Genomic DNA, 144,179 nt, shown 5'->3' on the forward strand with positions numbered 1-144,179 from the left:
TTGAGGGCCCCAGGGCCAGGGCTCTTGTGCTGCCCTGGGCAGATGGGATGGCAGCAGGGGCTGCAGAGCTCTCAGCACCTCAGCCCGAGGGGATCAGGGCAGCCAGGGAGCCTCCTTTGGCCTTGGCCAAGCACCTTCCCCCATGGCTGGGGCTGAGTCCTGTGGGAGCTGCAGCTGCTGCTGCGCCCTTGCCAGGGGCTGAGGCCGTGGGGCAGTGCCCAGAGCAGCCTGGCCTGAGCAGAGCTGTGGGGCCAGAGCCAGCTGGACTGGGCTGGGGAGAGGCCCTTGGTGCTGCCCAGAGCTCAGGGCAGCTGGCAGAGCTTGCAGGGAGCTGGGCTTGGCTCAGAGAGTCTGGCCCAGAAACCATCAGTGTCCATGTAAGCCTGGCTGAGTGTGCAGGGGCCAAGAAGAGCAGCCCAGGGTCTGCAAGTTTTCTGGATGGGAGCTGAGCTTGTGAGCCCCTGATCCCTGCCAAGTGCTGGGGCTGCACTTCCAGCTCCAGAGGAGATGGGACAGATGGGAGCACAGACAAATCATTCCTGCTGCATTCTTTCTTGTGTTTGCCTGTACAGGTGACCTGGATCCATATCTAGACAAGGTGTTTTGTGTAAGATAACACAGGTAGAGGGATAAGAATAATATTATGTAGCTGAAAATAATATTTCACGCATAATACACCATGAGAAAAAAAGGCATATATTATTAGAAGAGCATCTGAGTTTTTCAGAGGAGGAGAGATTCATTGATGTTGCAGTAGTTAAACCTGTTCAAATACTTTCCTCAGGGCTTCCTTCAGTTTAGAGGTGACCACCAGAGGCCAAGGCCAGCCAGAGCTCTCTGTCCTGGCAGCTTTTGCCTGGGAGAACCCTTGCATATAGGGAATTTTCAGGGGGAATATCAATTTTGGCCATGGGTACCTGGACCGATGGATAGTTCTTTTCCATAGGAAGGAAAGCACAGAGCCCTAGTTCTCCAGGGGCTGATGAGAGGCAGGCCTCAGCATTCCAAGATCAGCTGGACCTGTCAGGTGCCCCCTGAGGGGCCAAACCAGCCAGATCTGTTCCATGTTCCCTTGCTTTCATGGCACTCTGCAGTGTCACAATGTCCTCCTTGCTTCTGCAGTGTCACAATGGCCCCGTGCTTCCATGTGGCCCTGCAGGGTCACAGTGGCCCTTTGGTTCCATGGGGCCCCACAGTGTCACAATGGACTCCATGATTCCATGGGGCCTTGCAATGCCACAATGCTCTCCATGGATCCACGGTGCCCTGCAGGATCACAACGGCCCTTTGGCTCCACGAGGCCCTGGAATGCAGCAATGGCCTCTTGGTTCCACAAAGCCCGGCTGCTCCACACTGGCCCCTTGGGACCATGCGGCCCAGCAGAGCCACAGTGATGGCCTTGGTGCCACGAGTACCCACAGTGTCACAATGATCCCTTGGTTCAACATTATCCCACAATGTCACCAAGGTCTCCACAGGAAAGAAACCACAGAGCCCCAGTGTTTCAAGGGCAGATGAACCATAGTCACCAGAGGCCAAGCCGAGAAAAACCAGTCGATCCTGGCAGCTTTGTCTCGGAGCAACACTTGGATATTGGAAATTTTGCATGTGGAATCCCAATTTCAGCCAGTTTCAGCCTGGAGGAGAAGGTCAGTTCTTTTCCACAGAAAGGAAAGCACAGAGCCCTTGTGTTTGGAAGGCAGCTGAGAGCCAGCCCTCAGGAGGCCAAGGCCAGCCCGACCTGTCTACAATTGCAACTTTTATGTAGGGGCAATCTTTGGATATGGGACTGTCCTGGGGTGACGTTATGATGCTTGTATCCCCATTCATATGGTCTGTGCCTTTAAGACCGGCTCTGAAGAGTGGAAGTTTTGTTTGGGTTTCTCTTATCAGGGACACAGAGACGGACAGTACATAGGGCTGTTTTGGCTTCTTGTTTTCAGCTTGCTGCTTTGCTTGCTCTCTTTTCTGCTCTCGCTTCTGCTCTGCTTTGGCCTCTGCTTATTAGCTAGTTCTAGCTAAACAGTCCAAATTCCTTCCCAGACTGTTTCTCCTCTCCTGTTTCTGTGACCATCTCGAACCTGCTCCGGACTGGGACCTGGGAACATCGATGGTTGGCACCGTTCGGCTGCAGCAGCTGCCCCAGCGCCAGAGGGACTGAGAACAGAGCAACCACCCCCGGAAGAGACTTTCTGATTTTGCCATCTTTCTCAGAGCAGCGTCATCTGGTATTGTTCATTTTGTGTGCTGGGGGGTGCTGTGCCTGTTAAATAAACAGGTTCTTTCCACCTCTCTCCAAGGAATTCTTCCCGAACCAGTTGTGGGGGAGGGGCCCTCCTTTGCAGATTCTTTACCAATTTGCCCTAAACCAGGACAGGGACTTTTAGAGGTGGAGTCCTGTTGTGGTGTGCTGTGATGTCCCATTTTGGCCTTCCAGGTCACTTTCCCAAGTGTGCCTATAAGTCTAATCCCTTTCCCCTTACCCCCATGCTGAGTGAGTCCTGTCAATCAGGCTAAACGTTCCAGCAAGGCGTCGTGTGGTTGGTCAAGTTCAAAAGATGCCCCTATGCCCAGAGGTCATTGGCCTGTCTGGGTGTCATCTTCCCCTGAGACCCTGCCCCTCTCACCTGGTTGGTGGCTCACCTGTACCTCCCTTCCCCCTGTCCCTGAGCTTAAAAAGGTGATCAGACCATGCGGTCAGGTTCTGTTGGAGCAGGTCCTCACGTTCAGACCTCTGTAACCATGGAATAAACCTCTGGACATTAAACCCTCCAGCAGAATCCTCTCCTTTTCTCTTCACCATCGCCTGAAGCTATTCCTCCTGAGGAAACGGGGTTCCTAACAAGCCTGGACTTGTTCAGTGCCCAGCTGCAACCTCCAGAAAGCCAAGGTATCTCTGGGGTGACACACCGCAGTTGCTGCCTTTGGCCCAGCAGCGAGGGTCAGACTGGCCCAGGGACAATCTAACTAGTAATATTGGGAGCTTTTATTTTCCAATATCTGGCGTCCCTGGGTGGGCTAAGCGACTCTGCAGCCCAAGACAGACCCGCAGCACCTCGGAGAACCTTCTGGCAGCCGTGCATCCAGCTGAAAGGGGCTTTGGTTGCAAGGCCCTCGGCTAGAGACTTAGGGAATATTCCCAGAAGAAGTTTCGTGGACTGTTCGGCGCCTCTGGAAAGCCCAGCTCCTTTCTGGTGAGCAGATTTTCCAGAGGAAGAACAGGGGAGCCTCTCTCGCCCAAGAGAGGTCCTGTTCCGGTGAAGAGACCTGCCTGTACCCAGCCGGCCACAACTTCCATTTTGGGTGAGTATCTCTGCTCTTGGTAGGGCAGGAGCTCAAAAACAGACTCTGCCGTGAGTTCTGTTCCTTTTTGCATTTGCATTTTTGGCTGCGCAGCCCCACAGACGGGAATTCATTGATTTCTAGCTATTAGCTTTCTGCCGCGTGTTTTGCTGTCTTTCGGAATTCGCGCGGGAGCTCTCTCTCTCTTCCTCTTGCTCTGCAGGCTCGGCTCTCTGCACGTGGTCGGGAGATCTTTCTCTCTCTCTCTGTGCGGGGGAGGGGGGGCTCTCGGCTCTCTTGCCGTGGGGGACTCTCTTTCTCTCTCTCTGTGGAGGAAGGGGGGTTCTCTGCACACGCGGTGCGGGGGGCCCCGGTTTCGGCTTGCCACGTGGCGTAGCTGCTCTCTCTGCTCCGCGGGGGGGTGCATTCCACGGCAAGGGAGGCTTTGTTTCTGCCTCAGCTCAGCAGGGCGTGCCCTGCTGCTGCTGCCCGGGAATTTTAAAAGCAGTATATACAGCTGCATTGTGAAGCTTTTGTCGGCTCGTTATCCCTTTCCATCTGTGGTTTTTTTTTGAAATCGGTAGCTGATTTTGGCTTTGTTTTTGGTCAGGCAGGATTTAGTACTTTGCTTTTCACATCTAACATGGGTTTGAAACTCAGCATTGTACAAAAAGGAGTGTTTTATAATATTGTTAGCATTTTAGACAGTAGTAATGTGAAGTTCTCAAAGGGAAAATTGAAACAGTTTGTAAGATGGCTTTTCCTCCACTTCCCACAAATCTCCCCTGAAGAAATCCACAATATTCAATTCTGGGATAAAGTTGGGAATGAATTGATATCCTTAGGACAATCTGGCAATGCATCCTCAGCTAAATTTGTGTTTTGGAGTTTACAAATTCGAACAGCATTGCTCAAACAAAAGGAAATGGAGAAAAAGCCAAATGTAAAGCCATGTACCTCTACTCTCCCTGTTTCTCCCTCTCCTAGTTCTAAAACCCCTAAACCTCTTTCCCCAAAACTTGGTATTTTAAACAGATCAAACTCATTGGGAAGTCGACGCCCAAAGTCTGTTGAAATGCCTGAGTTGCCCTGTCCACAAGGCCCTGACCAGGCTGCGTGGAACCTTTCCCAATCCCCTGTGTCCCATCCTCAGAAACCAACAGCACGTGTTAGCTTTGCAGAGAGTAGTGTTACCCAAAATGGCCCCCAGCCCCTAGGGGGTCCACAAGATGGTGGATGCCACGTGGCATCTTCCCAAACCTGGTCTTCTTCTTCCCAAAATCCTCTTAAGCATCCCGAAACTCCAGCCCTATCCCCCTCTCCTTCTGTTCCTCGTGATACCTTCCCCCCTCCCCCTCCCTTTCCTGCAATTCCCTCAGCTCCGCCCCTCTACTCCTCCCAGGGGGCGTCTGCTGACGTGGTGTCACCAGGTGTCCCCGCCCCCTGCTTTCCCCTGACCCCGCCCCCTGTTCCCACGGTTTCCCCGCCCCTTGGCGGCCCCCTGTACCTGTTGCATCTCCGCCCCCTCCCCGGGTTCCCACGGTGGGAACACACCCACTGCCATCCCCCAAACCTGTATCTGTGATCCCAATGCTTCTGTTTCAAGGGATACAGAGCAGGGAACAGCAGATTCAATGCATAGTCCCATGTTGTCACTGGCTCCTTTTACCTTTCAGCCTGCAGCTCAGGGGGGAGCAGCTCCAACTGCTAATTGGAGTTCTTTTGGACGGCAATTGATTAAAGAGATCTGTAAGTCTCATAAAGAATATGGTCCACACAGTCCATATTTCCGTGGCCTTTTAAATTCTGAATTGAGTAGGACTGTAGTGATTCCACATGATTTAAAACAGCTTTTTTCCTGTCTCATGACCTCCACGGAATTCAAATTATGGGAAATAGCATGGAAACAAATGCTGAATGATGCTCTCCCAGGCTTGCATGCTGATCCAAACACAGCCAATGACAACAGTGGTAACACTATCACCATTGAGCACCTCTGTGGTGAGGGCCAATGGTCTTCTCCCTCAATCCAAGCTACTGCAATTCCTGCAGAAACACTCGAAAAAGTAAAGGAAGCAGCTGAAAAAGCGTTCTTTTCCCTACAACCTGAGGGGCCTTTTGAGCCCTATAGTAAAATTAAACAGCTACCATCAGAGCCTATTTTGAAATTTGTAGAAAGGTTAACTAGAGCTATTGAAATACAAGTTAAAAAAGAGAATGCTAGGGAAGCAATTTTAGAAGAAATGGCGTTTACAAATGCAAATGAACAGTGTCAAGCGGCAATCCTGAGCCTTCCTATAGAACCTCCCCATATACTAAAAGATATGCTTCTAGTGTGTAACAGGAAAGTGCCTCTGATGAGTGTGGCTGAAGACACCAGACCAAGGCTGCTGCCAAGACCACCTCAGCGTGTCGCCGTTGCCAGCCCTGCGCCTTTCCCCTCAGCACATCAGTACCCTGGACAGCAGCGGAGACCAGCAATGGTTGAGCCCACAAAACCATGCCTGCTTTGTAACAACCTAGGGCACTGGAGTAACCAGTGCCCCCTGAAAAGGGAATTTGATGAATTTAGAAATGGCAGGGGAGGAGAACTACAAGCCCTCCCTGGGGGTCAGCAACAACAAAAAAACTGAAAAGGCAGCGCCGGCCGGCCAGGCGCGCAGACACAAAAAGAGCAGGCCAAGGTAATAAGGGTAGCAAAACAAATCAAGCGCGCGATAATATTAATGTTTGTGTAAGTGAAGCAGGTGCTTCAAAGACTGTGTATGATTTAAGTGATCCTGTGTTAACCACGTCTTCTGTCAATGAGCCTTACAGGTTGCAGCTGACTGAGTCACTCCATCTGGAGGACACTGATTGGCATTTTGTGTCTGTAAATCCTGAACAGAAAGGTACTTGGAACCGGATTCGTTGTAAGTACATTGTCATTGGGGACACCAAACACACACCACAAGAGATCAGAATTGCTCCGGGAATGACAACATCAGATCCTGAGCAATTCGTTCTCGGCCTGCATTGTTTCCACCCACCCCTGTTTCTTCCCAAGGGACAAATTGTTGCACAAGCTATCCCTGTGCCATCTTTACCTGAAAATATCAAAAAACAAGGGCCCACAGTCGCCCGGGTCCAAGTTATTGGAAAAGACAAACCCAAATTATGGTGTAATGTCAGTGGGGGTGGGGAGTCTAAACGCATTGAGATGCTTGTAGACACGGGTGCAGACTGCACAGTAATTCCAGTACAAGACTGGCCAGCACATTGGCCTTTGCAAAATGTTGCAGGTCATCTTCAAGGTGTAGGAGGTTTGCAATTGGCAAGACAATCCAAAAGCATTATTCAATTTGAGGGACCAAACGGACAATTGGCAAATATCCGTCCGTTTGTGTTGGATTATTCTGAACCTTTGTTAGGGAGAGATTTAATGGCCCAGTGGGGTGTCACAATTGATATTCCAGACTCTCCACAGCATATTTGTACAGCAGCCATTGCACAACAGCGCCCCACCCAAAAACTGAAGTGGAAAACAGACAAACCAGTTCAGGTAAAACAGTGGCCGCTCAGTAAACAAAAAATAAAGGATCTTCAGGAACTAGTGGAAGAGCAACTAAAAAAGGGCCACATTGTGGAGACCATGTCCCCATGGAACTCTCCAGTGTTTGTCATCCAAAAAGCTGACAAAAAGAGATGGCGGCTCCTCTGCGACCTCCGACAAATTAATAATGTAATTGAAGATATGGGTTCTCCCCAACCTGGTATGCCATCCCCAACAATGCTTCCCCAAGATTGGAAATTAGCTGTTATTGATATTAAAGATTGTTTTTTCCAAATCCCCTTGCACCCTGGCGATGCACCGCATTTTGCATTCTCCGTCCCTTCCATTAATATGGAATCTCCTATGAAAAGGTACCATTGGACCATTCTTCCTCAGGGATTGAAGGTATCTCCAGCTATCTGCCAGTGGTATGTCTCTTCCCTGCTTTCCCCAGTACATGCAGCCGCAGAGAAGGCCATTATCTATCATTATATGGATGATATCCTTGTGTGTGCCCCCAATGATGATTTACTCACGCATGCGCTTGACCTAACGATCGATGCATTGATTGTTGCAGGGTTCGAGCTCCAGGAAAAGAAAATTCAAAAGATGCCACCTTGGAAGTATTTGGGCTTATAAATTGGAAATAGGACCATTGTTCCTCAAAAACTAGAAATCAATCCAAGGATCAAGACCCTTGCAGATGTCCACAAGTTGTGTGGGTCTTTGAATTGGGTAAGACCATGGCTCGGTCTGACTAATGAAGACCTTGCCCCTCTTTTCAAGTTATTGAAAGGGGGAGAGGACCCAGGTGCTCCTAGGTCCATTACCCTAGAGGCACGGAAAGCTCTAGAAAAGGTTCAGATTGCAATGTCCACAAGACAGGCCAACCGATGCCGGCCTGACCTGCCATTCAAATTTATCGTTCTAGGTAAGTTGCCACACCTCCATGGAATTATTTTCCAGTGGGAGGAAAAACAAACACCTAAGGCAAAGAACACACCAAAAAAGGACCGGGACCAGAGGGACCCTCTCTTGATCATAAAATGGGTTTTCCTCAGTCACAAAAGGTCCAAGAGACTGACAAAGCCTCAGGAGCTGGTAGCAGAACTGATCCGAAAAGAAAGGACCCGGATCAGGGAGTTAACAGGATGTGATTTTAAGTGCATTCACATTCCAGTTAAGTTAAAATCAGGTCAAAATACTATGAAAATGCTGGAGCAATTGTTTCAAGAAAATGAAGTGTTGCAGTTTGCTCTGGATTCCTACTCAGGACAAATTTCGGTAGCGCGGCCCGCTCACAAATTGTTCGAACAAGATGTTCAATTTACCTTAAAACTGAGAAGTGCTCTAAGTAGGAGACCTTTAAAAAGGGCTCTAACTGTCTTCACAGATGCATCCGGGAGGTCCCACAAGTCCGTTATGACTTGGAGGATCCTCAAACCCAGCAGTGGGAGACAGATATTGCTGAGGTGGAAGGTTCACCTCAGGTTGCTGAATTGGCTGCAGTTCTTAGGGCCTTTGAAAGGTTCTCAGAACCATTTAATCTGATTACAGACTCTGCATACGTGGCAGGAGTAGTATCCAGGGCAGATCAAGCAATAGTGCAAGATGTGTCTAACATCACACTTTTCAAATTGCTCTCAAATCTGGTAAAGTTAGTCACTCACCGAGAGCAACCATTTTATGTGATGCATGTCAGGTCACACACTGACTTGCCAGGGTTTATCGCTGAAGGCAACAGAAGGGCAGATGCTCTTGCTGCACCTGCAGTGATGGCTACTCTCCCAAATGTTTTTGAACAGGCAAAAATCAGCCACCAGCTTTTCCACCAAAATGCACCTGGCCTAGTTCGTCAGTTTAACATCACTCGAGAACAGGCCAAAGCGATTGTGGCCACATGCCCAAATTGCCAACAACATGCACTCCCTACAGTGAGTACGGGAGCAAACCCAAGGGGACTGAACAGTTGTGAACTGTGGCAAACAGATATAACACACATACAGTCTTTTGGACGGCAGAAATATTTTCATGTTAGTGTAGATACCTTTTCTGGAGCGGTCTATGCTTCTGCCCACACAGGAGAATCATCTATTGATGCTATTAAGCACCTCTTACAGGCTTTTGCTTTCATGGGCATCCCCAAGGAGCTGAAAACTGATAATGGGCCTGCTTACAAATCCAAGGAATTTGGGAGCTTCCTGCAGCAATGGGGAGTAGAGCACAAAACTGGCATCCCCTACTCCCCTACAGGTCAAAGCATTGTAGAAAGAACTCACCATGATATTAAAAGGGTCCTGGACCAGCAACAACAGGTTCTGAAGGTAGAACCTCCCCACATCCGGTTATCCAGAGCACTATTCACAATCAATTTTCTGAATTGTTCTTTTGACAGCCTGAACCCACCCATCCTACGCCACTTTGGGGGGAGCAATCATAGGTTAATGAAAGAAAAGCCTCCAGTTTTAGTAAAGGACCCTGAGACTTGGAAAATGGTGGGACCCTACAAATTGGTTACTTGGGGACGTGGATATGCCTGTGTGTCCACCCCCTCTGGTTTAAGGTGGGTTCCTTCCAAATGGGTAAAGCCCTATGTTCCCAAGGTCTCAGAGAAATCTACAGAAGCACCCCAGGTTGCTCATGCTGCCTGGAGAAGAAAACGCCGCACGCGTTCTCTGGAGGAAATTCCATTTAAGCCTCCTATCTGGAATAGTTTATAATATATATTTGTTTCAAGTTTTTGTGCCAGTTTAGATCCCACTGTTAGTTTGTAGCCTCGAGACACCATGAGGCCGAGCCTGCTTCTCGTCCTACTCGTGATCATCCCACCTGTGACCTCCTGCATAGTGCCTCAGCCCAAACCACATATGGACTTTCTTGACAAAGGCTCTCGGACATCAACAGAGAAACTGACAACTGGCTGAATGGACTGTTCAAAGGCTGGGGACTCTTGGGCTGGTTGGGATCTATTCTGAAAACTGTGTTTTTAGTGCTGTTTATTTTAGTTATAGTTATTGTAGTTGTTAGCATTGTTTTTGGACTAATCAAACACATGGTTCTCAAGTTAATTTCAAGCTCATCTCCCCCTCCTGAGGTCTACCATTTGGAAGCCCTCAGTGCTCCAATGGATGACCTAGAAGCCTCAGTGGAAAACACTGACCCTCCTGTAGAGGAAGAACTGATTTACCAACCATGGTTTGGCAATCATTCTTCACCACAAACACAGTCCTCTTCTTTTTAAACAAAACTAGGGGGAGATGTTGTGGTGTGCTGTATTGTCCCATTTTGGCTATCCAGGTCACTTTCCCAGGTGTGCCTATGTCTCTCTCCCTTCCCCCTTACCCCCATGCTGAGTGAGTCCTGTCACTCAGACTTAACATTCCAGCAAGGCGTCGTGTGGTTGGTCAAGTTCAAAAGATGCCCCTATGCCCAGAGGTCATTGGCCTGTCTGGGTGTCATCTTCCCCTGAGACCCTGCCCCTCTCATCTAGTGGCTCACCTGTACCTCCCCTCCCCCTGTCCCTGAGCTTAAAAGGTGAATCAGACCATGCGGTCTGGATTCTGTTGGAGCAGTTGCTCACGTTATGACCTCGGTAACCATGGAATAAACCTCTGGACATTAAACCCTCCAGCAGAATCCATCTCCTTTTTCTCTTCACCATCGCCTGAAGCTATCCTCCTGAGGCTTGCTGCAACCACCAGCAAGCCAAGGTATCTCTGGGGTCATACACCGCAGTTGCTGCCTTTGGCCCAGCAGCGCGGGTCAGACTGGCCCAGGCACAATCTAACTGGTAATATTGGGAGCCTTTTTTCCAATACAGCTGACACTGAATCCAAGTACTTCCTCATGCAGTTTGAATAGATATGAAAATCAAGACCCTTCATGGCTGACAGTGAATCAGACTCTGTCCCTACCCCCACCCCACCATTTCCCCATCCAAGCCCTGGCACTCAGAGCAGCCTTGTGCAAATCTGAGCTCCCTCCAGCCCAGGCTGCACCTCCAGCTTTCAGCTCCTTGGCTCCAACTCCCACCTGCTTTCCTTGGAGAAGGAGCAGCCTGAGACACAGAGGGCTGTTCATTTATTGTCAGCCAACAAAGCCAAGGGAAGGCACAGTTCCATCAAATGCAAAAGTCATTCCTCTGCTGGATATTAAATCCACTTTCCACAGCAGACAGCCTCAGAGCAATGGAAAACACCTTCTGTGCCCAGCACAGATCTCAAGGTCCCCCCATATCCTCCCTGCCCCAATTCTGCCCAGATTTTCTCTTTGCACACACTAGTCACAGGCTGAAGTCAGGAGCTCCCTCCATGCCCAGAGGGAGGAAAAAAATGAAAGGGGATGAAGATTTCTCCTGTGTAGCGCCCCTGCAGTGGGAACCACAACTTACCAGGTTTGTGTCCTTTGGGCTCAGGAACTGGTGACATTCAGAGGCACAGAAGGGTTTCTTGCCAAAAAAACACAATTTGAACAGGATACAGTTTAACATTGCAGCAAACAGAGTTCTCCAAGATGTCCCAGCAGCATCTGACATGTCCACCATCCCCCAGGGATTTCTGTACAGGAATAGTTTTAGACAAAGACATAAGAAAAGGCAGTTCTGTGATAGATATAAATACAATAAAGATGTTGACTATTGATATATTTATTTGCACTTCAGAATGATTGGGCAACTTCCTGCAGCTCAAAGCATGAAGCCAGTCAGTTGAGAGGCATGACCAGAGAGCATCTGGATGAGGAAATCTGGGAGCAATGGGAAGCATAAATATCCAGCTCATCTAGTGAAGAGATGTCCTTAGACATGGCCATTTCAATAGGAGAGCTTGAAACCCCAAATGGAAAAGAGAGATTTATATAATAGAATGAATACTGGTGACACCAGTAGAAGGCAAGATCAGTATTCTTCTCCTGCTATCTGTACACCTCCAGGAAAACCCTGTTCCTGGTGGGAAAACTTTGCCATTTCTTAACAGTACTCAAATGACCCAGATGATAAAGTTGTGCCTGTATATGATGAAACTAACAGGTATTAAAACCTGTGCCCCTTTCCAGGCAGACATCAGCTGTGTGCCCGTGAAAAGGCAGGGCCACTTGTACCCTGAGGTGCCCAGCTGGGATTGGATCACTCCAAGAGCACCTGAGGGAGAGCAGAGCACCTTGCAAGCTGCAGGTCCCTGACAACCCCACAGGGCTCCTCACCCATCAACATCTGCTCTGCTCCAGTCTCAAACAGGGCTCAGCACGGTGCCGGGATCATCAGAGAGCTGAGGTATGTGCTGGAATTCAATGCCCTTCCCATCCCACAGCAGCCCTGCATTTCCCTGCTGCAGCCTTGTACTCCAGCACAGCCATGGAGGCTTTTTGGGCTCAGGACTGTTCCTGCAGCCCCTAAGGGCAGCTGAGCTCTGCCTTTGGCACAGTCAGGCCTGGCCAGCGCAGGCCGTGCTCAGCAATTCCCTGTGTGTGCCTGGCCTTGCTGTCAGCCCCAGCAGCGGCTGTGTGGCCCCTTTGTGGCCCTGTGCTGGCCCAGCCATGGTGGCCCAGCCCCTGTGCAGGCCCAGCCCAGGCCAGGAGCATTGCGGCTGGGAATGGCCCCTGTGCCATGGTGCCCACAGTAGCCTTGGGGCTCTGTGCCCCATGGCCTCCCTTCTGGGCAGCCTCTGCCAGCTCCTGCAGAGCCCCTGGCACCTGTGGGGCTGCACAGACAGCCCTGCCCTGGGCTCTGCCGGCCTCTGGGCCAGCAGAGAGGCAGCCAGGGCTGGCCATGGCCGGGAACAGGCTTTGAGTCCTGCAGGAGGATGGAGCTGGGCCACAGCCAAACTCAGCCCAGGCCAAAGCTGGGCTCAGCAGCCAGGCCTGCCAATGTATTGGCACAGAGGCTGGTGCTGGCAAATGTCCTGGGCCCCCTCCCTGCTCTGTCCATGCCACCAAGGACACAGAGCAGCCTCCTCTCTGGGCCACTTGCCTGTTTGCAATGCCTTGCACAGGTGCTGGCCCTGCCCCACAAGGCCTGGCCTGAGTCCTGCTCCTGCACGCTCAGCCAGGCTGAGATGGACACTGATGGTTTCTGGGCCAGGCTCTCTGAGCCCAGCCCAGCTCCCTGCAAGCTCTGCCAGCTGCCCTGAGCTCTGGGCAGCACCAAGGGCCTCTCCCCAGCCCAGCCCAGCCGGCTCTGGCCCCACAGCTCTGCTCAGGCCAGGCTGCTCTGGGCACTGCCCCACGGCCTCAGCCCCTGGCAAGGGCACAGCAGCAGCTGCAGCTGCCACAGGACTCAGCCCCAGCCATGGGGGAAGGTGCTTGGCCAAGGCCAAAGGAGGCTCCCTGGCTGCCCTGCTCCCCTCTGGCTGAGGTGCTGAGAGCTCTGCAGCCCCTGCTGCCATCCCATCTGCCCAGGGCAGCACAAGAGCCCCAGCCTTGGGGCCCTCAAGAGCTGCTCCTGCTCCAGGCCCAGGGCCCATGCCAAAGCTGGGCCTGCCAAAAAGCTGTGCCCATTTCTGTTCATTGCTGTTCTGATGGCAGTGGATTCTCAGCCACTTGGAGGTTGATGATGAATTTTATTTCTCCAGAGGCCTCTTTGTTCTTGAGGTCTTCTGTTCAGAAATTCAGTGTAAAAGGCTAATAAATATTTGTTCCAAACACACCTGAACAAGAAAAGCCCTTGGAAATAATAAAAGTGGTTTTTGGTTAATTAGACAGATTTCAGAAGTCTATTTAATGTGAATATACTGTATTTAAAACAATGCAGAGAGAATTGTTTTTTCCTGTTTTCTTATTTTGCTCATAGATTGATATCAGCAATGTCCAATTGATATTGACCTCCAGCACCTCTTCATGCAGTTTGAAGAGATATGAGAATCCAGACCCTTCATGGCTGACAATCAATCACACTTTGTCTCTATCTCCTCCTCACCATTTCCCTCATCCAACCCCTGGCACTCAGAGCAGCTGAGGAATGGAGTCACATCCAGGGGTGTCCCCAGGTCTCTGAACTGGGGCTAGGTCAGTTCAATCTCTTTATTGCTGATATGGATGAGGCCATCGAGAGTACCCTCAGTCAGTTCCCAGGTGAGCCCAAGCTGGGTGGGAGTGTGGCTGTGCTGGAGGGCAGGAAGCCTCTGCAGATAGATCTGGACAGGATGGAGCCATGGGCCCGGGACAATTGGATGAGGTTCACCACAGCCAAGGGCCGGGTCCTACCCTGGGCTTACAACCGCCCCAAATCCCTGGCCCTACCCTGCCCCTGATCCCCACAGCCTGTCTGGTTTCCTTCATCCCTGCATTGCCAGGGACTTTGTGGGATAAGGGAGCTCTGCTCTGGCTATGGAGGGAGGTCCAAGTGCTACCACTGGAGTGGGAACCACAACTCTTCACGTTTGTGTCTTTTGGGGGGTTTAGAACTGGTGACACTTTGAGGCACAGAAAATTTCTCTTCATGGCAAACAGGCCCCAGTTGAACAGGACACCATTTCATAACAATCACAATCCTCCCTGAGATATGTGCAACGTCCCAGCAGCATCTGATGAGTCCACCATTCACAGGTGATTTCCATACTAAAATTAATTTCTGACAAAAGAACAATTAAGTTCTTGTATCAGGATGCTCGTCCTGGAGTGGGTGCAAAACAGCTCCAACAATTCCTGATTTGCCAAGCTGTCAGTGGTGGATGCAGATTGGAGGTCAGGCTACTCTTGCTGTTGAGGAAATGCTGAAAGCAGCCTGACTCATTTCATCTCCTCATGCCCTGGCTGATGTCTCCTCTTTTCTTCTACCCATTTTGGCTTTTGTCTCCCACCAGCCCCCCGGTGAAGAGCCTGGCTGTCGACGGAAGGGAACCAGGACATCAGTTTGATCATCACAGGCTCAATTTTATTGATCAGTACGGCGGGTTAAATACAGTTAATAATGAGCTTCATACGTATTGCAAAAGTTGAGCTCAGGATTGGTCAGTTACATATCAGCACCTACGCCTACTTCTACATTCCTATGGTTCTACTTTTGATACTTTCTACATCTTCTCAGGATGTATTCAGGACTAATCTCTACTCCCTATCCTCATGTTGCAGCAAGGTCACTGCTGACTTTTCCTTTCAGCTTGCTGACTGCTGACTTTTCTCCTTCAGCTTAACCAGCGGCATTATGTCAGTATGGCCTTTCTCAGCTAACCAATTATTAATAATACTGTCCACACCTGGCTCTGTGTTCTCCATCCCCTCCTCACTGGCACTGCCGGGCTGGGATGAGGAGCCCCTCAGCCTTCCCTGCTCCAGGCTGGACAAGCCCGGCTCCCTCAGCCTCTGCTCACAGCCCAATGGCTCCAGCCCCACCTTGGAGGCCCTTCCCAGACCCTGCTCCAGCTGTCAGACATCTTTCCTGCCCTGGCCAACCCAATCCAGGCCACAGTGACCTGGATAATCCCCGTCCTTGATGTCCTGGTCACACAGTCTTGGCCCCTTGTCCCCATGTCAGGCTCTGGGGTGGATCCTGGGGAACATCCTTTGGTGGAGGGTGTGGCTCCAGGTGGGCTGGGGGAATCCCGGGGGACAGGGACCCTGCTGGGCATGAACAGCATTGGAGTTGTTGGGAGAAACTATGAGAGGGAGCTGGGGCGGAGTGACCAACGTAGTGAGCTGACACAGACCTGCTGGGATGTCACACAGCCCCTCTGGGATGTCACAGCCTGCTCTGTGATGTCACAGCCCATTCTCTAATGTCACACAGTTGGTCTCTGATGTTACAGCCAAATCTGTGATGTCACAGTCGGCTCTGGAATGTCAGACCTCTGCCCTGTCACAGCTGGCTCTGTGATGTCACAGAGGCAGTATATGATGTCATAGCTGCTCAAGCACCTTACCTAACCCACTCTGTGACGTCATAGCCTCATCTGTGACCTCATGTTATGGGATGATAAATTGTCTACACCAGGTGAGTTGACACCTGAAGCTTGTTCTCCAAAGCCCCAGGCCTATGGAAACCACACAATGCCCATTGTGTGAGAAGGGGAACTGGATGTCCACCAGCCTCAGTTTCCTGCTAGCTCAGCAAGGCCCACCAGAATATTGGGGTCCACAACCACCAGAGACCACCCCAGGATAGAAGAACACATGGGGAAGGGGAGGGGAAATATGTGAATGATTTTGGGGAAATGATTATCATATATAGGTTTAGTTTAGGACAATCAATAAATAAATGTGCAAAATACAGAAAATAAACAGAAACTTTCCTGTACTCAGCATGCACAGCTTTGGAAGGAGCTATCCCCCATGCATCCAGCTGAATAAAGAATGCTGCTTCTTAATGCTGCATTGGTGTTAAGGAGTTTTCTGTTTTACCAAATTTTTGGTGACACTCACACTGCCAAGGAAAGCTCTGTCTGCTGCTGTTCACAAACAGAGAAGGGCTGGTGGCAGATGTGGGGCTTGGAGGCTGCCTGGGGCAGTGACCATGAAATAATCAAGTGTTCAATGTTCTGTGAAAGAAGGAGGGACAGCAACAAAACTTCTACACTGGAATTAGGAAGGGCAGACTTTGGCCTGTTTAGGATGCAGATTTGGGGAGTACCAAATCAGGTACTGGTTCTTTTAAAGAGAAAGAGCCCTTAAAATCAAAAAGGTTCAGGAAGGACTGACACAGTTCAAGAAAATAATTTTAAAGGGGAAGGAGCAGCCTGTAGCAGGGAGCCAAAAAATGATCCTAGTGAGGATAATGACTGGCCTTGCTGCCCATGGAGCTTTTGTGGGAACTGAGGGGTAAAAAGGACTGGCAATGCAGGAAGTGTTTAAGGATGTCCAAAGATTATCTGAAAGAAAATTAGAGAGGTGAAAGTTCAATGAGAACATAACCTGGCCCATCCTTTTAAAAAAAGTTTGTGAAAAAACACATAAAGCAAAAGGAGGGAGATGATGAACCTCTACTCTTTATTGATTGCAGTGGGGAATATAGTAACTAAAGATAAGGGAAAAGCAGAGCTACTTAACAGCGTGTTTGTCTCAGTTTACAATATTAGGACAGGTTGTCCTGAGGAGAAGTGTTCTCCTGAGCTGGTAGATGGGTACAGGGCAGAGAACAGACCCCTAGAATCCAGGAGGAAGCAGCTGGTGACATGCTGAGAAATTCAGATGCTCACAGGTGTCTCTGGGAGCAGATGGGATCCATCCTAGGGGGATGAGGGAGCTGGTGGATGAGCTCCCCAAACTGCTCTCCATCATTTACCATCAGTGCTGGCTCAGCAGGGAGGTCCCAGGGGACTGGAGGTGCCAATGTGAGCCCATCCCCAAGAAGGGCTGGAAGGAGGAGCTGGGGAACTCCAGGCCTGTCAGCCTGATCTGGGTGCCCAGCAAGGTTATGGAACAGATCACCTTGAGTGCCATGACAGGGCACCCACAGGATGGCCAAGGGATCAGAGCCAGCCAGCGTGAATTCCAATGTCTGCATGGAATGGTCTGGATGAGGGGATTGTGTCCAAGATCAGCAAATTTGCAGATAACACCAAACTGGGTGTGAGTGTGGATCTGCTGGAGGGTAGGAGGGCTCTGCAGAGGGCGCTGGACAGGCTGGATCCAGGGCCCAAATCCAACAAAGTGAGGTTGAACAAGACCAAGTGTTGGGTCCTGCACTTTGGCCACAACAACCCCTGCAGCTCTACAGGCTGGGGACAGAGTGGCTGGAGAGCAGCCAGGCAGAAAGGGACCTGCAGGGACTGATGGACAGCAGGCTGGACATGAGCCAGCAGTGTGCCCCGGTGGGAAAGAAGGCCAATGGCTCCTGGCCTGGATCAGGAATGGTGTGGCCAGCAGGAGCAGGGCAGTGATTCTTCCCCTGTGCTCAGAACTTGTGAGGCCACACCTTGAGTGCTGTGTCCAGTTCTGGGCCCCCAATTTAGGTAAGCCATGGAGGGGCTGGAGCGTGTCCGGAGAAGGGCAACAAGGCTGGGGAGGGGTCTGGAACACAAGTCCTGTGAGGAGCAGCTGAGGGAGCTGGGGTTGTTTATCCTGGAGAAGAGGAGGCTCAGGGGAAACGAGGTGCTGTCATGACACAGGTTGGATCTCATGATCTCCAATGAGATGATCCTGGAGATGATCTCCAGGATGACCTGGAGATCAGCCAGCCTGGCCTGGCTGATTCTGTGATTCTCTGAAAGCACCCTTGGAGCAGTTGCAGGAGGAGCCCTGGGCCTCCTCTTCAGGAGCTCCAGCAGCCCAGGTCCCTCAGCTTCTCCTGCCAGCCCCAAAGCCCATCCTGTCAGTCCTGCAGAGCCTCTGCAGCTCCTCCTCACTGCCCAGAACAGGGAGCCCCAGAGGCAGACACAGCAGCCCAGATGTGCCCCCCTGGCCTGGGGTGCCTCTGGCAAGTGTTGGGAAATTTAGGTGACTAGAGACTGCAAAAATACAAAGCCGTGGCTAATTCCAAGTTTTGCACCTGCTAGACAGTGTGTCCTTGGGCCTAGCTGTAGTAGGATAACAAATAGTGAAAGAGACATGAGAAAAGAGAGATGTAACCCCTAAGGAATGAGGAAGGGTTCATGGTATAGTTTAACCAATAGATTGCTTGGCTTACAGAATATTCATAAGATTATTATTTGCTGTATAAGTGTTTGATGCTTTCTTTAATAAACTGGACCTGTGATGAACCATCTGGTGTCCTGGTCCCCTTCCTACGACAAATGATGACCTCGAATGTTGACTCCTCGTCTCGCACTAAAAGAAAAAGAGGGAGAACATGCCACGGTCGAGGAAGTTGGAGTTGGGTCCTGTTTGCAGCTGGGACAGTGCCGGAATTTTGAAGCACCCTCGGGGTTCACATCGGTGACTTGAGCCATACGTGTCTGCTGGAGCCTGGAAAGCTGCAAAGAGCGCTCACGAATAGGTATGGATAGGCAGGCAGCACATAATTTATTCGCCACGTAACTAGAATGGCGAGGGGTAAAGGGGATAGATTTGTTATTAGCCTATGGATACGCTAAAGAAATTTTCCTTAACCCACATACGGTCCATGAACTCTCGGAACAGAGAAGATTTGGGGATATACTCTGAGAAGCGGTGTTAGAAGATGATAAGACGGCAAAGAAACTGAGCAAGCCATGGCGGGTAGTGCACCATACACTGCTTCGGCATGTCTCTGAGCGCAAGGCAGCAGCCGCGGCTCGGGGCGCCTGCGGGGCTGTGCTACTCCGAACTCGGCATGGGTGCAGCGGCGGTAGTGGCGGCAGCCGCAGGGGGAGCGGAGCCTCCACGGGGGGAGCGATCCACGCCGCGACGGGTGCAGCGCACGCAGTGAGTCAGCCTGCCGGCGAGTCTCGCGAAACAAGGAGCCCAGCGCAGGGGGGTCGCCCGCTGCGACACAAGCGCCGCAGGACCAGAGCGCTTTTCCAGTGGGAGCGGTTCTCCCTCCACCCCGCAGCCGGCAAAAGCTTCATTTTTAGACCTAACAGCCGTAATAAATGTGACTCTTGCCAACAAAGAAGAGACCCCTACTGCAATTAAGAAACCAGTGAAAATAAACAAGTGACACCAAGGACCATTACTATCAAGACGTTTCTCGCCTAAGTTAAAAAGACTTTTTGTTCTTCCTGCAGAGACTGTAAAAGAGCAATCAGCATAGTGTGAATGCATGGGTCAAATTTTGGCCGATTTGGCTTAGCATCCATTATGCTGGCTTAAAATCACTTCTATTATCACAGACTTTAAACACCAGAAGCCCAAATAATTTAGTCAGTAGAACATCAAACTCTGAAGTTGTATTTTGAAAAATTTAAAAATGTTAAAGATGTGTTAAAAAAATTGTATAAGCAAGATGTTATGACTGTGCTTTTTGGTATAAAAATGCTGCAGCAAATATGTGAAGAAAGTTGTTTTAGCTTAGTATTTTAGAATCAGGCCTGTAAGTAAGTTATAGTAAATGCTATATTCTATTTCTATAGTAAGTTTAATTTGTTATTAAGTAGTTTAGGTTAAATTATCTGTTAAGTGCCATTAAATGTTCAATATTGTTAAGGTCTGTTAACTTTAAATCTTTTAAGTTTAAGTATTTTAAGTGCTATTAACGTTAAGTGATGTTAGATAGATTTATGCTTTTATGCCAGACGTTTATTTTATGACTTGTGTGTAAAGTGTTGTTGTGAACATCACAGAAACTTTAGTTAAAAAGGACAATCAGAAGCATTTATGAGTAGAGCCGTTCCTGTTTGAAATATATCTGCTGTTTGAAAATAGAAAGCAAACTTACCAGCCAATCGAGGCACATGAAACCTGCACACATGTTACTCCTTTAGCTTATTTTTGTAGGTTGTATTAGCACATCTGAGTTTTGTTTGAGCCTTGTAGCACATAGAATTCTTTTTGTATCTGTTGTATAGCATATCCTATAAATAGTGACAGCCTTTTTGGTTTGTTTCCCTGGCTTAGATCCCTTATAAGAGAGAAAACTTGCTAGCTGAGAATATTGTTTAGTTTTTAGAATTACCTATTTTTGTGTTGCAAAGAGTGTGACACAGTTAGCCCATAGAATTTTGCTTCTCATAAAAAATAAAAACAGAGGAAGTGTTGGGAAATTTAGGTGACTAGAGACTGGAAAAATACAAAGCTGTGAGTAATTCCAAGATTTGCACCTGCTAGATAGTGTGTCCTTGGGCCTAGCTGTAGTAGGATAACAAATAGTGAAAGAGACATGAGAAAAGAGAGATGTAACCCCTAAGGAATGAGGAAGAGTTCATGGTATAGTTTGACCAATAGATTGCTTGGCTTACAGGATATTCATAAGCTTGTTATTTGCTGTATAAGTGTTTGATGCTTTCTTTAATAAACTGGACCTGTGATGAACCACCTGGTCTCCTGGTCACCTTCCTACGACAGGCAAGGGAGCAGGACCAGGCACTGCAGGAGCCTGCAGACAATTCCTGAAGTCACACCAGGACAAAAGACAAAGGTGAAGCAGAGGAAATGCTCAGGGCAGTTTGGGGGTGCCTGCCAGGCAGCCCTGGCTCTGAGCAACAGCGTCTGCAGTCGGACAGGAAACTCCCAGCTGATGGGAGCAAACTTTCTGGCTGACTGCAGAGGCCAGGACAAAGCTGAGTGGTTTCCCTGGTGTCCCCCAGCCCTTGCTGGCCCCAGGGGCTGATGGCATTTGTGCTCCCTCAGGTTCATGTCCCCACACCAACAGCATGGGGGTGCTCCCCCTGCTGTGTGCAATGCAAACAGGGGCTGCTGAGGCAGTGCTGTCGTGTCTGTGCCTGCAAGGATGGGGCACCTGTGTGAGCTGGAGAAGAGGCCAAGGCTGCAGAGGGGGAATGTTGTTGGCAGCTCCATCAGGACGCTCTGGGACGCTGCCCTGGGCTGTGCAGCGCACTGGGGATGGATCAGCCCCTGCTCTGCTGCTCCTTCCCACCTGCCCCAGGGCCCTTGCAGAGCCCCAGCCATGCTGTTTGCCCCCAGCCTGCCCACGGCCAGCCTGGGGCTGCTCATGGGGATTTCTGTGCTGAGCATTGGCCTGGGCGTGTTCTTGAGACAGCCTGGGCAAGGAGCCTGGAGCCCGCAGGGCCTGGGCTGAGGCGTCAGCGCTGCCCCAGCAGTGCCCATGGCCTGTCCCTGCTGCAGCCCCGGCACTGCCACCCCCAGGGCTGTGCCCAGCCCCGAGAGCACTCAGGCCCTGCAGCAACACCAGGGCCACCAGGGCAGTGGGGCAGGGCCACGGCAGCAGCACTGGCAACACCAAGTGCTGCTGCTGCTGCTGGGCACAGCTGCTGGGCCATCACGGTTCTGCCTCCAGCTCTGCACACAGACATTGCTGCTGCAGCTCCAGAGAGGCAACTAAACGGCATCTCTGCAGAAAACTCTGCTGGGAGATCCTTTAGTTAATTTAAAGCCACCTAGAGTGCAGCCCTTCATTGACAGTCTGTGTCCACAGGGAAGGTGGAGAGAAACAAAATGAGAATTGGTACAAACAATGAAATTTTTTGTGGGCAATATGAATACCTAAAACAAGGGAAAAAATATCACCACACCAAACCAAAAAGAAGTATCAAAGATTACTTTTATTACAAGTGTTATGCAGTAATTGGCCAGCAGTTTAATGTTTCTGAAACCATCCAGTCATCAGTCTCCACACTTCAGCCTTGAGCTCCTGGGTCCTCAGGCTATAGATGAGGGGGTTCAGGGCTGGATGCACCACCGAGTACAGAACTGACAGGGCCAGATCCAGGGATGGGGAGGACATGGAGAGGGGCTTCAGGTGAGAAAACAATGCAGTGCTGAGGAATAGGGAGACCACAGCCAGGTGAGGGAGGCAGGTGGAAAAGGCTTTCCACTGTCCCTGCTCAGAGGGGATCCTCAGCACAGCCTTGAAAATCTGAATGTAGGAGAAAACAATGAACACAAAACAGCCAAAAGCTAAACAGGCACTAACTGCAATGGGACCAAATTCCCTGAGTTGGTATTTGGAGCAGGAGAGCTTGAGGATCTGTGGGATTTCACAGAAGAACTGGCCCAGGGCATTGCCATGGCATAGGGGCAGGGAAAATGTATTGGCTGTGTGCATGAGAGCATTGAGAAAGGCACTGGCCCAGGCAGCTGCTGCCATGTGGGCACAAGCTCTGCTGCCCAGGAGGGTCCCGTAGTGCAGGGGTTTGCAGATGGACACGTAGCGGTCATAGCACATGACGGTCAGGAGATAAAACTCTGCTCCAATGAAGAACATAAAGAAAAAGAGCTGAGCAGCACATCCTGTTTAGGAGATGTCCCTGGTGTCCCAGAGGGAATTGTGCATGGCTTTGGGGACAGTGGTGCAGATCATACCCAGGTCGCTGAGGGCCAGGTTGAGCAGGAAGAAGAACATGGGCGTGTGCAGGTGGTGGCCGCAGGCTACGGCGCTGATGATGAGGCCGTTGCCCAGGAGGGCAGCCAGGGAGATGCCCAGCAAGAGGCAGAAGTGCAGGAGCTGCAGCTGCCGTGTGTCTGCCAATGCCAGCAGGAGGAAGTGCCTGATGGAGCTGCTGTTGGACATTTGCTGGGGCTGCATTTGGCGACCTGTTCATGGAGAAAGGACAGTAAAGACTTAGGGGAAGTACCTGTAAACAAAATCAAGGCCATTTCCCATACATCCTCCTCTGTAACACACAGACATTGTCCTTAATTTTTAAGAGTTCTGAGGTTTTCTTTATAAGCTCCCCCCGTGTCTCTGCTGGTAGTTTTGGATATAAAAACATAAGCATGTCTGAGGCCCTCAGAGAGAACAGAGTGACTTCCCTGGGTCAAGGTGATGAATGCAGACTGAGGAGAGATGGTCTGTAATTCTGACCTGTTCAGAGTTTCTTTGGGCTTTAAACTTTCTTAGGTGGAAGGTGACCACCTTCTTATGCTTCCCTTAAAATGCCACCACCTACTGCTGAGAGCAGATGCATCCACCACAGTCCAGCTCCACATTTGTAGCCAAGGACTCGCTTTGCTCATTTCACCAACCCAGCAGCATTTTCTGTGTCACAACACCTCTGCCTTTCCCCATCAATCTCATAACTCAGAGATGCTCTAGGACAGGTTGGCACCCTGGATTGAAGTTCCCAGCTTGGACTGAAATCTCAGGGACACTTCCAAGTGTCCTTATGATGGCATTGGATGGAGGAAGATGCAGCTCCTTCCCTGGCTGCACTGACGGCATTGCCCAGAGCCGGGCACTGGGGACAGCGTCACCCTGAGCCAGCTGTGCCCCCTGCCAGAGCCCCCAGGACCGGGCAGCTGCTCCCAGCCCTGTGCTCTGCAGAGGGAACTGGGCCCGGGGCTGCAGAGCTGCCCCACAGCTCTGCTGCAGCTCTGCCTGCACAGGAGGGGCTGCAGGCCTTGGAGCCCTGGTCCTGAGGGCAGAGGCTTGGCTGGGGGTACAGGAGGGAGGGGACTTGTTCAGAGGGAGGGGCTGCACTGGAGGGGATCCTGTGGACATCTCTAAACTCTCCCTGCCACAGCATTGCTGGGTTTGTGTTCTCTCCTTGCCTGATCTTCCCTCTGCTTCCTGGAGATTTCCCTCCTGCAGGTGTTTCCCTGTGCCTGATCACTCCTTGACAGCACTCACAGACCCCAAATCTCTGTGAACTTATTGATCACTAAAAGTAACAGTTCAGATGTCTCAGGAATTTGTCAAAATTCATAATCAACCTTTAATATTTATCTCTCTTCCCTACCATTCTCCACTAGTAGGAAACTGAGTACAAAGTATTAGGAAATGTGCTTTTTTTTGCCAAAATCTTTATCTTGGAAATATTGTATGACTGATCAGAACGCCTCAGCATTTTAGACCTTCACGAGAATTTCACCTCCCCTGCACCAGAAATACCCAGAGTTGTACTCACAGAGTCTGTAGGCAGTGGGATGTTTCAGCTTTAGGAGTTCACTGCAGGTGCTGCAGCTGCATTTTCCTGCAGCCAGAGGTTCCTGTGCCAAGGGCTGGCAGTGATTCTGCCCCAGGCACTTCTCAGCCCCTTCCCAGCCCTGACTGATTGAAGCTCTCTGTGCCTCTGTGCTGTGCCCGGGGTGGCTGCAGGCAGTGTCCCAGCCCTGCTGGGCTGACAGAAGAGCTGCTCATCAAGAGAAATGTGCTTTTGAAGCTCCTCTTGGTTACCAGGAACTGCCTCTGTGCCAGGAGCCCAGTCCAGCTCAGCAGCACAGACACAGCACCAGGACCTTAATGAGCCTCTGAGGCTTTGTGCTCAGGCCCTGAACATCAGTCCCTGAGAGGGAGCTGAAGAAACCTCACCAGAACTCCAAGACAGAATCCAACTCCAAAGTTTCTTGGACTTTTAATGGGTCCCACTGAGGGACAAAACTGAGAAAGCGTCCCCAGGCCTTGGCAGAGCAGAGAACTGGAGGCAGTGATGACAGGTGGGGACAAAGAGAAGCCAAGTCTTGGTGCCCTGGGGCACAGCAGGGTCTGTGCCAATAAGGGCTGTGAGGAGACACCTTGTCCTGAGGCACTGGGGCCTCCTGGCACAGCCTCAGCCGGGCTGGGCACTGTCAGCCCCTTGTTCTGCCCTCAGCATCCCCACCAGCACACATCCCAGTGGCCTCAAGGATCTGCTGGAAGGAGTCCCTGGGGAGTCTTGCTCAGCAATGGCCCTGGGGGCTCCCTAATGCTCCCTCTAGGGACTGCAGGTTTTTGAAATGACTTTGGGTTTGGCTTTTGCCTTGAGTCTCTGAGATGTCTCTGCCATCCTGGCCTCCAATTATCTGCTGTACTTAGTCCCTGGAGAGGCTTTGTCAGTAACAACACTCAGTGGGACGCATTAATACTTCAAGGTACTTCAGTTATTTTAAGCTACTTGGTATTTCCCTTTTGATACTGACTCTGTGAGAGGTTTGTGCAATCATGGCCCCAATTCTCTGCTTTAACGAGTCCCTTGAGAGCTTTGCACTGACACTCAGTAGGGCTCATTAGCACTTTGAGATACTCAAGGTTTTTAAGGTACTTTATGGATTTAAGGATACTTTTAGGTACTTTTATGGATTTTTCTTCCGACACTGAGTCTCTGAGAGGTTTTTGTGCCATCCTGGCCTCCAATTCTCTTGTCCAAGGAGTCCACGAGGATCCTGTGTTGGATATCTTCCCCCTTTTCTCTTGTACAACAAAGATGGAACTGAAAGAATTTTGTAAGACTTTCTAAAAGCATTCAAACAAACACGGGACAATTAACAACACAACAACAACTAAGAGAATGAATAGTCCTCTTTTAGGTAGACATCACCTAACCCTTTAGTCCTCAGGATTGGAAGAGTTTATTGAACCAATCTTTGTTTTCCGCTTGAAGCTTCTTGAACCCTTCCTTCAGTACCTGAATGCTCTTGTGGATTGACTCACTGTGGATGGAGAGGTTCATGCAACACATGTCCTCAGAGTCTACACAGCCATGTCCATGTGCGCAGAGTAAAAACTCTATCGCTGTTCTGCAAGGTGGCGTGTTTGATGAACTCTTTGTCTGAGAGCAGACCACTCAATGTGAGGGAGGTAGCATTGGTTTGCTTACTTAACAGGCACCCAAGATGGTCTAATTGTCCTAAAGCTTTAGCTGCAGCCACCCAGGGTAGTCCAAATTGGGGTTGCTACCATCCGATACCTGGATTAAAGCTTGCAAAGCCATCTCTTTGATATCATCCAATACTTCTCTCAGGACACCTGCTGCTTGATCATCTGGTAGGCTGTGTTGTCCTTCTCCAGCTGGATGATTGTTTGTCAATTCCGCCCTTGCCTCATTACTAGCATAGTCTGCTATTAATTGATTTACTAAACATTTCCATCCCTCTTCCCAAAGGGTGTATTCTGTAGGTGACAACAACATGGTCCTAATACATTTTAAATCATATGAGGTTGAGACATGTGTTGTAATTATGGGCCTCATTAGTCCATTAAAACAAGGTAAGTCCTTCCTATGGTCTTTAGCTGCCCTACACAGATCCTTGACTTCCCTGTAAACCAATGGCTGATAGCTGGGATTCTGCCCCCTTCTTTCATAACATACCAGGGCAACGAGGAGTTTCGAGACTATTTGCCAGTCTCCTTCCTTTACTGCTTCTTTCTGGATCCTTTCCTGGGGATCTTCTGGGTTTGAGGGGCAAGGTGCCTCTGGGGAATCCAAACTGTTTACTAAGGAGGAAGAATAACTTTGAGGAGAAACATTTGGATTAGAAATAGTGTGACAGTTGGGCTTAGTATTTGTGACCATGGAGTTATATTTTTGCCGGAGAGTGAGGCGAAGGGTGCTGCCATTTTGTCAGGTGTTGGGGAGGAAGGGTCTTGATTTAGGATGGCATACCCCTGGGCTGGCATTCTGGAGGCATGGCCCAGGCTGAAGGTGGAATGATTGAAAGTGGGGGCGTGACCTGCAGTTCTGGGGGTGGAGTCTGGAGGTTCATTCAGGGTGGAAGAGAAGGTTGTGGTATCAGGAAGTGGAGGAGCCAAGATGGAGGGAGGACAGTCAGGCTCAGGGGCATCTGGAAAATTTTTAATGATCCACCTCACAATTGATTTTAATTTGTTCTTTGAAGATATTTGGTCATGATCAGTGAGAATTAACTTAGAGCATCCATATATGCACCTTTCTACTTTGGAGATTCGGCTGCCCATTTTTCTCTTTCTCCACCTTAGGTGGAACAGCCACTGGAACACCCCAAACCAATAATGGGACGTGGGTGCATATTGTAAAAACACAGTGGCAAAATGGGCAATAATTGTCCTGCATTTCCCTAAACCCACCTGCAATCCTACACAGGTGAAACTGTCGTTCCTGGGGATCCTAGTGAAGATCCCTCAAAACAATGATGAATCGGCCAGCCTGACACAATCCAAAATCCCGGGGAGCACTGGTCTATCCATCAGCCAACCACTCTGACGAGACTAAATGTCATGGTCTCGGTTTGGGCGGCAAAGGTCGCAATGAGGGGGGCTGTGACAAACCTTTCTGGTTCCCCAGCTTCAGGGCAAAGGTGGTGAAAACGAAAAGAAGGAGATGCTGGGGAAGATGAAACAGGAAAGCCTTATAAATATGATTGCCTGGCAAAAGACTTTGAGAATATGGAAACTATAAGTGAGATTAAAATGAAATCAAACTTTGAGACACCAAGCCTTAGTTACTGAACAACTGGAAAACAATGGTATGACCAGCTGAAAGTAATCTTCCTTTGATGAAACAATACCCTCTGCTTGCAGACAGGTCCAAGTGTCAGAGCAGACTGTACTAGCTTGTCAGGAGTCCAAAGAGTAGTTTTTAGGGTTTAAAATGTAGCACAGTATGGTAATGTAATCATTCTTATAGGCTGTATATAAATGCTATAAGATTTGTATCTTGTACTAGATTGGTTAGTGAAAATTAGAATATACAGCACAGAAGAAGATTTATTGTATAGTAATGGGAAGTCCCCTCCTCTTTCAGCCTTCTCTCAGTGCCTGAGGGTCCTGGACTCAGCCCCAAATCCACTGTGGCAATCATCAAAATACAGACAGCCCTCAGGAGCTCTTTTCCTTCTTTCTTTTCCTTCTTTTCCTTCTTTCTTTTCCTTCTTTTCCTCCTTTTCCTTCTTTTTTTCCTTCTTTTCCTTCTTTCTTTTCCTTCTTTTTCCTTCTTTTTCCTTCTTTTTCTTTCTTTCCTTCCTTCCTTCCTTCCTTCCTTCCTTCCTTCCTTCCTTCCTTCCTTCCTTCCTTCCTTCCTTCCTTCCTTCCTTCCTTCCTTCCTTCCTTCCTTCCTTCCTTCGCTTTGGGAGCTGATTGGAGTCAGTTTGGAGTTCTGCTAAGGAGGAAGATTTCAAAACGCACCACATACATTTTTCTTTAATCAAGTGAGTATTTATTATTTTCCAGATCAGAGAAGAGCTGAGAGAAGCACTACCCAGGTGATCTTGATGCTGAATGTCTCCTTAGGAGGTCTGGGCACAGAGAAGAATGAGCCCTTGAGGGCTGACCCTGTTTGGACAAGCTGCTCCTCACCCCCAGCCTCACCATGTCTGACATGGCCCACCTGGCACTGACATCCCTGTGCCCTGCAGCAGAACCTTGTCCCCTGAGCTCTGCAGCTCCATGTCCCAGCCCATTGCACCATGCCCCACCTGCTCTCCTCAGAGCTCTGCCTGCACACAGGCCCAGGAGAAGTTTTCCTGTTGGGAAGGAAAGAATGGAAAAGCCTGAGCAGGTTTCCTAAACAACAAACCCAGTCAGGAACCACCTGCTCAGTCCAGGCTGCCTGGAATGGTGTCACCTTTCTCCAATGGACAGTGTGAGCAGAAATGATCTCTGGGAGCAGAATTCTCTGAGTCTCCCAGCTGAATTCTCTGTCCCTGTCCTTTCCCTGGATCTCTGTTGCAGATAGAAGCTGCTGGTGCCATCCTCACCGTTAACATCTCTCTTGAATGCAAACAAATATTTCCAGGTGTATTAAGCAGGATTTTTCCTTGTTTCTACAAAGCTTTTGTGTTCCTCAAGGAACAAAGAGGCCCTTTTTTGCAGTGAGGGGGTCACGTGGAAGCAAGGAATCAATTGTGACACTCGAGTCCCATGGAACCAAGGGGCCATGGTGACACAGCAGGGCCACGTGGATCCAGTGGTCCATTGTGACACTGTGGATCCAAGGAGACCATGGAGACACCCCCAGAACCTTATGGAACCAAGGAGTCCATGGGGACCCAGCGGGGCTGCATGGAGCCAATAGTCCATGGTGACACTGCCCATCCAAGGAGTCCATTGTGACACTGCAGAAGCTCATGGAGTGAGGGAGGCCATTGTGACACTGAAGAACTTCATGGCACCAAATATCCATGGTGACACAGCAGGGCATCATGGGAACCAAGGAACTGCGTTTGGCAGTAGGGAAACTCATGGAACATGGGGCCCTTGTGGCACTGCAGAATCAACAGAGCTGCTGAGCCTTGTCCCCTGGCCCTGCACAGCTCCTTGGGAGGCACGGCAGGAGCAACACCCTGGGAGCCTCAGGAATGCCCTTCTGGGATCCACGGCACACACTCCCAGGGGCTGGAATGGCAATTCTCAGCCAGGAAAAGATTTTCCTGCCCTTGTAGACAAAGCTCTCAAGAAAGGGCTGAAAGCCAAGTGGAGCAAGATCCTACAGTGATATTTCACTGCCAGCCTTCATAACTTCTCCCATGGTTGTTGTAGCTCGTGGATTGGAAATTTACTCAGGACAGGGTCTTTGGTGGGAGCTGCCCTTGGTCAAGGAAGACACTGAGAGAGAAACAGAGCATGGAAAGAAAGGCAAGAGAGAAAGGAGTGCACAAACAGAATCAGCTGAGAAGGTGGCATTCTGAAAAACAAACCGGAATTGATGGAAAAGGAATGGGACAGAAATCAATAATTCTGGAAGTTTTATTTACTATCAAAATAGATCACACACACCCAGACCTACAGAATCCTGATCCCACACCCTCAAATTTGTATGCCACTTCTCCCAATCTCCTTCCAACCCTATCTCATCCTGGAGGCTATGGAACTGAGTAATTTTGGCATGGGACAGAGTTTTTTTGAGGTGGGAACAAGGCAATTTGAAGTTGGATTGAGTCCTTTGGGGTAAGATTGTGGTGTTTTCAGTAGGACTCAGTCGTTTTGAGGTGACAGATCAATTCATCTTGACTTTTGGAGTGCAAAGATATGGAGAACACTTCCTGAAATCCCCCAAGAACCCACAAATCTTCCAGAATATGCCCCAAAACAATAAATTCCTGCTCAAGTAACTGTTAACTGATGGAGCTTAAGATGTCTTTGATCAATATCTTTCATTTTAGTCCTATTTCAGGTGTTTTTAAGTGATAAAGAAAAATCAGAAGAAAATTTGGCCAGGGGCCAAACCAAAAGGATAACCAGCCAGGTGTCCTCCCAGTGCAAATCACAGGGAATGTAGGTCACCAGGGCTCTGCCTGACGTGGATCCTCCCATGGGGGATGGAGCTGGAGCGGTGCACAAAGCTCTTCCTGCAACTGGGGCATTTGCAGGGCTTCCCTTACCGGTGCGTCCGTAGGTGTCTGGTCAAGTGAGAGCTCATGGAGAAGCTCTTCCCACACTGGGGACACTGGTAGGGCTTCTCCCCAGTGTGGATCTTTAGGTGGCAGATCAAGTGGGACTTCTGCCTGAAGCTCTACCAACATTACCCACACTCTTAGGGACGTTCCCTGCTGTGGGTCCTCTGGTGGTAGATAAGGTTGGAGCTCTGGCTAATGCTCATCCCACATTCCCGACACTCATAGGGCCTCTCCCCAGTGTGGATGCGCCAGTGTCTGACAAGGTGGGATTTCTGCTTGAAGCCCATCCTGCAGTCGGGGCAGTGGAAGGGCCTCTGCTCGGTGTGAATCCGCTGGTGCAGGAGGATATTGGAGCTGGTCGGAAACCTCTTCTGACACTTGGGACATTCATGGGTCCTGTTCCTGGTGTGGATGTGTTGATGGATGATGAGGATGGATCGGTAGCTGAAGGCCTTCCCACATTCCCCACACTCACAGGGCCATCCTCTGGTGTGGATCATCTGGTGGCTGATCAGGGTGCTGCTCTGCCTGAAGCTCTTCCCACACTCCAGGATCTTGTGGGGCTTCTCCCCATGATGAAGCTGCTCATGGACCACCAGCTTTGAGCTCTGGCTGAAGCTCTCTCCACCTTCCTGGCTCAGGGTGGGTCTTTCCTCCTAAGAGCATCCTGTGCTGGGTTTGGAGCCCACCCTCATGCAGGATCTCTTTGGCTTTTCTTCCCTGTTGGATTCCGGTTCCCTGGAGTCACTCAAAATAGCCTCTTCCTTGAGGTTCTGCCATGGGGATTTGCCCTGCCTAGTCTCCACCCCCAGTTCCTTGTCTGGGGGAGGAAGGACAAGGAGACAATGAGATTTGCCTCCGTGCCAGAGGGAAGGGGAAGGAGATTCCCCCAGTGCATCCCTGGGAGGACGGCATTGGCAGCAGGGTTGTCCTGCAGCTGGGGACCGTGCTGGGCTGGGAGATGGAGCAAGAGAGAGAGGGAAAGGGGCACTGAATTCCTCCTCACCTGCCCGGGTATCCCAGGGCTCCTTCCTGTTCCTCGCATCCTCCTCCTCCATCTGGCAAAGGTTTGGGGATGGGAAATCCTGTTTCGGGAGGAAAACAAGGGATGAGCACACTGTTTTTTGTACTAGTTTTAAGGCAAACCTGGGGAGGGTCTAAACCAGAATTACAATTTAATAAAAAAATTTAGATCAAGACAATGATACAGAAACACTGCCTTAGACTGACAGAGTCGGGATATAACCTGACACCCTGTTGGTCAGGGTGGTGGCAGCAGTCCCATTAAATGGTGGCTGCAGTCCTGTTGGAGTGATCAAGGTGATTCTGTCAAAGCAGTGATCCTGCAGAAGGGTCTGGTCTTTCTCTCAAGGTCCAGTGGTGGTTATGGAGCTCTTGTCCTCTGGGAATCCAGTAGGCAAGGTGCTCCTGGTGCTTCAAGCCTCAGCTTATATCCAGGTAGGAATGCTTGGATCCTCCCCCTGGGTGGAGCCTCCCACAATGGGATGATGGAATTTTATCAGTCCTGCAGTGACATTCAATGGCCCATTCACAGAAGATGTCTCCCCTGGAGGGCGTTATCAGGGCTGAGTCATGGAAGAGATAAAGAACACTACCCCATCTGTTTATAAAACTTGATGAAGATGGTAATTGAAAACATGCATTTGGTTACATCTTACATTTCAATCTGAAACAGTGGGGTAATCGCTGCTCAGGGGGTGAACACCACCCCCTTACCCAAACTGGCTCAGGTGTAAACCCCCACCCTGGGAAGGCCACACACACAGGGGACAATGTCACACTTGCACCCACGTCAGGGGGGTGCTCTGTCCCTCTCACTGCCTTGATCTTCCTCCTTTGCTCTTTCACAGGCTGGGGGCCTTTGTCAAATGTGAGAATCATTTTTCTCTTTGTCCGTCCTTGTCCTGTCACCTTGTGACAGCTTGTCCTGGGGTGACATTATGATGCTTGTATCCCCATTCATCTGTTCTGTGCCTTTAAGACCGGCTCTGAAGAGTGGAAGATTTTTTGGGGTTTCTCTTATCAGGGACACAGAGACAGGCAGTACATAGGGCTGTTTTTTGCTTCTTGCTTTCGGCTTGCTGCTTTTCTTGCTCTATTTCTGCTCACGCTTCTGCTCTGCTTTGGCCTCTGCTTATTAGCTAGCTCTAGCTAAACAGTCCAAATTCCTTCCTGGACTCTTTCTCTTCTCCTTTTCTTTGACCATCTAAAACCTGCTCCGGACTGGGGCCTAGGAACATCGATGGTTGGCACCGTTTGGCTGCAGCAGCTGCCCCAGCACCAGAGGGACTGAGAACAGAGCAACCACCTCCGAAAGAGACTTCCTGATTTTGTCATCTTTCTCAGAGTTGTGTCATCTGGTATTGTTCATTTTTTGTGCTGGGGGGTGCTGTGCCTGTTAATAAACAGGTTCTTTCTACCTCTCTCCGACGAATTCTTCCCAAACCAGTTGAGGGGAGGGGCCGCGTGGGTTTGCTTTCTGGAGGGGCCCTCCTTTGCAGATTCTTTAACAAATTTGCCCTAAACCAGGACAAATATTGGCACCCATCCTGGGGGCTCGGGAGGGTGGAAAAACCCTGTTCTGACTGCATTTTGGTTGCTATTACTCTGTGTTCATTTAAATCAGCTAATAGCCATGCTTTTTGGATTCATATTGTCTATTGGGGTGAAGGTTTGCATGCATTTCTGGTCCCTAGGGTTTTTTGAGATTTTAATACCTCTCTGGTCCCTAGGTTTATTTTCTTATCCAGAAATAGCTTTAGTATTGTCCCTAATACGTAGTTTTTACATCAGAGGGGCAGTGACCAGAATAGCTATCCTGCTGGGCTTGGTGGCAATGATGTGCAAGAAGTTTATAAACATGCTAGGGTCTGCTCCAGGTATGAATGGTTCATGGCTATGGTTATGCATCCAGTTCGTTGGAGGAGGAGCAGGAGGGAATGAGATTTTTCAGCCTCTGCTTTCCTTCTCCTATGAATCAGTTGCATCACTAGTGAAGGATGTTCAGTTTCCCCTCAATGTTAAAGAAACCATCTTCCTGGTATTCAATCTGGTAACCTTCCTCTATACAGCCTGCTGCTTCTCTAGAATGAGGGCTGAGATTTCTAGACAGGCTGATGAGACCCCTGACTCAGGAGTAAACCCCGGTGTGGAAAATCCTAAGTGGTGTGGGAAATGGGAGGATATGGGCCAAATCCTGAGGGAATTCTCTGACCCTATAGTCTGGGATTTTCCCCATGAACAAATTCAGGACCCACCTGCGCTGGCAAATATCTGAAAGAGAAGTACCAGGATGAGCCTAAGGAGTGGAAGGTCATTGCAGTGAGCTGGGCCCTGGCATATGCTTATCTCACACTGCTAGATACTGTCGGGCAGCAGACAGAGGCAGAGGGGCAGGGAGATAAATCAGCAACTATCCCGGTGACTCAGGCTGCAGCTAACAGCCCAGGCTCAAAGCCAGCATCTAAACCCATGGCTGTTGCTACCAGCACTAGAAGTGGGAAATGCACGGACAAGACCAATTGACCAGTGGATGATGATGATGATGACGATGAAGGAAAAGGAACCTCAGTGCCTCCTGACACAAAATCAGGAGTCAAAGCAGCAGGTGCAAGATCAGATGCCAATATTGAGTCCTTTTCCCTGAAGGACCTTGGTGGCCTACGGGAGGATTACACTCGAAGGTCTGATGAATCCATAATTAGTTGGTTGGTCCGTCTCTGGGATGCTGCAGGCGAGGCTACAATTCTGGATGGCACTGAAGGCAGGCATTTGGGATCCCTGTCACAGGATCCTGTCATAGACCAAGGAATGATGAGGGGGGCTAACTCTCACAGCCTCTGGGAACGGGTCCTAAGAAGTGTAGCAGAAAGATACCTGTGTGCAGACGATCTCTATATGTAGCAAACTCAGTGGAAGACCATAGAGCAAGGGATCCAACGCCTGAGAGAAATGGCAGTGGCAGAGATTATCTTCTCAGATGATGTAACAACTAGGAACCCAGACTTGGTACCATGCACGTCTGTGATGTGGCGAAAACTTGTACGACTTGGGCCACACGAATATGCTTCTGCCTTAGCCATCATGAAGAGGGATGAGGCTGTGCTTGACATGGCAAGGAAGCTCTGAGCATATGCAGATGCTGTACATGGCCCGACACATGCCAGAATTGCAGCGGTAGAAACACGACTGCAGAACTTAGAGGATAAGATAGAGGAGAACTATAAGAAGCTCAGAGAGGAGATTAAAGAAGACCTTCTCCAAATTTCAGCAGTACAGATCCGAGGTTCCGGTATCCAAGGCAGATGTTTTCCAGATGGTGAGAGAAGGTACACCCCACGAGCTTAGCTGCGGTTTTACCTGTGTGATTGTGGGGAAAACATGAGAAGGTGGGATAGGAAACCTACTGCTGTTCTGGCACGACGGGTGCGTGAACTGAAGGAAGCCACCAGAAGGAAAGCAGCTCCAGTTGCCCGTAGCCGAACAGCCAGGTATGATGATGATGACATGTCTGATCCCCTCAAAGGAACATCCAAAACATACGCCCAGGCAAAGAAGGATAACCAGGCTTAGAGGGGCCCTGCCTCTAGCCAGGTAAAGGCCAGGGAAAATCGTGTTTTCTGGTCTGTGTGGATTCGTTGGCCTGGCACATCTGAAACACAAGAGTACAAAGCTTTGGTCAATACTGGTGCGCAATGCATATTGATCCCATCAAGACATGTGGGGACAGAGTCTGTTTCTATTGCTGGTGTGACAGGGGGATCCCAGGATTTCACTTTGGTGGAAGATGATGTGAGCCTACCGGGAAATGAGTGGAAGAAGCATCCTATTGTGACTGGCCCAGAGGCCCCATGTATTTTGGGCATAGACTACCTTTGGAGTGGATACTTCAAAGACCCATAAGGACTCAGATGGGCATTTGGAATAGCTGCTGTAGAGACAGAGGGCATCCAGCAATCGAACACCTTGCCTGGGTTGTCTGAGAATCCATCTGCAGTAGGATGCCTGACGGGAGAAGAGCAACGAGTGCCAATTGCCACTTCCATAGTGCATCGACGGCAGTATAGGACCACTCGAGATGCTGTGACCCTCATCCATAAGATGATCCGAGAGCTGGAGAGCCAAGGGGTGGTCAGCAAGACCCACTCACCCTTCAACAGCCCCATCTGGCCTGTGCGAAAATCTGAAGGAGAATGGAGATTGACTGTAGACTACCGTGCATTGAATGAAGTGACTCCACCACTGAGTGCTGCCGTGCCAGACATATTAGAGCTCCAGTATGAGCTTGAGTCCAAGGCAGCAAAGTGGTACGCCACTATAGACATTGCCAATGCTTTTTTCACCATTCCTGTGGCAGCAGAATGCAGGCCTCAGTTTGCCTTCACATGGAGGGGAGTGCAGTACACCTGGAACCGACTGCCTCAGGGATGGAAGCACAGCCCCACCATCTGCCATGGACTGATCCAGGCTGCACTAGAAAGGGGAGAGGCTCCGGAACATCTGAAGTACATTGATGACATCATTGTGTGGGGGAACACAGCCGCGGCAGTGTTCGAGAAAGGGAAGGAAATCATCCAGATCCTCCTGGGAGCTGGTTTCACCATTAAAAAGAGCAAAGTAATGGGACAAGCTTGTGAGATTCAATTCCTGGGAGTGAAGTGGCAAGATGGACGGCATAAGATTCCTACAGATGTCATCAACAAGATCACAGCAATGTCTCCACCCACCAATAAGAAAGAGACACAAGCTTTCTTGGGTGCAATAGGTTTTTGGAGGATGCATATTCCTGAGTACAGTCAGATCATGAGCCCTCTTTACCTGGTCAGCTGCAAAAAGAACAATTTCCAGTGGGGCCCTGAGCAGCAACAAGCCTTTGCACAGATCAAGCAGGAGATCGCTCATGCAGTGGCCCTTGGCCCAGTCAGGACAGGACCAGAGGTAAAGAACATGCTCTACTCTGCAGCCGGGAAACATTGGCTTGTCCTGGAGGCTTTGGCAGAAGGTGCCTGAGGAGACTCGGGGACGACCACTGGGATTTTGGAGTCGAAGCTACAGAGGGTCTGAAGCCAACTACACTCCAACAGAGAAGGAAATCTTGGCTGCCTATGAAGGAGTCCAGGCTGCCTCGGAGATAATAGGCACTGAAGCACAACTCCTTCTGGCACCCCGACTACCAGTGCTGGGGTGGATGTGCAAAGGTAAGGCTCCTTCCACTCACCATGCCACCAGTGCTACATGGAGAAAGTGGATTGCTCTCATCACTCAGCCTGCCCATACAGGTAAACTGAATCACCCTGGGATTTTAGAGGTCATTACAAATTGGCCCGAAGGTGAGAATTTTGGTTTCACAGATGAAGAGGAACAAGAACCAGTGACACGTGCTGAAGAGGCTCCTCCCTATAACCAACTGCCCCCAGAGGAAACACGCTACGCTCTTTTCACTGATGGTTCCTGTCGCATCGTAGGGATGAACTGGAAGTGGAAAGCAGCCGTATGGAGCCCCACATGACAGGTTGCACAAGCTACTGAAGGAGAAGGTGGATCAAGCCAACTTGCTGAACTCAAAGCTGTTCAACTGGCCCTGGACATTGCTGAGAGAGAGAAGTGGCCAAAGCTGTACCTCTACACTGATTCATGGATGGTAGCCAATGCTCTGTGGGGATGGCTGGAGAGGTGGAAAGAGGCTAACTGGCAAGGTAGAGGGAAGCCACTTTGGGCTGCTGATGAGTGGAAAGACATCGCTACCAGGGTAGGGAGGCTACCTGTGAAAGTCCGCCATGTAGACGCCCATGTACCCAAGTGTCAGGCCAATGAGGAGCACCAAAACAATGAGCCAGCTGCAAAGATAGGGGTGACCAAAATAGACCTAGATTGGAAACAAAAGGGAGAGTTATTCCTAGCTTGATGGGCCCATGATACCTCAGGCCATCAGGGCAGGGATGCCACCTACAAATGGGCACGAGACCGAGGGGTGGATCTAACCATGGACAGTATTTCTCAGGTTATCCATGACTGTGAGACTTGTGCTGCCATCAAGCAGGCCAAGTGAGTGAAGCGCCTCTGGTACGGTGGGCGGTAGTCCAAGTACAAGTATGGGGAGGCCTGGCAGATTGACTACATCACACTGCCCCAGACACGCCAGGGCAAGCGCTATGTGCTAACCATGGTGGAAGCCACCACTGGATGGTTGGAAACCTACCCTGTGTCTCATGCTACAGCCCAAAACACCATCCTGGGCCTGGAAAAGCAAGTTCTGTGGAGACATGGCAGCCCTGAGAGGATCGAGTCAGACAACAGGACTCATTTTAAGAACCACCTTATCAACACCTGGGCTGGGGAACATGGCATTGAGTGGGTGTACCATATCCCCTACCATGCACCAGCTGTAGGAAAAGTGGAGAGGCACAATGGACTACTAAAAACCCAGTTGAAAGCTCTGGGTGGGGGATCTTTCAAGAATTGGGAGCAGCATTTATCAAAGGCCACCTGGTTAGTTAACACCCGAGGTTCCACCCACCGAGCAGGTCCTGCCCAGTCTGAGTCCCTGAATGTAATAGAAGGAGACAAAGTCCCAGTGGTACATATCAGAGGTTTGTTAGGGAAGACTGTGTGGATCAATTCTGCCTCACGTACAGACAAACCCATTTGTGGGGTTGTCTTTGCTCAGGGACCGGGTTGCACGTGGTGGATAATGCAAAGAGATGGAACAACACGATGTTGTTGTTCACGGAAATCTGATTGTGGGGTAAGAATGATATGCAATATCACTGTTCATTGGATGTTACTGCCATTGTCTGTACATTAAACCATACAGACATGAGATAGAGGGAAATGTGTAAGTGTTGAAGGTCTGGGCAAGTGGAAGATGGAGAAGTAAATGTGTAAGTGTCGATGGTCTGAGCAACTGATAGATGGAGCTTTAAGTGACTGAAGTGAAAAGGGGGAATCCTGCAGCTCTGTAATATAGGGCCTGGATTCAGTGGTCCAGTGTGGGGATGTGATGAAGGCATGATGGGTATTGCTTATAATTTTGGGGGAAGAGATGGAAATTTTGTATGAATAATGCATGATGTGTTGTAGAAAGTTGATGATATGGGGATAAGGGGTGGAATGTCCTGGGGTGACGTTATGATGCTTGTATCCCCATTCATCTGTTCTGTGCCTTTAAGATCGGCTCTGAAGAGTGGAAATTTTGTTTGGGTTTCTCTTATCAGGGACACAGAGACGAGCAGTACATGGGGCTGTTTTTCACTTCTTGCTTTCAGCTTGCTACTTTGCTTGCTCTCTTTTCTACTCTCACTTCTGCTCTGCTTTGGCCTCTGCTTATTAGCTAGTTTAGCTAAACAGTCCAAATTCCTTCCTGGACTGTTTCTCCTCTCCTGTTTCTGTGACCATCTCGAACCTGCTCCGGACTGGGACCCGAGAAACACCGAGGGTTTGGCTGCAGCAGCTGCCCAGTGCCAGAGGGACTGAGAACAGAGCAACCACCCCCGAAAGAGACTTTCTGATTTTGTCATCTTTCTCAGAGCGGTGTCATCGGGTATTGTTCATTTTGTGTGCTGGGGGGTGCTGTGCCTGAAATAAACAGGTTCTTTCCACCTCTCTCCAAGGAATTTTTTCCCAAACTGTTTTGGGGGGAGGGGCCGTGTGGGTTTTGCTTTCTGGAGGGGCCCCCTTTGCAGATTCTTTAACAAATTTGCCCTAAACCAGGACAGTCCCCAAGGTTCCCAACATCCCCAGTGCCCCCAAGGTCCCCAGTGCCCCAACATCTCCAGTGCCTCCAATGTCCCCAAGGTCCCCAAGGTCCCCAGTGCCCCAACATCTCCAGTGTCCCCAAGGTTTTCCAAAGTCCCCAAGGTCCCCATCACCCCAACATCTCCAATGACCCCAGTGTCCCATCACCCCAACATCTCCAGGGTCCCCAATGTCCCCAATGTCCAACCATCTCCAAGGTCCCCCAGGTTTTCCAATGTCCCCAAGGTCCCCATCACACCAACATCTCCAATGTCCCCAGTGTCCCATCACCCCAACATCTCCAAGGTCCCCAACATCTCCAATGTCCCTAATGTTCCATCACACCAACGTCTCCAAGGTCCCCAATGTCCCCAATGGCCCCAACACCCTCCATGTTCACAAGGTCCCCAAGGTCTCCAAGGTCCCAAACATCTCCAGTGTGCCCAAGGTCCCCATCATCCCAATGTCCCCAGGGTCCTCAAGGTCCCCATTGCTCCAACATCCCCAATGTCCCCAGTGTCCTCCATACTCCCAAGGTCCTCAAGGTCCCCAACATCTCCAATATCCCCAAGGTCCCATCACCCCAACATCTCCAAGGTCCCCAGTGCCCTCCATATTCCCAAGGTCCCCAAGGTCCCCAACATCCCCAGTGTCCTCATTGTCCCCAGGGTTCCAAAACTCTCCAGCATCTCCAATGTCCCAAAGCCTCCAATGTCCCCAAGGTCCCAAAGGTCTCCAAAATCTCCGATGTCCCGAAGGTTTCCAATGTCCCCAAGGTCCCCATCGCACCAACATTTCCAGGGTCTCCAGTGTCCCCAATGTCCAAACATCTCCAATGTCCCCCAGGTTTCCAATGTCCCCAAGGTCCCATCACACCAACATCTCCAAAGTCCCCAATGTCCCCAACGGCCCCAACACCCTCCATGTTCACAATGTCCCCAAGGTCTCCGAGGTCCCAAACATCTCCAGTGTGCCCAAGGTCCCCATCATCCCAATGTCCCCAGGGTCCTCAAGGTCCCCATTGCTCCAACATCCCCAATGTCCCCAGTGTCCTCCATACTCCCAAGGTCCTCAAGGTCCCTCTTTTTGTCAGCTTTTTGGATGACAAACACTGGGGAGTTCCATGGGGACATGATCTCCACAATGTGGCCCTTTTTTAGTTGCTCTTCCACTAGTTCCTCAAGCACCTTTATTTTTTGTTTACTGAGCGGCCACTGTTTTACTTGAACTGGTTTGTCTGTTTTCCACTTCAGTTTTTGGGTGGGGCGCTGTGGTTCAATGACTGCTGCACAAATATGCTGTGGAGAGTCTGGAATATCAATTGTGACACCCCACTGGGCCATTAAATCTCTCCCTAACAAAGGTTCCGAATAATCTAACACAAACGGACGGATATTTGCTAATTGTGCGTTTGGTCCCTCGAATTGAATAATGCTTTTGGATTGTCTTGCCAATTGCAGACCTCCTACACCTTGAAGATGACCAGCAACATTTTGCAAAGGCCAATGTGCTGGCCAGTCTTGTACTGGAATCACTGTGCAGTCTGCACCTGTGTCTACGAGCATCTCAATGCGTTTTGACTCCCCACCCCCACTGACATTACACCATAATTTGGGTTTGTCTTTCCCAATAACTTGGACCCGGGCGACTGTGGGCCCTTGTTTTTTTATATTTTCAGGTAAAGATGGCACAGGGATAGCTTGTGCAACAATTTGTCCCTTGGGAAGAAACAGGGGTGGGTGGAAACAATGCAGGCCGAGAACGAATTGCTCAGGATCTGATGTTGTCATTCCCGGAGCAATTCTGATCTCTTGTGGTGTGTGTTTGGTGTCCCCAATGACAATGTACTTACAACGAATCCGGTTCCAAGTACCTTTCTGTTCAGGATTTACAGACACAAAATGCCAATCAGTGTCCTCCAGATGGAGTGACTCAGTCAGCTGCAACCTGTAAGGCTCATTGACAGAAGACGTGGTTAACACAGGATCACTTATATCATACACAGTCTTTGAAGCACCTGCTTCACTTACACAAACATTAATATTATCGCGCACTTGATTTGTTTTGCTACCCTTATTCCCTTGGCCTGCTCTTTTTGTGTCTGCGCGCCTGGCAGGCCGGCGCTGCCACTTCAGTTTTTTTGTTGTTGTTGATCCCCAGGGAGGGCTTGTAGTTCTCCTCCCCTGCCATTTCTAAATTCATCAAATTCCCTTTTCAGGGGGCACTGGTTACTCCAGTGCCCTAGGTTGTTACAAAGCAGGCATGGTTTTGTGGGCTCAACCATTGCTGGTCTCCGCTGCTGCCCAGGGTACTGATGTGCTGAGGGGAAAGGCGCAGGGCTGGCAACGGCGACACGCTGAGGTGGTCTTGGCAGCAGCCTTGGTCTGGTGTCTTCAGCCACACTCATCAGAGGCACTTTCCTGTTACACACTAGGAGCATGTCCTTTAATGTAGGGGTTGGTTCGATAGGAAGGCTCAGGCTTGCTGCTTGACACTGTTTATTTGCATTTGTAAATGCCATTTCTTCTAAAATTGCTTCCCTAGCATTCTCTTTTTTAACTTGTATTTCAATAACTCTAGTTAACCTTTCTACAAATTTCAAAAAAGGCTCTGATGGTAGCTGTTTAATTTTACTATAGGGCTCAAAAGGCCCCTCAGGTTGTAGGGAAAAGAATGCTTTTTCAGCTGCTTCTTTTACTTTCTTGAGTGTTTCTGCAGGAATTGCAGTAGCTTGGATTGAGGGAGAAGACCACTGGCCCTCACCACAGAGGTGCTCAATGGTGATAGGGTTACCACTGTTGTCTTTGGCTGTGTTTGGATCAGCATGCAAGCCTGGGAGTGCATCATTCAGCATTTGTTTCCATGCTATTTCCCATAATTTGAATTCCGTGGAGGTCATGAGACAGGAAAAAAGCTGTTTTAAATCATGTGGAATCACTACAGTCCTACTCAATTCAGAATTTAAAAGGCCACGGAAATATGGACTGTGTGGACCATATTCTTTATGAGACTTACAGATCTCTTTAATCAATTGTCGTCCAAAAGAACTCCAATTAGCAGTTGGAGTTGCTCCCCCCTGAGCTGCAGGCTGAAAGGTAACAGGAGCCAGTGACAACATGGGACTACGCATTAAGTCTGCCGTTCCCTGCTCTGTATCCCTTGAAACAGAAGCATTGGGATCACAGCTACAGGTTTGGGGAATGGCAGTGGGTGTGTCCCCACCATGGGAACTCGGGTAAGGGGTGGGGACAGGGGGCCGGCAGGGGGCGGGGAAACTGTGGGAACAGGGGGCGGGGTCAGGGGGCAAGCAGGGGGCGGGGACACCGTGGGAACAAGGGGCGGGGTCAAGGGGCAGGCAGGGGGCGGGGACACCTGGTGACATCACGTCAGCAGACGCCCCCTGGGAGGAGTTGAGGGGTGGAGCTGAGGGTATTGCAGGAAAGTGAGGGGGAGGGGGGAAGGTATCATGAGGGACAGGAGGAGAGGGGGATGGGGCTGGAGTTTCGGGATGCTTAAGAGGATTTTGGGAAGAAGACGACCAGGTTTGGGAAGATGCCACGTGGCATCCACCATCTTGTGGACCCCCTAGGGGCTGGGGGCCATTTTGGGCATCACTGCTCTCTGGAAAGCTATCACGTGCTGTAGGTTTCAGAGGAGGGGACACAGGGGATTGGGAAAGGTTCCACGCAGCCTGGCCAGGGCCTTGTGGACTTGGCAACTCAGGCATTTTAGCAGACTCAGGGATTCGACTTCCCAATGAGTGTGCTCTGTTTAAAATATCAAGTTTTGGGGAAAGAGGTTTAGGGGTTTTAGAACTAGGAGAGGGAGAAACAGGGAGAGCAGAGGTACATGGCTTTACATTTGGCTTCTTCTCCATTTCTTTTTGTTTGAGCAATGCTGTTCGAATTTGTAAACTCCAAAACACAAATTTAGCTGAGGGTGCATTGCCAGATTGTCCTAAGGTTATCAATTCATTCCCAACTTTATCCCAGAATTGAATATTGTGGATTTCTTCAGGGGAGATTTGTGGGAAGTGGAGGAAAAGCCATCTTATAAACTGTTTCAATTTTCCCTTTGAAAACTTCACATTACCACTGTCTAAAATGCTAACAATATTATAAAAGACTCCTTTTTGTACAATGCTGAGTTTCAAACCCATGTTAGATGTGAAAGGCAAAGTACTAAATCCCGCCTGACCAAAAACAAAGCTAAAATCAGCTACCGATTTCTAAAAAAAACCACAGATGGAAAGCGATAACGAGCCGACAAAAGCTTCACAATGCAGCTGTATATACTGCTTTTAAAATTCCCGGGCAGCAGCAGCAGGGCACGCCCTGCCGAGCTGAGGCAGAAACAAAGCCCCCCCTGCCGTGGAATGCAGTCCCCCCGTGGAGCAGAGAGAGTAGCCACGCCACGCGGCAAGCTGAAACCGGGGCCCCCCGCGCCGCGTGTGCAGAGAACCCCCCCCTCCCCCACAGAGAGCTGAGAAAGAGAGTCCCCCACGGCAAGAGAGCTGAGAGCCCCCCCTCCCCCGCACAGAGAGAGAGAGAGAAAGATCTCCCGACCACGTGGAGAGAGCCTAGCCTGCAGAGCCGAGAGGAATGGCAAAGAGCTCCCACGCGAATTCTAAAAGACAGCAAAACACGCGGCAGAAAGCTAAAAGCGAGAACGCATTGAATTCCCGTCTGTGGGGCTGCGCAGCCAAAAATGCAAAGGCAAAAAGGAACAGAACTCACGGCAGAGTCTGTTTTTGAGCTCCTGCTCTACCGAGAGCAGAGATACTCACCCGAAATGGAAGCTGTAGCTGGCTGGGTACAGGCAGGTCTCTTCACCGGAACAGGACCTCTCTGTGGGCGAGAGAGGCTCCCCTGTCCTCCCTCTGGAAAATCTGCTCACCAGAAAGGAGCTGGGCTTTCCAGAGGCGCCGAACAGTCCACGAAACTTCTTCTGGGAATATTCCCAAAATCTCTACCTGAGGGCCTTGCAACCAAAGCCCCTTTCAGCTGGATGCACGGCTTCTAGAAGGTTCTCCGAGGTGCTGCGGGTCCGTCTCAGGCTGCAAAGTCGCTTTGCCCATGCAGGGACGCCAAATATTGGAAAAAAGGTTCCCAATATTACCAGTTAGATTGTGCCTGGGCCAGTCTGACCCTCGCTGCTGGGCCAAAGGCAGCAACTGCGGTGTATCACCCCAGAGATACCTTGGCTTGCGGGTGGTTGCAGCTGGGCACTGAACAAGTCCAGGCTTGTAAGGAAACCCCGTTTACCTCAGGAGGAATGGCTTCAGGCGATGGTGAAGAGAAAAAGGAGAGGATTCTGCTGGAGGGTTTAATGTCCAGAGGTTTATTCCATGGTTACAGAGGTCTGAACGTGAGCAACTGCTCCAACAGAACCCCAACCGCATGCTCTGATCACCTTTTTAAGCTCAGGGATAGGGGGAGGGGAGGTACAGGTGAGCCACCAACCAGGTGAGAGGGGCAGGGTCTCAGGGGAAGATGACACCCAGAAAAGCCAATGACCTCTGGGCATAGGGGCATCCTTTGAACTTGACCAACCACATGACGCCTTGCTGGAATGTTAAGTCTGATTGACAGGACTCACTCAGCATGGGGGTAAGGGGGAAGGGAGAGAGGTATAAGCACACATGGGGAAATGACCTGGAAGTCTAAAATGGGACATTACAGCACACCACAACATGGGGGATTTTGGGGTCCCAAATTTGGGGTTCAAAGAGGGGATTTGGGGTCCAAGATTTGGAGGGATTTGGGGTTTTGGGGTCCCAATTTTGGGGCATTTTGGGGAATTTTGGGGTCCAAGATTTGGAGGATTTGGGGGGGTCCCAAATTTGGGGGAATTTTTGAGTTTTGGGGTCCCAAATTTGGGGATTTTGGGATTTTTGGGTCTCAAATTTGGGGATTTTGGGGGGTCCCATGGGGGTTTTGGGGGGGTCCCAAATCTGAGAGAATTGGGGATTTTGGGGTCACAAAGTTTAAAAAATATCCCCCAAAAAATTGGAAAATATAACCCAAAAAATAACCCAAAAAATCTCAACAAAAAGTAAAAAAAAGATCAAAACAATGGCCAGAATACCCCAAAATATCCGAAAAAATCCCCAAAATTTAAAAAAATATCCCCCAAAAATACGAAACTATAACCCCCCCAAATATGGAAAATATAACCTAAAAATCCCCAAAAAATAACCCAGTAAAATCTCAAAAAAAACCCCAAAAATCGAGAAAAATACCCCAAAATATCCCAAAAGAATCCCAAAAATGTTTTTAAATCCCCTAAAAAAATTGGAAATTATAACCCAAAAAATCCCCCCAAAATTAACCCAGAAAAATATTAAAAAATATTGCAAAAATACCCCAAAATATCCTAAAAAATCCCCAAAAAATTTAAAATAAAATATCTCCCAAAAAAGCGAAATTATAACCCCCAAAAAATCGGAAAATATAACGAAAAAAATCTCAAAATATAACCCAGAAAAATCTAAAAAAACCCAAAAAAAAAGGAAAAAAATACCCCAACATCTCCTAAAAAATCCAGAAAAATTAATATCAAATATCCACCAAAAATGGGAAAATATAACCCCAAAAAATTCTCCAAAATGTCTCAAATAATCCAAAAAACAATCTGAAAACATTCCAAAAAACATCCCCAAAAAATTAAAAAACCCTAAAATATTCCCCAAAATTCCCCTCAAAATTCCAAAAAATAACCTTTAAAATCCCCCCCAAAACCTCAAAAGAATCCCAGAAAATAACTCGAAAGTTCTTTCAAAATCTCCCCCCCGAAAAAAAAAAAAAAAAAATCCCAAAAAATCCCCTCGAAAATTTGCCAACAAATTCCCCAAAACATTAAAAAAAAATCTGGAAAAAATCCACAAAAAAGCCACAAAAAAATCCCCCAAAATTCCTGGGAAATTAAAAACAATCCCCCCAAAAAATCCCCCCCCAAAATCCTAAATATTTCTCAAAAATCCCTCAAAAATTCCCCCAAAATCCCGAAAAAAATCCAAAAACTTTCACAAAAAGCCCCAAATTTTGGGGCTCCACCTCCCATTAAAAATCCAACAAAAATTCCCCTGAAAACCCCAAAAATTACAAAAAATAAATTTAGAAATTAACCCGGAAAAGCTCCCCAAAATGCCCAGAAAATTGAGACTTTAAAAATCAAAAAATTCTCACAAAACCCACAAAATACCAAAAAAATCCTAAATACAACCAAACAAAAACGCCCAAAACCCACAAAAAATGCCCAAAAAACTCCACCAAAAACTCAAAAAAACCCCCAAAAATACAAAAAATCCCCCAAAACAGTCCATAAAAAAACCAAAAAACCCCAAAAAATTTAAAATAAAGAAAAACCCAAGGAGCCCAAAGCCCCCTCAAAAAAACCCTAAAACCCCCTAAAATAAACAGAAAATAAAACCTAAAATCTCCTGAAAAACACCTTTAAAAGGCCTTTAAAAAGCCAAGACAACCCCAAAAACGACCCAAAAACCTCAAAAAAATCCTAAAAAAGAAACAGAAAAAAAAAAAAAACTTCTAAAAAACACCGGGAAAAGTCCTAAAAAAACCCTCAAAACCCTAAAAAAAACCACCAAAAAACCCAGAAAAACCTCAAAAAAACCCTAAAAATAAACGGAAAAAACCCTAAAAACGCCTAAAAAACGCCTAAAAAACTCCATAAAAATCCCTTAAAAACCTCCAAAAATCATAAAAAACCAACGGAAAAAACCCTAAAAACCACCTTGAAAAGTACTAAAAAAACCCACAAAAAAACCCCCTAAAATAACCCTAAAAACAAACGGAAACGAAACCTAAAAAACGCCAAAAAACGGCCTAAAAACAACCCCAAAAACGCCTCCAAAAAACCTTAAAAAACCCTAAAAAACCCCCAAAACCCTCAAAAAAAATCCTAAAAAAAAAAAAAGAAACAGAAAAAAATCCCTAAAAAAACCCTAAATTCCTAAAAAAACCTAAAAAACACCCTAAAAACAAATAGAAAAAAAAAAAAAAAAAACTAAAAAAGCGGATTTGGGGATGAATTCAGGGACTTTGGAGCCAATTTTGGGGCTGATTTGGGGATTTTAGAGCCGATTTTGGGGCTGATTTTAGGGCTAAACCTGGAGGATTTGTGGCCAAATCTTGGTGATTTTGAGCCAAATTTTGGGGCTGATTTTGGGGATTTTAGAGCCGATTTTGGGGTCAAATTTGGGGCCAAACTTGGGGATTTTGGGGCTGAATTCAGGGACTTTGGAATTTTGGGGCCCAATTTTGGTATTTTTGGGGGCCAATTTGGGGCCGATTTTGGGGCTGAATTTGGAGACAAACTTGGGGATTTTGGGGCCAAATTTGGGGATTTTGGAGCAGAATTTGGGGCCAGCTTTTGGGGTGGAATTTGAGGATTTTAGAACCAAGTTTTGGGGTTTTGGGACAGACTCTTGGGGATTTTGGGGCCAAATTTTGGGGATTTTAGAGCCAATTTTGGGGCTGATTTTGGGGTTGATTTTAGGGCTAAACCTGGATAATTTGTGGCCAAATTTTGGGGATTTTGGGACCAGATTTTGGGGCCAAATTTGGGGATTTGAGAGCAAATTTTGGGGTCAAATTTGGGGCCAAACTTGGGGATTTTGGGGCCAAATTTGGAGCCAATTTTGGGGCTGAATTTGGGAACAAACTTGGAGATTTTGGGATATTTTAGGATGGATTTGGGACATTTTAGGTTATTTTGGGATATTTTAGGGATATTTTAGGATGGATTTCGGATAATTTAAGATGGATTTGAGACATTTTAGGATCATTTGAGACATTTTAGGATCATTTGGGACATTTTAAGGATATTTTGAAAATATTTTAGGAAGGATTAAGGATATTTTAGGGCAGATTTTGGGGATTCAGGATAATTTTGAATATTTTTGGCTCCTTCTATGGGGTGCTCTCTTCTCAGCGGCCGAGTGATCCAGTCCCATTCTGTCATCCATTGCAGGACCCTGGGCACTAACTTGCTTGTCTCCACCTTTGCAGACGATGTCAATAATGCTTCCTGTAAGTCCATTGAATTAACCAGGTACCAGTCCAGCGTCTCTTTTTCCATGAGTAGCCCAATGGTGGCAGGTTCTCGACCGTCCACATCAGTAATTCTGAGACGGCCTTTTTTGATCAACACAGCCAACTGTTCGATTTTTGAGAATATTGTTCTTTTATGTTGTAGCGGTGGTGACAGCCATTCCAACACCCGTATCTCCCCCGTTTTGTTTTCGCATTGGGAGAGAGCGCCAAGCAGGTGACAAGGACTATTCCAAACAGTGAGGTCAATAGGGCAATCTAGCTGTCGACAGGATACATATCCTTGTTGTACACAATTACTGATTTGCTTTAGGGCGGTGTGCTGTTCCTTCATGAGGCACACAGGGGTAGTGGGGTCAGTGCCCTTTAACAAGGATCGTAGGGTCTCCAACAAGTGATTTGGTACTCCCACAATGGGTTTTAGCCACTGTAAGTCTCCTAGCAACTTTTGAGCATCATGTAAAGTCTTAATGTCCAAGTGTAGTTTTAATTTTTGGGGTACCACTCTTTGGTCCATTAGAATCCATCCCAAATACTTCCATGGTTTCGTGGTCTGAATTTTCTCTGTGGCAATAACAAGTGAAGATGCTGCAAGAGTGTCTCTGATGCTGTCAACCTGCAAAGGGGAAAATGGCTGTTGTCGCGCAAACAAAATATCATCCATGTAATGATATATTATGGTAGCTGGCCACTGCTGACGTAATGGCTGTAATGCAGCGTCAACATAAAGCTGGCACAACATGGGGGAATTGCGCATGCCCTGCGGCAATGACGTCCACTCAAATCTTTTGTCTGGTTCCCCACAATTTGTTGCTGGTAGGGTAAAGGCAAACCTCTTCATGTCATCGGGATGCAGCCCAATAGTGAAAAAACAATCCTTTAAGTCGATGATTAGAAGCGGCCAATCTTGAGGTATCATGGCTGGATTCGGAAGACCAGGCTGCAAGGTCCCCATCGGTTCCACCTCGTCATTCACAGCTCGTACATCGTGTACCAGGCGGTATTTTCCTGATTTATTCTTAATCACAAAAATGGGCGTGTTCCATGGACTCGCTGAGAGTCATAAATGTCCTTGCTCGTATTGTTCCTTCACCAATTCATGGGCATGCTTAAGACTCTCCCCTTTCAAGGGCGATTGCTTAACCATCACCGGTGTATCTGTTTTCCAGGTGAGTGGAATGGGGAAAGTCCAAGCAATGGCAATTACCCCAAAGGGTGGTGATTGGCCAACACCACCCCCAGCTGTGTTAAAATGTCCCTGCCTATGAGGCAAGAGACTGTAGGGGGCAACTGAACAACTGAAAACACCACAGATACCTGTTGCCCATCAAATCGCACTGACAGGGGCGGTGTTCTGCTTGCCAAGGTAAGTCCTCCTTCTCCTGTGAGCATGTTTGTTGATGGGAGCAAGGGCCAATGCTGTGGCCATGCTTCTGGAGATATAATGCTGGTGTCTGCTCCCGTATCCAATAGTCCATAAAGGGTTATACTCTGATGTCCATGGGTGATCTGAACTCTCTGTTTTGGCCTCTCCTGTAGATCTACAGTCAGGACTGTAGTGCCTGTGGAGCCAAAGCCCTTTCCATCACGCTTCTGTCCAGTAAGCGATGGAAGACCCGATGTCATCTGCGGTAACGGTACCAATTGAGCAACGCGTTGACCTTATGTTATCTTTAGCGGGGGATAAGGGGTGTAAGCCATGATTTGTATTTCTCCTGTATAGTCTGCATCTATGACCCCTGGAAATACAAATAATCCCAGCATGGATGTCGAGGACCGTCCTAGTAATAATGCTCCACATTTTTGTCCTTGTAGCGTGAGAGGACCGTTTACTTCAATTGGTATCCTTGCAGGCTGGTTCATCATTAATGTGACATCTACTGCATCTGCTATATCCAAGCCGAGGCTTCCTGCTGTTGTTGGCTGCAGACAGGAGGTGGCGCTGATGTCGCGGCGGCAACTTGTGTCTGGGTGCGGCCGGCGATTGGCGCCGGCAAGCCGTGGTGTTTTGGGAGCTGGATTGGCAGCTTTGGCACCACACGCCAGTCGCTCTGCATTCTCGGCGCATGTGTCCCCCATTGCCGCATCGGTAGCACATGAGGTGTGATCTCGAGCCTCCCTGCGTGACTGCCATTGAGCCATTTCGGAGAGGAGCAAGAGCAGCTAACACCTGATTGTGAGTGGATTCTGCTTGCTTTTGCAGCCCTAATCCTAATTCCTTTAAGGCATCTACTAAAAATGCTTGTGAGACTGTTGGCTGTAATGCCATTCGCTCTAGTGCTTCCTCAATGGTCCAATTTGCTCCCAGAGTGGCTAGCACCCTTTGCGTGGCCGGATTGCTATTTTGTAAGGTGCACTGCTTTAATAGTGCCCCCTTCATATATTCTGCAACTCCCGCCCGGTCTATGGCCACAGCTGCTTTGTCAATAAAACTCCCAAATGATTCCTCTCAACCTTGTTTTATGCCCATGTACGCTGGCAGCCCTCCTGGCTCTTTACCCCTCTCTATGGCAGCACGTACCAACCGCATGGCTTCTCTAATCTTATCTGCTCCTGATATCAACTGTGCCTCCGTGTGCAAGTATGCCCTTAAGCCCATGAGCTCATCTATCGTCACTCCATGCAGCGGATCCCCCTGAGCTCGCTGTGTTGCAACCGACTCATTAACCAAGGCTTGCCAATGCGCATTAAACAACAATTGCTGATGCTGAGTAAATATTAACTGTACTATTCCCCTCAAATCATTTGGGCACACAATCTGCGTATTAAAGAGATAATCCAGCATCTGCCTAACAGGTTCGCTTTTTACACCGAACTGGCTAACTGTGGACCGCAACTGGGATAACAACTTCCAGTCTAAAGGGGTATACTCCGCCAGATCCTGTGTGTGGTTCCCCTGAGCATCCTACTGTGGTGTGTATGTAACCGGACAGGCAAGAGCAGAAGCGGCCTCCATTGCCTCACCATCCCCCGTTTGCATTGCCTCTTTTGCCAGAGCAGCCCAAGCCTCCCTCCTCTGTTTAGCCATCTCCTCCCACAGGTCACTGAGTGCCCCGGGATAGGATCTGACTCTCCGAGAGTTCTGCGCTGTTGGCGCTTCTGCACAGGCCATTCGGGTGGGGGAGGCGGCAGGCTCAGCTCGCTCTCTCTGCGGGGAGGCGGCGGGCTTAGCTCACTCTCTCTATGGGGGGGCGGCGGGCTTAGCTCGCTCTCTCTGCTGTCCTCCAACTCGTCCTTCTCCTCTGTGCAGATGGTCCCCCCGCGCCTGTAACAAAATCCTCCATACCACACTGTTGTAAACCCTTTGGTATTAACACCTTGTTTACTGAAGTCGCAAGAGGATCGTCCTCACAACCATACCCTATATTCCTCTTATGAGCTTCTGTCACCCTTTCTGCTGCCTTGCGCTCAGAGACATGTTGAAGCAGTGTATTGTGCACCACCCACCATGGCTTGCCCAATTTCTTTGCTGTCTTATCATCTTCTAACACCGCTTCCCACAGTATATCCCCAAATTTTCTCCATTCCGCGAGCTCATGGACCGTATGTGGGTTAAGGAAAACCCCCTTAGCATAGCCGTAGGCTAACAAACCTGGTAGCTCCTTTTTTAGATCTATCCCCTTTACTCCTCACCTTTCTAAATACGCGGCAAAAAGATCATATGCTGCTTGCCTATCCATACCTATTCGTATACGTCAGCGCTGTTGCGGCTTTCCAGGCTCTGGCAGACACGTATGGCCCGAGTCACCGATGTGAACTTCGAGGGTGCTTCAAAATTCCGGCACCGTTCCGGCTGCGATCAGGACCCAACTCCAACTTCCCTCGACCGTGGCGTGTCCTCCCCCCTTTTCTTTTTCAGCAAGACACGGAGGCAGACGTCGAAAGAAGGAGACCAGGACACCAGATGGTCATCAACAGGTCTAATTTATTGATTGATTTGGCAACCTAAATGCAGTCCATAATGAGCCTCATACATATTGCAAAAGTTGAGCTCAGGGTTGGCTATTCAGCTACATGTCAACCCCGCCTAATTTAGCCTTTAGCTACATTCCTGTGGTTAGCAAGAATAGCAACTTCTGCATTCCACATCCTGTTCTTGTATAACTTCAGCACCTTCTTTGTGAACAAGGACACCCTGCCCGCGAAAGGGCCTCTGCCCTAGTTAGGACATCTTTACCAAATTGATTCGGCTGTGTCCCCTCTCCTTGAGCCACTCTTTGACAAAACTCTCCACAGGATTCCACCTCCAAAATTCTGTATATCCAAGGGTTGCTCCCAGGTAAATCTGTCAGTCTGGCTGGCCTTGGCCTCTGGTGAATGCCCCTGCAATGCTGGGGTTGAGTTCCTTCCTTCCCATGGAGATCCCTGGGACACTGTGGGGACCGCATGGAACCAAAGGGATCCTTGTGGCACCACTGGAGCCCATGGAACCAAGGAGATCATTGTGGCACCACTGGAGCCCATGGAACCAAGGAGATCATTGTGGCACCACTGGAGCCAATGGAACCAAGGAGATCATTGTGGCACCACTGGAGCCCATGGAACCAAGGAGATCATTGTGGCACCACTGGAGCCCATTGAACCAAGGGGCCATTGTAACACAGCAGGGCTTCATGGAACCCAGAGACCATTATCACTCTGTGGGGCCTGATGGAACCATGGAGACCATTGTGACCCTTCAGGGCCTCATGTCACCAAGGGGACATTATGACACCTCAGGTCCTCATGGAAGCAAGGGACCATTGGGAAACTGTGGGGCCCCATGGAACCGAGGGAACAGGGAGCAGGTCTGGCTGCAAGCACTGAGCCTGGCCGGAGTCACGGAACCATCTGCAGGCCCCAGGTGAGATATGAACTCTTTCAGTGCTTCCATCCTCCCTGGAGTGAGAGAAAAGGACAAAGTGCAGGCACATAGAGGAGCAACATGAAGACACCGAGGTCAGTGAAGAGGAAGTTGAGTCCAAGATGGGAGGCATGAGGAGATGTCCTGATCTTGGGGCTGAAATCCTCTTATAAAGCTATGGAGAAGGATGCAACTGATACATCAGACTCTCTTTTTCCCCGTATCACATTGAAAAGTACGAGGAAATGACTTGTTCAGCAAAGGCCTCCGTGCTAAAGTAAGCAAATGTTGAAATAGCTGTGATCCCATGAGAAGTTAGAACACTGAAAAAGTGAAGAGTGATGAGATCCTGTGCTTTCCGAGGGAGAAGAAAAAGATCTCTGTTCTCAGACATGAAGATGATTTCAGAAATAGATGATGAGAACCTTTGCTCTTAAACAGCTCATCTTTAAACTAATACCCCATAAGTTGACATGGCCCATAAACACAACTGTAAAAGAGCTTTGAACAACTGGGAGGGATGTCCCAATTGCAGATTTTTCTGGGCAGTTGCTATTCATGGAAATTGAGAGCGGCAAGAGAAGTGTCTCTTCTGGAAAAGTCTCCATAGCATGAAAGAGAGACTCCTCTCCTTAAGCGAACTCAAGAAAGACTATTCCAGTAGGGTTAAACTGACTGAAAATTCTAGGTTTGTCTCTTTATACTGTCAGTAAGGAAGAAAAGATTGTAGGGAGAGGAGAAGTGTTCTGAAAGTTTTGTTCTTATTACTCTTTCTTTTAGTTGCTATTAATTAACTTTTCCTTATACTCTCTTAAAGTTTTGAGCCTGCTTTGCCGTTCTCCTAATCTTATCACACAGGAAGAAATGAGTAAGGATATTCTAGTGAGTGCACTGGTAATTAGCCAACACTGAAGCCACCACAATAATTGCTGCATTCTCCAAGAAATCTCAAATAGGTGAACGAAAACCACTACAGAAATATTTCTGATGAACTGAACTAGAACAGAGGGAAATCAAGGTAGAGCCATGGTTTGTCAGGACTTGCTTGATCCTAATGAGCCCTGTGGTGCATTTGGAACTGAGCCCTGGAATCTTAGGACCTGAGAGGAGATTGCACAAACCTTTCCAGGAGTCAAACTCAGAAAAAAACCCCAAAGTGTCTCAAATCATAGATGTGTCCCACTGAGGTCCATCTGCTACACAGGCTCCTCATGGACTTCTTGGAGGAGAGATTTGGAGGCCAGGATGGCACAAAAACTTCTAAGAGATTCAGTGTGGAAAGGAAAATCCAAAGTACTTTAAAAACCTTGAGTATCCTAAAGTATTAATGAGCTCCACTGAGTGTCAGTACAAAGCTCTCAAGGGACTTGTTAAAGCAGAGAAATGGGGCCATGATTGCACAAACCTCTCACAGAGTCTCTATCTAAAGGGAAACACCAAGTACCCTAAAATAATTGAAGTACCCTGAAGCATTAATGAGCCCACAAAGTGTAGTTACTGACAAAGCCTCTCCATGGACTAATTACAGCAGATAATTGGAGGCCGTGATTGCACAAACCTCTCAGAGACTCCAAGGCAAAAACCAAACCCAAAGTCCTTTCAAAAACTCTGTGAGCATTCAGGAGCCCCCAGGGCCATTGTTGAGCAAGGCTCCCCAGGGACTCCTTCCAGCAGATCCTTGAGGCCACTGGGATGTGGGCTAGGGGGGGATGCTGAGGGCAGGACAAGGAGCTGACAGTGCCCAGCCTGGCTGGGGCTGTGCCAGGAGGCCCCAGGGCCTCAGGACAAGGTGTCTCCTCACAGCCCTTGGTGGCACAGACACTGCTGTGCCCCAGGGCACCAAGACTTGACTTTTCCTTGTTCCAACCTGTCATCACTGCCTCCAGTTCTCTGCTTTGCCTGGGGTCTGGGGACACTTTCTCAGTCGTGTCCCTCTCTGGGACCCATTAAAAGTCCAAGAAAGTTTAGAGCTGGATTCTGACTTGCAGTTCTGGAGAGGTTTCTTAGCTCCCTCTAAAAAACTGATGTTCAGGGCCTGAGCACAAAGCCCCAGAGGCTCATTAATGTCTTTCTGCTGTGTCTGTGCTGCTGAGCTGGGCTGGGCTCCTGGTACAGAGGCAGCTCCTGGTAACCAAGCAGAGCTTCAAAAGCACATTTCTCTTGATGAGCAGCTCTTCTGCCAGCCCAGCAGGGCTGGGGCACTGCCTGCAGCCATCCCAGGCAAAGCACAGAGGCACAGAGAACTTAAATCAGTCAGGGCTGGGAAGGTGCTGAGAAGTGCCTGGGGCACAATCACTGCCAGCCCTTGGCACAGGTGCCTCTGGCTGCAGGACAATGCAGCTGCAGCTCCTGGAGCCATCTCCTAAAGCTGGAACATTCTAATGCCTACAGAGCCTGTGAGTACATTCTCTGATTGTCTCCTGTGCAGAGCAGTCAGGGGTGCCCAGGGCTGTCCTGCAGAGCAGGGTCCTGCAGCCCAGGGTGCTGTGCTGGGGCAGGGACTCTGCTGCCTGCCAGGGAACGCTCTCAGCCAGCCCTGGCAGCTGCTCCAAACACTGGGGGAAGAGATCTGGGTGGAAGGAGACAGCTGGTGCAGCTTGGAAGTGTTCTCCTTGTGTGGGGAGGATGCTGCATTGTTCAGGACTGCTCCCATCCCGGCATTTAACTGCAGAATGTTTCCAAGTAGATTTTACAGGGAGTACAGCAAGGCAGGGGCTGCATAAAAGGGAAAATTTTATTAATCTACTGCTTTGGATTGCTGGGATGGAAAAATGCACGTAGATATTTATCTCTTGGTTCATGTTTAGAAAAAATAAATAATTTAATCTCAACTCTAACTGAAGCAAGCAGTGACAGAAATCAGCACAGGACCCCTCACAGGCAGTGTCAATATCACTTTTCCAGTCTCCTCAGGGTTGCACTGATGTTGCCATCAGAGCCTGGAGAGCCAGAGCTGCCCCTGGGCAGTGCCTGAGCTGGGAGGGGTCTGCAGGGCAGAGCTGAGCCCCCAGGGCTGGGCTGGGCTCTGGCAGCACTGGCAGGGCCCAGCCCTGGGCACAGGGAAGGAGCTGCTGGCAGGGACAGCTCCAGGCAGCAGAGCCCTGGGCAGGCAGTGGGGGGAAAGTGCCCCCAGGCTGTGCTGGGATATTTCAAGTCCTCTCCAAACCCAACTATTCCATGGTTACTTTTCTTACAGATCCCCATGCCAAGGCACAGTAAATGTCCAACAGCAGCTCCATCAGCCACTTCCTCCTGCTGGCATTGGCAGACACACGGCAGCTGCAGCTCCTGCACTTCTGCCTCTTGCTGGGCATCTCCCTGGCTGCCCTCCTGGGCAACGGCCTCATCATCAGCGCCGTAGCCTGCAGCCACCACCTACACACACCAATGTTCTTCTTCCTGCTCAACCTGGCCCTCAGCGACCTGGGCTTCATCTGCACCACTGTCCCCAAAGCCATGCACAATTCCCTCTGGGACACCAGGAACATCTCCTACTCAGGATGTGCTGCACAGCTCTTTTTCTTTATGTTCTTCATCTCAGCAGAGCTTTCCCTTCTGACCGTCATGTGCTACGACCGCTACGTGTCCATCTGCAAACCCCTGCACTACGGGACCCTCCTGGGCAGCAGAGCTTGTGCCCACATGGCAGCAGCTGCCTGGGCCAGTGCCTTTCTCTATTCACTGCTGCATACAGCCAATACATTTTCTCTGCCCCTGTGCCATGGCAATGTTCTGGGCCAGTTCTTCTGTGAAATCCCCCAGATCCTCAAGCTGTCCTGCTACAAATCCCACCTCAGGGAACTTGGGCTCATTGCAGTTAGTGTCTGTTTAGGTTTTGGTTGTTTTGTGTTCATGGTTTTCTCCTATGTGCAGATCTTCAGGGCTGTGCTGATGATCCCCTCTGAGCAGGGACGGCACAAAGCTTTTTCCACCTGCCTCCCTCACCTGGCCGTGGTCTCCCTGTTTGTTAGCACTGCAGCCTTTGCCTACCTGAAGCCCCCCTCCATCTCCTCCAAATCCCTGGATCTGGCCCTGTCAATTCTGTACTCAGTGGTGCCTCCAGCCCTGAACCCGCTCATCTACAGCCTGAGGAACCAGGAGCTCAAGCCTGAAGTGTGGAGACTGATGACTGGATGCTTTCAGGAACATTAATTTGATGGCCAATTTCTGCAAACCACTTATAATAGAAGTCATCTTATTGTTGGTTTGACTGTAGTTTTTTTTTTTTTTTCCTTTATATTAGTTTTCTCATATTGTCCACAAATAAATGTCTTTGTTTGTGCCATTTCTCATTTTGTTTCCCTCCAACTTCCCTGTGGCCACAGACTTTGTCAATGAGGGGTTGCGCTCTGGGTGACTTTAAAGGAAATAAAGGATGTCCCAGCCACGTTTTCTGCAGAGATGCCCCTTTTGTTTCCTTCTCTGGAGCTGCAGCAGCAATGTCTGTGTGCAGAGCTGGGGGCAGATCAGTGCTGGCTCAGCAGCTGTGCCCAGCAGCAGCAGCACTTGGTGTTGCCAGTGCTGCTGCCGTGGCCCTGCCCCGCTGCCCTGGTGGCCCTGGTGTTGCTGCAGGGCCTGAGTGCTCTCGGGGCCGGGCACAGCCCTGGGGGTGGCAGTGTCAGGGCTGCAGCAGGGACAGGCCAAGTAATATAAATAATTTGTATTATAAATCATCTTGGATAATTCTTTTGGATTTGTCCTTTTTTCCCCTGTGTTTTAGTTTTTTATTATTGTCCACAAAGTAAAACCATTGTTTGTGCCATTTCTCATTTTGTTTCTCTGCACCTTCCCTGTGTCCACAGACTGTGTCAATGGGAGGCTGTTCTCTTGGTGTCTTTAAAGGAGATAAATGATCTCCCAGCAAAGTTTTCTTCAGTGATCCCCTTGTGTTCCCTTCTCTGGAGCTGCAGCAGCAATGTCTGAGTGCAGAGCGTGGGCCAGATCAGTGCTGAGTCCATCAGCTCTGATCCTGCTGGCCACACCATTCCTGATCCAGACCAGGAGCCATTGGCCTTCTTGCCCAGCTGGGCACACTGCTGGCTCATGTCCAGCCTGCTGTCCATCAGTCCATGCAGGTCCCTTTCTGCCTGGCTGCTCTCCAGCCACTCTGTCCCCAGCCTGTAGTGCTGCAGGGGTGGTTCTGGCCAAAGTGCAGGACCCAGCACTTGGTCTTGTTCAACCTCAGCTTGTTGGATTTGGGCCCTGGATCCAGCCTGTCCAGGGCCCTGTGCAGAGCCCTCCTACCCTCCAGCAGATCCACACTCACACCCAGCTTGGTGCCATCTGCAAATTTGCTGATGCTGGACTCAGTCTCCTCATGCAGATCATCAGTGCAGATATTAAAATCCACGCTGGCTGGCTCTGATCCCTCGGCCATCCTGTGGGTGCCCTGTCATGGCACTCAGGGTGATCTGTTCCATAACCTTGCCGGGCACCCAGGTCAGGCTGACAGGCCTGGAGTTCCCCAGCTCCTCCTTCCAGCCCTTCTTGGGGATGGGCTCACACTGGCACCTCCAGTCCTCTGGGACCTCCCTGCTGAGCCAGCACTGATGGTAAATGATGGAGAGCAGCTTGGGGAGCTCATCCACAGCTTCCCCACCCCCGTAGGATGGATCCCATCTAGTCCCAGAGACACCTGTGAGCATCTGAGAGGACCAGCAGGTCACCAACTTCTTCCTCCTGGATTCCAGGGGCTATTCTGCTCCATGTGCCCATCTACCAGTTCAGGAGAACACTTGTCCTGAGGAAATCCAGTGCTAATATTGAAAATTGAGAGAAACAAGGTGTTAAGTAGCTTAGCCTTTTCTTTATCTTTAGTTACTGTATTCTCCACTGCATCCAAAAAAAGAGTAGGTGTTCTCCTTATCCCATGTTTTGCTAATTATTTATTTGTAATAACATTTTTTTTTTTATTTTTTACAGAAGTCGCCAGGTAATGCTCTAATTGAGTTTCGCCCCTCAACTTTTCTTTCTGCATGACCAAATAACATTCTTAAACACTTCCTAAGTTTCATGACGTTCTGTCAAAAGTTGCGTCCTCTTTTTTTCCCCTGAGTTCCCATAAAAGCTCCATGGGCAGCCAGGCCAGTAATTTTCCTCACCAGCTCATCTTCTGCCACACTGGGACAGGCTGCTCCTTCCCCCTTAAGATAACTGTCTTGACATGCGTCCATGTTCCCAGTCCCCTTTGTTTTTAAGGTCTGTTTCTCTTTCAAAATTCAGTACTTATTTGGTACTCCCCAATTCTGCATCCTAAACAGGTCAAAGTCTGCCCTTCCTAATTCCAGTGTGGCAGTTTGGTAGCTGCCACTCCTTCTTTCACAGAACATTGAAAACTTGATTATTCATGGTCACAGGCAGCCTCTGAGCCCCACATCTGCCACCAGCCCTTCTCTGTTTGTGAACAGCAGGAGATAGATCTGTCCTTGGCAGTGGGAGTGTTACCAAAAATTCGGTAAAACAGAAAACCCCTTAACCCCAATGCAGCATTAAGAAGCAGCATTCTTTATTCAGCTGGATGCACGGGGGAGAGCTCCTCCCAAAGCCCTGCAGGCTGAGTGCAGGAAAGTTTCTGTTTATATTCTGTATATTGCACACATATTCATTGATTTTCCCAGACTAAACATAAATATGATAATAATTTCCCCAAAATCATTAACATATTTCCCCTCCCCTTTTCCCATGTGTTCTTCTGTCCTGGTGTCCCTCTGGTGGTCCCTGGTGGTTGTGGACCCCAATGTTCCAGTGGGGCAGGCTGAGCTGGCAGGAGGCTGGTGAACTTTTAGTTCCTCTTCTCACACAATGGGCATTGTGTGGTTTCCATCTGTGACATCAGAGACCATCTGTGTGACATTAGAGAATGGGCTGTGACATCACAGAAAAGGCTGTGACATGACAGAGCAGGCTGTGACATCACAGAGCGTTGCCACCACTACAGGGGCTATGGTGTGGTGTCCCGGGTCGAGCACGGCTCTGTGGCAGCACCCCTGCCACACGGACCAAGACACGCTGACACCAATGTGGTGGACAGTGAAATGGCCTTTATTAACTGCCAACAGGGGTAATTTATAACAGGGGGTAACGGCAGGGCAACGGTAAAGGGAGAGGGGTTAGGCGTAATATCGCGAGATCTCCCAGATAACACGATATCTTAAACCCACATTCCCCTCCCCCCTTCATGACCTATTAAAAACATAGGAAACGGTAATGTTAAAACTGCCTAGTGGGATAGTAACAAACTTGTAACTGCAACAAAACAAACAACTGTAACAACTTTTAAGAAACTTGTGAGTGTAAATATTTAACAAATGAAAAGTTAAATAATGTAACGCACACAAAACTAACTATCTCTAACTGTTTTTCTAAGAAAAAATAAATATGAACTTATTTAAAACACAGGGCGATCTGTCAGGGGGCTGATTGAACTGTGACTTTGGGCATTCTTGCAGGACTTCCTCAGCTTATGTGTTGTCATCAGAGCACCAAATTGTCCTCCCAGATCTGTAATCTGTTTGACTTTAAAACCAGGGTGTTTTGGAGAGCCCATGTCCAGACTCATGTTCTCCCCAAAACACCCTTTGGACCCCTTGGCACAGGAAAAGTTCTGGGTTGACTGGTATTCCATCTAAGTAGAGTCAGAACTTGGCCAGAGTTCCAACTCCACTTGACGGATACAGTTGGGAAATTTAGGAGACTAGAGAATGGAAGAGTACAAAGCCGTGGCTAATTCCAAGTCCTGCACCTGTGAGATAGCGTGTCCTTGGGCCTAGCTGTAGTAGGATAACAAATAGTGAAAGAGACATGAGAAAAGAGAGATGTAACCCCTAAGGAATGAGGAAGAGTTCATGGTATAGTTTAACCAATAGATTGCTTGGCTTACAGAATATTCATAAGATTATTATTTGCTGTATAAGTGTTTGATGCTTTCTTCAATAAACTGGACCTGTGATGAACCACCTGGTGTCCTGGTCTCCTTCCTACGACAGAACCCCATAACCACATGACCGTGATGGACCTCCATAACCCCATAACCTTGATGGACCTCCATAACCACATCACCCTGATGGACCCCCATAACCACATGGCCTTGATGGACCTCCATAACCCCATGACCTTGATGGACCCCAAGGACCTTGATGGACCCCCATGACCCTGATTGACCCCCATAACCACATGACCTTGATGGACCTCCATAACCCCATGACCCTGATGGACTCTCATAACCACATGGCCCCATGACCTTGATGGGCCTCCATAACCTCATAACCATGATGGACCCCCATAACCACATGGCCCCATAACCCTGATGAAACCCCCTGGACCCATGACCCTGATGGACCCCCATAACCCCATGATCTATCCCATAACCATGATGGAACCCCATGACCCTGATAGACCTTCATAACCACATGACCGTGATGGAACTCCATAACCCCAAAATCATGATGGACCCCCATAACCCCAATAAATCCCCATGACCTTGATGGACCTCCAAAACCACATGACCCTGATAGACCTTCATAACCCCATAACCCTGATGGACCCCCATAACCACATGACCTTGATGGAACCCCATAGCTCCATAACCATGATGGACCTCCATAACCCCATAACCCTGATGGACCCCCATAACCACATGGCCTTGATGGAACCCCATAACCCCATAACCATGATGGACCCCCATAACCACATGACCCTGATGGAACCCCATAACCCCATGACCCTGCTTACTCCCATGATCTTGATGGACCCCCATAACCACATGACCCCATAACCCTGATGGAACCCCATAACCACATGTCCCTGTGCAGGATGTCCCTGTGCGGGACGTCCCTGTGCGGGATGTCCCTGTGTGGGATGTCCCTGTGCGGGACGTCCCTGTGTGGGATGTCCCTGTGTGGGACGTCCCTGTGCGGGATGTCCACGTGAAGGATGTCCCTGTGCGGGATGTCCCTGTGTGGGATGTCCATGTGCGGGATGTCCACGTGCGGGATGTCCCTGTGTGGGATGTCCCTGTGCAGGATGTCCACATGCGGCACGAAGCCACCAGCGCCCCACAGGAACACCCGGGGCAGCTGGGCCACCACCAGGAATAGCGCGTCACCCGCCAGGACAGGGTGGCAGGACACCGGGGAGAAGCCTGGGGGAGAGGGGACATGAGTGAGGAGACCTTGGAGACCTTGGCGACCTTGGAGATGTTGGAGATGTTGGGGTGATGGGGATCTTGGGGACCTTGGGGAGCTTGGGGACACTGGGGACCTTGGAGACGTTGGAGATGTTGGAGACCTTGGGAATCTTGAGGACGTTGGGGACTTTGGGAATATGGAGGTTGTTGGGGACATTGGAGATGTTTGGGACATTGGAGATTTTGGGGTGATGGGGACATTGGAGACCTTGGGGACATTAGGATGATGGGGACCTTGGGCACACTGGAGATGTTGGGGTGATGGGACATTGGAGACATTGGAAAACACTGGGGACATTGGAGATGTTGGGGCAATGGGGACCTTGGGGACATTGGGGGCACTGGGGACATCAGGTGCACTGGGGTGATGGGGCCTTGGGGACCTTGGGGACATTGGAGAACGTTGGGGACACTGGAGATGTTGGGGTGATGGGACCTTGGGGATACTGAGGACATTGGAGACCTTGGGGACATTGGAGATGTTGGGGACCTTGAGGACCTTGGGAGTATGGAGGACACTGGGGACATTGGGGATGTTGGAGCAATGGGGACCTTGAGGACCCTGGGGACATTGGGGTGATGGGGACCTTGGGGACACTGGAGATGTTTGGGACCTTAGTAACCTTGGGGGCCTTGTGAATATGGAGGGTGTTTGGGCCGTTGGGGACATTGGGGACCTTGGAGATGTTGGGGTGATGGGGACCTTGGGGACATTGGAAACCTTGGGGACCTTGGAGATGTTTGGACATTGGAGATGTTGGGGTGATGGGACATTGGGGACATTGGAGATGTTGGGGACCTTGGAGATGTTGGGGTGATGGGACACTGGGGACATTGGAGATGTTGGTGTGATGGGGACCTTGGGGACATTGGAAAACCTGGGGGACATTGGAGATGTTTGGACATTGGGGACATTGGGGACCCTGGAGATGTTGGGGTGATGGGACACTGGGGACAATGGAGATGTTGGGGTGATGGGGACCTTGGGGACCTTGGGGACATTGGGGGCACTGGGGATGTTGGCGACTTTGGGGACTGTCCTGGTTTAGGGCAAATTTGTTAAAGAATCTGCAAAGGAGGGCCCCTCCAGAAAGGAAAACCCACATGGCCCCTCCCCCCAACCGGTTCGGGAAAAAATTCTTTGGAGAGAGGTGGAAAGAACCTGTTTATTGACAGGCACAGCACCCCCCAGCACTCAAAATTAACAATACCCGATGACACCGCTCTGAGAAAATGACAAAATCAGAAAGTCTCTTTCGGGGGTGGTTGCTCTGTTCTCAGTCCCTCCGGCGCTGGGGCAGCTGCTGCAGCCAAACCTTCGGTGTTCCCGGGTCCAAGTCCGGAGCAAGTTCGAGATGGTCACAGAAACAGGAGAGGAGAAACAGTCCAGGAAGGAATTTGGACTGTTTAGCTAAACTAGCTAATAAGCAGAGGCCAAAGCAGAGCAGAAGCAAGAGCAGAAAAGAGAGCAAGCAAAGCAGCAAGCTGAAAGCAAGAAGTGAAAAAACAGCCCTATGTACTGCCTGTTTCTGTGTCCCTGATAAGAGAAACCCAAACAAAAATTCCACTCTTCAGAGACGGTCTTAAAGGCACAGAACATATGAATGGGAATACAAGCATCATAACGTCACCCCAGGACATTCCACCCCTTATCCCCATATCATCAACTTTCTACAACACATCATGCATTATTCATACAAAATTTCCATCTCTTCCCCCAAAATTATAAGCAATACCCATCATGCCTTCATCACATCCCCACACTGGACCACTGAATCCAGGCCCTATATTACAGAGCTGCAGGATTCCCCCTTTTCACTTCAGTCACTTAAAGCTCCATCTATCAGTTGCTCAGACCATCGACACTTACACATTTACTTCTCCATCTTCCACTTGCCCAGACCTTCAACACTTACACATTTCCCTCTATCTCATGTCTGTATGGTTTAATGTACAGACAATGGCAGTAACATCCAATGAACAGTGATATTGCATATCATTCTTACCCCACAATCAGATTTCCGTGAACAACAACATCGTGTTGTTCCATCTCTTTGCATTATCCACCACGTGCAACCCGGTCCCTGAGCAAAGACAACCCCACAAATGGGTTTGTCTGTACGTGAGGCAGAATTGATCCACACAGTCTTCCCTAACAAACCTCTGATATGTACCACTGGGACTTTGTCTCCTTCTATTACATTAAGGGACTCAGACTGGGCAGGACCTGCTCGGTTGGTGGAACCTTGGGTGTTAACTAACCAGGTGGCCTTTGCTAAATGGTGCTCCCAATTCTTGAAGGATCCCCCACCCAAAGCTTTCAACTGGGTTTTTAGTAGTCCATTGTGCCTCTCCACTTTTCCTGCAGCTGGTGCATGGTAGGGGATATCGTACACCCACTCAATGCCATGATCCCTAGCCCAGGTGTTGATAAGGCTGTTCTTGAAATGAGTCCTGTTGTCTGACTCAATCCTCTCAGGGCTGTCATGTCTCCACAGAACTTGCTTTTCCAGGCCCAGGATGGTGTTCCGGGCTGTAGCATGAGACACAGGGTAGGTTTCCAACCATCCAGTGGTGGCTTCCACCATAGTCAGCACGTAGCGCTTGCCCTGGCGTGTCTGGGGCAATGTGATGTAGTCAATCTGCCAGGCCGCCCCATACTTGTACTTGGACCACAGCCCACCGTACCACAAGGGCTTCACTCGCTTGGCCTGCTTGATGGCAGCACACGTCTCACAGTCATGGATAACCTGAGAAATACTGTCCATGGTTAGATCCACCCCTCGGTCTCGTGCCCACTTATAGGTGGCATCCCTGCCCTGATGGCCTGAGGCATCATGGGCCCATCAAGCTAGGAATAACTCCCCCTTATATTCCCAATCTAGGTCTCTTTTGGACACCCCTATCTTTGCAGCTTGGTCTACCTGCTCATTGTTTTGGTGCTCCTCATTGGCCCTACTCTTGGGTACATGGGCGTCTACATGGCGGACTTTCACAGGCAGTTTCCCTACCCTGGTAGCGATGTCTTTCCACTCATCAGCAGCCCAAATTTGTTTCCCTCTATGTTGCCAGTTTGCCTTTTTCCACCTTTCCAGCCATCCCCACAGAGCATTGGCTACCATCCATGAATCAGTGTAGAGGTAGAGCTTTGTCCACTTCTCTCTCTCAGCAATGTCCAGAGCCAGCTGAACAGCTTCGAGTTCAGCAAGTTGGCTCGATCCACCTTCTCCTTCGGTAGCTTGCGCAACCTGTTGTGTGGGGCTCCATACGGCTGCTTTCCACTTCTGGTTCCTTCCTACGATGCAACAGGAACCATCAGTGAAAAGAGCGTAGCGTGTTTCCTCTGGGGGCAGTTGGTTATAGGGAGTAGCCTCTTCAGCACGTGCCACTGGTTATTGTTCCTCTTCATCTGTGACACCAAAATTCTCACTTTCGGGCCAATTTGTAATGACCTTCAAAATCCCAGGGCGATTCAGTTTACCTATACGGGCGTGCTGAGTGATGAGAGCAATCCACTTGCTCCATGTAGCACTGGTGGCATGGTGAGTGGAAGGAACCTTGCCTTTGAACATCCAGCCCAGCACCGGTAGTCGGGGTGCCAGGAGGAGTTGTGCTTCAGTGCCTATTACCTCCGAGGCAGCCTGGACTCCTTCATAGGCAGCCAGGATTTCTTTCTCTGTTGGAGTGTAGTTGGCTTCAGACCCTCTGTAACTTCGACTCCAAAATCCCAGTGGTCGACCCCGAGTCTCCTCAGGCACCTTCTGCCAAAGGCTCCAGGACAAGCCAGGGTTCCTGGCTGCAGAGTAGAGCATGTTCTTTACCTCTGGTCCTGTCCTGACTGGGCCAAGGGCCACTGCATGAGCAATCTCCTGCTTGATCTGTGCAAAGGCTTGTTGCTGCTCAGGGCCCCACTGGAAATTGTACTTCTTGCGTGTGACCAGGTAAAGAGGGCTCACAATCTGACTGTACTCAGGAATATGCATCCTCCAAAAACCTATTGCACCCAAGAAAGCTTGTGTCTCTTTCTTATTGGTGGGTGGAGACATTGCTGTGATCTTGTTGATGACATCTGTAGGAATCTGACGCTGTCCATCTTGCCAGTTCACTCCCAGGAATTGAATCTCACGAGCTTGTCCCATTACTTTGCTCTTTTTAATGGTGAAACCAGCTCCCAGGAGGATCTGGATGATTTCCTTCCCTTTCTCGAACACTTCCGCAGCTGTGTTTCCCCACACAATGATGTCATCAATATTCTGCAGATGTTCTGGAGCCTCTCCCCTTTCTAGTGCAGTCTGGATCAGTCCATGGCAGATGGTGGGACTGTGCTTCCACCCCTGGGGCAGTCGGTTCCAGGTGTACTGCACTCCCTTCCATGAGAAGGCAAACTGAGGCCTGTATTCTGCTGCCAGAGGAATGGAGACAAATGCATTGGCAATGTCTATAGTGGCGTACCACCTTGCTGCCTTGAACTCCAGCTTGTACTGGAGTTCCAGCATGTCCGGCACGGCAGCGCTCAGGGGTGGAGTCACTTCATTCAATGCACGGTAGTCCACTGTCAATCTCCATTCTCCTTCAGATTTTCGCACAGGCCAGATGGGGCTGTTGAAGGGTGAGTGGTTCTTGCTGACCACCCCTTGGCTCTCCAGCTCTCGGATCATCTTATGGATGAGGATCACAGCATCTCGAGTGGTCCTATACTGCCGTCGATGCACTATGGAAGTGGCAATTGGCACTCGTTGCTCTTCTCCCGTCAGGCATCCTACTGCAGATGGATTCTCAGACAACCCAGGCAAGGTGTTCGATTGCTGGATGCCCTCTGTCTCTACAGCAGCTATTCCAAATGCCCATCTGAGTCCTTATGGGTCTTTGAAGTATCCACTCCAAAGGTAGTCTATGCCCAAAATACATGGGGCCTCTGGGCCAGTCACAATAGGATGCTTCTTCCACTCATTTCCCGGTAGGCTCACATCATCTTCCACCAAAGTGAAATCTTGGGATCCCCCTGTCACACCAGCAATAGAAACAGACTCTGTCCCCACATGTCTTGATGGGATCAATATGCATTGCGCACCAGTATTGACCAAAGCTTTGTACTCTTGTGTTTCAGATGTGCCAGGCCAACGAATCCACACAGACCAGAAAACACGATTTTCCCTGGCCTTTACCTGGCTAGAGGCAGGGCCCCTCTAAGCCTGGTTATCCTTCTTTGCCTGGGCGTATGTTTTGGATGTTCCTTTGAGGGGATCAGACATGTCATCATCATCATACCTGGCTGTTCAGCTACGGGCAACTGGAGCTGCTTTCCTTCTGGTGGCTTCCTTCAGTTCACGCACCCGTCGTGCCAGAACAGCAGTAGGTTTCCTATCCCACCTTCTCATGTTTTCCCCACAATCACACAGGTAAAACCGCAGCTAAGCTCGTGGGGTGTACCTTCTCTCACCATCTGGAAAACATCTGCCTTGGATACCGGAACCTCGGATCTGTACTGCTGAAATTTGGAGAAGGTCTTCTTTAATCTCCTCTCTGAGCTTCTTATAGTTCTCCTCTATCTTATCCTCTAAGTTCTGCAGTCGTGTTTCTACCGCTGCAATTCTGGCATGTGTCGGGCCATGTACAGCATCTGCATATGCTCAGAGCTTCCTTGCCATGTCAAGCACAGCCTCATCCCTCTCATCCCTCTTCATGATGGCTAAGGCAGAAGCATATTCGTGTGGCCCAAGTCGTACAAGTTTTCGCCACATCACAGACGTGCATGGTACCAAGTCTGGGTTCCTAGTTGTTACATCATCTGAGAAGATAATCTCTGCCACTGCCATTTCTCTCAGGCGTTGGATCCCTTGCTCTATGGTCTTCCACTGAGTTTGCTACATATAGAGATCGTCTGCACACAGGTATCTTTCTGCTACACTTCTTAGGACCCGTTCCCAGAGGCTGAGTGGGTTAGCCCCCCTCATCATTCCTTGGTCTATGACAGGATCCTGTGACAGGGATCCCAAATGCCTGCCTTCAGTGCCATCCAGAATTGTAGCCTCGCCTGCAGCATCCCAGAGACGGACCAGCCAACTAATTATGGGTTCATCAGACCTTCGAGTGTAGTCCTTCTGTAGGCCATGAAGGTCCTTCAGGGAAAAGGACTCATCTGATCTTGCACCTGCTGCTTTGACTACTGATTTTATGTCAGGAGGCATTGAGGTTCCTTCTCCTTCATCATCATCATCATCATCCCCTGGTCGATTGGTCTTGTTCGTGCATTTCCCGCTTCTAGTTCTGGTAGCAACAGCCATGGGTTTAGATGCTGGCTTCAAGCCTGGGCTGTTGGCTGCAGCCTGAGTCACCGAGACAGTTGCTGATTTATCTCCCTGCCCCCCTGCCTCTGTCTGCCGCCCGACAGTATCTAGCAGTGTGCGATAAGCATATGCCAGGGCCCAGCTCACTGCAATGACCTTCCTCTCCTTAGGCTCATCCTGGTACTTCTCTTTCAGATATTTCCCCACCTCAGCTAGGTTCTGAATTTGTTCATGTGAAAATCCCAGACTATAGGGTCAGAGAATTCCTTCAGGATTTGGCCCATATCCTCCCATTTCCCACACCACTTAGGATTTTCTACACCGGGGTTTACTCCTGAGTCAGGGGCCTCATCAGCCCGTCTAGAAATCTCAGCCCTCATTCTAGAGAAGCAGCAGGCTGTATACAGGAAGGTTACCAGATTGAATACCAGGAAGATGGTTTCTTTAACATTGAGGGGAAACTGAACATCCTTCACTAGTGGTGCAACTGATTCATAGGAGAAGGAGGAAAGCAGGGGCTGAAAAACCTCATTCCCTCCTGCTCCTCCTGCAACCAACTGGATGCATAACCATAGCCATGAACCATACCTGGAGCAGATGCTAGCATGTTTATAAACTTCTTGCACATTATTGCCACCAAGCCCAGCAGGATAGCTACTCTGGTCACTGTCCCTCTGATGTAAAAACTACGTATTAGGGGCAAATACTAAAGCTATTTCTGGATAAGAAAATAAACCTAGGGACCAGAGAGGTACTGAAATCTCAAAAAACCCTAGGGACCAGAAATGCATGCAAACCTTCACCCTATTAGACATTATGAATTCAAAAAGCATGGTTATTAGCTGATTTAAATGAACACAGAGGAATAGCAACCAAAATGCAGTCAAAACAGGGTTTTTCCACTCTCTCTCAAGCCTCACGTTTGGGCACCAATATTTTGTCCTGGTTTAGGGCAAATTTGTAAAAGAATCTGCAAAGAAGGGCCCCTCCAGAAAGCAAAACCCACACGGCCCCTCCCCCCAACCGGTTCGGGAAAAAATTCCTTGGAGAGAGGTGGAAAGAACCTGTTTATTTCAGGCACAGCACCCCCCAGCACACAAAATGAACAATACCCGATGACACCGCTCTGAGAAAGATGACAAAATCAGAAAGTCTCTTTCGGGGGTGGTTGCTCTGTTCTCAGTCCCTCCGGCGCTGGGGCAGCTGCTGCAGCCGAAACTTCGGTGTTCCCAGGTCCCAGTCCAGAGCAGGTTCGAGATGGTCACAGGAACAGGAGAGGAGAAACAGTTCGGGAAGGAATTTGGACTGTTTAGCTAGAACTAGCTAATAAGCAGATGCAAAAGCGGGAGGAGAAGCAAGAGCAGAAGAGCAAGCAAACAAAGCAGCAAGCTGAAAGCAAGAAGTGAAAAACAGCCCTATGTATACTGCCTGTCTCTGTGTCCCTGATAAGAGAAACCCAAACAAAACTTCTACTCTTCAGAGTCGGTCTTAAAGGCACAGAACAGATGAATGGGGATACAAGCATCACCTCAGGACAGGTGAGAACACTGATCCTGTTTTCAATAAACATACCACAGGTATTGTAAAGAAAAGGAGAGGTTAGAGTTTTCTCTGTAACCTATAGTGAGCTCGAATTTTGCAATATGCATGAAGTCAATTAACACTGTTATAAAAGGTGGTTGATTTGATCAATAAATGGGAGTCGATGCTCATCAATCAGATGGTCGTCTCCCTTCACTTCAATAGAAGTTGCAGTAAAAAATACTTCAGCTCCCGGTGAAACTTCGCCCCCCTGCTGGGACGCAGGGGGGCTGGGAACCAGCAGATCATCCCCCTCCAAAGGGTCTTTTCCCTCTGGCGATGGGGGAAATGAGGCTTGCCCGTTGCATTTAGCAATCCAGGGAAAAACAACTGCTCTTCGTTCCAAGACCAGAAAAAATTCCTTAAATGTTAGGTAACTTCGGGAGTGTCTGAATCCACGGTCCAAAAGGACTTGGAAAATGGATTCCATGCACTCCCGTACAAAAACATCCAGGGCATACAGCACATTCATAAAAAGCCCAAAAAGTTTTGCCCATCGGAAAAACTCATAGAAATGTCTTTCTGACAGGAAAATTCCAAGAATTCCATCCTCTTCATCCCATTTTTGCCAGAGGGCAATAACGTTCTCCTCTGAAGGGGAGAAAGGAACCTCAGCCCTGGTGGGAATGCCCCATCACCTTTGCAGCCATAACCTGCGAAGGCCAGGATCATCAGGAAGGGAAAAAGCCAACAGTACCTTTTGAAATAGTCCAGCATGCTCTGGCCAGCTCCATGGTGCTGCTGCTCTGTCCGAACATCTTCCTGGAGGCTTTTCAGAAGCTTCTCTTTGTGGTCAGCCTTGCTGTGAACTCTGTCCAAATCAGGATCTTCAGTTCTTCAGCTCCTGGCTAGAATCCACTTCTGTGGTCACTGTGAAGCAACCATCAATGCCACACATTGGAGGTTTTCCCAGTGCAGCAATTGCTCATCTGGGGTCTCACCAATTGATTTGCTCTTCAAACGAGGGGTCACCAATTGATATTACAGGGCTTGCAAGGGTTTTTCAGGGTGAAGAGGGAGACGAGAATGTTGACCTCATGTTCAGAAGGCTTGATTTATTATTTTATTCTATATATATTACATTATAACTATACTAAAAATAAATACAGAGAAAGTTCTCAGAATGCTAGCTAAGCTGATAGAAAAGGAATGAATAAACAAAGGTCTGTGTCTCAGCACAGAGTGAGACCCAGCTCTGCCCTGAGTGGTCAGTAAATCCAAACATTCACCCAAGACCAATCATGCATCCACCTGTTGCATTCCACAGCAGCAGATAACCTTTGTTTACATTTTGTTCCTGAGGTCACAGCTTCTCAGAAGGGGGAAAAATCCTAAAGAAAGGATTTTTATGAAAAGATGTGTGTGACAGCCAAGCATTTCTACCTGGATATAATCTGAGAATGTGAACAACAGAGTCAGCTTTCTCCCACAGGGTTCCCAGAAGAGCAGGTTTCAGCTCCACTGGATCCCAGAGGAGGACCAGAGCGATTGACACCCCCACTGGACCTTCAGAGGAAAACTCCACCTTTCTACAGGCTCACTGCTCCAACAGAGTCACACCTGTCACTGCAGGAGCAGTGCAGCCACGATTTAACGGGAGTGCTACCAACCCTCTGATCCACAGGTTGTCAGGTTGTATTCTGACTCTGTAGGTATTTTTTTAGTATTATTGCATTTGTATTTTTAATTTTCCCACTGAAGAACTGGTATTCCTATTCCCATATATTTTACTTGACAGCTCCCTATTTTGAAAATTGTTATTTCGAGGGAGGGGATTAACATTTTCCATTTCAAGGGAGGCTCCTGCCTTCCTCGGCAGACACCTGTCTTTTCAAACTGACACAATGCCCCAGGACATCCAGGCAGGTAAGGAGGAAGTCAGAGCCCCTTTCCCCCTCTCTCCTGCTCCATCTCCCTTCCCAGCATGGCCCCTGGCTGCAGGACAACCTCGCTGCCAATGCCGTCCTGCTGGGGATGCACTGGGGGGATCTCCTTCCACTTCCCTCTGGCACGGAGGCAAATCTCATCCTCTTCTTGTCTTTCCTCCCCCAGAAGAGGAGCTGAGGATGGAAACCAGGGAGGACAAGTCCCCGTGGCAGAACCTTGTGGAAGAAAAGCCCTACCAGTGCTTGGAGTGTGGGAAGAGCTTCAGGAAGAACTCATACCTGATCCACCACCAGATGATCCACACCGGGGAATGGCCCTACAAGTGTGGGGAATGTGGGAAGGGCTTCAGCTGCAGATCCAGTCTCGTGACCCACCGATGCATCCACAATGGGAAGAGGCCCTATGAGTGTCCCCAGTGCCAGCAGAGGTTTGAGATCAGCTCCAATCTCCTCCTGCACCAGCAGATTCACTCAGAGGAGAGGCCCTTTCGCTGCCCTGACTGTGGGAAGGGATTCAAGCTGAAATCCCACCTCACCAGGCACCAGTGGATCCACACTGGGGAGGGGACCTACTAGTGTGGGGAATGTGGGATGAGCTTTTGTCAGAGCTCCAACCTGATCTCCCACCTGAGGATCCAAGCCATGGAACGCCCTACAAGTGCGGGGAATGTGGGAAGAGCTTCAAGCAGAAGTCCCACTTGATCCATCACCAGAGGATCCACACTGGGGAAAGGCCGTACAGATATTGGGAATGTGGGATGACCTTCAGTCGCAGGTCCCAACTTAATATCCACCAAATGATCCACAGTGGAGAGAGGCCCTACGAGTGCCCCAAGCGTCAGAAGAGCTTTCAGACCAGCTCCCATCTCCTCCAGCACCAGTGAATTCACACAGAGGAGAGGCCCTTCCGCTGCCCTGACTGCAGGAAGAGCTTCAAGCACAACTCCCACCTTGTCGCCCACTGGCGCATCCACACCAGGGAGAGGCCCTACAAATGTCTCCAGTGTGGGAAGAGCTTCTCCAGCAGCTCTCACTTGACCAGACACTAATGGAGACACCGGTAAGGGAAGCCCTGAAAATGCCTCAACTGCAGGAAGAGCTTTGTGCCCTGCTCCAGCTTCAGCCCCCTTGGGAAAACCCATGTTGGTCAGAGCCCTGGTGATCCACATTCCCAGTGATCTGTGTTGGGAAGACATTGGGCTGGTTATCCTTTTCGTTTGGCCCTAATTTTATTCTGATTTGTCTTTATCATATAAAAACACCTTACATAGGACTAAAAAGAAAGTAATTGATTAAAGATGTTTAAAGTCTCACTGTTTCACAGCTATTTGAGGTGGAATTTATGGTTAAAAGACATAATCTGGGGAATTCATGGGTTCTTGGGGGATTTCAGACAGTGTTCTCCGTGACTTTGCAGTCCAGAAGTTATAATGGATTGTTCTGTCACCTCCAAATGACTCAGTCCCACTGAAAACACCTCAATCTTACCCCAAAAAGGCTTCAATCCCACCTCAAAATGGCTTGTTTCAACCTCAGAAAAACTCAGTCCCATGTCTTTTCAATTTCACAGCCTCCAGGGTGAGATGGGGTTGGAAGGATATTGGGAGAAGTGGCATCCAAATTTGGAGAAGTGGGATTGGGATTGTGTGGGGCTGGGTGTGTGGGATGTATTTTAATATTAAATAAACCTTTAAGAATTATTGATTTCTGTCTGATTTATTTTCCATCAGTTCAGTTTTGTTTTTCAGAGTGCCACCTTCTCAGCTGATTGTGTTTGTGGCCTCCTTTCTCTCCTGCCTTTCTTTCCCTGCTCTGTTTCTCTCTCAGTGTCTCCCTTGAGCCAGGGCAGCTCCCACAAAAGACCCTGCCATGATTTAATTCCCCATCCAGGAGCTACAACAGCCATGGGTGAAGTTGTGAAGGCTGGCAGTGATATGTCACTGTAGGATCTTGCTCCACTTGGCTTTTGGCTCCTTCTTAACAGCTTTTCCTTCAAGAGCAGGAACATCTTTTCCTGGCAGTGTGTCCATGGATCCCACAGGGGCATTCCTGAGGTTCCCAGGGTGCTGCTCCTGCCGTGCCTCCCAAGGAGCTGTGCAGGGCCAGGGGACAAGGTCCAGCAGCTCTGTTGGTTCTGCAGTGCCACAAAGGGCCCTGGTTCCATGAGTTTCCATACTGCCAACAGCGGTTCCTTGGTTCCCATGATGCCCTGCTGTGTCACCATGGATATTTGGTGCCATGAAGTTCTTCAGTGTCACAATGGCCTCCCTCGCTCCATGAGCTTCCGCAGTGTCACAATGGACTCCTTGGACAGGCAGTGTCACCATGGACCATTGGCTCCATGCAGCCCCACTAGGACACCATGGACTCCTTGGTTCCATGAGGTTCTGGAGGCATCTCCATGGTCTCCTTGGATCCACAGTGTCACAATGGACCACTGGATCCATGTTGCCCTGCTGTGTCACCATGGCTCCTTGGTTCCATGGGACCCCAGGGTCACAATTGGCTCCTTGCTTCCATGTCACCCCCTCAGTGCCAAAATGGCCCCTTCATTCCATGAGGAACAACAAAAGTTTTGTGGGAACATTGAGCAAATCCTGCTTAACACAGCTGGGAACATCTGTTTGCATTCAAGAGAGAGGTTAAAGGTGAGGATGGCACCAGCAGCTTCCATCTGCAACAGAGATCCAGGGAAAGGACAAGGACAGAGAATTCAGCTGCAAGACTCAGAGAATTCTGCTTCCAGAGATCATTTCTGCTCACACTGTCCCTTGTAGAAAGATGACACCATTCCAGGCAGACTGGACTGAGCAGGTGGTTCCTGAGTGGAGTTTGTTGTTTAGGAAACATGCTCAGGCTTTTCCATTCTTTCCTTCCCAACAGGAAAATCTCTCTTGGGCCTGCGTGCAGGCAGAGCCCTGATGAGAGCAGGGGGGACATGGTGCAATGGGCTGGGACATGGAGCTGCAGAGCTCAGGGACAAGGCTCTGCTGCTGGGCACAGGGATATCCGTGTCAGGTGGGCCATGTCAGACATGGTGAGGCTGGGGGTGAGGAGCAGCTTGTCCAAACAGGGTCAGCCCTCAAGGGGCTCATTCTTCTCTATGCCCAGTCCTCCTAAGGAGACATTCAGCATCAAGGTAACCTGGGGAATGCTTCTATCAGCTCTTCTTTAAACTGAAAATAAAAAATACTCACTTGATTAAAGAAAGGAAGTCATGAGGTGCACTTTGAAATCTTCCTTCTTAACAGAACTCCAAACTGACTATAATCATCTGCACAAGCCCTGGAGATCTGAAGGAAGAAAGAGACCCCGAGGGCTTTCTGTATTTTATTGAGCCCCATAGTAGACTTAGGGCTGAGTCCAGGACCCTCAGGCACTGAGACAAGTCTGAAGAAGCTGCTCAAGAAGTCAGAAGCAGAACTCCAAGTCCCTTGGAACATCACTGGGCCCCACTGAGGGCAGGGACTGCCAAAGGCTCCCCAGGGACTTCTGACAGCAGATCCTTGAGGCCAGGTTTGCAGGCAGCCAGAGGCTCTGAGCAGGGAACTGCAAGGCTGAGCAAGGCCTGGGCTGGTTGGGGGAAGCACAAAGGCCAAGCCCTGAGCCCAGCCTGGGACAGCAGGGCCTGTCCCTCACAGGTGGCTTGGAGCTGTTTGTGGGGCAGTGGGATGTGAGGGGCAGCAAGGACAAATGTCATAAACCTGTGGGACACTCCAGATCCTCATGGAACCAAGGGGCCAGTATTACACTGTGGGGCCTCATGGGAACAAGAGCCCATTGTGAGCCTGCAGGGCTAGAACACTCCAGAACACTGAAATGATGGGGGTAACCAAAGGGTCCTTGACTTAAGTTTCGTGCACAGGAGAAACACCAAGCAGATATTCTCAATATGGCCAGATGCAAAGAATATTCTTGGTAGTAAGGGACCCACAAGGATCATCAAGTCCAGCTCTTAAGGGAATGGCCCACACAGGGATTGAACCCACAGCCTCAGTGATACCAGCACCATGCCCTGACCAACTGAGCTAAGAGGTCAAAATGACACAAAATATTACTGACAAAATATAGACAATCAAGGAACTTTTGCAAGGGGTTTAATACAACACCCACTTCACCATAAAAACCTTATCATAGGATTAACTTCATTAACGTAGCCCCTTTAACTCAAAAACCTTTAACCCTTAAAATGTTAAGTGATCCAAAATATTCCACGTAAGTAGGATTAGAAAGAGAAGAAATAGAGAACAACAGAAAGATAGAAGATCTATAGAAAGACAGACACATAGATAACAACTGGTCAGGTTCCAGCATCCACAAGAATGGAACCCCAAGAGAAGGCAGGATCCAGACCCTGCACTGGTCTCCGCTCCTGCTTTTGACCCCCTGGGCCTTCATGGCCCTGCCCCTGGGGTGGGACTGCCAGTTGTTTGCCCAATCAGAATTAGGGTAGGGTAGCACCAGCTGCTGGTGTGTGATTGATTGGCAGCTCAGCCAATCAGAGCTGGGTTAGTAGAGTTCCTCCCCCCCCCCCCCCACTGTGTGATTGACATCTCTGCCAGGCCAGGGCTTGGGGCAGGCCTCTCTCTCACCACAAAACAAGGCCTGACCCGGCCCTGGCCCCACACAGGCATTCTGAGCATCCCAAGGTGTCTCGGGACATCGATCTCATCCAGCCTCTGACAGCAACCACAGTGACACTACGGAACCTCATGGAGCCATGGGGCCATTGTGACACTGTGGTGCCTCATGGAATCAAGGGACCATTGTGAAACTCGGGGCCCCAAGGAACCAAGGGTCTATGGTGACCTTGTGCTGCCCAAAGTGTCACTGAGGAGCGAGCCATTGTGACACAGTGAGGGCGCATGGAGCCGAGGAGCCATTGTGACACATCAAGGCTTTGTGGAACCACAAAGTCATTGTGACATTGCAAGGCCTCATGGAAGCATGGGGCCATTGCGTCACTACAGAAGCAAGGGGAACATCGTGACACTCCAGGGCCTCATGGAACCAAGGAGACCATTTTGACACTGTGGGGTCCTATGAAACCAAGGAAACATGGAACAGGTCTGGCTGGCTGGGCCTCCTGTGGACCACCTGACAGGTCTGGCTCACCTTGGCATGTCAAGGGCTGCTTCTCATCTGCCCCTGAAGCACTGGGGCTCTAGGCTTTCCTTCCTATGGAAGAGAACTTTCCTTCTTCTCCAGGGGACCATAGCCAAAACTGGGATTCCTCCTCTAAATTTCCATATATGCAAAGATTGTTTCCAGATAAAATCTACCAGGAGAGACAGATCTTGCTGCCTTGGGAACCTGGTGGCCACCTCTCCTCCGCTTTTCAAACACTGGGACCATGTACTTTTCTTTCTTATGGGAAAAAACATCCATCTCGACCAGGTGCCCATGGGCAAAATTGGCCATCTGCCCCCAGAATTTCCTATATCCAAGGATAGCTCCCAGACAAAAGGTGCCAGGACTGACAAGCCTGGCTGGCCTTGGCACTCATCTGCCTCTGAAACACTGGGGCTTTTTGTTTTCCTTCCTTATGAAAAGAACTCTTCTTTCTGTCCAGGTACCCACAGCCAAAATTGAGATTCCACCTCCAAAATGCCCAATGTCCAAGGATAGCCCCTAGAATAAAGGTGCTAGTAGAGATAGGCCTGGCTGGCTTGGCCTCAGGGTGGCCACCTCTCATCTTCTTCCAAAATACTTGGACTTCGCAATTTTCTTTCCTATAGGAAAAAACAATCCATCTTGACCATGTGCCCATAGCCAAAACTGGGATTCCACCTCCAAAACTTCGTATATCTAAGAGCTGCTCCCAAGAGAAAGCTGCCAGGACAGCCAGGTCTGGCTGCCCTTGCCCTCTTGGGGGTTGCCTCTCCTCTGCTTTCCAAACACTGGGGCTTGGAGCTTTCCTTCCAATGAAAAGAACCATCCTTCTTATATATGCAGAAATGGCTGAAAATGGGATTCCACTTCCCAAATTCCCTAGATCCCAGGGTTTCTTTCAGACAAAAGCTACCAGGACAGAGAGGTCTGGCTGGACTAGGCCTCTGATGGCCGCCTTTCATCTGCCACTCAAATACCGGTGTTCCGTGCTTTCCTTCCTATGGAAAAGAACTGTTCTTCTCTTCTGGATGTCCATGTCTGAAATTGGGATTCCACCTCTAAAATTCTATATATCCAAGGGTTGCTCCAAGGCAAAATTTGCCAGTACCTTCAAGGCTGGCTGGCCTTGGCCTCTGGTGATTGCCCCTGCAACACTGGGGCTGGGTTCTTTCCTTCCCATGGAGATCACTGGTACACTGTGGAGACTTCATGGAACCAAGGGGATCATTGGGGCACCACTGGAGCCCATGATGTCAACAAAGGGCCATGGTGACACAGCGGGGCTTCATGAAACCCAGAGACCATGATGACTCTGTGGGGCCTGATGGAACCATGGAGACCATTGTGACCCTTCAGGGTCTTGTGTCACCAAAGGGGCATTGTGACACCTCAGGGCCTCATGGAAGAAGGGACCATTTGGACACCGTGGGGCCCCATGCAGCCAAGGGAACATGGAACAGCTCTGGCTGGCTTGGCCTCCCAGGGCCACCTGACAGGTCTGGCTGATGTTGGAATATCAAGGGCTGCCTCTCATCAGCTCCTGGCGTACTGGGTCTCTGTGCTTTCCCTGCTATGGAAAAGAACTGTCCCTCTTTTCAGATTCCTAGTGCCAAAATTGGTACTCTTTCTAAAAAAATTCATATATGCAAGGGTACCTCTCAGAACAAAACCTGCCAGCTCTGGCTGGCCTTGGCCTCCAGTGGTCATCTCTCATCTGCCCCTGAAACAGTGGGCCTCTGTTCATTCCCTCCTATGGAAACGAACCAGATTTTGTGTCCAGGGGCCATGGCCAAAATTAGAATTTGGCCTCCCAAATTCCATATATCCAAGGATTGCTCCCAGACAAAAGTATCCAGGACAGACAGGTCAGGCTGGCCCTGTCCTCTGGTGATTTTCCTATGAGCTGAATGTTTTCATTTGCAAACACCTTGGGAGAGGGCCCAGAGATCTCCCAAGGTGGAGTTTTGAGGCCTTGGGCACATGACCAGTACATATGGACAAAGGAGTTCTGTGCTCTGTGCTGTTGTGGTGGTTTTGCATCACCGAAGTGATGTTCTAAGAGAGACTGCTAGCAGTTTCCTCTGTGTCTGACAAAATAACCAATCAGTAATTAGCTTTGAGAATAGACAATCTGCTAAACCACTAAGGAAACTGTACACACCTCTGTGAAGACATATGTTAAAGATCAAAAAACCGCTGGGGTTTGCCTGCAACCCCTGGGCAGGGGGAGGAGAAGCCCCCAGCCATGCTGCTGCTGTGTTCTGGCCTGGCTGCTGAGATCCTGGCCCTGCCCCAGCGCGGTCCATCCTGACACAGTCCCAGCACAGCCGCTGCAGAAACCTCCATCGCAAAGCAGCTCCGGCCAAAGCACCGAGCCTGGCCGGGGTCACGGAACCATGTGCAGGCCCCAGGTGAGATATGAACTCCTTCAGTGCTTCCATCCTCCCTCGAGGGAGAGAAAAGGACAAAGTGCAGGCACACAGAGGAGCAACATGAAGACACTGAGGTCAGTGAAGAGGAAGTCGAGTCCCAGATGGGAGGGATGAGGAGATGTCCTGATCTTGGGGATGAAATCCTCTTGTAAAGCCATGGGGAAGGATGTAATTGATACATCAGACCCTCTTTTTTCCATATAACACACTAAAATGTATGAGGAAATGACTTGTTCAGCAAAGCCTTCTATGGCAGCAGCTCTCTGGCCACAGAGAGAAACACAACTTTCCCAGGCATTGTTTTGGAAAAGTCTTTGGAGAAGATCAGAAAAAAGAAAATATTCTTAGCTTAACTTGCTGCACTTGGTATTTTAAACAAGTTGAATGTGTTATGGAGATTTGTTTACCAAAGAGTGGGTTTTTAATTAGCTAATGGTGATGGTGTTTGGATTGGAGCCATTTAGGTCCACCTGTAGAAAACTCGGGTATAAAAGTATGGGTTTCTTAATAAAGATTATTGATCAGCCTTCTGTAAATCATTGAGTCAATGTCTAATATTACCCGTCAGGGAGCCCTTAACGTGACAGGCCTCCATGTAAAGTAAGCAAATGTTGAAGTATCTGTGATCCCATGAGAAGTTTGAACAGAGAAAGAGAGAAGAGTGTTGAGACCCTGTGCCCTCATGCAGAGAAGATCTCTGTATTCAGAGATGAAGATGACTTCAGAAATAGGTGAAGAGGACTTTTGCTCTTCCACAACTCATCTTTAAACTAATACCTCATAAGCAGACATGGCCCATGAACACAGCTGTGTGAAAAGTTGTGGAAAAAATGGGAGGGACTTCACAATTGCAGATTTGCTGGGCAGCTGCTATTCACTGAAATTGAGAGCAATGAGAGAATTATTTTCTTATGGAGAAGTCTGCATAGAATGAAAGAGAGACTCCTCTCCCCAAGAGAACTGAAGGAAGGCTCTTATAGAAGTGGTAAACTGACGGAAAACTTCAGGTTTTGTCTCATTACATTGTCAGTAACAAAGAAAAGGTTTTAGGGAGAGGAGAAGTATTCTAAAAGTTTTTCTGATTCTTATTTCTCTTTCTTTGAGTTACTATTAATAATCTTTTTTTTAATTCCCTTTTAAAGTCTTGAGCCCACTTTGCCTTTCTCCTAATTCAATCTGACAGCAGAAAATCAGTAAGAATATTCAAGTGAGTGCACAGGTAATTAGCCAACACTTAACCCACCACACTAATTGATGCATTGGCTAAGAAATCTCATATTAGTGATCCAAAACTTCTACAAAGAACTTCGTGATGAACTGCATGAGAACAGAGGAAAATAATGGAAAAGCCATGGTTTGTCAGGACTTGCTTGATCCTAATGAGCCCCATGGTGCATTTGGAGCTGAGTCCTGGAACCTCAGGGCCTGAGGGGAGGTTGCACAAACCTTTCCAGGAGTCAAAGTCAGAGGAAACACCAAAAGTGTAGCAAAGCATGAATGGGTCCCACTGAGGTCCATCCCCAATACAGGCTCCTCATGGACTCCTTGGAGGAGAGAATTGGAGGCCAGGATTGCACTAAAAGCTCTCAGACACTCAGCGTGGAAAGGAAATTCCAAAGTACCTTAAAAACCTTGAATATCTCAAATCATTGATGAGCCCCACTGAGTGTGAGTACAGAGTTCTCAAGGGACTCATTAAAGCAGAAAATTGGGGTCAGGACTGCACAAGCATCTCATAGAGTTTGTATGAAAAGTGAAACACCAAGTACCTCAAAATAGCCGAAGTACCTTGAAGCGTTAATGAGCGCACTGAGTGTTGTTACTGACAAAGGCTCTCAATGGACTCATTAAAGCAGATAATTGGAGGCCATGTTTGCAATAAACATCCCAGAGACTCCAAGGCAAAAGCAAAATCCAAAATCCTTCGAAAAACTCTGTGAGCATTAAGGAGCCCCCAGGGCCATTCCTGAGCAAGACTCCCCGGGGACTCCTTTCAGCAGATCCTTGAGGCCTCCCCTGGAATGTGGGCTGGGGGGGGATGCTGACGGCAGAACAAGGGGCTGACAGTGCCCAGCCTGGCTGGGGCTGTGCCAGAAGGCCCCAGGACCTCAGGACAAGGTGTCTCCTCCCAGCCCTTTGTGGCACAGACCCTGCTGTGCCCCAGGGCACCAAGACTTGGCTTCTCTTTGTCCTCACCTGCCATCACTGCCTCCAGTTCTCTGCTCTGCCTGGGGCCTGGGGACACTTTCTCTGTCATCTCACTCAGTGGGACCCATTAAAACTTCAAGAAACTTTGGAGTTGGATTCTGACTTGGAGCCAGAATTCTGGAGAGGTTTCTTCTGCTCCCACTCAGGGACTGATATTCAAGGCCTGAGCACAAAGCCCCAGAGGCTCATTAAAGTCCTGCTGCTGTGTCTGTGCTGATGAGCTGGGCTGGGCTCCTGGCACAGAGGCAGCTCCTGTAACCAAGCAGAGCTTCAAAAGCACATTTCTCTTGATGAGCAGCTGTTCTGCCAGCCCAGCAGGGCTGGGGCACTGCCTGCAGCCACCCCGGGCACAGCACAGAGGCACAGAGAGCTTCAATCAGTCAGGGCTGGGAAGGTGCTGAGAAGTGCCTGGGGCACAATCACTGCCAGCCCTTGGCACAGGAACCTCTGGCTGCAGGACAATGCAGCTGCAGCTCCTGGAGCCATCTCCTAAAGCTGGAACATCCCAGTGCCTTCAGACCCTGTGAGTACAACTCTGAGTATTTCTGGTGCAGGGGAGATGAAATGCTCATGAAGCTCTGACATGCTTAGGGGTTCTGATCAGTCATGGACTATTTCCAAGACAAGAATTTTGATAAGAACGTGGAAATTTCCAAAGATTTTGTATTCAATTTCATACTACTGGACAATGGCAGGGAAGGGGTATAAAGATTAAAGGATGATTACGACTTTTGACTAGTGTCTGAGACATTCGAACTGTTCATATTAGTGATCAGTAGGTTCACAGGAGATCCCTAATGTGCTTGCAGCCACTCTGCCCATGGACAGCACCAGCATCACTTTTGCTCTTAAACATCAGGTTCAGTATGAGCTGTCCTTTCACCAAGCTGCAAACAGACCCTGCCCCCAGCCAGCGCCCTGCAAACAGGAAGGGTTCTGTCAGTTCAAGGAGAGTGCCCAGAGATTTGGGGTCTGTGAGTGGTGGCAGGGAGAGATCAGGCACAGGGAAACACCTTTGGGAGGGAAAATCTCCTGGAAGCAGAGAGATCAGGCAATGAGAGAAAACAAAACCCAGCAATGCTGTTGCAGGGAGAGTTTAGAGATGCCCACAGGATCCCCTCCAGTGCAGCTCCTCCCTCTGAACAAGCCCCCTCCCTCCTGTGCCCCCAGTCAAGCCTCAGCCCTCAGGGCCAGGGCTCCAAGGCGTGCAGCCCCTCCTGTGCAGGCAGAGCTGCAGCAGAGCCGTGGGGCAACTCTGCAGCACAGGGTCCAGTTCCCTCTGCAGAGCACAGGGCTGGAAGCAGCTGCCAGGCCCTGGGGGCTCTGGCAGGGGGCACAGCTGGCTCAGGGTGATGCTGTCCCCAGTGCCCGTCTCTGGGCAATGCTGTCAGTGCAGCCAGGGAAGGAGCTGCATCTCCCTGATTCCAATCCCATCATAAGGACACTTGAAAGTCGCCCTGAGATTTCAGTCCAAACTGCGACCTTCAATCCCGGATGCAAACCTGTCCTAGAGCATCTCTGAGTTATAAGATTAATGGGGAAAGGTAGAGGTGTTGTAACAGTGAAAATGCTGCTGGGTTTGTGAAATGAGCAATGTGAGTCCTTGGCTACAAATGTGGAGCTGGGCTGTGGTGGATCCATCTGCTCTCAGCAGTACCTGGTGACATTTTATGGGCAGCATAAGAAAGTGATTATCCTTCACCTGAGGATGGTTAAAGCCCAGAGAAACTCCAAAGAGAATGACATGACAGACCATCTCCACTCACGCTCCACTCATCATCTTGCCTCAGGGAACTCACTCTGTTCTACCAGAGGGCAGCAGAAATACTGAGGGTTTGGTATCCAAGAATACCTGGAGAGACATGGGGGAAGCTTGAAAAGAAAACCAAAGAACTCTTAAATACAGAAGATTTTCTGTGTGTATTTCAGGGGAGGGTATATGGGAAGTGTCTTTGATTTTGGTTACAGGTATCTCCTCTATCTCTTCACTGTCCTTTTCTCCATGAACGAGTCCCCATGTGCAGCCCCAGCCAATGTCCAACAGCAGCTCCATCAGGCACTTCCTCCTGCTGGCATTGGCAGACACGCGGCAGCTGCAGCTCCTGCACTTCTGCCTCTTGCTGGGCATCTCCCTGGCTGCCCTCCTGGGCAACGGCCTCATCATCAGCGCCGTAGCCTGCAGCCACCACCTGCACACGCCCATGTTCTTCTTCCTGCTCAACCTGGCCCTCAGTGACCTGGGCATGATCTGCACAACTGTCCCCAAAGCCATGCACAATTCCCTCTGGGACACCAGGCACATCTCCTACTCAGGATGTGCTGCACAGCTCTTTTTCTTTATGTTCTTCATCTCAGCAGATTTTTATCTCCTGACCATCATGTGCTACGACCGCTACGTGTCCATCTGCACTACGGGACCCTCCTGGGCAGCAGAGCTTGTGCCCACATGGCAGCAGCTGCCTGGGCCAGTGCCTTTCTCTATTCACTGCTGCACACAGCCAATACATTTTCCCTGCCCCTGTGCCATGGGAATGTCCTGGGCCAGTTCTTCTGTGAAATCCCCCAGATCCTCAAGCTCTCCTGCTCCAAATCTCACTTCAGGAAATTTGGGCTTCGTGCTGTTAGTGCCTATTTAGGACTTGGCTGTTTTGTGTTCATTGTTTTCTCCTATGTGCAGATCTTCAGGGCTGTGCTGAGGATCCCCTCTGAGCAGGGACGCCACAAAGGTTTTTCCACTGCCTCCCTCACCTGGCTGTTCTCTCCCTGTTGCTCAGCACTGGCTTTTTTGCCTACCTGAAGCCCCCCTCCATGTCCTCCCCATCCCTGGATCTGGCCCTGTCAGTTCTGTACTCAGTCGTGCCCCCAGCCCTGAACCCCCTCATCTACAGCCTGAGGAACCAGGAGCTCAAGGCTGAAGTGAGGAGACTGATGACTGGATGCTTTCAGGAACATTAAACTGGCTGCGTAATTTCTGCAAATCATTTGTAATAAAAGTTAGTATTGATACTTCCTGTTGGTTTCATTTTGGAGGTTCTTTTCCTTTGTTGTACTTTTCTCATATTGTCCACAAAGAAATGTCATTGTTTGTACCATTTCTCATTTTGTTTCTCTCCAACTTCCCTGTGGCCGCAGACTGTGTCAATGAGAGGCTGCGCTCTTGGAAGTTTTAAAGGAGCTAAGGGATGTCCCAGCAATGTTTTCTGCAGATATGCCCTTGATTGCCTTCTCTGGAGCTGCAGCAGCAATGTCTGTGTACAGAACTGGGGGCAGGTCACTGCTGGCCTATCAGCTCTGCTCCTGCTAGCCACACCATTCCTGATCCAGTCCAGGAGCCATTGGCCTTCTTGGCCCGCTGGTCACACTGTTGGCTCATGTCCAGCCTGCTGTCCATCAGTCCCTGCAGGTCCCTTTCTGCCTGGCTGCTGTCCAGCCACTCTGTCCCCAGCCTGTAGCACTGCAGGGGTTGTTGTGGCCAAAGTATAGGACCCAGCACTTGGATTTGTTAAACCTCACCTTCTTGGATTTGGGCCCTGGATCCAGCCTGTCCAGGGCCCTGTGCAGAGCCCTCCTACCCTCCAGCAGATCCACACTCACACCCAGCTTGGTGACATCTGCAAAGTGTCCTTAGTTCCATGGTCCCCCTCAGTGTCACAATGTCCCTTTGGTTACACCAGGCCCTGCACTGTTACACTAATCTCCTTGGTTCCATGGGGTCCCAGAATGTGACAGTGGACCCATTGTTTCCATGGGGCTTCACAGTGTCAGTGTTCTCGTTAGTGCTGCCGTTTCACAGTGGCCACTTGGTTCCATGAGTCCCCAGGGTGTCACAATGGCCCCATGGTTACATGAGGTCCCACACTGTCACCATGGTCTCTGTGGTTCCACAAGTCCCCTCAGTGTCACAATGGACTCTTTGCTTCCACGAGAACACACAGTGTCAAATTTTTCCTGATTCCTTGAAGCCCCCTCATATCACAGTATACCCTTGGTTACACAAGGCCCTGCAGTGTCACAATGGCCTCTGTGGTTCCCAAAGGACGAGGACACAGAGTGTCAAAGTGCACTCCCTGATTCCATTTGGCCCCAGAGTACAACAATGGACCCCTGGTTCTGTGGGCCTGCACGGTGTCACCATGGTCCTCTTAGTTCCACGAGGCCCTGAAATGCCCCAATGGCCCCAGAGTGGCCCAATCATCACAGAATAACAGAATCAAATAGGCTGGAAAAGACCTTTGGGATCATCAAGCCCAACCAATGCCCTAATACTGCCAGACCATGCCACTAAGTGCCACTGGAGAGAGACAGTGACTCTGTCACTTCCCCCCTGGCCAGCCCATTCCAGTTCCCACTCACCCTTTCTGTGAAGAACTTCTTGCTACTGTCCAGCCTGAGCCTCCCTTGGTGCAGCTGAAGGCTGTGTCTTCTTGTCCTGCCCTCCAGCAGATCCACACTCACACCCAGCTTGGTGCCATCTGCAATTTGTGAATGGTGGACTTGATCCCCCGACCTAGATCATCAGTGAAGATATTAAACAGGACTGGGCCCAACACAGATCCCTGGGGACACCACCAGTGCCTGGACACCAGCTGGGTGCAGCACCATCCCCACCACTCTCTGGGCCCAGCCTCCAGCCAGCTCTTTACCCTGGGAAGGGTGAACATGTCCAAGCCATGGGCTGCAGCTTTTCCAGGGAATTCTGTGGCTCATGGTTTTAAAGGCTTTGAAGTCCAGGCACACAACATCCACAGCATTTCCTGCATCCATAGGTGGGTCACCTGGTCATAAAGGAGACCAGGTTGGCCAGGCAGGACCAGCCTACCCTAAATCCACGCTGGCTGGCTCTGACCCCTCGGCCATCCTGTGGGTGCCCTGTGATGGCACTCAAGGTGATCTGTTCCATAACCTTGCTGGGCACCCAGGTCAGGCTGACAGGCCTGGAGTTCCCCAGATCCTCCTTCCAGCCCTTCTTGGGGATGGGCTCACACTGGCACCTCCAGTGCTCTGGGCCCTCCCTTGTGAGATCTCAGCACCTCAGGATGAGGGTGCAGAGTGACCGAGAGCACCATTGGGGGGCTCGGGAGTCTTGAAATGTTGCTAGAAGTGTTTGGTGACAAGACTTTAATCTTACACAGGAGATAACACTTGTATGAGGACTGGGAAGATTTCACTAAGTGAATGGTGAAGGGATAAGTTAATTAAGGTGTAGAACACAGGGTTTAAGATTTCTGTACAGGGGGGTCTAAAGAAGTAAGATAGAAGAATTGGAGCGTGTCTTGTCTTTCTTCTTTTTCTTCTTGGCTTCTATCTTCTGTGGTGATGGTGGCACTTTGAGATTAGTCTTTACTAAAAGTACACCAGTTAATAAGAGTAGAAAGTATTAGAGAAAAATCATAAATATTGTACACGTAACTTTAGGTATAAAGATAAGTGACTGCTTCGGAGGCTGAAGAGTGTGCTCATGGCTGACTTGCTGTGCAGACTTCTGTCAAGCTGAAAGAAAATCTTTTAGATAAACAATTAATAAACACTGAGACTGAAACAAGATCAGAAGTCTCTCTTCGTCTTTTGAAGTGCGGGCTGTCTAAGGCCACTCTGGGCCTTTCTAAGTCTTTGAAACAACTGAGAAACTGAGCAAGTAGCATCTCTGAGCTATCTCTGAACATAAAACAGCTGAGAAGAGAAACTGACAACCAGCAAACATAAATCGACCATAAAACAAAAGAGAAAGAGAAAAATGAGATCCGACATCTGGCGTTCCCTGCTTGGGCTACTCCCCACCAACCCTTTCAGGGGGGGATCAGCCCTGAAGAGCTGAAGCTCAAGAGCTGAAGAACAAAGAGAGCAGCTCCAATCTAAGACGAATTCTCAAGAGAGCACTGATAGCTCCTGAAGAGAGAAACCTGAAGAAAAAAGAAAAAGAAGATAAAAAAAAAACAGCCAGAAGCATCTGCAAAAAACAGCAGTCACTGAGAATTACATCTCTCAGCTTCTACCGAAGACAATTCGTAGCAGAGCAGCCCGGATCAGAACCGGAAGGCGCCTCCGGATTCTTCTCCTGTGACCTGCTAGACAGAGACGGGAGGCTTCAGACAACTCTGACGACAGATTCAGTGAGAAAGTCAAAATATAAGAACATAAATGCACACACTCTCCCAACAACAACGAGAAATTTTGTCCGCCTTACAAGGCGTAACTCAAGCACACACAGAAGAGATCCCAAAGAAAGAATTAAAACAACTATTGTTGTGAGCAAAGCTTAATTACCCACTGGCCGAAACATGCCTGCTATTCGAAGTGGGGTTTTAGCAAGAAATCAATAAGCACTGATATTTCTTAATGACAAAAAAAGACGAGACAGCGTTAAAGCTGCTCTCGCCAGCAAGAGTAATGCTAGAGAAAAGCATACCAGTTCAGTCAAAAAGACTGGGAGAGCAACGAAAAGTTGCTCTGCATCCTCAGCAGAAGAGTAGGGGAGCAAAGCTCCAGAAAAAAAAATTATTTCTAGCCTTAAGAAGCCAAAAAGAAAGAGCTCTCGAAGAAAGAGAGCAAGAAAAATATTAAAGCCCCAGTCCCAAAACCCAGAAACCCCAAGAAACTCCTAAAGCGTCCTGAAACTCCAGAGAGTACAAGAGAGTCAAGATCAAAAAGAGAAGTAAAAGAAAACAGAGAAGAAATCGGGGGGGGGGGGGGCGCTTCCTCGCGGGGGCACGGCGCGGTAGCAGCAGAGCAGACGGAGAGCGCGAGAGAAGAGATACCAAGAGACACGAGTCCCGGTGCGGCTTTTGTCAGCACGGCGCCGGGGGGTGGCGGCCGCTCCGGCCGGCAGAATAGCGGAGACGCGCGCGGCGGGCAGAACTCGCAAAAACCCGCAGACAAATTCAGCTCGAATTGCGGGGCGGGGCGGGCCCAAGTGCCGGCGGAGGGCGGGCCGTACACACCGGCGAGAAGAACAGACACAGAGACAGAGTCAAGGGCAGACCGAGAGAAGAGACCTGAGAAGTAGAACAAGAGAGAGAGTGACGTCAGCCCAAGAGAGACAGAGAGAAGCTCAGAAAGCACGCATGCGCAGAGTAGAGCGCGGGCGGGGGCGGGCCCGTGACGTCTCGGGCGAGGAAGAGCCGTGCTCGAGTTCCTATGTCCCAGCAGCTCCACACCCTCTTCAAACTTAGTACCTCTAAATGAAAACCCTCGGAGTCCCAGTCCCTTCCCTTCAAAGGAGACGTTCTGGTGTTCAAGCTCCATTTCCAGCTGAATTAAAAGCCAGGCAGACACGGTCTCAAACGAGATCACGAACACGGCAGTTGACAGAACGAGAAGCAGTCCAGCTCATGCTGTCGTCCGACCTGGAGAGGCCGGTGACAGCGCCACCTAGTAGAGAGAAAGGCTTTCGCTTGTGTCTCCACAGAGCGAGATCTGACGTAGGTGTCGGTACGACACGTGAAACTATTTCGAGTGCGAGAACATGAAAACGCAGATCCAAGAAACAAAATCCAAAAAACAAAAAGACGAGTACTCAGACAAGAGTCGAGACTCAAATAGCACAAGACGACTTAGAAGAGAAATAAAAAGAAACTAAAGACTTTAAAAGAATTCTCTGTTAAAATCCTGAAAGAAAAGCGAAACAATGATTTCACATAGAAGCGAAGCCATGAGTTTTATGATGCTTATCTGCATCATTCTTTCATTCATTGCAGTAAGCAATGAGAGTAATATACCTATTAGTCAGCAAAAGCAAAATGTATAGTAGAATTCTTTGACATCTCTCCCATTTGGAGAGGAATTTTAAAGGTAGACTTCTTTGACATCTCTCCCATTTAGAGAAGAATTTTAAGAATAGAGTTCTATGTTTTAATAATTCTACTAGTCCTCATACTTGTTATCCCATGCATATTTGCATGTTTAAAACACACTATGAATCGAATAGCGAAAGAAGTTTTCCTAGTGCAAACAGAAGGGGGAGATGTGAGATCTCAGCATCTCAGGATGAGGGTGCAGAGTGACCGAGAGCACCATTGGGGGGCTCGGGAGTCCTGAAATGTTGCCAGAAGTGTCTGGTGACAAGACTTTAATCCTACACAGGAGATAACACTTGTATGAGGACTGGGAAGATTTCACTAAGTGAATGGTGAAGGGATAAGTTAATTAAGGTGTAGAACACAGGGTTTAAGATTTCTGTACAGGGGGGTCTAAAGAAGTAAGATAGAAGAATTGGAGCGTGTCCTGTCCTTCTTCTTCTTCTTCTTGGCCTCCATCTTCTGTGGTGATGGTGGCACTTTGAGATTAGTCTTTACTAAAAGTACACCAGTTAATAAGAGTAGAAAGTATTAGAGAAAAATCATAAATATTGTACACGTAACTTTAGGTATAAAGATAAGTGACCGCCCCGGAGGCTGAAGAGTGTGCCCATGGCTGACTTGCTGTGCAGACCTCTGTCAAGCTGAAAGAAAATCTTTTAGATAAACAATTAATAAACACTGAGACCGAAACAAGATCAGAAGTCTCTCCTCGTCCTTTGAAGCGCGGGCTGTCCAAGGCCACTCTGGGCCTTTCCAAGTCTTTGAAACAACCGAGAAACCGAGCAAGTAGCATCCCTGAGCTATCTCCGAACATAAAACAGCCGAGAAGAGAAACCGACAACCAGCAAACATAAATCGACCATAAAACAAAAGAGAAAGAGAAAAATGAGATCCGACACTCCCTGCTGAGCCAGCACTGATGGTAAATGATGGAGAGCAGCTTGGGGAGCTCATCCACCAGCTCCCTCATCCCCCTGGGATGGATCCCATCTGATCCGATACAGCTGTGAGCATCTGAGTGGCTCAGCAGGTCACCAACTGCTTCCTCCTGGATTCCAGGGGCTGTTCTGCTCCCTGTGCCCATCTACCAGCTCAGGAGAACACTTGTCCTGCAGACAACCTGTCCTAATATTGAAAGTTGAGATAAACAAGGTGTTAAGTAGCTCAGCTTTTTCCTCATCTTCAGTTTCTATATTCTCCACTGCATTCAATAAAGAGTAGTTCTCCTTATCCCATTGTTTGCTATTAATTTACTTAGAGAAACATTTTCTATTATTTTTCATGGAAGTGTCCTGGTTAAACTCTAATTTAGCTTTCACATCTCAACTTTTCTTTCTGCATGACCTAACATCATCCTTGAACACTTCCTAAGTTGCCTGACCTACTCTAAAGTTGATGCTCACTCTTTTTCCCCTGAGTTCCCACAAAAGCTTCACGGCCAGCCAGGCCAGTTATTTTCCTCACCAGCTCATCTTTTGCCACGCTGGGACAGGCTGCTCCTTCCCCCTTACGATTACTTTCTTGAAATGTGTCCATCCTTTCCAGACCACTTTGTTTTTAGGGCTGTGTCCTACAAAAAATTAGGATGCCAATTTGGTACTCCCCAAATCAGCATCCTGAACAGGCCAAAGTTTTCCCTTCCTAATTCCAGTGCAGAAGTTTTGTTGCTGCCTCTGCTTCTTTCACAGAACATTGAAAACTTGATTATTCCATGGTCACTGTGCCCCAGGCAGCCTCCGAGCCCCACACTTGCCACCAGCCCTTCTCTGTTTGTGAACAGCAGGAGACAGAGCTTTTCTTGGCAGTGGGAGTGTTACCAAAAATTTGGTAAAACAGAAAACTCCTTAATCCCAATATAGCATTTAGAAGCAGCATCCTCAGCTGGATGCACAGGGGAGAGCTCCTCTCAAAGCCATGCAGGCTGAGAGCAGGAAAGTTTCTGTTTATTTTCTGTATTTTGATCACATATTCACTGATTGCTTGGACTAAAAATACATATGATAATCATTTCCCCAAAATCATTACCACATTTCCTCTCCCCATTACCCATGTGTTGTTCTGTCCTGGGGTCTCTCTGGTGGTCCCTGGTGCTCGTGGACCCCAGTGTTCCAGTGGGCCTGGCTGAACTGGCAGGACACTGAGGGTGGTGAGCTTCCAGTTCCCCTTCTCACACAATGGACATTGTGTGGTTTTCAGAGGCCTGGGGTTGTGGAGAACAAGCTCCAGGTGTCAGGTCACCTGGTGGAGACAATTTATCATCTGGTAACATGAGGTCACAGAGTGGTCTATGACATCACAGAGTGGATTATGTGAGGTCATTGAGCATCTATGACATGAGATACAGCCTCTGTGACATCACAGAGCCAGCTGTGACATCATAGGGCAGAGTTCTGATGTCACAGAGAAGACTGTGATGTCACAAAGCTGGCTGGGACATCAGATACCATCTGTGTGACATTAGAGAATGGGCTGTGACCTCACAGAGCAGGCTGTGATATCACAGAGGGGCTGTGTGACATCCCAGCAGGGCTCTGTCAGGTCAAGGTGAGCTTGAGAGTTCCCCCATAAGCCTTTAGTGTTGTTATGCTAAGTTGTCCAAATTCTATTCCCCTATTGGTTACTTGTTTCCCTTATATAGTTATTGTTCTAGAGTGTTCTACCTCCAAGCGTACATGTTTTTGCTTCCTCTTAGTCTTGGATCTTTGGATCCTGCCCCTCATACTGTTCTCAACTTCTCCATTTTTATAGTTTTTCACCCTGTTAATAAAGTTCCTTTTAAACAACTCCATTGATCCTGCTCCTTTTCCTTTTTGCCACCCTTGCCCTGAAGTCAGGAGAACCAGAGAGATTTGTTGCAGCCACCTTCATTGTGAGAATTGGCATCCGAACAGGGACCATGACATTCAGGGCTCCCTGTGTCAGTCATGTCAGCTGGGGTTAGCTGATGGATAGGCCAGTGCTTCCCGGGATTTTGGATTGTGCCGGGCCCGGTGGATTCATCATTTCTTCAAGGGACCTCGGCCAGGATCAGCAGAGACAATGATGGTTTCACCTGCATAGGATTGCAGGTGGGTTTGGGGAAATGCAAGACATTTATTGCCCATTTTGCCACTTTGTTTTTACAAGATGCGCCCACATCCCATTATTGATTTGGGGTGTTCTGGTGGCTCTTCCCCATAGGGGAAAGAAAAGGAAAAATGGGAAGCCAGATGTCCAAAGTAGAAAGGAGCATATATGGATCCTTTCATTCTCACTGATCATGACATCATATTTTCAAAGAATGAATTAAAATCAGTCATGAGGTGGATGTTTAAAAGTTTTCCAGAGGACTCTGCTGACGAAATCCATACCACTGAATTTTGGGACTCAGTGGGAGTTAAACTGTACAATCTTTCAATCAAGAAGGACCCCATTGCACCCCGCATGCTCCCCATTTTCCACACCAAATTTGAGACCCTTTACCAGCAAGAAACATGTTGAAAACTCAATCCATTGGTCACTCCTAAAGTGGGACCTCCCCTCAAACATGCCTTTCTCAGACCTTTTATGATGGTCCAAGATGGCAATGGCCACGCAGTCTTGGAGCATCATGCCCTGGAGAGTCAAGATGGAAGGAGCCTGAATGTGACTTGGGAGCCCGACCATTCTCCCTCCATCTTGGCTTCTCCACTTCCTGCTACCACAACCTTCTCTTCCGCCCTCAACAAATCTCCAGACTCCACCCCCACAACGGCAGGTCATGTCCCCACTGTCAATCATTCCATCTTCACCCTGGGACATGCCTCCAGAACTCCACCCCAGAAGTCTGCCATCCTAAATCAAGGCCTGGAATACCTGACAAAATAGCAGTACCCTTTGCCTCACCGTCCAGCAACAATATAACACCCATGGTCAAAGATACTAAGCCCAACTGTCACACTATTTCTAATCTAAAAGTTTCTGCTCCAAGTTATTCTTCCTCTCCAGAAGACAGTTTGGATTCCCAGAGCCACCTTTCCCCTCAACCCCAGAAGACCCCTAGGAAAGAATCCAGCAAGAAGCAGTTAAGGAAGGAGACTGGCCAATAGTCTCAAAACTCCCTTTGCGCCCATATGTTATGAAAGAAGGGGGCAGAATCCCAGGTATCAGCCATTGATTTACGGGGAAATCAAGGATCTGTGCAGGGCAGCTAAAGAGCATAGGAAGGACTTACCTTGTTTTAATGACCTAATGAGAGCCATGTTTACAGCATGTCTTAACCCCCTATGATTTAAAATATATTATGACCATGTTGTTGTCACCTACAGAATACACCCTGTGCAAAGGGGGATGGAAGTGTTTACTAAATCAATTAATAGCAGACTATGCTAATAATGAGGCAAGGGCAGAATTGACAATCAACCATCCAGCTGGAGAAGGACAACACAGCCTACCAGATGATCAAGCAGCAGGTATCCTGAGAGAAGTATTGGATGATATCAAAGAGATGGCTTTGAAAGCTTTAATCCAGATATCGGGTGGTAGCAACCCCAATTTGGACTACCTTGGGTGCCTGCAGCTAAAGCTTTAGGACAATTAGACCATCTTGGGTGCCTGTTAAGTAAGCAAACCAATGCTACCTTCCTCACATTAAGTGGCCTGCTGTCAGACATAGAAACCATCAGACATGCCATCTCGCAGAACAGTGATAGAGTTTTTACTCTGCGCACATGGGTATGGCTATGTAGACTCCGAGAGCTGTGTTGTAAGAAACTTTCCAGCCAAAGCAAGTCAATCCACAAGAGCATTCAAGTACTGAATGAAGGGTTCAAGAAGCTTCAAGTGGAAAACAACAACTTGTTCAATAAACTCTTCCAATCCAAGGGACTAAAGGGTTGGATGATGTCTAGCTAAAACAGGACTGTTCATTCTCTTAGTGGTTGTTGCTGTATTGTTAATTGTCCCATGTTTGTTTGGATGCTTTTAGAAAGTCTTAAAAAATTCTTTCAGTTCCATCTTGGTTGTAAAACAGAAAGGGGGAAGATACCCAACACAGACTCCTCATGGACAACTCGGACAACAGAATTGGAGGCCAGGATGGCACAAAAACCTCTCAGACACTCAATACTGGAAGGAAATTCCTTAAAAGTACCTAAAACCTAAAAGTATACTAAAATCCAAAAAGTACCCTAAAAATCTTGAGTATCTCAAGACATTAATGAGCCCCACTGAGTGTCAGTACAAAGCTCTCCAGGGACTCATTAAAGCAGATAACTGGGGCCATGATTGCAAAACCTCTCACACAGTGTGTATCAAAAGGGAAAAACCAAATACCTTAAAATAACTGAAGTACCCTCTAGTATTAATGAGCCCCACTGAGTGTTGTTACTTAGAAAGCCTCTCCAGGGAATAATTACCACAGATAATTGGAGGCCATGATTGCACAAAGCTCTCAGAGACTCCAAGGCAAAAGCCAAACCCAAAGTTTTTGAAAAACCTGCAGTCCCTGCAGGGAGCATTCAGGAGCCCCCAGGGCCATTGCTGAGCAAGGCTCCCCAGGGACTCCTTCCAGCAGATCCTTGAGGCCACTGGGATGTGGGCTAGGGGGATATGCTGAGGGCAGGACAAGGGGCTGACAGTGCCCAGCCTGGCTGGGGCTGTGCCAGGAGGTCCCAGGGCCTCAGGACAAGGTGTCTCCTCACAGCACTTGGTGGAACAGACCCTGCTGTGCCCCAGGGAACCAAGACTTGGCTTCTCGTTGTCCCCCCCTGCCATCACTGCCTGCAGTTCTCTGCTCTGCCTGGGGACACTTTCTCATTTGTGCTCCTCAGTGGGACCCATTAAAAGTCCAAGAAACTTTGGAGTTAGATTCTGACTTGGAGATCTAGAGAAGTTTCTTCAGCTCCCTCTCAGGGACTGATGTTCAGGGCCTGAGCACAAAGCCCCAGAGGCTCATTAAAGTCCTTGTGCTGTGTCTGTGCTGATGAGCTGGGCTGGGCTGCTGGCACAGAGGCAGCTCCTGGTAACCAAGAGGAGCTTCAAAAGCACATTTCTCTTGATGAGCAGCTCTCCTGCCAGCCCAGCAGGGCTGGGACACTGCCTGCAGCCACCCTGGGCCCAGCACAGAGGCAAAGAGAGCTTCAATCAGTCAGGGCTGGGAAGGTGCTGAGAAGTGCCTGGGGCAGAATCACTGCCAGCCCTTGGCACAGGAACCTCTGGCTGCAGGAAAATGCAGCTGCAGCTCCTGGAATGATATCCTAAAGCTGGAACATCCCAATGCCTACAGACTCTGTGAGTACCTTCTCTGATTGTCTCTTGTGCAAAGCAGCCAGGGGTGCCCAGGGCTGTCCTGCAGAGCAGGGTCCTGCAGCCCAGGGCACTGTGCTGGGGAAGGGACTCTGCTGCCTGCCAGGGACAGCTCGCAGCCAGCCCTGGCAGCTGCTCCCAGCACAGGGGGACAAGATCTGGGTGGGAGGAGACAGCTGGTGCAGCTTGGAAGTGTTCTCCTTGTGTGGTGAGGATGATGCATTGTTCAGGACTGCTCCTAGCCTTACATTTAACTCCATAACATTTCCAAGTAGAATTTACAGGGAGCACAGCAAGGCAGGGGCTGCATAAAAGGGAAAATCCTGCTTTTATATTCTACTACTCTGGGTGGCCATTATAGGAAATTGCCCATAGGTATTCATCTCTCATTTCATGCGGAGAAAAATCAAAATATTTTCTCTCAGATCTTAATAAACCAGGCAATGCAGAAATAATCACAGGAGCCCTTAGAGACAGCATCAGTGTCGCTTTTCCAGCCTCCTCAGGGTTGCTGTGATGTTGCCATCAGAGCCTGCAGAGCAGAGCTGTCCCTAGGAATTGCCTGAGTTGGGAGGGGTCTGCAGGGCAGGGATGAGCCCCCAGGGCTGGGCTGGGCTCTGATAGCACTGGCGGGGCCCAGCCCTGGGCATAGAGAAGCAGCTGCTGGCAGGGACAGCTCCAGGCAGCAGAGCCCTGGGCAGGCAGTGGGGGGAAAGTGCCCCCACGCTGTGCTGGGATATTTCAAGTCCTCTCCAAACCCAAATATTCCATGGTTCCTTTTTTTACAGATCCCCATGCCAAGACACAGAAAATGTTCAACAGCAGCTCCATCAGGCACTTCCTCCTGCTGGCATTGGCAGACATGCGGCAGCTGCAGCTCCTGCACTTCTGCCTCTTGCTGGGCATCTCCCTGGCTGCCCTCCTGGGCAATGGCCTCATCATCAGCGCGATAGCCTGTGGCCACCACTGGCACACGCCCATGTTCTTCTTCCTGCTCAACCTGGCCCTCAGCGACCTGGGCTCCATCTGCACCACTGTCCCCAAAGCCATGCACAATTCCCTCTGGAACACCAGGAACATCTCCTACACTGGATGTGCGGCTCAGCTCTTTTTCTTTGTGTTCTTCATTGCAGCAGAGTTTTATCTGCTGACCGTCATGTGCTATGACCGCTACATGTCCATCTGCAAACCCCTGCACTACGGGACCCTCCTGGGCAGCAGAGCTTGTGCCCACATGGCAGCAGCTGCCTGGGCCAGTGCCTTTCTCTATTCGCTGCTGCACACAGCCAATACATTTTCCCTGCCCCTGTGACATGGGAATGTCCTGGGCCAGTTCTTCTTTGAAATCCCCCAGATCCTCAAGCTGTCCTGCTCCAAATCCTATCTCAGGGAACTTGGGCTCATTGCTGTAAATGCCTGTTTGGTATTTGGCTGTTTTGTGTTCATTGTTTTCTTCTATGTGCAGATCTTCAGGGCTGTACTGAGAATCCCCTCTGAGCAGGGACGGCACAAAGCCTTTTCCACCTGCCTCCCTCACCTTGCCGTGGTCTCCCTGTTCATCAGCACTGGCATATTTGCCAACCTAAAGTCCTCATCCATCTCGTCACCATCCCTGGATGTGGCCCTGTCATTTCTGTACTCGGTGGTGCCTCCAGTCCTGAACCCCCTCATCTACAGCCTGAGGAACCAGGAGCTCAAGGCTGCAATGTGGAGACTGATAACTAGATGGTTTGAGGAACGTTAAACTGCTAACAAATTTTTACAAACCATTTCTAATACAATTTATCTTTGATAGTTCTTCTTGATATCATTTTGAGGGTTATATTTTTTTGTTTTACTTTTTAAGTATTGTCCACAAATAAACGTCATTGTTTGTGCCATTTCTCCTTTTGTTTCTTTGCACCCTCCCTGTGACCACAGACTCTGTCAATGAGGGGCTGTGCTCTCAGTGCCTTTAAATGAAGTAAAGGATCTGTGAGCAGAGTCTTCTGCAGAGATGCCCTTTTGTTGCCTTCTCTGGAGCTGCAGCAGCAATGTCTCTGTGCAGAGCTGGAGGCAGATCAGGGCTGGCCCAGAAGCTGTGCCCAGCAGCAGCAACTCTTGCTGTTGCCAGTGCTGCTGCTGTGGCCCTGCCCCGCTGCCCTGGTGGCCCTGGTGTTGCTGCAGGGCCTGAGTGCTCTCGGAGCCGGGCACAGTCCTGGGGGTGGCAGTGCCAGGGCTGCAGCAGGGACAGGCCATGGGCACTGCTGGGGCAGCGCTGACGCCTCAGGCCAGGGCCTAGGGGCTCCAGGCTCCTTGCCCAGGCTCTCTCAAGAACACGGCCAGGCCAATGCTCAGCACAGAAAACCCCCGTGAGCAGCCCCAGGCTTGCCATGGGCAGGCTGGGGGCAAACAGCATGGCTGGGGCTCTGCAAGGGCCCTGGGGCAGACGGGAAGGAGCAGCAGAGCAGGGGCTGATCCATCCCCAGTGCGCTGCACAGCCCAGGGCAGCGTCCCAGAGCGTCCTGATGGAGCTGCCAACAACATCCCCTCTCTGCAGGCCTGGCCTCTCCCCCAGCTCACACAGGTGCCCCATCCTTGCAGGCACAGACACAGCAGCACTGGCTCAGCAGCCCCTGTTTGCATTGCACAGAGCAGGGGGAGCACCCCCATGCTGTTGGTGTGGGGACATGAACCTGAGGGAGCACAAATGCCATCAGCCCCTGGGGCCAGCAAGGGCTGGGGGACACCAGGGAAACCACTCAGCTTTGTCCTGGCCTCTGCAGTCAGCCAGAAAGTTTGTTCCCATCAGCTGGGAGTTTCCTGTCCCACTGCAGACGCTGTTGCTCAGAGCCAGGGCTTCCTGGCAGCCATCCCCAAACTGCCCTGAGCATTTCCTTTGGTTCACCTTTGCTTTCTTTACTCTTCCTGATACAAATTTCTTCTAATTCCCCACCCCAGTGGACCCTGAATTAGACATAGCACTCGAGGTGCTGCCCAACCAGTGCACAGCACAGGGGAAGAATCACTGCCCTGCTCCTGCTGGCCACACCATTCCTGATCCAGGCCAGGAGCCATTTGCCTTCTTGCCCACCTGGGCACACTGCTGGCTCATGTCCAGCCTGCTGTCCATCAGTCCCTGCAGGTCCCTTTCTGCCTGGCTGCTCTCCAGCCACTCTGTCCCCAGCCTGTAACACTGCAGGGGTTGTTGTGGCCAAAGTTCAGCACCCAGCACTTGGACTTGTTAACCTGACCTTGTTGGATCACACATCCTTGTTAAACCACACCTGGATTCAGCCTGTCCAGGGCCCTGTGCAGAGCCCTCCTTCCTCATCCTCCATCAGTTCCAAACTCACACCCAGTTTGGTGTCATCTGCAGATTTGCTGATGTTGGACACAATCCCCTCATCCAGACCATTCCATGCAGACACTGGAATCCACGCTGGCTGGCTCTGACCCCTCGGCCATCTTGTTGGTGCTCTGTGATGGCACTCAGGGTGATCTGTTCCATAACCTTGCCGGGCACCCAGGGCAGGCTGACAGGCCTGGAGTTCCCCAGCTCCTCCTTCCAGCCCTTCTTGGGGATGGGCTTACACTGGCACCTCCAGTCCTCTGGGCCCTCCCTGCTGAGCCAGCACTGATGGTGAATGATGGAGAGCAGCTTAGGGAGCTCATCCAGAGCTCCCTCATCCCCCTGGGATGGATCCCATCTGATCCCACACATCTGTGAGCATCTGAGTGGCTCAGCAGGTCACCAACTTCCTCTTGGATTACAGGGGCTGTTCTGCTCCCTGTGCCCATCTACCAGCTCAGCAGAGCACTTGTCCTGAGGACAACCTGTCCTAATATCAAAAATTGAGAGAAACAAGATGTTAAGTAGCTCTGCCTTCTCCTTGTCTTTAGTTACTATATTCCCCACTGCATCCAATAAAGAGTAGAGGTTCTCCTTATCCCATGTTTTGCTATCAATTTAATTGTGGAAACATTGTCTATTTTTTTTTCACTGAAGTGTTCAGGTTAAACACTAATATAGCTTTCACCTCTTGACTTTTTTTCTGCACGACTTCGCAACATCCTTAAACATTTCCTAAGCTGCTTGACCTTCTGTCCAAAGTTGATGCACCTCTTGTTACCCTTGAGTTCCCACAAAATCTCCACGGCCAGCCAGGCCAGTCATTTTCCTCACTAGCTCATCTTTTGCCACACTGGGACAGGCTGCTCCTTCCCCCTTAAGATTACTTCCTTGAAATGTGTCCATCCTTCCTGGACCCCTTTGTTTTCAAGGGATGTTTTCCTTAAAAAGAATCAACGCCTGATTCAGTACTCCCCAAATCTGCATCCTAAATAGGCCAGAGTCTGCCCTTCCTAATTCCAAGGTTAGAAGTTTTGTTGCTGCCCCTCCTTCTTTCCCAGAACATTGAAAACTTGATTATTTCATGGTCACTGTGCTCCAGGCAACCTCTGAGCCCCACATCTGCCACCAACCCTTCTCTGTTTGTGAACAGCAGCAGACAGAGCTTTCCTTGGGAGTGGGAGTGTTACCAAAAATTCAGTAAAACAGAAAACTCCTTAACACCAGTGTAGCATTAAGAATCAGCATTCTTTATTCAGCTGGATGCACGGGGGATGGCTCCCCCCAAAGCCATGCAGGCTGAGTGCAGGAAAGTTTCTCTCTATTTTCTCTATTTTGCACACATATTCATTGATTTTCCTGGACCAAACTTACATATGATAATCATTTCCCCCAAATCATTAACATATTTCCCATCCCCTATACCCATGTGTTCTTCTCTTCTGGGAGTCTCTCTGGTGCTCGTGGACCCCAATGTTCCAGTGGCTCTGGCTGAGCTGGGAGGACACTGAGGCTGCTGAACTTCCAGTTCCCCTTCTCACACAATGGGCATTGTGTGGTTTCCAGAGGCCTGGGGATGTGGAGAACAAGCTCCAGGTGTCAGCTCACCTGGTTGAGACAATTGATCATCTGGTAACATGAAGTCATAGAGTGGGCTATGATATCACAGAGTGCAGAATGGGAAGTCATGGAGAAGCTACAGCATCATAGATTGCATTTATGACATCACAGAGCAAGCTGTGACAGCACAGGGCAGCGGTCTGACATCAGAGAGCAACTAGGAGATCACAGAGTTGGCTGTGACATCAGAGACCAGCTGTGTGACATTAGAGATCAGACTATGACATCACAGTGCAAGCTGTGACATCCCAGAGGGGCTGTGTGACATCCCAGCAGGGCTGTGTCAGGTCACTGGTTTGGTCACTCTGCCCCAGCTCCCCCTCACTGTTTCTCCCAACAAGTCCAATGCTGTCCATGCCCAGCAGGGTCCCTGTCCCCCGGGATCCCCCCGGCCCACCTGGAGCCACAGCCTCCACCAAAGGATGTTCCTCAGGATCCACCCCAGAGCCTGACATGGGGACAAGGGGCCAGGACTGTGTGACCAGGACATAAAGGACGGGGATTATTCATGTCACTGTGGCCTGGGTTGGGTTGACCAGGGCAGGAAAGATGTCTGGCAGCTGGAGCAGGGTCTGGGAAGGGCCTCCAAGGTTGGGCTGGAGCCCTTGGGCTGTGAGCAGAGGCTGAGGGAGCTGGGCTTGTCCAGCCCAGAGTAGGGAAGGCTGAGGGGCTCCTCATCCCAGCCTGGCAGTGCCAGCCAGGAGGGGATGGAGAACACAGAGCCAGGCTCTTCACAGGGGGCTGGGGGGAGACAAAAGCCAATGGGTGCAAGGGGAAAGAGGGGAGATCAGCCAGGACATGAGGAGGTGAAATGTGTCAGGCTGGTTTCAGCATTTCCTCACCACCAAGAGCAGCCTGACCTCCCTTTCTCCATTCCCCACTGGCAGCTTTGCAAATCAGGAATCGTTCAAGCTGTTTTACACCCACACCAGGATGAACATCCTGATACCAGGACTTAATTGTGTTTACATCGATCATAGAACCATGTTTGTCTAAATAATTTTAGTATGGAAATCACTCGTGAATGGTGCACTCATCAGATACTGCTGGGAGGTTGCACGTAGCTGTGATTGTTATTAAATTGTATCCTGTTCAACTATGATCTGTTGGCCATGAAGAGAAACTTTCTGTGCCTCTGAGTCTCACCAGTTCCTGACCCCCAAAGGACACAAACCTGATGAGTTGTGGTTCCCACTGAGGTGGTGGCACCTGGGCCTCCCTCTATAGCCAGAGCAGAGCTTCCTTGTCCCAGAAAGTCCCTGGCAACGCCGGGATGAAGAAGACAGGACAGGCTGTGAGGATCAGGGGCAGGGCAGAGGAGTTGGGAATTTAGCTGCTAGAGACTGGAAAAGTACAAAACTGTGGCTAATTCCAAGTCCTGCACCTGTGAGATAGCGTGTCCTTGGGCCTAGCTGTAGTAGGATAACAAATAGTGAAAGAGACATGAGAAAAGAGAGATGTAACCCCTAAGGAATGAGGAAGAGTTCATGGTATAGTTTAACCAATAGATTGCTTGGCTTACAGAATATTCATGAGCTTATTATTTGCTGTATAAGTGTTTGATGCTTTCTTTAATAAACGGGACCTGTGATGAACCACCTGGTGTCCTGGTCCCCTTCGACGACAAATGGTTGACCCCGAACGCTGACCCCTCGTCTCGACTAAAAGAAAAAGGGGGAGAACACGCCACGGTCGAGGAAGTTGGAGCTGGGTCCTGTTGCAGCCGGGACGGTGCCGGAGTTTTGAAGCACCCTTGGGGTTCACATCGGTGACTCAAGCCATCCACATGCTGCTGGAGTCTGGAAAGCTGCAAGAGCGCTCATGAAAGAGGTATGTAAAGGCAAGCAGCATATAAGTCATCCACCGCGTATCTAGAATGGCGAGGGATAAAGGGGATAGATTTGTTATTATCCTACAGATACGCTGAAGAAACTTTCCTTAACCCACATGAACTTTCGGAATGTAGAAAATCTGGGGATATACTGTGGGAAGCAGTGTTAGAAGATGGTAAGTCAGCAAAGAAACTGAGCAAGCCATAGCGAGCGATATACAATACACTTCAGCATGTCTCTGAGTGCACAGCAGCAGCTGCGGCTCGGGACGCCTGCGAGGCTGTGCTGCTCCGAACTCGGCATGGGCGCTCCGCCATGGGGAGCAGCTGCGGCGAGCGGCCGCCTGAAATGCTGTGCTGCAGCGGCGGCAGCGGCGGCAGCCACGGGAGGTTCGCCCCCTCCGACACAAGCGCTGCGGGACCGGAGCGCTTCTTGCAGCAGGAGCGCTGTCCCTCCGCCCCGCAGCCGGCAAAAGCTTCAGTGTGAGACCTAACAGCTTAATAAATGTAACTCTTGTCAACAAAAGAAAAGATTCCTACTGCAATTAAGAAGCCAGTGATAATAAACAAAGGACACCGAGGACCATTACGGTCAAGACGTTTTTCACCTAAGTTAAAAGGACTTTTTGTTTTTCCTAGCAGAGACTGTAAAAGAGACTTTAAATATCAGAAGCCCAACTAACTCAGTCAGTAGAACATTAAACTCTGAAATTATATTTTGAAAAAATTTAAAAATGTTAAAAATGTTTTAAAGTGGTTGTAGAAGTAAGATATAATGAGTGTGGTTTTTGTATTTTTTAAGCTTTGTTTAGATGTGATAAAAATAAAAGCAAGCACTGAATTTAAAAGCATTTTTCCACAGGTATACCTTGAACAAACTTCTTATGTTTAAGTGCATTCAAGTATAAAAATGCTGCAGCAAATACGTGAAGAAACTTGTTTAAGTTTAGTATTTTAGAATCAGGCTTGTAAGTAAGTTATAGTAAATGCTATATTTTATTTCTATAGTAAGTATTATCCGTTGCTAAGTAGTTTAAGTTAAATTATCTATTAAGTGCCATCAAATGTTGAATACTGTTAAGGTTTAGTTTTGTTAAGTTTATCTCCTGTTAAGTTTAAGTGTTATTAATTTTAAATAAAGCTAGATTCTGTTTAAATTAAATTAGGTTTAAGTTATGTAGAATTTAAAGTCAGTTAAGTTTTGTTTAAGTTTTGTTAGATTTAAGTGATTTTACATGTAAGTTCTGTTGATTTAAAAATCTGTTAAGTTTAAGTAAAGATAAGTTTAAGTAATGTTAAGTTCTATTAAGTTTAAATGTTTTAAGTTTAAGCATTTTATGTCTAGGTACTATTAAGTTAAAGTGATGTTAGATAGATCTATACTTTTATGATAGGCGTTTATTTTTATGACTTGTGTGCAAAGTGTTGTTGTGAACATCAGAGAAACTCTAGTTAAAAAACGACAATCAGAAGCATTTGTGAGTAGAGCCATTCCTGTTTGAAGTATATCTGCTGTTTGAGAATAGAAAGCAAACTGACCAGACAATTGACACGGGTGAAACCTGCGCACATGTTACTCCTTTAGCTTATTTTTGTAAGTTGTATTAGCACACCTGAGTTTGGTTTGAGCCTTGTAGCACACAGAATTCTTTTTGTATCTGTTATATAGCATATCCTACAAATAGTGATAGCCTTTTTGGTTTGTTTCCCTGGCTTAGATCCCTTGTAAGAGAGAAACCTTGCTAGTGGAGAATACTGTTTGAAATACTGTTTAGTTGTTAGAATTGCCTATTTTGTGTTGCAAAGAGTGTGACACAGTTAACCCATAGAATTTTGCTTTTCATAAGAAATAAAAACAGGGGAAGTGTTGGGAAATTTAGGAGGCTGGAGATTGGAAAAGTACAAAACCGTGGCTAATTCCAAGTCCTGCACCTGTGAGATAGCGTGTCCTTGGGCCTAGCTGTAGTAGGATAACAAATAGTGAAAGAGACATGAGAAAAGAGAGATGTAATCCCTAAGGAATGAGGAAGAGTTCATGGTATAGTTTAACCAATAGATTGCTTGGCTTATAGAATATTCATGAGCTTATTATTTGCTGTATAAGTGTTTGATGCTTTCTTCAATAAACGGGGCCTGTGATGAACCACCTGGTGTCCTGGTCTCCTTCCTATGACAGAACCCCATAACCACATGACCGTGATGGACCTCCATAACCCCATAACCTTGATGGACCTCCATAACCACATCACCCTGATGGACCCCCATAACCACATAACCTTGATGGACCCCCATAACCCCATGGCCCTGATGGAACCCCCATAACCACATGACCCTGGTTACTCCCATGATCTTGATGGACCCCCATAACCACATGACCCCATAACCCTGATGGACCCCCATAACCACATGTCCCTGTGTGGGATGTCCACGTGCGGGATGTCCACGTGCAGGATGTCCCTGTGCGGGACGTCCACGTGCGGGATGTCCCAGTGTGGGATGTCCATGTGTGGGATGTCCCTGTGCGGGATGTCCCCTTGTGGGACGCCCCTGTGCGGGATGTCACCGTGCGGGATGTCCGCATGCGGCGCGAAGCCACTGGCCCCCCACAGGAACACCCTGGGCAGTTGGGCCACCACCAGGAGCAGCGCGTCACCCGCCAGGACTGGGTGGCAGGACACCGGGGACAAGCCTGGGGGAGAGGAGACACGAGTGAGGAGACCTTGGAGACCTTGGGGACCTTGGAGATGTTGGAGATGTTGGGGTGATGGGGATCTTGGGGACCTTGGGGACCTTGGGGACACTGGGGACCTTGGAGATGTTGGGTGATTGGGACCTTGGGGACATTGGAAAACCTTGGGGACATTGGAGATGTTTGGACATTGGGGACATTGGGGACCTTGGAGATGTTGGGGTGATGGGACACTGGGGACATTGGAGATGTTGGGGTGATGGGGACACTGGAGACTTTGGGGACATTGGGATGATGGGGACCTTGGGCACACTGGAGATGTTGGGGTGATGGGGACATTGGAACACTGGGGACATTGGAGATTTTGGGGACCTTAGAGACCTTGTGGACATTGGGCATGTTGGGGTGATGGGGACCTTGGGAATCATGGAGATTTTGGGGACCTTTGGGACATTGGAGATGTTGGGGAGCTTGGGGACATTGGAGATGTTGGGTGATGGGGAACTTGGGGACCTTGGGGAGCTTGGGGACATTGGAGATGTTGGGGACCTTTGGGATTTTGGGAATATTGGGAACCTTGGAGTTGTTGGGGTGATGGGACTTTGGGGATACTGGGGACATTGGAGACCTTGGGACATTGGAGACAGCTGGGGACCTTTGGGACCTCGGGAATATGGAGGGCGTTGGGGACATTGGAGATGTTGGGGTGATGGGGCCTCGGGGACCTCTGAGACGTTGGGGACCTTTGAGGGCAATGGGGACATTGGGGACCTTGGGGACATTGGGGTGATGGGGACCTTGGAGACATTGGGGCTTTGGGACATTGGAGAATGTTGGGGACCTTTGGGACCTTGGGAATATGGAGGGTGTTGGGACCCTTGGAGATGTTGGGGTGATGGGACCTTGGGGACATTGGAGATGTTGGGGTGATGGCATATTACCGCACCTGAGTGGGTCGCAGCTGGTGATAGAGAGACGGTGAATCCTGTATCTTGATCAGAAGGCTTGATTTATTAAGATATTATATATAATACATTATTACTATACTAATAGAATATAGAGAGAGGTTTGCAGAGCAGCTAGGCTAGCTAAGAATAGATAGAAAAGAATCTATAACAAAGTTGTGGCCAAGGACTCAGTCCCCTAGCTTGCACTGGTGATTGGCCCTTAATTAGAAACATAGGAAATGAGCCAATCAAGGTGTCCCTGTTGCATTCCACAGCAGCTGATAATAATTGTTTACCTTGTCTTCTGAAGCCTCTGGCCTCCAGAAGCAGCAGAAATCCGAAAGAAAGGATTTCTGTGGAGAAATGTCTGCTACAATGGCACCTTGGGGACATTGGAGATATTGGGGACCTTGAGGACCTTGGGAGTATGGAGGACACTGGGGACATTGGGATGATGGGGACCTTGGGGACACTGGTGATGTTTGGGACCTTGGAGACCTTGGGGACCTTGTGAATATGGAGGATGTTGGGGCTGTTTGGGACATTGGGGACCTTGGAGATGTTGGGGTGATGGGGACCTTGGGGACATTGGAAACCTTGGGGACCTTGGAGATGTTTGGACATTGGAGATGTTGGGGTGATGGGACATTGGGGACATTGGAGATGTTGGGGACCTTGGAGATGTTGGGGTGATGGGACACTGGGGACATGGGAGATGTTGGGGTGATGGGACATTGGGGACATTGGAGATGTTGGGGACCTTGGAGATGTTGGGGTGATGGGACACTGGGGACATTGGAGATGTTGGTGTGATGGGGACCTTGGGGACATTGGAAAACCTGGGGGACATTGGAGATGTTTGGACATTGGGGACCTTAGGGACCCTGGAGATGTTGGGGTGATGGGACACTGGGGACATTGGAGATGTTGGGGTGATGGGGACCTTGGGGACATTGGAAAACCTTGGGGACACTGGAGATGTTGGGGCACTGGGGACCTTGGGGACCTTGGGGACCTTGGGGGCACTGGGGATGCTGTGGACCTTGGGGACTTTGGGGGCACTGGGGATGTTGGGGACCTTGGGGACATTGGGGGCACTGGGGAGGTTGGGGACCTTGAGGACTGTCCTGGTTTAGGGCAAATTTGTTAAAGAATCTGCAAAGGAAAACCCACACGGCGCCTCCCCCCAACCGGTTCGGGAAAAAATTCCTTGGAGAGAGGTGGAAAGAACCTGTTTATTTCAGGCACAGCACCCCCCAGCACACAAAATGAACAATACCCGATGACACCGCTCTGAGAAAGATGACAAAATCAGAAAGTCTCTTTCGGGGGTGGTTGCTCTGTTCTCAGTCCCTCCGGCGCTGGGGCAGCTGCTGCAGCCAAACCTTCGGTGTTCCCGGATACCAGTCCGGAGCAGGTTCGAGATGGTCACAGGAACAGGAGAGGAGAAACAGTCCAGGAAGGAATTTGGACTGTTTAGCTAAACTAGCTAATAAGCAGAGGCCAAAGCAGAGCAGAAGCGAGAGCAGAAAAGAGAGCAAGCAAAGCAGCAAGCTGAAAGCAAGAAGTGAAAAAACAGCCCCATGTACTGCTCATCTCTGTGTCCCTGATAAGAGAAACCCAAACAAAACTTCTACTCTTCAGAGTCGGTCTTAAAGGCACAGGACAGATGAATGGGGATACAAGCATCATAACGTCACCCCAGGACATTCCACCCCTTATCCCCATATCATCAACATACTGCAACACATCATGCATTATTCATACAAAATTTCCATCTCTTCCCCCAAAATTACAAGCAATACCCATCATGCCTTCATCACATCCCCACACTGGACCACTGAATCCAGGCCCTATATTACAGAGCTGCAGGATTCCCCCTTTTCACTTTAGTCGCTTAAAGCTCCATCTATCACTTGCTCAGACCGTCGACACTTAGACATTTCCTTCTCCATCCTCCACTTGCCCAGACCTTCAACACTTACAAATTTCCCTCTATCTCATGTCTGTATGGTTTAATGTACAGACAATGGCAGTAACATCCAATGAACAGTGATATTGCACATCATTCTTACCCCACAATCAGATCTCCCTGAACAACAACATCGTGTTGTTCCATCTCTTTGCATTATCCACCACGTGCAACCTGGTCCCTGAGCAAAGACAACCCCACAAATGGGTTTGTCTGTACTCGAGGCAGAATTGATCCACACAGTCTTCCCTAACAAACCTCTGATATGTACCACTGGGACTTTGTCTCCTTCTATTACATTCAGGGACTCAGACTGGGCAGGACCTGCTCAGTTGGTGGAACCTTGGGTGTTAACTAACCAGATGGCCTTTGCTAAATGGTGCTCCCAATTCTTGAAGGATCCCCCACCCAAAGCTTTCAACTGGGTTTTTAGTAGTCCATTGTGCCTCTCCACTTTTCCTGCAGCTGGTGCATGGTAGGGGATATCGTACACCCACTCAATGCCATGTTCCCTAGCCCAGGTGTTGATAAGGCTGTTCTTGAAATGAGTCCCGTTGTCTGACTCAATCCTCTCAGGGGTGCCATGTCTCCACAGAACTTGCTTTTCAAGGCCCAGGATGGTGTTCCAAGGCTGTAGCATGAGACACAGGGTAGGTTTCCAACACATCCAGTGGTGGCTTCCACCATGGTCAGCACGTAGCGCTTGTCCTGGCCTGTCTGGGGCAGTGTGATGGAGTCAATCTGCCAGGCCTCCCCATACTTGTACTTGGACCACCGCCCATCGTACCAGAGAGGCTTCACTCGCTTGGCCTGCTTGATGGCAGCACACGTCTCACAGTCATGGATAACCTGAGAAATACTGTCCATGGTTAGATCCACCCCTCGGTCTTGTGCCCACTTATAGGTGGCATCTCTGCCCTGGTGGCCTGAGGCATCATGGGCCCATCAAGCTAGGAATAACTCCCCCTTATGTTCCAAATCTAGGTCTATTTTGGACACCCCTATCTTTGCAGCTTGGTCTACCTGCTCATTGTTTTGGTGCACCTCATTGGCCCTACTCTTGGGTACATGGGCATCTACATGGCAGACTTTCACAGGTAGCCTCACCACCCTGGTAGCGATGTCTTTCCGCTCTTCAGCAGCCCAAATTGGTTTTCCTCTATGTTGCCAGTTGGCCTTTTTCCACCTCTCCAGCCATCCCCACAGAGCATTGGCTACCATCCATGAATCAGTGTAGAGGTAGAGCTTCGGCCACTTCTCTCTCTCAGCAATGTCCAGGGCCAGTTGAACAGCTTTGAGTTCAGCAAGTTGGCTGGATCCACCTTCTCCTTCGGTAGCTTGTGCAACCTGTCATGCGGGGCTCCACACGGCTGCTTTCCATTTCCGGTTCATCCCTACGATGCGACAGGAACCGTCAGTGAAAAGAGTGTAGCGTGTTTCCCTGGTGGCAGTTGGTTATATGGAGGAGCTTCTTCTGCCTGTGTCACTGGTTCTTGTTCTCCATCTGTGACACCAAAATGTTCACCTTCAGGCCAATTTGTAATTACCTCAAAAATACTAGCGCAAATCAGTTTACCTATATGGGCACGCTGTGTGATAACAGCAATCCATTTGCTCCATGTAGCACTGGTGGCATGGTGAGTGGAAGGAACCTTGCCTTTGAACATCCAGCCCAGCACCGGTAGTCGGGGTGCCAGGAGGAGTTGTGCTTCAGTGCCTATTACCTCCGAGGCAGCCTGGACTCCTTCATAGGCAGCCAAGATTTCCTTCTCTGTGGGAGTGTAGTTGGCTTCAGAGCCTCTGTAGCTACGACTCCAAAATCCCAGTGGTCGTCCCCGAGTCTCCCCAGGCACCTTCTGCCAAAGGCTCCAGGACAAGCCATGGTTCCCGGCTGCAGAGTAGAACATGTTCTTTACCTCTGGTCCTGTCCTGACTGTGCCAAGGGCTACTGCATGAGCGATCTCCTGCTTGATCTGTGCAAAGGCTTGTTGCTGCTCAGGGCCCCAGTGGAAATCATTCTTCTTGTGGGTGACCAGGTATAGAGGGCTCACGATCTGGATGTGCATTCTCCAAAAGCCTATGGCACCTTGGAAAGCTTGTGTTTCCTTCTTGCTGGTTGATGGAGACGTTGTTGGGATCTTACTGATGACCTCAGTGGGAATCTGACACCATCCATCCTGCCACTTTACTCCCAGGAATTGGATCTCTTGGGAAGGTCCTTTGATTTTGCTCTTCTTCATGGTGAAGCCGGCTTCCAGCAGAATCTGGATGATCCTCTCTCCTTTCTCAAACACTTCCATTGCCATGTTCCCCCACACAATGATGTCCTCAATGCACTGCAGGTGTCCTGGAGCCTCACCCTTTTCCAGTGCAGCCTGGGTCAGTCCATGGCAGATGGTGGGGCTGTGCTTCCACCCCTGGGGCAGTCGGTTCCAGGTGTACTGCACGCCCCTCCAGGTGAAAGCAAACTGAGGCCTGCATTCTGTTGCCAAAGGACTGGAGAAAAATGGGTTGGCAATGTCAGTAGTGGCAAAGCACTTTGCTGCCTTGGACTCCAGCTCGTACTGGAGTTCCAGCATGTCCGGCACAGCAGCGCTCAGTGGTGGAGTCACTTCATTCAATGCACGATAGTCCCCAGTCAATCTCCATTCTCTGTCAGACTTGTGCACAGGCCAGATGGGACTGTTGAAGGGTGAGTGGGTCTTGCTGACAACCCCTTGGCTCTCCAGCTCATGGATCATTCTGTGGATGGGATCACAGAATCTCGATTTGTTCAATATTGCTGGCGGTGTAATTGGTGACAATTGGCACTTGTTGTTCTGCCACCCTCAGGAGTTCTACTGCAGATGGGTTTTCTGATAGTCCAGGCAAGATGTTTAATTGATTAATGTCCTCTACCTCTACAGCAGCTATTCTGAAGGCCCACCTGAGTCCCTTTGGGTCTTTGTAAAGTTGTTCCAGAGGAAGTCTATGCCCAGAATCCACAGGGCCTCTGGGCCAGTCACAATAGGATGTTTCGGCCACTTCTTCCCAGTCAGGCTCACCTGGGCTCGCAACAGGGTCAATTGCTGTGATCCCCCCTCACCTCAGCAACAGAAACAGGTTCTGCCCCCACATGTCCTGGTGGCATCAGGATACACTGCACGCCAATATCAATTGTATTAGTGGGGTACCCCGATGAAGGAAGGAATGATGAATCTGACCTCATATTCTCAGAAGGCTAATTTATTATTTTAAGATACTATATAATATTAAAGAATACAAAACTAAACCATACTAAAGAATACAGGAAGGATACTTACACAATGCTAAAAAGCTAATTATGAAAGCTCGTGACTCTCTTCAGAGTCCTGACACAGCTTGGCCCTAATTGGCCAATGAGTGAAAACACACCAGAAACCAATGAAACAATCACCTGTTGATAAAAAATCTCCAAACACATTCCAAAGGAACAAAACACAGGAGAAGAAAATGAGATAATTATTGTTTTCCTTTTTCTCTGAGGCTTCTCTGCTTCCCAGGAAAAAAATCCTGGGCGACAGAATTTTTCAGAAAATGTGAATGCCACAAGTATCAAATAAGGTATCATATTTTTGTGGCTCTGATGTGCCAGGCCATCGGGTCCACACAATCCAGAAAATCTGTTTTTGCTGTGCCTCTTCCTGGCTAGAGTCAGTGTCCCTCTAGCCCTGGTTATCATTTCTTTCCTGGGCATACATACTAGAGGTTCCTTCAAGGGGATCTGACAGATTATACCTGGCAGCTCGGTCACAGGAGGCTGAGGCTACCTTCATTTTAGTAGAACTCTCTTGGTTGGTGTTTCCCTCCTTGAGTTGCCACACCCGTGCTGCCAGGACAGAAGTGGGTTTCCCATCCCACATTCCCATGTCTTCCCCATGGTCATGAAGGAAGAACCACAGGTCAGCCCGTGCAGTGTATCCTCTCTCTCTAGCTGGGGAATGTTGGGCCGTGACTGCGGCCTGTGATTTGCACTGGTGCCATATGGGAACTGTTCCTCCTCACCTCCTCCCTCATCTCCCTCTGTGGTCCTTAATAACAGCAGAGACATAATCCTGCATGGGGTCATTGATCACACTCTCACAGTTTCTAAGCTTGTTGGTGACAGAACCCACTGTCTTTTGGTTATTATGGGCATTAATTATTGCAATAAAGGTGGGGTATTGGGATGGCCCCAGGTTTGCCAGGCTCCACAACATTTGCCCTGTGCACCTGACCTTGTTGGGGTCATTATCATGCTGTCCATCCCTCCCAAAGAGTATCTCCAATAATTCTGCCACTTCTCTCAGCTGTTAGATCCTTTCCTCAAGGGTCCTCCAGCACATTCTATGGTGGCGCTCCTGCATTCTTTCTCTGTGGACAAACCTCTCTCTGACACTCATTAAAAGCCACTCCCAGAGAGAAAGGGACCCTGGCTCCCTTACAAAAATCTGATTGATACCTGAGTCCCGGGTCAAGGGTCCCAAATTCCTTGCCTCACCACCATCCAGCTGGACACCTGTACCCATAACTTCCCAGACCCGAAGTAGCCAGGTTGTACAAGCCTCACATCCCTGTCATACAATGTCTTTGTGCAGATTACAGGCTTTCGTACATCAGGGACTCGGTGATGATTGCAACCTCTGGCTCCCCGGTGGCTTGTGAGGGCCCTCCCCTATCTGGGCGCTCTGCTTTCATCTTAGATCTCCATGTTTCTAGAGGGGCAACTGCTGCTGGCTGTGACTGCCTTTGCAATTCAGCTGGAACCTGGACAGTTGTAACATCTGTGGGTTTCACTGCTGCACTATTAGACTTTCCCTCTTCAAGGCAGGGAGAGGTTTCCTCACTAGCTGAGGAAGTGTATTCTTTCAGCATCTGGCCCATTTCATGTATCTCCTTCACCAGACCCCCCACCCATTCTGGGTAGTTCACATCTGGGGTGGGCTGTGGGGCAGGGTCAGGCTCTGGGGCAGCAGCATCCCTAGACTCTGGTGGCATGTTAGGTTCTGGGGTTGGTGTCAGGGTGGTTATCCAGTTTAGTCACCCCTTCTCTCTAAATGCTAAATAGAACAGGCTTATCAGCAACACTAGCCACTGTATGATATCATTAATATTCAGAGTGGAACTGAACCCTTCAAAATCTGGTGGTGTGGACACAAAGAAATGGCTAAAGGGTTGGGAGAAGATTTCACACAATGTCATTTCCTTACAGCAGTTGCCATTATTAAAGTAACCCCAAAACCATACTGTTAGTGTGTGATAGCTGTGAATCCATGTGCCTGCTTTCCAGAGGAAGTTAAAAATCCATGAATTCCTCACCTTATTCACCCATAAAACAAACTGCATAACAGACACAGTAGCCTTGGTTATAGGACCCATGTTTAGATAAGGGCCTACAAATGGGAGAAATACAGCCACAATCACGTGCCACCCAAACCAGGGCAAGCTGGACCACATGGTATCGCTTAATGAGGTTTCTATAGCGGCACACGCAAATTATTAGATTATTCAAGAACTTATTCCCTTTTTGTTTCTGTGCCCTCTAGCTGCACGTTGGGCACCAAAATCTGTCTTGGTTTGGAAAGACTGGAGTCTGCAAAGGAAGACAGGAACCTTCCCTGAAATGGAGAATGTAACCCTCCCCACCCCTCAGAATTGCTATAAATTTTAAATAAGGGACTCTCAGGCAAAAATATGGGAGCAGGAAATAACAGTTCTTTAATAGGGAAAAGAAAAAAAAGAATAAAATAAACAATGCAGTACACTAGAACAACACTGAGAGAGTCCAGAACCCAACCTGACACCCTGTGGATCAGGGTGTTGGTGGCAGTCCTATTGGAAATGTGGCTGCAGTCCTCCTGAATTATCAGGTGTGGTTCTGTTGGAGCAAGGGGGATCTGTAGAGAAGGATGTATTCTTCCTCTGAAGAGTCAGTGGAAGGAGAGAAAGCTGCTGTTCCTCTGGGAATCCCACGGAGAAAGCTGTGCTGGTGTCTCAAAATTTCTGGATTATATCTGGGTAGCAATGCTTGGCTCCTCCCTCTGGGCAGAGCATCTCACAAGGGGATGTTATAATTCTTATCAGTCATGCAGTGACATTCAGTAGTCTGTTATCAGCAGATGTCCCCTCCCAAGGGAGGTGTGAATGTGGTCACTCAAAGAGAGAGATAAAGCAAACTGCCCACTTGACAAAAGATAATCTGCCATACAGATGATAATTGAAAACATCTTGCATTGCAATCTTCAACAGAGATAATTCCCTCCCTCTGGCTGCTACTTTTCTCATAACATTCTGGTTCACTTTTTGACAAATTAAACACTCTTTTGTAATTGATTTTGCTAGGTCATTTACACTTATGCTTAGGTTATTTCTTAGGAAATGATCACATAGTCTTTGAACTCTCCAGTGGGTCAATTATGTAATACTGTTAGCACTGTCTGAACAAGTGCTTTGTTTAAAAACACCCATCCATCTGAGATTAACTATTCCCCTGGTTGCCTTTGGTGTAACATTAAATCTTTTATAACTTCCTGTTCTTCTTCACTAAATATGGGTTCCTCTCTTCTTTCTCCCCTGTCAGGTGTGGTCTCTGCTTTAAAAACTTTCACTGGATCCCCTGGTTCTAAAGCTTCTTCCTTTGCTATCTGATCAGCCACTTGGTTTCCTCTAACTTCAAAATTGTCTCATTTTTGGGGCTCTTTCATATGGACCACTGCTGTTTCTGTTGGTTTCTGTAATGATTCTAATACGGACTTGACCAGGTTCTCATGGGCTAAGCTTTTTCCTTTTGAGCTTAGATATCCAGGCTCCTCCCGTATTTTCCCAAATGTGTGAACTAACCCAAATGCTTACTGGGAATCTGTATAAATGGTTGTCTGGTCTCCCTCCAGTAAGTCTAATCCTCTTTTCAGGGCATATATTTCACAACTTTGGGCTGACCAGTTTTGGGGTAGTTTCCCTTTTTCATCAATTTGTAAAATTTCTCCATCTATGATGGCATAACCTGAAGCTCTTTGTCCATCTACTACCCTTGAGGAGCCATCTATGAACAAGATTCTTCCAGTTGCTAGAGGCTGATCTTCTAAATCCTCTCTTACTTTTGTTTGAAGGTTAATCAATTCAAGACAATCATGTTCTAAATTTTCTATAGGCTCTCCCATAAGGAATTGTGCTGGATTGAGGGCATTTGATGTGATTAATTCTAAATCATCTGTGTACATTAGTATTATTTAATATTTTAATATTCTTGCATTGGTTAGCCACTGCTGAGCTCTCTGGTTCAGCACTGTTTTAAGATGTGAGGAGTATGTACTTCAATTTTTCCTTATAAGGTCAATTTTTGGGTCTCCTCTATCAGGATTGTGGTTGCTGCTGCTGCTTGTTTACTAACTGGCCAGCCTCTAGCCACCGAATGCAACAACTTGGAGATGTAAGCCACAGGTTTCCTGCAGCTTCCCCACTCTTGAGTTAGTACACCATAGGCTATACTCTCTTCAGCACTTACAAACAGATCAAAGCACTTCCTGAGGTCTGGTAAGCTTAGGACCGGGGCAGAAGATGACTTGTCTTTTAAGCTCTCCAGTTGTTGATCGTCTTCTGCTTTCCAAATGATGGGGTCTGGACCTACCAACTTATTGTATAAAAATTTTACACTTTGTGTGTATTGATCTAACCATAACTTGCAGTATCCAAACATGCCTAGGAGTTTTCTCACATCTCTTTGTTTTGGAGCTGGGAGAACACTTGTGTCCCAATTAGGAGGAGGTAAAGAGACATCAGTAGGAGGGGGAGAAGAGCTTGAGTGCATGTTAAGTGGAGCTGGAGAAGGGGTGGAGAGTGAAACAGGTGGAGTATGTACTCGTGGTGGTGCAGAAGCCACTGGAGGAACCAAAGGGGGTGGTGAGGGAGTGGCCACCAGGGGACATACCGGGTCTACCACAGAGGAAGCCAAAGAGGTAGAAGAAGGAATTAGAGGAGGCGGTAATGGGATGGCAGCCAGGGGAAAAGCCGTATCTGCCATTTGAGGTGCCTGAGGAAGAGGATGATAAGGTGGAGGGGAATCAGGAGGCCAGTAGTCCAGGAGGTCCCACCTTTTACTACTCTCTCTAACTCCGGCATCCCTTCTTTCAGTCCCCTCTTTCTTCCTCTGCACCTTACAAATTCACACACCTTCATCCCCAATAGCACTCTTTAGCCAACAAGCCACATACAATAATTGCTCAGGATCAGTATCTCCTCGAGCTGTCAGATAGTGACTCAGCTGTTGACACATCCACTTGTCTTTTGTCCTATACCACGGCCATCCTCCTTGCACATCTAACTCTGGCCAGACTTCTACCCAGTAATGAATAATCTTAACCTTATCTAATCCCTCCATGGCCTCGATAGAATCTCATCTCTCTAGCAGTTGACCTAAGGGACTAGGAGGAGGGTATATTCCTCAGTCTTTTGCCTCTCTTCTTACTATTAAATCCTCCCATTTTTTTGGTCTCAACAGAAAAAAATCACAAAGGTGCCTCTACTCGAAAAGAATGCACTAAAAGGTGACTCAAGAAAAATCTTTTTTGAGGAGTCTCTGCTTCCTCCACTGAACTTCAGATTTGCCTGATCCCTTTCTTCAGGACTTTAAAAGAAAAGAAATGTCTAATTTCAAGTTTGCCTAATTTCCCTAATGCTAGGACTTATGTGTCAGGACTTCAAAAACTTGAGATCCTGTCTTTCCCCGCCGAGACTCATGCCTGATCTCCTTTGTAAGGACTTAATTTGCCTGCAGGACTTGTGGGCTTGCCTGAATCCTTCTCGCAACTTGTGATTACTTCCCCCTGTCAGGACTTTTGGGGTGCGTGCCACTCATACACTATTTCCTCCACATGCCCGGCGGGGGGCCCTCTTTACCCCTTAGGACGTGACTCACTCACGCTGATTCTACTCGCTTCCCCCCTTTCCTGGCTGGCCCCCTCATGGGGGTTTGGAACCGCAGTACTAAGGGGTCCACACTCAGGCTGAGGGTCCGAGCTGCCAGCCCTAATCTCACTCACACACACTCGCTTGCCCCCTACTCCCACCACCAGATATTTCTCGCCAGTCCAGTGCTCCTCTGCATCACTGGTCCCAAGCCGATCTTCTCTGGTCCTGATAGCCAGCTGTCCTGGAGGTCCAGTGTGGGCGGCCATCCCAGTCCTGATGTCCTCTTCAGGCACAGCTATCCCAGACAAGGGCCCAGCTGAAATAAATAGGGCAGGAGATCTTTCTTCTTTTAATGCCTTTATTAAAAATCAGCTCGCATGGGAAGGACTGACATGTCTCATGCGTATTTTGGGGGTGGCACAGAGTAGGAGGAAAAGTGCAGCTGTGTCCACTGGTCTGCGGGCACAGCTGTGGCTCCTGTCCTCACAAGAGCACCAGGAGATTCCCAGTATTTTGGTCTGACATTTGAGGTCCTCTTTCCAGCCAACATGTTTTTAGGTTAGGGTGAGGGGTAAAAAGAGTCTTAGCAGGCACTGGATTCTGTTCTTCACGTCTAGACATCACTTTGATCCCTCAATTCCATGTTGGTTCATTGTTTTTAGGAGTTTTTGATAGGTTTGGTGAAGGGCTTCCTCATTTGCATGCCAACCCCAATGTCATTTGCATGCCAACTTGGTTGTCCCATCCTCTGAACTGTTCCGGGTGCCATCCTCCTGGAAACAGCAGAGTGCTGCTCGAAAAAAGGGGGATTCCCAACCATCAACAACAGGTAGTTGACGAAAAACTATTAACAACAGGTGATTACAACAACAAACAGTTACAACTCTACCCTGGCAGCAACTGGCCCAACCTGTGAACTCTGCAACTTTTTAAAAAAATGGCCACCTTTTCCACTCATAACAGTATGACATCACAGAGAGTGTTTTGGGACATCCCTGAGGGAGTTGTGCTATCACACAGCTTCTGTGACATCATAGAGTAGGGTGTGTGGCCATAGAGGAGATCCTGCCATCATAGAGGGTGGCTCAGTGACATCAGAGACTGGGTTGTGACATCACTGGGTGGCTGTGTAACATCATAGAGCAGGTGGTGACATCAGAGAACAGATTCTGACATCATATTGTGGCTTTCTGACATCACAGAGTCTTTTGTGACATCACAGTGCAACTGCCTGACATTCCAGGCTGACATCTCAGAGTTGGCTCTGTGACATCACAAAGGTGCTCTGTGACATCCTAGAGTGGGCTCTGACATCACAATGTGACATTGCAAAAAAGCTGTGTGAGATCACTGGGGGCTGTGTGACATCACAGGATGCTGTGTGAGATCACAGGGGCTGTGTGACATCACAGGAGGAGGTGTGACATCACAGGAGCTGTGCGAGGTCACTGGGGAGGTCACTCTGCCCCAGCCCCCCTCACAGTTCCCCCCAGAGCAGTCCAACCCTGCTCGTGCACAGCAGGGCCCCTGTCCCCCTGGGTCCCCCCGCCTCCAGCCCTGCAGCCTCCCCCAGAGGATGTTCCACGAGATCGACCCCAGAGCCTGACACGGGGAAGGGGGGCCGGCGCTCTGGGGGTGGTACCGGGGGACAGGGACCCCCCGGCAGAATCCCTGTGTCCCCCAGGGCCAGAGCCTTCACCCTGTTATGAACAAGGGCTTGAAAGTGCTGAAAAAAGCCCCAGAAAGGGATCAGCAAAAAACAGATTTAATATTAAGGGACAGCAGCACAAAGTTCTTTGGCAAGAGTCACTCTGCTCCTGACTGGACACTTCAGACACTCCAAGGAAACAAAGCAACAAAAAACCAAATCCAGGCAACCAAACCAGAAATGAACCGAGAACTGTTCCTCTGTGTGTGTGTGAGAAAATCACAGTGAGGGCAAGGATGAAAGGAATACGGCCCAAAAGATTAACAGAGCTCGAACTTAACAGGACTTAACCTTAAGTGATACCTTCAACTTCACAATTTAGCAAAAGAACAGAGCTTAACAGTATTTAACCTTACTTACAACCTATGACTTAGCAATCTAACAGACGAATAACACTTAACAATATTCAACTTAACTTATATTCAACATAAAAAGTTAGCAAAAGAAAAACTCTTAGCAGCATTTAGCTTAGCTTAGACTTCATGACTTAACCTCACTTACAGGCCTGACTGAGTCAGCTATCCAAGGCACTCAAGCCCCTCAGGGAGCAGCATTTCTGCCACATTTCCCCAGCACAGGCACTCCTGTGTGCACACAAACACAAAGAGTCAGTGCCAGGCACCTGTGAGAAATTTCCCTGAGGGCAGGTGTAGAAGTCCATCCGAAAATCCTTCATTTTTTGCCTCACAATTGTCATGAGAAAAGACTACCGAAGAGTTAAAAGTGCTGAGCCGGTTGGGAAAGACCTTCCCCCAACCAAGAACAGTATATATATTGGGGTTCGGCCCGACTGTCCTTTGAGATCTCCCCAAGACGTGTACCAGCGAGTTTCGGCGGCGGGACCCCGAAGACATCACGTCTTGGTAGCTATACCCCATTCCCTGACCTTCTTTCCTCCCTTTTTTTTTCCTTGTCTTACCCTTCTCTTCCCCGGATCCCTTAACCAAATGCATATTTAGCTGTGGTTATAATCAATAAATTGCACCTTGTTGATTTGTTACTGCAAAACCCCTGTGCCTCTTGTTGGTTATTTTTGCACCCAAAAATCATTCGTCACCCGTTTATTTCGGGCGGACCTTCACATAATTGGCGTCACGGACAAGGATTCCAGCAGCCAGTGAGATTTTGCAGGTTTTGTGTAGTTTGTAACCTCTCACAAACTACACACGCCAAAGCCAAATCTCATGCTCGATTGAGCACACAGGCTCCGGAATTGACACAAAAGATTTTTCGGTGCAAAAGCAGGGGAAATGGTTACTGTCATTTCTGTTACTGATTTTACCGGCACGGACACTGACACTGATACTTCTCCTGATCCTGATATTGATGCTGTTACTGATATTGATACTGATACTGATACTGTTGTTGTTGTTGTATTTGAATTGAATCTGAACCTGTTACTGTTGTTTTTGAGGTGAATTTGAACCTGTTACTGTTTTTTACTGCTGTATTTTTTGTACCTGGACTGTCTAAAAGGGAAGGGGCAGACTTGAAGTAATTAAGCAGTGCCTTTTAGACAGATATTGTCCCTTCACCTACACAGGGAGCGAGGGGCGGCCCAGCGAAGGCTGAGTGGCTTTTTCCCTGTTCTAGGTTCTGGTCCCCTCACAAAGAAAACATTTGTGTGTGTGTGTGTTCATGTGAGTGCGTATCTGTACTGTCTGGGAAGGAAGAGACAAATTTGAAGCAACCTCACAGGGCCTCCCAGACTGATTCTGTCTCTTCAACTACCCAGGGAAGCAAGGGGACAGTGGAAAGGCTGTGTGATTTGTGTAACTTAAGTTAACTCCCTGGTGTAGCTTTGGTCCCCTCACAAAATGACTAAAAACTTCAGTGCAAAAGGTAAAGCTGAATTTTATGCTCTGCTTGCTAAATACAATGCCACACCTTCTCCGGGGGGAGAAGAATGGGCAAGCTGCAATTGGTTTAACTTAGAAAATGTTATTGATAGAATGTCTTCTTTGCAACATGAAACAAAATTTAAACTGGGCAAAAATAAAACCATCCTCTGCTCAGTCTTGGGTGCCTGTCTCACAGCAGCCATAGAAACTCGCTTTAAGGGAAAAAGTGAGGAAAATGCTATCATAGACTCCCTCCAAAACCTAGTTGAAGTTTTGCAAAAACAATTGGATGAAGAAAGAAATGTAAATAACTTGTTACGGACTGCCCTGAGAGAGGAACATGTTAAAAATTCACAGAACTCTGATTCCTCAAAAGAAACAGAGGAGAAAGAAACTCCTCACACTAGTCAAAATTGTTCTCAAACAGAATTAACCCTGATGAAAAATTGCGGGAAACACTGCTGTAACAACATAAAACCTCTAATTAAAACAGAATACAACTATATCAATAATGAAGATTTTAGCCCGCACAAAACCACTAAAGAAATCCCGTACACTGCTACTGAATTAACAAAACTTGCAAAGCAGTACGGGCTTCTCCCCCAAAAATCTGAAACAGAACACATTTGTCAAATGTCTCTCACTGGGGGAGAACAGATTGTTTTGTCGGAACAAGAAGCCGGCGGGTGCTGGAGACATGGGGTGTTCCTAACAACAGCAGACAGACGCATCCCATGGTCCCCAAATCAGCACACAGCTCATTGGGCTGAGGGGCTTAACCCCTTGGAAAGGAGAGACCATTTGGTTGGTACTATTGACCAACTCCTGGAAAACATTCACAAATCCGGCTGCCTGCAATTGATTCATGAAAAGAAATTAATTCCTGGTTTTGAATCTCCAATCCAATCACCTGTAAAGCCTGAAATTATGACCTCTTTAACTCAAAGGCTTCCGGGAACACTTAAACCTACAGCAATTCTCCTTCAGAAAACCATAGTAGCTCTGTCTCCTATAGAAAGACCAGATAAACTTCTTAGTAACCAGAATGACCCTTTTGTTCCCCTTTATGACTTGCTGAGAAAAAGAATAAAATGGGATTGGACTTCTTCTCAGAAGGAAACATTGCAATTGCTGATTCTTGAAGTGACAGCTCACCAAGCACTGGACCCTATCTATCCTACAGACCCCTTTCAGGTGGAGTGGGGATTTGCCTCCTCACAACTTTCAGTAAACATTTGGCAGCAGGGTCCCAAGGGTCTGACAAAGCCTGTTGGGTTTTATTCCTATGGTTTCAAAGATGCTGAGAATAGGTACACTACCTGGGAAGGGGTGTTTGTGGTTGGCTTGGCTTCCAGGGAGGTGAAGGAGAACTGGGCAGTCCAAGAAACTGGGAGCTTGGGTAGCAGCCAAAATAAACCTGCCTCTGTGACTAAAGCAACCCCTCCTCTCTCCCCCACTTCTGCTAACAGAGAGGAACAGGACAATGCCCAGGTTGGGGAACTGTTAACTGTTTGGAGTATTTTCCAAAGTGAGGGACAGAATTACTTTCTTGTCTGTATTAACACCAAGTCCTATGCTATGTTTATATTTGGGTTGCTCGAGGCTGATGCTTTTAAAAGAGGTACAGGAGATAATACTGTTAAAGCAATGCAGGGATGGTTTGGGATTTTCCTAAACCCACAGGAAATTCAATCTGGTAATGTTTCTCACTTTACTGTCAAAAGTGTGCAGGATAGGGCAGAAGGTGAAAAGATTAAATGGACTTCTCACACCTCTTACTATAGATGGAGGGTAAATGAGTGTTCCAAAATCACTGCTTTTTGCCAGACAGCTCCAAGCACAATTCCTTCACTACAGGGAGCAGATGATTTCAAGAACCCAGGGCATTACCCTGGACAACCTGTTTTTGGTGGACCCCCTGCTGCTGTAGGGGAAGTACCACTGCTGTTCAAAACCTCTCTGACAATTCCATTGTTCTAACCTTTTCTGCCTCTTCGTGGCAGAGTCTGTTGTGTTTACTTTTTCAGAAGAACTCCAAGGGACATGAAGACCTGACAAACCATGATAACACTAGTGATGATCAACAGAAATAATGTTTTTCCTTCCCCTTATGGTAACACCAGGTGATGATATTATACATAACATGTAAATTAATTGAACTTGAATAAATTGGCTGTCACAATTAGAGATTTGACCAAATTACAGCAACTACTGCAGTCATTCTTATTGGCTTTTGCGAACACACCAGAGACTGCTATCAAGCATATTACCAAATTGGGAAAGAGTGAATGTGGATGATCACAAATTGGTAATTGATGCACTTAGTGCTACACAGAACAATGTTTCCTTAGCCCTCAGCTGTATCCAGGCACAATTGTAGATGCAATCTGTCTCTGCTGCAATTATAAGAGAGGGCGAGGAAGGCACCTTCCCCACAGAAATTCGGAAAATAATCTGGGACAGTGCCACTGAATTTGAAAGAGAATTCCAATCCTGGTGGAACCTGGTGAACTTTACCTATGACCCCATTTCAAACACAGCCACTGCTTTTGTCCTAACCATATGCAATGCCTCTGTACATTTGGTCTTCCCTGTTATTGCATTAGGATTAAACCATGACGGAGCTGTTCTCTATCCTACTGAACATAGAGGATGGGCCCGTCAGGTTGATGACAAATGGCAAACTGTTAACCTGGAAACTTGTGTTGTCCGAGAACAACAAGAGTTCATCTGTGAAAGCAATGTAATCATAGATCAAATATTTGTTTAGACATAGAGCCAAATATCTGTCATTTCAAGATTCGTCCACATGAGGATACCCAGACAGCTCTTATATACATAGGCAATGGCTGTGCATGCTTTAGAACCACATGTGATTCTGTCTTTGTAGAAGATGTTGTGGTAGATACAAAGAATCATTCAAATTTTTGTGCTTGTAACTTTACTAAGATAGTAGGATGCGATTTCTCTTATGAAGCTCCAGTTACTTCTCACCACCTACTGCAATCCAACTACACGCTGATCCAGAAGCTGATGCCCACTCCTATTAGAATGAACCTCACCCTCGTGAGACAACTATTGCTCCATCAAGACCTGATTGACATCCTCGAGAAAATCAAGGAGAGTGGACAGAAGACCCTGGTGACTGTTCATCACAACGTGAGACAAATACACCGGGTTATGGAGAGGGTAAAGCAAGATGCTGAGCATAGGTGGTGGGATACTCTCTTTGGGTGGTCACCTACTGCCACAGGTGTTCTGAACAGTGTGTGCCATCCAATTGTTGTTCTTTTGATCCTAGTTACGCTTGGCTTTATCTTGTCAGCAGCCCTATTCATTTTGAATTGGAGAATGATGAAAAAGCTTAAGAGACTGTCAGCTGTAGTCAATGCACACCGCTTAGCTGATGTACTCAATACAATAGATGTCCCCAAAACACTTGATACGAAACGGTTATGAATCAAGCATATGTGCTTTAGAACAACTTCGTAAATATCAAGTATGATTTGCAGAAAGTTACTTTATTTTTAGAAAATAATTTTAAAAGACGATAATATTATGATTTGTTTGTTGTTTTGATTATTTGTGATTTGTTTTAATCATTTTGAAATTGTTAAACAAATGATATTGCTTTCAGTGATGAATATTTTTTGAAATTGTTAAAATTAATCATAATTTCTTGAAATCGTTATAAAAAATAACCACGTGTGAAGTTGTTATGATGATCAATATTAATTATGTTTATGTTTGTTGGTTCCCCTTTTCCCTTTTTCTTTTCCTTCTCTTCCCCTTTTATCCCCTCTCTCCTGTCATCCCTACTTTTCCGGGGTTATGCTACCAACGTGCAACGAGTCTCAAAGACACTCTAGAGCTCTGCTGATGAAGATTCCTCAAGACAATCGTGAGTCACGGGGTCGTGTAGAAGTCCATCCGAAAATCCTTCATTTTTTGCCTCACAATTGTCATGAGAAAAGACTACCGTAGAGTTAAAAGTGCTGAGCCGGTTGGGAAAGAAAGTCTCCTGCTTATCTAGTGTGTTCACAAGTGATGCTTGCAGAACACGCCATGCTGTACTCGAAGCGGGCATGCTGCCCTTTTCTGGACAATTGAACTGGACTTTCTTCCAAACTCCTGACCTGGCTGGACTGAGCTCTGGGGTGGCTCCCCCCCGCTCCATGAGAAGACCCCTCTTGCCTGTCTCCAACCACCGTGACAGACCAACAGAGATGCGAATCCCCTCATCAAGGAACCAAGAACCCCTCTGGCACCCTATTGACACCCCCATGGCACCCCCATAGCACCCCCATGGCAACCTCCTTCCAGAGACTGGGACATGTGAGCATTCGGCCATGAAAACAATGGACTTCTCCCCTCCATGGAAACCTAATTTCAGTTACCTTCCCCCAACCAAGAACAGTATATATATTGGGGTTCGGCCCGACTGTCCTTTGAGATCTCCCCAAGACGTGTACCAGCGAGTTTCGGCGGCGGGACCCCGAAGACATCACGTCTTGGTAGCTATACCCCATTCCCTGACCTTCTTTCCTCCCTTTTTTTTCCTTGTCTTACCCTTCTCTTCCCCGGATCCCTTAACCAAATGCATATTTAGCTGTGGTTATAATCAATAAATTGCACCTTGTTGATTTGTTACTGCAAAACCCCTGTGCCTTGTGTTGGTTATTTTTGCACCCAAAAATAATTCATCACCCGTTTATTTCGGGCGGACCTTCACACAAGGTTATGGAACAGATCACCCTAAATGCCATCACAGGGCCCCCACAGGATGGCCAAGGGGTCAGAGCCAGCCAGCGTGGATTTAGGGGTGGCAGTTCCTGCCTGACCAACCTGGTATCCTTTTATGACCAGGTGACCCACCTTTTGATGCAGGAAAGGCTGTGGATGTTGTGTGCCTGGATTTCAGCAAAGCCTTTGACACTCTGTGACAGCATTCCCTGGCAAAGCTGCAGCCCACGGCTTGGGCAGGTTCCCTCCTCGCTGGGAGATTTAAGAGCTGGCTGGAGGCTAGGCCCAGAGAGTGGTATGGATGGTGCTGCACACAGCTGGTGTCCAGGCAGTGGTGGTGTCCCCCAGAGATCTGTGTTGGGCACAGTCCTGTTTAATATCTTCACTGATGATCTGGGTCAGGGGATCAAGTCAACCGTGCACAAACTGCAGATGGCACCAAGCTGGGTGTGAGTGTGGATCTGCTGGAGGGGAGGACAAGAAGACACAACCTTAAGCTTTACCAGGCGAGGTTCAGGCTGGACAATAGAAAGAAGTTCTTCACAGAAAGGCTGAGTGGGCATTGTAATGGGCTGGCCAGGTGGGAGGTGGCAGAGTCACTGTCCCTCTCCAGTGGCACTTAGTGCCATGGTCTGGGTGACAAGGCAGTATTAGGGCAATGGTTGGACTTGATGATCCCAAAGGTCTTTTCCAGCCCATTTGATTTTGGCATTCTGTGCACTCTGGGGCCATTGTGACACTGCAGGGATTCGTGGAACTGAGAGGATCATGGTGACACCGTGCAGCCCCATAGAACCAGGGGTCCATTGTGGTGCTCTTGAGCCAAATAGAACCAGGGAGTGCACTGTGACACTCTGGGTCCTCGTGGAACCACAGAGGCCATTATGACATTGCAGGGCCTTGTCTAACCAAGGGGTTTCACCATTTTGGCAATGCAAACCCAAGGATACCATTGGGAGACTCCAGGGCCCAGTGGAATCAAGGGGCCGTTCTGACACTGCGGGGCATCATGGAACAAAGGGGACATTGTGAAACTGTGGGGCCTCATGCAACGAAGGGGACATTGTGACACTGCAGGATGCTGTGAAACCAAGGGGCCATGGTGACATGATGGGGCCTCCAGGAATCTGGAAGAACGTTGTGACATTGTGTGGCCTCATGGAAACAAAGAGTCCAGTGTGACACTGAGGGGACTTGTGGAGCCACAGAGACCTTGGTGACAGTGTGGGACCTCATGTAACCATAGGGGCATTTTGACACTCTGGGGCCTCATGGAACCAAGGGCCCACTGTGGAACTGCAGCACCAACGAGAACATTGTGACACTGTGAAGCCCCATGGAACGAAGGAGTCCATTGTCAAATATTGAGGCCCTATGGAACCCAGGAGACCAGTGTGACAGTGCAGGGCCTGGTGTACCAAGGAGGCCATTGTGACAATGAGAGGCTTAATGGAACCAAGGACATCTTTGCAGATGACACCAAGGTGGGTGTGAGTGTTGATTCTTTGGGAGCATAGGAGGGCTCTGCACAGGGACCTGGACAGGTGGATCTAGGGGGTGAATCCAACAAGGTGAGGTTTAAAAAGACCAAGTGCCGGGTCCTGCACCAGGGCCACAACAAACCCTGCAGTGATACAGGCTGGGGACAGAGTAGCTGGACAGCAGCCAGGCAGAAAGGGACCTGCCGGGAGTGATGGACAGCAGGCTGGGCATGAGGCAGCAGAGTGCCCAGGTGGGCAAGAAGGCCAATGGCTCCTGGGCTGGATCAGGAATGGTGCGGCCAGCAGGAGCAGAGCTGCTGTGCCAACACTGATCTGCCCCCAGCTCTGCACACAGACATTGCTGCTGCAGCTCCAGAGAAGGGAACACAAGGGCATCTCTGGAAAAAAACTTTGCTGGGAGATCCTTTAGTTCCTTTAAAGCCAAAAGAGTGTGGCCCCTCATTTACACAGTCTCTGGCCACAGGGAAGTTAGAGAGAAACAAAATGAGAAATGGCAAAAACAATGACATTCCTTTGTGGACAATATGAAAAACTAATACAAAGGAAAAAAAGAACAAACCACAACCAAAGCAACAAGAAGTATGAAAGATGTCTTTTAGTAGAAGTGATTGGCAGGAACTGGCCAGCAGTTTAATGTTCCTGAAAGCATCCAGTGATCAGTCTCCACACAGCAGCCTTGAGCTCCTGGTTCCTCAGGCTGTAGATGAGGGGGTTCAGGACTGGAGGCACCACTGAGTACAGAGCTGACAGGGCCAGATCCAGGGATGGGGAGGACATGGAGGGGGGCTTCAGGTAGGCAAATGCTGCAGTGCTGAGGAACAGGGAGACCACCGCCAGGTGAGGTAGGCAGGTGGAAAAGGCTTTGTGCCGTCCCTGCTCAGAGGGGATCCTCAGCACAGCCCTGAAGATCTGCACATAGGAGAAAACAATGAACACAAAAGAGCCAAAACATAAACAGACACTAACTGCAATGAGCCCAAATTTCCTGAGATAGGATTTGTAGCAGGAGAGCTTGAGGATCTGCGGCATTTCACAGAAGAACTGGCCCAGGGTATTGCCATGGCACATGGGCAGGGAAAATGTATTGACTGTGTGCAGCAGTGAATAGAGGAAGGCATTGGCCCAGGCAGCTGCTGCCATGTGGGCACAAGCTCTGCTGCCCAGGAGAGTCCCGTAGTGCAGGGGTTTGCAGATGAACACATAGCGATCATAGCACATGATGGTCAGGAGGAAAAACTCTGCTGAAATGGTGCAAGTGCAGGGCAGCTGGAACAGGAGAGAGGGACAGAGCAGCTCCCCTCAGTCTGCACTAAGCCTCAGACAATCCTCCTGCCTCCCTGGACTCTCTGTTCTCCCGCAGTGCAGCAGAATCTCTTGTTCTGCCTCCTGCAATCCCCATCCCTTCATGCAGGCAGCTCCTTCTGCCTTGACTCAACATTCTTTATACAAATCCCAAAACCAGGACTGGCCCCTGCCCTTAATGTGCCCCTGCACTGACTTGGGATCAGGGCTGACTCCCACGTGTCCTGCAGACCAAGGTCCAGCTCCTCACACAACATTGGCCAGCAGCAATCAGGGCTCCAGCAACAAAGGTGAAGGAAGGTCTCCTAGACACAGACAAGGGGGAGGTGTTTAGAGGCAAAAAAGGGTCTATGAAAAAGGGCTTTGACTCTTCTGGAGAAATCTCCCCCCAGTTTTCACTGTAATTCCTTTTTGAAAAGGTTTCAATGTCCTGAGGCAGCAAATGTCCAACAGCAGCTCCATCAGGCACTTCCTCCTGCTGGCATTGGCAGACACACGGCAGCTGCAGCTCCTGCACTTCTGCCTCTTGCTGGGCATCTCCCTGGCTGCCCTCCTGGGCAACGGCCTCATCATCAGCGCCGTAGCCTGCAGCCACCACCTGCACACGCCCATGTTCTTCTTCCTGCTCAACCTGGCCCTCGCTGACCTGGGCTCCATCTGCACCACTGTCCCCAAAGCCATGCACAATTCCCTCTGGGACACCAGGAACATCTCCTACACAGGATGTGCTGCACAGGTGTTTTTCTTTCTGTTCTTCATTTCAGCAGAGTTTTTCCTCCTGACCATCATGTGCTATGATCGCTATGTGTTCATCTGCAAACCCCTGCACTACGGGACTCTCCTGGGCAGCAGAGCTTGTGCCCACATGGCAGCAGCTGCCTGGGCCAATGCCTTCCTCTATTCACTGCTGCACACAGTCAATACATTTTCCCTGCCCATTGCTGTGCTCAGCCTGCACAGGAGGAGCCCAAGGGCTGGGCCTGGCCCTGCAGCTGGAACTGCCATTGCAGAGAGCCCCTTAGCAATGCCAGGAGCACCTGATCAAGGCAAGGAGAGAGAGGGAGCCAGGCCTGAGGAAAAGCCTTTCCCTGGCCAGCCCTGCCCAGCCCCTGCCAGGCAGCAGCAGGGCAGGACAGTGGCCCTCAGGCCCTGGTCAGCAAGGAATGGGCACATGGCCAGAAAGATGCCCTTCATCTCTGGGGCTGCTCTGCTGGCCCAGGAGGGACTGAGGGCCCCGAGCTCCCGGGCTGAGGGCTGTGCTGGCTGCGAGGGGACACAAGAGCTGTGCTGCTCAGGGCAGTGTGTGCCCTGCAGGGCAGGCTCAGCAGGTGCCACATCTGCCCTGCAGCAGGGCTTCCCTCAGCACAGCCTCCCTCCCTCCCTGCCTGCCCACGGCTCTGCTACTGGAGCTGTCCCAGCCACAGCTGCTCCTGTGGCCCCGGGCTCCTTCCCTGCCAGAGCTTCCAGAGCCCAGCCCAGCCCCTGGGCCAGCCCTGCCCTGCAGCTGCTGGGCCCTGCAGGGATTAAAAACAGCTCCCCCAGCCTGGGCACCATGGAAAGCTGACGCTGAATGGATCTGGGGGCTGGGCAGGTGCAGGCACTTGCTGAGGTGCCAAGGAATCCTCAGGGTGATGATTTAAGAGTCCCAGCCCCTGCTCCCAGCCCTGTGAACAGCTGAGTTTCCATTGCCCCCAAGCTGAGCCAGGGAAAAGTGGAAGCACAGATTCAGGAAAGCAGAGACCCAAGTAGGAAACTCCTGCCCTGAATGAGTTCATGACAGGTCCTCTCAGAAATGAGCAGGGCATGAGCTGGAGCTCTGAGCAGCCCTGGCTGCAGCCCCAGCTTCACCCCCTGCAGCCGTCCCTGGCAGCAGGACCCATCCTGCCCTGTCCCTCTGACGGTGCCCAGGGCAGCCCTGCTCTGCAGGACATCCTCCTTCTCCTCCTTCTACTCCTCCTGTGCCGCAGAGAAACTGGGAGAGTCCTCCTGACACATCCCCCAGGCTGTGGGGTGTGCTGGCTTCAGGAGATCCCTCCAGGAGCACAGGGGACATTGCCCTGCACCCACACACTCACCATGCACAGAGCTGTGAAGATCTTTCCCCAAGTGAAGTCTCAGCTCAATGTCTTCCCAATCCGATTGCTTTCAGCCTGTCTCTGCCTGGCTCCTGTCCCCTCAGTGCCTGCAGGCAGAGCCCTCAGCCCTGCTAGGCTGGGAGAGGAGCTGGTCCTGGGAAGAGCTGTTCCTTTAAAGCTCAGCAGCACAGACACAGCACAAGGACTTTAATGAGCCTCTTGGGGCTTGGGTTTTTTTTACATCAGGCTCAGTCCCTGAGAGAACGTTCAAAAAACTTCTCAAGAACTCAAAGTTAAATCGAAACACTGAACTTAAAAAAAGTTTTAATGGGTTCTGTGGAGAGACACGACTGGGAAAGTGTCCCCAGGTTCCACTTACAGCAGAACACTGGAGGCATTGGCAGTGGTGACAGCTGGGGACAAACAAGGCAAAGGTGTCTCTGGTGCTGAGCACACCTGGATGTGTTTGAGGAATGCCAAGGGCCCAGGCCTGAGCCCCAGCCCCTGGCCAGGCAGATCCTGTCCCTCCCTCCTTGCTCAGGGCTCTTCCCAGGATGGGCACTGGCATGTGGGGATGGGCAATGGCAAGGGCAGGAGCATGGGGCGGCCCCTGCCAGGCTGCTGAGCAGGGACAAGAAGGCAATGAGGCCCCAGCCCTGCAAGGATCACTTGTCTCCTGCTCCTGCCTCAGGCCCAGGGCCAGCAGCCACGGCCAAAGTGCTGCCCAAGGTGGCTCTGGCAGGGCTGTCTTGCAGCTGCTGCCCATCCCTGTGCCCTGTGCCACCCAGGCTGTCCCACGGTGTCCCTGCCCTGCGCCTCTGTCCCTGCAGGCTGTTGGCATCCCCCGGCTGCCCCACCTGGCTGGGCCCTTCCTTTGCTGACAGTTCTGCCTCCTGCCTGCCCACACAAAGCCTGGGGCTGACCCAGGCTCTTTCTGGGGGATGTGTTGCACCATAGCCCTGCCCTGGGAGGGAAATTCTCATCTCCTCATGTCCAGTCTTGGTCTCCCCTTCTACATTTGTGGTATAATTTCTCTATCTGGCTGTTTCCCATTATGGAGAAAAAGCTCCACCTTTTCCTAATCCACCCTTCCAGCCCTTCCAAGACACTGCTGTTCTCTCCTCAGTCTCTTCACAGGTGAGCCCTGGCACATCAGCCTCCATACATGAGTTATGTTCTTGAGGCCTGTGTTATGGTTTGGGCCTGGCAAAGCCAGAGCCCCCATGAGTACACCTTTTCCCCGGTGTCTGCTGTGAGATGTGACCAGGAATAAGCAAAGCAGGCTCCAACTTAAACATAAAGAAAAGTTTATTAACTAAGCTACACACAAACAATTACTAAACTACACACAAAAGAAGAGAAAAAAAAAAAAAAGAAAACACGAGGAAAATGAAAACCTCACAAAAAAACACTCTCCCCCTCCTCCCCCCTAAATTCCCAATACAATACATCCTCCAAAATCACCAGTTCTGGGTCCAACACCACCCTTTAGATTGCTCAAACTTTCAACTCCTCAAGAGGAGAGGGAGTCCTTCCATGTGTCGTGGTGGCCTTTTCCGTCCTTGTTCCGGTGTTCTCACCACCGAACAGGGATCAGGACTGCTTCCAGGGTTGTCTTTTTAAGGATGCTTTGTCCAGTTCCAGAAAAGCACAGTATCTCACCTTCCCACCTTTGGGACATCTGTCCCCCCCATATTTTATATACCCCCTGGGGCCGAGGGGTACCCACACTGAATCTTCTTTGGCACTGGGACATTTCTCCCCCTGGACTCAGTCTCTGTATCACACGGAAACATGGCTCTGTCCATGGCTACACGAAAGAGTCCAGCATAAAATGCCACTCCATCTTCTCCATTCCTTCAACATCTCTCACTCTCTCTCTCTGGTCCAGACCTCCATCACTCGTTCATTTCCTTCGTCCTCCTCCACTCTTATCACTCGTCTAGGAAGGGTTAATGTTCTGTAAGGTTTTCATTGTCCAAACAACGTGATTAAAAGCGTGCCGAAAGGGAGAAACGCGACCCACCCCAAAGCCTTGACCACAAGGGTCGCTGATATTCCAATTGGCCATGCAGAAGCCTTTCAGATAGGCCGTTCAGCCGGATTGGACTCAGACCCAATCCTTCGTATGTTAGAAGCTACCTTCCTATCCCTGAACGAATCCAACCCTAACCTAACTGAATCCTGTTGGCTTTGTTATGATGTCGAACCTCCCTTTTACGAAGGAGTCGCTCTAAACACTCCCTTCAGTTACTCCACAGCAGACGCACCCAACCAATGTAGGTGGGACACCCCTCGCAAAGGAATCACCCTGAGTCAAGTGACAGGCCAGGGCAGATGCTTTGGCAATGCAACCCTAGCTAGGCGGAAAGGCAACCTCTGCACCGAAGTTGTCAAACCCAACGGGAAAAACAATAAGTGGGTAGTCCCATCTGCATCTGGGATGTGGGTTTGCCAGCGATCTGGAGTGAGTCCATGTGTGTTCCTTGCCAAATTCGATGACTCTAACGACTTTTGTGTCCAAGTTCTGATTGTTCCTATGGTCCTGTACCATGCAGATGAAGAAATGTATCGCCATTTCGAGGAACCCAGTCGGCTTCACAAAATAGAAATAGTAACAGGTATAACTATCTCAATGCTGCTGGGCCTAGGAGCAGCCGGAACGGCCACAGGAGTCTCAGCCTCGGCAACCCAGGACCAAGGACTGTCACAGCTGCAGGCAACAATTGACAAGGACCTGCAGAGGATCGAGAAATCCATCTCCTTTCTAGAGAAGTCAGTCTCCTCGCTCTCAGAAGTGGTCTTGCAGAACAGGCGAGGACTAGACCTCCTGTTCATGCAGCAAGGGGGGCCTGTGGGCCACCTTGAAGGAGGAGTGCTGCTTCTATGCAGACCACACGGGAGTGGTGAGAGACTCCGTGGCAGAACTCTGGAACAGACTGGCTCAGAGACAGAAAGACAGGGAAGCCCAACAGGGTTGGTTCGAGTCCTGGGTCAATCGATCACCATGGCTAACCACCCTAATTTCTACCCTAATAGGTCCATTGGCAATGCTACTTTTAGCTGTCACCTTCGGACAATGCCTGCTGAACAAGCTAGTCTCATTCATTCAGACCCGCCTAGAACGGGCTAACATCCTGTTCATAGGCTGTGAATTCGACCAGGGAACACTGCCAGTCACAAGATTTTCTACCCAGGTTTACCAAACCCCTTTCTTTGTGAACAACCCCATGCCTCATTTCAGTGCCTATGTATATGACTACTTCGTTCATTTGTGAAAAAGGAGGGGGGAGATGTAGTAGATAGGGTCAGGCGCTCGGAAAATCTCGCGATGTCACGGAAAGCAGCAGGATTCCTCTCCCCCTAACGCCTAGTGATAAGGGATCACCCAAGAATGTTGTCCCCCCTAACATTAGTAACTTTCTACTCCTTACTAACCAATTACAGTAAGGTAAGACCCCCTGACCTAGAGAAAAAACTTTCCCAGTATAAAACCCGACGAGGCGGGACAATAAAGGTCTTGAACCATCCACCATACTGGTGTCTGTGTGTGTTCTTGGCCCGAGTGACCCTGGAGAGTTTGGGTCGCCATGCCGTTTCCTCAGAACCAGGTCGCCTCGCCTTGCATCAGAAGGCAACAGCATCCACACCAGGGAATGCCCTACAAGTATGGGGAATGTGAGAACAGCTTCAGTCGTAGGTCCCAGCTGATCATCAACCAAATAATCCACACTGGGGAGAGGCCCTATGAGTGTCCCAAGTGTCAGAAGAGGTTTCAGACCAGCTCCAATCTCCTCAGCCACCAGTGGATTCACACTGAGGAGAGGCCCTTCTGCTGCCCTGACTGTGGGAAGGGCTTCAAGCACAACTCCATCCCCGTCACCCACCGGCACATCCACACTGGGGAGAGGCCCTACGAGTGTCCCCAGTGTGGGAAGAGTTTCTTTGGCAGCTCTGACTTGACCAGACACCAATGGAGACACCGGTAAGGGAAGTCCTGCAAGTGCTCCAACTGCAGAAGAGCTTTGTGCACCGCTCTAGCTTCATCCCCCATGGGAGGATCCACATTGGTCAGAGCCCTGGTGACCCACATTTCCTGTGATCCATGTTGGGGGGACACCTGGCTGGTTATCCTTTTGGTTTGGCCCTAATTTTCTTCTGATTTTTCTTTATCACTTAAAAACACCTGAAATATGACAAAAAAGAAAGTAATTGATCAAGGATATCTAAAATCCTACTATTTAACAGGTGTTTGAGGAATATTCTGGAAGATTTGTGTGTTCTTGGGGGATTTCAGGAAGTGTTCTCCATATCCTTGCACTCCAGAATTCAAGATAAATTGGTCTGTCACCTCAAAATTATTCAATCCCACTGAAAACACCTCGATTTTACCCCAAAATGGCTCAATTCATGTCAAATTGTTCCCACCTCAGAAAAACTCAGTCCCATGCCATATCTAGTTGATTCCACAATCTCCAGGGTGAGATGGTGTTGGAAGGAGACTGGGAGAAGTGAGATTGAAATTTTTGAGGGTGTGGGATTGGGATTGTGTAGGTCTGGGTGTGTGTGATCTATTTTGATAGTAAATGAAACTTTCAGAACTATCGATTTCTGTCCCATTCATTTTCCATCAGTTCCAGTTCTGATTTCAGAGTGCCATCTTCTCAGCTGATTGTGTTGGTGTCCTCCTTTCTCTCCTGCCTCACTTTGCCTGCTCTGTTTCTCTCTCAGTGTCTCCCTTAACCCAGGGCAGCTCCCACCAAAGATCCTGCCCTGATTTACTTCCCAATCCATGAGCTACATCAACCATGGGTGAAGTTATGAAGGCTGGCAGTGAAATGTCATTGTAGGATCTTGCTGCACTTGGCTTTTGGCTCCTTCTTAAGAGCTTTGCCTTTGAGGGCAGGAACATCTTTTCCTGGCTGGGAACTGGAATTCCAGCCCCTGGGAGTGTGTGCCATGGATCCCAGAGGGGCATTCCCGAGTCTCCCAGGGTGCTGCTCCTGCCATGCCTCCCAAGGAGCTGTGCAGGGCCAGGGGACAAGGTCCAGCAGCTCTGTTGGTTCTGCAGTGCCACAACAGCCCCTGGTTCCATGAGTTTCCATACTGCAAACAGAGGTTCCTTGGTTCCCATGATGCCCTGCTGTGTCACCATGGATATTTAGTGCCATGAAGTTCTTCAGTGTCACAATGGCCTCCCTCTCTCCATGAGCTTCCGCAGTGCCACAATGGCTTCCTTGGATGGGCAGTGTCATCATGGACCATTGACTCCATGCAGCCCCACTAGGACACCATGGATTCCTTGGTTCCATGAGGTTCCGGGAGTGTCTCCATGGTCTCCTTGGATCCACAGTGTCACAATGGTCCACTGGATCCACATGGCTCTGCTGTGTCACCATGGGCCCTTGGTTCCATGGGACCCCAGGGTCACAATTGACTCCTTGCTTCCATGTCACCCTCTTAGGGTCAAAATGGTCCCTTCATTCCATGAGGAATACAGAAGTTTTGTAGAAACATTGAGCAAATCCTTTTTAATAAAACTGGGAACATCTGTTTGCATTCAAAAGAGATGTTAATGGTGACGGTGGCACCAGCAGCCTCCATCTGCAACAGAGATCCAGGGAAAGGACAGGGACAGAGAATTCAGCTGCAAGACTCAGAGAATTCTGCTCCCAGAGACCATTTCTGCTCACACTGTCCCTTGGAGAAAGGTGACACCATTCCAGGCAGCCTGGACTGAGCAGGTGGCTCCCGAGTTGGGTTTGTTGTTCAGGAAATCTGCTCAGGCTTTTCCATTTTTTCTGGTTTGAAAGCAAAACCAGTGAGAGACTCCAAGTCACAATTACAATTTATTAGGAAAAGAAAAAAAAAACAAACAACAAAATGCATTCAATAATACAAAAGAAAAAACATTGACAAAGTCAGAATACCACTTGACACCCTGTTGGTCAGGGTGTTGTTAGCAGTCCAGTTGGAATGGTGGCTGCAGTCCTCCTGGAGTGGCAGATGTGGTTATGTTGGAGCAGTGATCCTGTAGTAGGCTGTAGTCTTCCTCTGAAGATCCAATGGAAATGGCAGCTGTTCCCTGGGAAATCCAGTGGAAAGGCAGCTTGTTCGGTCCCAAACCCCAGATTATATCCTGGTGGGGATGCTTAACTTCTCCCCACTGGGCGGAGCATCTCACAATGAGCTAAAATCATTCTATAAGTCATGGGGTGGGTCAAGAAATGGCTCCCAGAGGGAGTTATCTCTGAGTCGCATGGCAAGGCATTGATTGGCCCATTTACAGGAGATAAGGAAAAAGTAATGCCCTTCCTGCTTTCAACAGCTCTTGAGGATTGGAATAGAATACATCTTTACATTGTAACCTAGGACATCTATCACTGATGGAAGGGTGGGATGGAATAACTTCATATTTGAGGTCATTTTGAGCTCTGCTGGGGGTTTCCCGAGGTCTGGTAGTGCTGTTGGCTTCAGGAACAGTTTGGGCAATGGCTGTGGGACTGAGGGCTGGGTGAAAAATGAGAACGGTTGTTAGTCTTGTATTTACAGTCTTTTGCTATATGTCCAGTTTTCTCGCAGTTATAACAGTTTCCACTGCCTTTATTACATTCTGTATTGAGGGGAAGCACATTTAATGCAACCAGTGCTTCCATTGCACCCTGGCCTGTGGCCTTGGCTAGGCTGGAGTCACGGTCTGAGACTGCTTGACAAATGCAAGCATCAACCATCTGAGTGATGGTCGGCTCATGGACAAGGCGGAGGGTGTCCAGAGCCTTTCTGCACTCAATAATGGCATTACAGAAAGCTAATTTGCTAATAAGATAATCCCAGACCTTTTGATCATCTACCTGTTTTTCCAGCACTTTATTAAGGTGATCGACAAATTTGATGTAGCTCTCATCCAGGCCCTGGCAAATGTCAGTGAAGTCAATGTGGGATGTAGAAGTGCCAGGTGCAGGAGGATAGACCTTGCAGCACCTTTGAGATCTTCCAGTATTGACCGGGGGAGGACTTCAGCCTGATATTGCAGTCTAGTATAGTCTCCTTCCCTGGTAACACAGTCCGTTGTGAGGTGTTGTCACCGTTCTTCCTCAACATAACCTTTTGGCAATTCATTAAATTTATTTATCCAAAGTTGTTTCCACAAAATAAACTCAGCAGGTGACAATATAATTTTTATACACTCTATTAAATTTTATGGTACCATCGTGTGGGCAGTAAATGGTGCATCCAGCAAATTCTTAAAATAGGGAGAACTCCTCCCATAGTCCTTTGCAGCATTAACTAAGTCCTTAATTTCCCTATGGAGGTAGAGAATCCAAGATTCAGATGGCACCTGTGCAGTATAAGCAGGGGCCAAAACCTAAATGGGAATCCATAGGGAATAGATTTAAGTTTTGGCCCCCGCTTATACTGCCCAGGTGCCACCTGAATCTTGGATACCACCTCCCAGTCCCCCTCCTTCGCAGCTTTGCTCCACATCCTCTTCCAAGAATCCTTGGGCTCATCCTCACTCTCAGATAAGCTATCGCTCTCTTCCTCTGCAGAGGAAGCAGGTCTGCTGGGAGGGGCGTAGGGCATTCAGCCAACTGGCAACACACTGCGTTGAAGGCCTTTGGTAGCCAAAATGGCTTCCTTCCAGTTGGCCCCATGTCCAGTTCCAGGGTTGGAACTCAACATCAAGGTGGGGCCTTTCACAGGGGAGGTACGTGGAGCAAAGGCAGGAAATGGGGATGAAGGCCAAAGGGAATCTAAAATGGTGGTCTCTCTAACAGGAGCATTGCCATCTTGTGATTTATAGGAAGGGGGATTAGGATCAGGAGATGAAGTAATGTGGGTGAGGGAACATCTCAGGGCAGCATGGCCACTACCACCCTGAGGAGAGGACAGAAAAGGAAGGGAGATGACAGGCAGCAGATGGCTTGTCTGTGCCAAAGGGCGAGCTCCATCTCCTGTCCTGTTCTCAGGGAACATGGGTTTGGGAACGTGGTGGGAGGATTGAATAAACCAGGACAATGGGTTGGAACCATGAACTCGTTACATGATCCCATAAATTGAATGAAACAACAGATACAATTTCCCAACTTTTAAAACCCCTTGACCCCTTGTGTTTGTAAAATATAAAGCTTTTTCCCAACAGCATCCCAAAATAGTAACTGATAGATAGAATCAACAGACATATCAGGAAACTCCTCAAATAACCATGAACAATACCTTTTAAACTCCCCTCAGAAAATGAACTCCCCTCTAAATTTAAAACTCTCCAACACTTAACAAAAACATCCTTTGCAGCTTGGAACTGATTATTTTCCATAGCTGCACCCAATGAAAGAGGAAATGCCCATCCACAGGAACGGAAAATCAAAAGCCCAAACCCCTGGGAGCTCTCTGCCACTCAGTCACTCACTCTCAGTCTCACAGGCACAATCTTCAGCCAAAGTGGGGCCTGTGGGGCTGTCAGCAAAGCTGGTCTCACAGATGTTGAGGGGATTGTTGACTTCTTCAGTGAGATTCAATAAAACTCAAGTCTCATTTCAGTGTTGTGGTTGACCTGAAGGGGTACAGCTTCCAGTGACATCTGGCTGGCAGGATCACTGCTGGAGATGCTACCGGGGACCTTAACAAATCATGTCCCTGTTTGGGTGCCATGTGTAGCATCATTGCTCTGCTGAGGCCCTTGTAGCATCCAGCACTCATGAGCCCAAAGCTCACTGCTACCTTAGAAAGCTGACAGAACAGGCAGGATGGGTTTTCATATGATCTCCTGCAAACTGGGTTCATTGGTACAGGAACAGGGTACACAGCTGAACAGGGTCCAGGGATGAAGACAGGGTGTAGGCTGAGGGAACAGGGTCTTATATGGGGTAGTGAGGGTGGAGCTGAGAGTCAGAGTCCAATGGATATGGGGGAAAATGGTGCAGAGAAGGGGTCAGAGCTCAGGTCAGCCAATAGGGAAACAAGGGTGGAGGAATGCAGCAAACTAGGGTCAATGGAGGGACAGAGGGAGAACATTCTAGGGCTAAACAAATGTAGGCAATAGGAGTTGAACTAGGATAATTAGGCCAATGGGCCAATGGGGTAACATAACGTGACATGAATCATGTGTCTGCAAAGATCAATGGGAGAAGAAAGCATCTCACCCTAACCTGAAAGCCTATTCCTCTTATCTGGAACCAGTCCTCCATGTCTAGGGGACTGAGACTCTGATGGCAGGGCTCTGGGCCTCCACACATCCTCACAGCTGGCCCAGGGCAGGTCTGGAGTGGTCTTGGTGGCAGCTTGGGCTTGGCACACACTTGAGGAGGGTGTCTGTTTTCAACAGGGAGCTTAGGAGTTTTAGATTACTAAAATAAAAGACGAAAAACCCCACTCTGACTGAGTGCAGCAAGTTCTCCAAGATAAGCTGACCCCAGGTGAGTGAGGAGAGACAGGATGGGGTTTGGAAATGTGGAGCAAGGCTCTCCACACTGGGTCAGATCTCAAGACACAGCTTCTCAGAGCAGGCCAGACCTCCTTAGGAAAGCCCCTGGGTCTATCAGTCACAGAATGCTGCTATCATTTCTTCTCTAAAGAGAACGATACACGCCTAAACCAGGAATATGGATTTATTGGAAGCTATTTGAAATATTTCTCTGTAACAATAGAAAAAGAACTTCCTAGTGAGCTGCACTACAGTAGAGGGAAATCAAAGCAAAACCATGGTTTGTCAGCATGTACTTGATCATAATGAGCCCCATGGTGCATTTGGAGCTGAGCACTGAAACCTCAGGGCCTGAGAGGAGATTGCACAAACCTTTCCAGGAGTGAAAGACGGACAAAAAACCCAAAGTGTCTTGAGGCATGAATGTGTCCCTCTGAGGTCCATCCCCAACACAGGCTCCTCATGACTCCTTGGAGGAGAGTATTGGAGGCCAGGATGGCATGAAATCCTCTCAGAGACTCAATGTAGAAAGGAAAATCCAAAGTACCTTAAAAACCTTGAGTATCTCAAAGCATTAATGAGCACTACTGAGTGTCAGTACAAAGCTCTCAAGGGACTTGTTAAAGCAGATAACTGGGGCCATGATTGTACAAAGCTCTCACAGAGCCTGTATCAAAAGGGAAACACCAAATACTTTGAAAATACTAAAGTACCCTGAAGTAATAATGAGCCCCAATGAGTGTTGTTACTGACAAAGCCTCTCCAGGGACTAATTACAGCGGATAGTTGGAGGCCATGATTGCACAAAGCTCCCAGAGACTCCAAGTTAAAAACCAAATCAAAGTCCTTTGAAAAACCTGCACAGACGCTCCCGGCACAGAGGCAGCTCCTGGCAAGGGCAACGCTGCAGAGAGACAGCTCTGGCCAGGAGCAGCTCCTGTGCACAGCCCAGCAGGGCTGGGGCACTGCCTGCAGCCACCCCGGGCACAGCACAGGGGCACAGAGTGGTTAAACTCAGCCTGGGCTGGGAGCACAGAGCAGAGCTCGCTCAGGGCTCACTAGAGCAGAAATCAGCCCAGGTTTGAAGCAGTCATTCCCTGGCTGTGGGAAGAGAAGCTGCCGTTCCTGCAGGGATCTCCTGGAGCTGGCACATCCCACAGCTTTGAGGACCTTTCAGGAGGATTCTCAGAGCTGCTCCAGAGCAGGGCTGTGGCCCTAGGGCAGGGCTGGCTTTCCGTGCTGCCCCAGCCCAGGCACAGCCCAAGGCAGCTCCTGTTGCCAGGCTCTGCTGCAGGGCTGAGCAGCCGGGGCTGCAGCCAGGGGTGCCCAGGGCTGTCCTGCAGAGCAGGGTCCTGCAGCCCAGGGCGCTGTGCTGGGGCAGGGACTCTACTGCCTGCCAGGGACAGCTCTCAGCCGGCCCAGGGAGCTGCTCCCAGTGCTGGAGAGAAGCTGTGGGGGGAAGGAGCCACCCTGAGCAGGGCAGGGGCTGCTGCTGAGAGGGGCTGGGTGGCTCAGGGCTGCTCCCAGCTCCAGACCAGCCTGGGCACTGCTCCGGAGGACACTTCCCAAAGAAGGTAAGCCAGGGATTGCTGGAAAGGTCAGGAGCTTTTCTGAGAGTGTTTTCAATTTCCTACTTAGAGAAAGATGTGAATGTTGGAGTGGTGACAAAAAGATTTTTGTATTTTTTACATTTTTATATATTCATAGCTCTCTAAATTACTATTATATAGTTACAATTCTATAATCCTTACTTAACTCTATTAAACTCTTAACTGTATTAAACCACTATTATATTCTTATATAGCTTTAATTCTGAATTAAATCTAGTATGTTTCCTTACCTTTCTCTTAATAACCTGACTGTCTAAATATATTCCTAAAATGCTGTATAGTCCTATTCTTTTATATAGTCCTGAAATACTATATAGTCTTCTAGGAATTGGACATATAGGAGCATTTTGGGTTTTGAGAATGATCAGAATATGAGCAGTCATTATAAAAAGTGAAGGCAAAGAAGCCTTTGCACCTACTCCAATGGGTTGACCCAGGGGTGTGTAACTAGGGAAACTAAATCTCCTTTTGGATGCTCCTGTTAAATATCCTCATTATCAACCTTAATAAATTGTTGAAATCGGGAGGTGGGTGTGGCCTTTCCCACTGGGACACCTGGAAGTTTCCAATAAGTGTCTGGTTTATACTTTACTTTACTGTTCTAACACTGCTGCAAGGGTTTTTTTTTTTCTCGTTGGATTATAGACAACAGGGGGATGAGAGAAGCAGATCAGGAATTGTAATCCCAGAATCACAGAACATTCTGAGTTGAAAGTCACACACAGGATCATCAAAGGAATGTTTGAACATTTACACAGACTCCAGAACTGTGACTTAAGCTGGTCAGTATCTCTGCTGGGAGCCTCCCAAAGGCCCTCAGCCACTCCTCAGCCCTGGACAGCAGCAGCATCACCTCTGCAGGGCCCAGCAGGGCTCTCCTGAGCTGTCCTTGCCCAGCTGCACACAGAGCCTGCCCCAGCCAGGGCCCTGCACACAGGCAGGTTTCTGTAGGGCCCCAGCCAGGGCACACAGGCTGGGATGGGCTCTGTGGGCGCTGGCAGGGACAAGGCTCCTCTCAGAAGGGAATGTCCAGGCCCAGGGAGATGCTCAGGGAAGGAGAGGGGGCTGAAGAGAGCAGAGCTGGGGGCAGGAGGGCACGGTTGGTGTGTGGGAGGTGCCAGGCACAGCTGGGCATGGGAACACTGTCCTGAGTGCCCGGCTGTCTCTGCCCTGCCCTCTCAGGCACAGCACCACAACATCTTCTCTTGGTTCTGCCCTGCCCTGATATTGTCACTGTTATCTGCTGCTCTCAGGGAGGCTCTGGCATTTGCAGCAGCTGAGTCAGGCACTGCCCTTGGCATTCCTGCCAGGCAGGGGTGTGTCCATGGGAATGGGGTGTCCAAGCTTCCCTGGCACCTGTGGGGCTGTGGGCAAAGCAGTCCATGGGAAAGGTGAATGAGCTGAGCCCCCTCCCTGAGATCCCATCATGGGCTCAGCCAGGGATCTCCTTGCTGTGCCCTTCCAAGCTCTGAGCTGCCCTCCTGGGTGCAAATCTGTGCCAGAGCCTCTGGGAGCTCCCTGAATGTCCCATGGGGAAGTGCAGAGCTGCAACAGCTGAGGAAATGCTGTTGGGTTTGCCAAGGGGGCCGTGAGTGTCCTTGGCACAAGGGGGTTCTGAGACCTTGTCCAGAGACCTTGAGGGAGAGTGAGAAATTCAGGGATCCCTCTGCTCTGGGTAGGGTCTGGTTTATCCCAGGGAGACCCAGGAGTGTGACTGTGCTCTGATTGCAGCCTAAGGTGCAAAGCCAGGGCAGCTGGGAACCAGCCCATCCAGCCCCTCACCTTCCTTTAGCCACAGGGAATACTTTCCCTCTCACATGTCTAAGTGGGAAACTCTGAGTGCAGCCAAAATGCTGGGGATTTCTGACCTCAGAGAGCCTAGAATGATGTGTGGGGAGGAAAACAATTCCTAAAACCAACTCCTGCCCTCTATTTCCTTTAGAAATGGGAGTGCAGACACTACCAAGGCTTTCTGCATTAGGAGTGGTTCCTCTGACAAATCCTGAATATCTAGCCTTGTCCCTCTGCCCCATGGCCACAAACCCAGAGCAGTGGGGCAGGGATGGCTCCTCAAGAGCCCCCATGCGCAGGCCTGGCTGCTCCTGGCAAACTCAGCCAGCACAACTGGAGCTCAGGCAGGGACCCAGGTGAAGGTTTTCCCAGAGAAGGAACAAGGGTGGGTGAGTCCCAGCAAGACAGTCTGCAGGGAATGGCCCAGGTTTGGCTCCAAGCAGCCTCTTCTGACCTATCACTGTCCTTTCTCCATGAACAGGTTCCCATGTGCAGCTCCAGCAAATGTCCAACAGCAGCTCCATCAGCCACTTCCTCCTGCTGGCATTGGCAGACACACGGCAGCTGCAGCTCCTGCACTTCTGCCTCTTGCTGGGCATCTCCCTGGCTGCGCTCCTGGGCAACGGCCTCATCATCAGCGCCGTAGCCTGCGGCCACCACCTGCACACGCCCATGTTCTTCTTCCTGCTCAACCTGGCCCTCAGCGACCTGGGTATGATCTGCACCACTGTCCCCAAAGCCATGCACAATTCCCTCTGGGACACCAGGGACATCTCCTACACTGGATGTGCCACACAGCCCTTTTTCTTTGTGTTCTTCATTGGAGCAGAGTTTTATCTGCTGACCATCATGTGCTACGACCGCTACGTTTCCATCTGCAGGTCCCTTTCTGCCTGGCTGCTCTCCAGCCACTCTGTCCCCAGCCTGTAGTGCGGCAGGGGTTGTTGTGGCCAAATTGCAGGACCTGGCACTTGGACTTGTTAAACCTCGCTGGCTGGCTCTGATCCCTCGGCCATCCTGTGGGTGCCCTGTGATGGCACTCAGGGTGATCTGTTCCATAACCTTGCTGGGCACCCAGGGCAGGCTGACAGGCCTGGAGTTCCCCAGATCCTCCTTCCAGCCCTTCTTGGGGATGGGCTCACACTGGCACCTCCAGTCCCCTGGGCC

The sequence above is a fragment of the Melospiza melodia genome, unplaced genomic scaffold, assembly GCF_035770615.1.
Source record: "Melospiza melodia melodia isolate bMelMel2 unplaced genomic scaffold, bMelMel2.pri scaffold_44, whole genome shotgun sequence".
In the NCBI taxonomy this organism is placed as follows: domain Eukaryota; kingdom Metazoa; phylum Chordata; class Aves; order Passeriformes; family Passerellidae; genus Melospiza; species Melospiza melodia.